The sequence below is a fragment of the Eptatretus burgeri genome, chromosome 2 (genome assembly GCF_056783735.1).
Source record: "Eptatretus burgeri isolate ZD-2024b chromosome 2, Ebu_testis_v1, whole genome shotgun sequence".
NCBI lineage: Eukaryota > Metazoa > Chordata > Myxini > Myxiniformes > Myxinidae > Eptatretus > Eptatretus burgeri.
The window spans coordinates 113,644,503-113,757,002 of record NC_140962.1 but is presented as its reverse complement, the minus strand read 5'-3'; the positions used below and the strand labels follow the sequence as shown (position 1 = coordinate 113,757,002).

General features: G+C 44.3%; 2 protein-coding genes across 4 annotated transcripts in view; one reads left to right on the top strand and one right to left on the bottom strand.

Annotated features, from left to right (window-relative positions):
• Positions 1-15,498: 15,498 nt before the first annotated feature.
• LOC147032861 (small glutamine-rich tetratricopeptide repeat-containing protein beta-like) lies at positions 15,499-77,682 on the bottom strand. 3 transcript variants are annotated; one of them, XM_085870801.1, is made up of 11 exons: positions 77,583-77,682; positions 69,814-69,953; positions 69,588-69,669; positions 65,919-66,018; positions 65,669-65,773; positions 55,424-55,562; positions 26,576-26,641; positions 26,412-26,449; positions 26,073-26,153; positions 25,628-25,747; positions 15,499-17,443 (listed from the first exon to the last, which is right to left on the bottom strand). In XM_085870801.1, the coding sequence occupies exons 2-11, from the start codon at positions 69,856-69,858 to the stop codon at positions 17,437-17,439; spliced, it is 783 nt and encodes a 260-aa protein (XP_085726927.1). In that variant the 5' UTR covers positions 69,859-69,953; positions 77,583-77,682; the 3' UTR covers positions 15,499-17,436. The 3 variants fall into 3 exon arrangements, with proteins under 3 accessions (XP_085726927.1, XP_085726926.1, XP_085726928.1); XM_085870800.1 differs by lacking the exon at positions 77,583-77,682 and adding an exon at positions 75,059-75,446; XM_085870802.1 differs by lacking the exons at positions 69,588-69,669; positions 69,814-69,953; positions 77,583-77,682 and adding an exon at positions 75,059-75,453.
• Positions 77,683-87,404: 9,722 nt separating this feature from the next.
• The window catches only part of LOC147032860 (thimet oligopeptidase-like), a 70,927-nt gene continuing 45,831 nt past the window's right edge, over positions 87,405-112,500 (top strand). Inside the window, exons 1-6 of the mRNA XM_085870799.1 lie at positions 87,405-87,824; positions 88,315-88,463; positions 91,831-91,938; positions 99,917-100,019; positions 103,259-103,422; positions 103,838-103,973. Of these exons, the coding sequence (XP_085726925.1) occupies positions 87,611-87,824; positions 88,315-88,463; positions 91,831-91,938; positions 99,917-100,019; positions 103,259-103,422; positions 103,838-103,973 (874 nt within the window). The 5' untranslated portion in view covers positions 87,405-87,610. The remainder of the gene's footprint in view (positions 87,825-88,314; positions 88,464-91,830; positions 91,939-99,916; positions 100,020-103,258; positions 103,423-103,837; positions 103,974-112,500) is intronic.

The window sequence follows — 112,500 nt, the reverse complement described above, 5'->3', positions numbered from 1 at the left end:
ACCAAAAATGTCGTGTACAAGGACGTTTTGTAGACCTCATTCGGTAAGGCCATGGAGTACATCGACCGGGATCCGGCTCTTACAAGAGTCACCACTGGTTGTCATATTGGGCTCATGGAACGGAATCCGTCTGTGACGGGGTTTCGGCTAGTCGTTACATCTTACAAAGATCATAGTTATTACACAGGTGCATGTATGCTACATAATGTGTGTTGCATGTATGTTACATATTATATAACGTGTGGTAGATGTATGTTGCATATTTTGTACCGTGTTACCTGGATGTTGCATATTTTGCAAAATGTGCTTCATGAATGTTGCATATTTTGCAATATGTGTTACATTTATGTTGTATATTTTGTAACGTGTTACATGTATGTTGCATATTTTGAAACTTGTGTTACATGTATGTTGTATATTTTGTAACGTGTTACTTGTATGTTGCATATTTTGTAACGTGTTACGTTGCATATTTTATAATGTGTTACATGTATGTTGCATATTTTGCAACGTGTTACTTGTATGTTACATATTTTGTAACGTGTGTTACATATTTTGTAATGTGTGGTAGATGTATGTTGCATGTTTTGTAATGTGTTGTATATTGCATATTTTGTAATGTGTGTTACATGTATGTTGCATATTTTGCAACATGTTACTTGTATGTTACATTTTTTTCAGCATGTTACATGTATGTTATATTGTAACGTGTTACATGTGTGTTACATATTTTGCAATGTGGTCGATGTATGTTGCATGTTTTGTAACGTGTGTTACATGTGTGTTACATATTTTGTCATGTGTTTTGCATGTATATTACATATTTCGTATTGTTTGTTGCATGTATGTTACATTTTTGTTATGCATGTTAGATATATTATAACATGTGTTGTATGCATGTTACATGTTTTATAACATGTGTTACATGTTTTGTAATGTGCAATATGTATGTTACTTGTGTTGCATATATTGTAATGTGTGTTATATGTATGTTACATATTTTGTAATGTGATATATATATATATATATATATATATATATATATATATATATATATATATATATATATATATATATATATATATATGTTACATGTTTTGTAATGTGTGTTACGTATATTGCTGGGGCCCTGTGGATTTCCTTTTCAAGGTTGATATTAATCGGACAAGTGGTTCCCAAGTTATGGCCATTTATTTACCAAACCAATCGCAGGACACAGTGCTATGACGTCACGATCAACGTCACAATTCTTCTTTTTAATTTTTTTTGCACGTACGGCTACGCACGTACGGGCCCACACTAGTATTTTGTAATATGCTATATGTATGTTACATGTTTTGTAATGTGTGTTACATTTTTTGTAACGTGTGTTATATGTATGTTACATATTTTGTAATGTGCTATATGTATGTTACATGTTTTGTAACGTGTTACATATTTTGTAACGTGTGTTATATGTATGTTACATATTTTGTAATGTGCTACATGTATGTTACATGTTTTGTAACGTGTGTTACATGTGTTACATATTTTGTAACGTGTGTTATATGTATGTTACATATTTTGTAATGTGCTATATGTATGTTACATGTTTTGTAACGTGTGTTACATGTGTTACATATTTTGTAACGTGTGTTATATGTATGTTACATATTTTGTAATGTGCTATATGTATGTTACATGTTTTGTAACGTGTGTTACATGTGTTACATATTTTGTAATGTGCTATATGTATGTTACATGTTTTGTAACGTGTGTTACATGTTTTACATATTTTGTAACGTGTGTTATATGTATGTTACATTTTTTGTAATGTGCTATATGTATGTTACATTTTTTGTAATGTGCTATATGTATGTTACATGTTTTGTAATGTGCTATATGTATGTTACATGTTTTGTAATGTGCTATATGTATGTTACATATTTTGTAACGTGTTACATGTGTTACATGTTTTGTAATGTATTACATGTATGTTACATATTTTGTAACGTGTGTTAAATGTATGTTACATATTTTGTGTAAGTGCTGCACGTTGTAATGTAAAATACAGAGATTCATTTTAACTTAACGAGTGTGGATGATTGTAATTTTTCATGCAATGTCTCATTGTTTCATAGAATTGGTTGAGCTTGTCACAAAGTGATTTGATTTTCTAAGTCGTACTTGGAAGTCAATACTGTTTTGAAACCTCTGGGGTGTATTTATTATCATCACAAGTCGAGAAACGTTTAGAGCTGAGACCCAAACCTGGAAGAGTCACCCTGCAATAATTAAGGTGGCAAACATTGGGAATTTAGGGTGCCAGCGACAGCTCACCCACTCATTGTGAAGGACACCGTGGAATCTTTAATGTCCACCAACTAATGCCAGTAGATGGGAAGCATTGTTTAACATCCATTCAAGAGACGACACACACATTGATGAATCACCCTCCCTGTGAAACACCGGGATGACAGTTTATAGCTAAGTTGGGATTCGAACCCAGGCTAGACAACCGAGAATCAACCGAGAATTGAGTGTACATACCTAAATGCTGTTCAATATCAGCTCGATAATGATATTAATGATATTACTGGCAGGATATGCTAGATGTATGCACACTCTTCTCTGAGCTGTTTCGCCTGGATTCCAATCTGGACCCACTACAAAGCATCAATCTGCGTGTTGTCCACAGATGATGAGCTGGAGAACCCGTCTTCCAGAATTGGTCATTGGAGAATGTTAAGCATTCCACGGTGTCTTTCCCGAAGGGTAGGTGAGTTATTGCCAGCACATTAAACAAATTACAAATCCATGCTCAAATCACCTCCAGTCGAACGTTACACCTGGCTAGCCTGTTCGTGAAAGAATTGGGCCAAAAACGTCCCTGGCTGACTCATACAAGAAGGTGGAAATAATTGGGGCCGGCAAATAAAAAAGAGAAATGGCAATATAATAATAAAAGCAGTAATAGTTGGAACGATAGTAACTAGAATGAAGTTGATGGCGCGCCATCGCAAATCCTCACGCTTCCCTCCTAAAGCAAAGTTGAAAGATGGTTCCACCAGGAATGACCTAATGTCAAATTTTGAGTTTAAAAAAAAAAAATTGTTTTGACCCCTGTTCTCCAAGTCCCCACCCCATAGGACATGAACCAGGGGTTAAACCCCAAAAATTGTTTCATATTTCATGTGTCACCCAATGCTGATTGCAGAAACAGTTTTATTTTAAAATGTTTACAAATGTGCCCATATTTGACCTTTGACCCTGCTCTATGTCCCCAGGGGGTGGAACCAAAAGTGTTGCTGTTCTTGCACTTTCGTGTTATATGATGATCACAACTACCGAGTTCGGTAAATTTCTGCACAAACGTTTAGGAGGAGATAGCGTAATGGACAGACAGAAAGACACAGACAGACAGACAGACAGACAGACGGAGCCGATGACAATTAATCCCCCATTTTTATTTTTAAAGAGTGGGAATAATAGGAAACTCTCAGGAAGGAAAAAGCAAAAATTTTGAAGGAGGGATTAGGGTGCGGGCTGGGCGAATGGGGGTAGAAAAGATCATGGTTTTGGATGGGGGATGATCTGAGATGGTGGTGAGGTTTCTGATCTGTAATGTCTATGAGGGAGACTAACTACCCTTCCCCCCACCATCCATCCCTTTTCACCATGGAATTTGAATACTCATCGCAAAGGGAACATGCGGAAAAAGACTGGAGGGGAATACAATTGAGGTTTGGCTAGAATTGACATAAAGGAATAGGAGATGGTATGTAGAGAGTGATATTGCACATATGGGGAGGAGAAGGGGTACAGGGGGTTAAATGTTGTCATTTTTAGGGTATGTAATAAATAAATACATATTGTACTGTGGGTCAACTACTTTAATTCAGCAGTCAATCATGGGTTCATTAAATATTTTGTTCCATTTTCCATCAGGGATTATGGTTCGAGATGTCCAATGATCCCGATGTTCACATATAGTACTGCATATTACCCCAACCTCACCAACTCACATTGATGTTTTGAAAGTTCCTCAATCCACGTTTGAAATATAACTTTTTGAGAAATATTACCGTTTGGAAGAGAGAGGGAGAGATAGAGATAGAGATAGAGATAGAGATAGAGATAGAGATAGAGATAGAGATAGAGATAGAGATAGAGATAGAGATAGAGATAGATAAGTAAGTTTGCGGGAAACTTTGACTGGGATAAAGGGGGGAGGGGTGAGGACAGAGAGGGTTTGGAAACGTGTAGATCAACATACCCAGGCCATCACAAGGAAACTGTCGCCATAGTCGATTGGAGTTTCCGTGTTGTCCACTGATATTCTATATCATGTGCTTCAGATATATCACTTAACCAAGTTGCCTTCCCACGTTCCTCTCTCGCTTGTGACGCACTGCAGTCCACCAACCACCATTATTTCATGTACGTTTATGATGTCACAGTCTGCTCGACGCAATCCCGACGTTGACGTTGCGTGAATAAATGTGAGCTTTTCCCAATGTGCCGATACTCGATTCGAAAAGTGTTTTCGCTGTCTGTTTAAAATTAAAATCAAAACAAAAGTATTGATCTTCGTTTTATTTTGTTTTCGCAATCATTGGCACTTTTTCATTCATCTATCGAATCGAGCCAATTCATCATCAACCTCCCCCCTCCCCCGAGCTTTCCCCAAGCTTTCACAGTGAGTTTATGCCAGTCCACAAAGTCAAGGAAGGCCGAGTTTAAAAGTTCCTTCCACACTGAGATATACAAACAGGAAGTGTTCATTGACTCTTCTTTCCCTCTGAAGACTGACACCGTCCCCTCGTGGCCAGAAAGCGGTCCGACAACACCTTTGCAGCCACGCCTGCCTCGTTTCCATGTGCCACCCAACTCTGGTCCAGCTGATCGAAATGAACACGTCATTTATAGATGCTGTGAAGCTCTTCGACTGCATCGGTGCGGCGAATGAAAGTATCTATATAAATACAGCATTTATCGAAATCTACCTCCCACCTTGAAATCCGTGTGGTCGTGCAGAGCTTCTCTCATGTGTGAATGCAGTCATGTAACGTGAGGGTTGTTATTTGCCCTTGAGGCCTACACAGTCCAACTTGGATGTTTGCCTGTATCCTGGACCGGCACTGTGCTAGTGGAGCATTGGTGGCAGAAAAAAACAAGCTCAAATGAGCCAAGATCCTCGTCCTCTTAATGATGACGTCATAAAAACGAATATGACGTCATTGTGATGTATCAGGTTTGCGATAAATTATCTGTGCTGATGCCCGGCTTGATTCCCGCAAACAAAATTCAAACAGCTTGCCTAGTTTCGGAGATAATGGTATTGACGATTTCCATTAGCGGCGATATTATGTAGTCAACTTTTTTTCTAGGAAGAATTTCCAAAATCTGAGATGGTTACTGCCTGCGCGTGGGCTTTCTGCATATACATGGCAAGTTTCACGAAGATCCGATGAAAACTCTGGGTTGTGAAACAAAAAATGTCAAAAAAATAGGAATAACGTCATAAATTGATATGACGTCATAGTGATGTATCATATGTGCGGTAATTAATCTCTGCTAATGCCCTGTTCGATTCCCGCAAACAGAATTCAAAAAGCTTGCCTAGTTTCGGAGATAATTTTTTAGGCGATTTCCATTTGCGGAGATATTTTGACGTCATAACCATTTTTCTAGGAGGAATTTTCAAAATCGGAGATGGTTACTGTCTGCGCAGGGTATTTTTACATATTGTTAAAGATTCGGGGATGGGGGGATTCGGACAAGTGATGTCAATCACCGTCCGTAACCAGTTTGGGTTTTCGCACCCTACTCGCGACAGTCAAATGTTACATATTCGGCCTCACTCATAACGCTTGCTGGTTCGGCACAATTCTCGGGTTACGCGCCTCAGATCACGATACCTAAATACACCTGTGTCTTGCCAGCTGGGGGAAGAGACCCCGGTTACAGACTGGTTTTGTCAGATACCGAGCGAATTCTGCCAGTCTGTAACCATTTTGGTTTTTATATCCAAATCGAGCGGGTCGTTCCTCGGAGCGGCACAAATTGATTCAAAGCGACAACTTCATACGAATCAGCCAGATTTATTGGGGACACATCGGGGAAACACAACACAAGCAAAGCATTCACGACAATGTTATAATTATTAATCTATTACCCGTTCTTAACTAGGGAACTACGGATTACGGGTTTCGAAGGGAACTCTAACGAGATAAACCTCAAACAACATGCAGACAAGACATGGACAGCATGCAGACAAGACACAGAGTACTTAGTGATGTTTCATGGACGAGAGGAAAGTGTCAAAACACGAATGTGGCTCGTGACAAGCCGATGTCCACGGATTCGAGCACCCAAGCTCGAACACGCCTCGTGGCAAATTGGCGCTCATCCATGTGTCGCAGCCCTCACGCACGCAGCCTCGACGCATGCAGACCCTGCGAGGTCGACTGCACCAGAGCGAAAGATCCACGGTGGTATGCTCCAGCTGGCTTTTCACAAGGTCCAGCATACAAGTCCAGGCCTGGCCTGTTCACCAGATCAGGCCACATCGAGGTGTTGGGCTCCGCAGGCTGGGTCCATGGCTGAGGAGGCACTGCCGGCCAAAACCACTCCTCCACAAAGTCGATCGCCCGATTTGACGTGCAGGCAGCCTCTCTTACTGCCAAAATGGCAGACTCGGCGTGCTCAGGTTCAGTTTCTCTCCCGGCAGATCCACCACTGCCTTTCTTTCGGCTCTCGCTCGCCTCGAAGCCCAATGGCTCCTCCCTTCAGTTTCACTTCCTTCTCGAGGCCACTCCCCCTCAGGGCGCTGGGCGGAGTCTCGCCCGGAGAGGGGAACGAAGAAAAAGAACCTCTCGGTCCACCACTACTGCACGAACAATAAACAGCCTCTTACATCTCCCGACACACATGAAGCGTCCATTTACCGAACAACCTGGCAAAACATGCATTTAATGGGGGATCTGGGCTAATCCTATATTTAATAACACACTAAGGGCCATTTCCGCAACAATATATATGCCAAGTTTCAGGAAGTTTCGATGAAAACTGTAGGCTGTGAAACAAAAAAGTCCACAAGAAGAAGATGAAGAACAACAACGTGAGTAAGACTTAGAGATCCTCCACGAGGATCTAAAAATCCACAGTCAGCTCACACCTTTAAAGTACAACAAGAAAGCCACACCGAGTAGGGCTTTCATCTCCATGATTCCCACCTCTACTCCTCACTGAAGGAAGCGGCTGTCTTGCTTTTGTGAACAACATTATTGGCACCTCGTTTGGTACTTTACTGGGAATTGAGCACTGCACTCGGATTGCAGCTTAGATTTACATCACCACGGTGTGTTGAAAGACATGAAAAATGGTTTTCTAAAGTATATGGTGGTAGGTATAGGCAGTGCTATACATCAAGTACCAGGTAATGTTAAACAAGCAAAATTTGAACAATGGCAGGAGGCCAGAAAATGGTGGAAAGCAGGTTGGAATTGTAAAAGTGTTGCCACAGTAAAATCTGATGTAGGACTACACAGTCTACTCCAACAATCATCATCATCATCATCATCATCATCATCATCCATGCCCAATGCAGAACATTGGAGCTGCCAAAGCCGTTACGACAATGGGCTGCAAAAGTATTTCACTCTGACTAATAATGCCACATTTAGATAAATTATAGTAACTAGTACGTGCCCGTACGTGCAAAAAAAAAAACAAATAAATAAATAAAAACTTTCAAACCACGTGCCAGAAATAACAACCACACAGGCTGTTCTTTCGCTCTCGCATGTTCGTACGTGCATGCCCGTACGTGGCCGTACGTGCAAAAAAAAAAAACTTTCAAACCGCAAGCCAGAAACAACCACACAGGCCGTTCCTTCGCTCTCGCGTGCCCATATGTGCGTGGCCCGGAAGTTCGCATATCGCAGTTACGATTATTCGCAATTTAGTTTTAATGGCCAATTATTCAATTAGCGCCAACGTATTTTGCCTTTTCGCAATGTCATCGCAAGGAAAAACACAAAGAAAAGAGAAGAGAAAAAAAAAGAGAGAGGAAAAAAAAACTTTCAAGCAAACTCACAGGCCGTTCCTTCGCTCTCGTAAACTACAACTGGATTGGGGCATTGTGTTTATCTATAAATGCGCATAAGAAATCGAGAAATTATTAGAATACACGAAGTCATCACTTTCCGGAAGTCCGTACGTTGTAACCCGTAATGGGAAACGCGGCTGAGGTTCTCTTCCCCATTGGCCATGCCCACGCAGGAACGTGTCTTGTCATTGGTTGGTAAATAGATGGCCATAACTTGGGAAGCACTTTTCCGATTAATATCAAACCTTGAAAAGGCACATCCACAGGTCCCCAGCAATATACCTGGCAAGTTTCAATTAGATCGGACCAGTGGTTGTCGATAAACAGTGGAGACACACACACACACACACACACACACACACACACACACACACACACACACACACACACACACACACACACACACACACACACACGCACACTGCTGGAATTATAGATAGATGATGTAGAAACTATTTTTCCAAATTTACTTTTTTATTCATAACTGAAGAGATCAAACTAAACACTGTTAAAACTGAAGGAGGTTACATGTCAGGGATACCTGTAAAACATGTACATATCAAAATTCACTGGTTGTAAAAGTATTCAGCCCCTCAGGTCAGTACTCGATGGAAACACCTTTTGCAGCAATGACTGCTATGAGTCATTTTGGGTAGGTCTCTACCAGCTTTACACAGTGAGATAATGAAATATTTGCCAATTCTTCATGTGAAAATTTCTCTCGTTCTGCCAAGTTTGATGGGGATCGTCGATGGACTGCAATCTTCAAGTCTCGCCATTAATGCTCAATTGGATTCAAGTCAGGACTTTGACTGGGTTACTCAAGAACATTTATTCTCCTTATTCAGTCACTCCAGTGTGGCCTTAGCTTTGTGTTTCAGATCATTGTTCTGCATAAATGTGAATCTCCTTCCCAGTTTCAGATTCATGGCTGACTCAATCAGGTTTTTTATCAAGGATTCTCCTGTACTTTGTACCATCCATTGTCACTTCTATCCTGACAAGCTTAGCAGCCCCTGCTGATGAAAAGCAACCCCATAACATAATGCTGCCACCTTTATGCATGATAGTAGGGATGGTGTTGAGTAGGTTCACTGCAGTGATTGTCTTGTGACAGACGTAATGTTTTGAATTTAGACCAAAAAGTTCAACCTTTGTCTCGTTTGACAATAAAATGTTTCTTCACATGTCTGCAGGTATCACTAACATGTATTTTCACAAACTCCATTCGAGTTTTCAGATGCATCTTTTTTGGTAATGGCTTCTTTCTTGCCACCTATCCATAGAGACAACCTTCGTGAAGAGAACATGATATTGTTGATTGATGAACACTGACCTCCATCTCAGATGTAGAGCCTTGTAGATCTTTCAAAGTCATTGTTGGATTTACAGTGATATGCCGAACCAGTCTCTTGCTTGCCCGGCTGCTGAGTTTGGATGGGCGACCTGATCTGGGTCGTGTGTGGGTGGTATGATAGGTCTTCCACTTCTTTGTGATTGATTCCATTGTACATCCTCAAAGGGATAATGAGTGACTTTAAAATCTTCTTATAATCCTTTCCAGAACGGTGCTTCTCCATCACTTTATGTCTGACTTCTTTGGAAAGCTCCTTGGTCTTCATGTTTGCCTTGTTGGTTGAACAATTGAGTTGCACTTTAAAACTCAGAGTAGTTGAGGAGCTAAATTTTTAAGTTAAACCACTGATTACATACAGGTGAAACCGCTTCCCAACTTTTGACCATAAGGCTGACTGACCATGGATAATTCCGCTACTCGACGGGTTGCGAGGCAACCGCAAGCACTATTGCTAGGCAACCAGAGTAATGCAGTTTACAAAAAGGAAAGAACTTTACCCCTAATCACACAAACCCCTAAAATAATCAGCCCTAAAATAAATACCAACAGACACCACATTTATTCTGTGAAGTTAGAAGTGAAAGGGGGTAAGGGGGAGAGAAGTTGGTGGGGTATAGAGTCGACCTCAGCCTCACCCACACGTGAACCAGGCGGCTCATGTGTATAGGTGTAAGGTGCATTGAGTGAGAGGTGCAGGAAAGGCAAGTTATGCTACCTTGGTTAGCGCTCGCTTGGCGTCTCAGTGCCTACTTGGCACTCTTTAGTGCTTGCGTTCCTCGGCTGTTTCTTTCCCTCTTGAACAAACTGTTGAACTCTCCTCAGCTTTAAGATCTCCGGAACTCTGCACCTCATTGCACGAACTCCCGAACTGCACATCTGCTCTCGGCATCCAACCACACCGACCCACTGCTGCACTTGCTTGGAGCTCCTCAGCACTCATTTTCATCCCCAGAGCACGGGAGGGATCTGGCCTATTTGATATCGCGATGAGTGGGATACCGGGATGGCAACGATTGCAGCGTTGGAATGGCTATTACTGGTCGAAGCATTTTTGGTGACGTTTTTAGAGAATGTGTTTGGGAATGAGGCTTGAGAATGGAGGATCGAGGTTGGGTGTTTGAGGTTGAGTGTGCAGAATGAGGTTTGAATATGGAGTTGGAAAATGAGGGTGCGCTGATGAGGAAGAGAACAATGGGGAAGGCTCTCACTGCAAACACAATAGCTGTCCCTGTTATGAAGGGATGGGTGACCGAACAACAGAATCACGATCCATACATCAGGACCATACTCTGTGCAGAGCGTTGGTGCTGCTTAAGCAGTCTCCTTGGCTATTGGGCACAATCCTGGATGGGTCACCACTCTGACACAGTATACCAGCATGCTGGCACTCATTTTGCCGACCTCGGAAGGATGACAGGTCGAGTTAACCCCACCTGGTATTAATTCAACAGCCAAGCACAGTTTGAACTCAGGACCCGAGTATCCTAAGCCTGCCACCCTAACCATTAAGTCAACACCAGGCAATTAATCATTATGGAAATATTTAAACTCCAGGGTTCTTTTATGTGTTGAATGTAACTCCCCGGGGTCTTTCCACAACAATATATGAGCACAGTACCCACCCCCTTGGTGGGGCGAGTTGCGCATCACTTGCTGAATCAAGTATAGTTTGTGTTTTGCTGGAAGACTATGGATGTTTGTGTGGTGTGCAATTAAAAGGTTCTAGAATCGAGATGGTCAAAAAGGTCTAAAGGGTACGTTCCAAAAACAGTTGGTGTCTTAAGGGTCGAAAGGTTGGAATCTCTCTCAAGCATGTAAAAAGGGTTTATAAAGGTCGAAGTGGTCTAAAGCTCTAAATGGTCAAGGGTTAAAGCTGTCTAATCAGTCTGAAGGTGTAAAGGGTCAAAACAGTGTTAAGGCATAAGAGGCCTAAAGGAACTTTAGGGGTGTAAAGGTCTATAGGTTCTTGGTGTCTCAAGGGTGAAGGGATCTGAAGGTGTCTAAAATGTCAGATGGGTCTTAAAGGGGAACCCAAACGCAATATTTTATTTTCCTGAAAAACATTGAAAATCATTAATTATGATCTAATTTGAAGGGAAAAAAATGTTGAATTTTTTTTTTTGCCAATCGCAAAGTGTCGAATAAAGCCCTGGAGTGTCGATTTTCACCAGTGACGTCACACTCAGAAACCACCTTGATCCAAAATAATGGCGGCTTACATAGAGAAACGGTGTAGGCCCTATTTCGATCTCGGATTCGGATACTGATTCCACCATTATTATCAACCCTGAAGGTTCTCAGAATGTTGAAACTGATCAGTGGGATTTTGAAGAAACGATTGCAGACAAAATTAGTGATGGGAATGCTTTCGGGGGAATTATGGAGCTGTATTGTTTTGAGCCTTATGAGAGTGATTCAGACAAAGATGGCGACAATGGAAGTGTAAGAGAAGATGAAAACGGTGGTCACATGTTCACTACAGATTGGTATGTTTTGTTTTTCCATTCAATTGATGCTTTATCAGGGATTTTGTATTGATTGATCATTCTTATACAATATTACGTGTGTGTGTGTGTGTGTGTGTGTGTGTGTGTGTGTGTGTGTGTGTGTGTGTGTGTGTGTGTGTGTGTGTGTGTGTGTGTGTGTGTGTGTGTGTGTGTGTGTGTGTTGGTTATTGGTCGTTGGTTGTTATCTCACAAGAGGGGTTCCAGAAAGTGGAATGGAGTCCTCCCAGGTCGGGTTCAAAGTATCCACCTTTATGTCAGTAAGGGGTCACGATTCATGGACCAAGCTGTGAAGTTTTCTGTTCTCAAAGTTTTGTGCCGAGGTCTCTCTCGAGATCGTTGCTGAACCCTGGATGGCTTTCAAATGTAGTTCATTTTTAATATCTCTGTGAGGTTCTTGATCATCATTCCCCAAGCTCCAACTATCACTGGTACAACTTTGGCATTCTTCAGCTTCCTGGATCTTTTCAGTTCATTTTTGAGGTCTTGGTATTTTGTCATTTTCTTGATTTCTGCATCATTTAGTCCAAAATCGCTGGTACTTACACCTCAATTTGCAATGCCTTCTCTCTTTTTTTGTACCAAAGTATGATATCTGGTCGCAGTGCTTTGTTTTTGACGTTCACGCTCGATGGGATCATGAGGTTGTACGTGAGCAGAACTTCCATGTTTTCAATCCATGCTTTTGGTTAATGTTCCCACAAATTTTCTGGAACTGGGATATCAAAGTTTTTGTAGATGTGCCTGTGGTTAACATTACAAACTCTGTTGTGTCGTTGTATGTACAGCTATTCTGACATGAGTTTGTTTTTAATTTGTGTTCGGTCATTAAGCATAGCATATCACTCTCTTTGATAATGCCACATCCACCTCCACCCCTCACCTATCTCTTTTTTTCCCCTCCTCCCCCCCTCCCCACTCTGTCCCCTTGTCGCTCCACCCTCCCCCTCCAAATAAGATGCAGCACTCTCCTCCCACATCTCTCTCTCTCTCTCTCTCTCTCTCTCTCTCTCTCTCTCTCTCTCTCTCTCTCTCTCTCTCTCTCTCTCTCTCTCTCTCTCTCTCTCTCTCTCTCTCTCTCTCTCTCTCTCTCTCTCTCTCTCTCTCTCTCTCTCTCTATAGCAACGTTTCATGAGGTGTTGCTCTCCCCACCTCCACTCCCTTCCTTGCTCTTCTCCCCTTCCTAACCCACCCCTCACTTTCCCTCCGTCCTCTCTGCCTCCCCTCTCTCCCTCCCCTTCACACCCCCATCAGCGAAGCCATGGGTTGTATCTGCTAGTAATAAATAAGATTCATTGGATGTCTGACTGTCTGTCTATTCGCATTTGTTTTCAAAGACCGCTGGGCCGACAACCACCAAATTTGGCACAGGTGAAGTCTGACCTGGGGGTTGTCCCACCTTGAAGACTCCTAAGACCCTTAAGACCCTTTAGAGCTGGAAAACCTCAAAGACCCTTAAAACCCCAATGACCTGTAAGAACCTTAAAGACCCTTAAGACCTCAGACACCAAGACCCTTGAAGACCCTTTTACCCACTGGTGTTCTGGTTCTCCTGCCACCTACAGTCCACCCCCACCCCCCCCAACCCTCACCCTGTTTATTCTCCTGCCCCCGATCCACCTGCCCCATTCTCAGCCCTGCCGGTTCTCCTGCTTCTCCCATTTCTCAGTACCACCTGGGCAATGCCGGGTAACCCTGCTGGTCTTGAATAAGATATACCACGAACCAAATGCAGTTTAAAGATGGTGGCACCTTAAGAAACGAAGGTTCATATTGTGTCGGTGCGAAACTTACCACTTGGTGCTAAATAAAAATAAGAGAAACTTCTCTAAAATAGATAGTTTTGTCGAAAAATGCTGGTTGGAGATCAAATCGATCTGACGTTTTCTTAAAAGGGGATTTCTTATTTGTGAGATTAAGTGTGTGTGAGTGTTCTTTATATTATGATTTTGCTTTTCATGGTAAAATGCAACTATTTCATTTATCACTCATTTTTGGGCACTCAAATGGTGTTATTTTAAAACTTGATGCGACAGTCGATTACATATGGCGATGATGCACGGCCGACACTTTACTTGCAGGGCACCTCAAAATTGGGCACAACACCACTGTTCTTTTCACCCGTCTGTCTGTCTCTCTGTCTGTCTGTGAACAAGATATCTCAAAAACTTGTACACAGATTCGGACGAAATTTGGTGGATAAGTTGGGTGTGACAAAGACAAATTGGTTCGATTTTGGTGAAGATCTGGATCCGAATCTGGTTCCGAGAATTTTAATGCGTTTCTTCACCATTGAGTGGCAGGGATAAAAATGATATTTCAAAAAGTTGTGGATGGATGATGACAAAACTAGGTGCATGAGTCGGTTTGATGACAAGAACAAACCAATTTGATTTTGGTTCAGGTCAGCAGGTCCGGCCTATCAGTGGGATACGAAATGTAAACTGTTCAGCCTGGTGGAGGTACGTGCTCCACTGACTGCAGTTCTAGTTCCCAAGTGCAAAACTGTGCCCTCAGGACGGAGCTCTAGTAAATCAATAGACAATGCGCTCATTTGGCAAACAATGCTCGATGGTCACAAATTATGAAGTAATGGCTGCAATGGAACCCAATTTAATTCATATCCCAACTGCAGTGTTGTCACAATGGACAATGTTAGCCTGTGCAAGATGCAACTGGTAGGTTCACACTGCAGAAGTATTTTGCCAAAGTAATGGATTTCAAGTATCAATTATTTTACTTTAAAAACAGTGGACCATTACTTGGGCTGTCAGGATGGCCTTGACGTTCACACACTCAACTCCAAGCAGCCAAGCCTGGGTTCCAATCTTCACCGAGCTATAAACTGTCATCCCGGTGTTTCACAGGCAGGGTGATTTATTAATGCGTGCCATGCCTTGGATAGACGTTAGACTGGCGTTTCATCTGCCGGCATTAGTTGGTGGAAGTTAAAGATCCCACGCTGTCCTTTGCGAAGAGTCGGTGAACTATTGCCGACACAATGACCAGATTTCAAATTCTTGCCCTAACTACTGCTGGAAAGGCAATGTCAAACCACTCACGATAACTGGTCAAGAAACTGTTTGGGCAGTATTGAATCTACCTTCGGGCAGAACACCAGAATGCGAATGCGAATACTTGCCAAAACCAAATATAATTTGCCTTCAATGCCACATTGTGGCCTTCCATGTCAATAGCTTTAAGCAAAGATTTGCTTTCAGAAATGGCTAAAACAAGAAGCGAATACGTCGATATCGCGCGGCTGGGGGCAGTAAAAGTCTAGGTTAAGAATGATGAAACAATTTTGCAGTTATAAAATTTAAATGTAGACAAGGTGAATTAGCATGCATGATGGGACATGTTGTGACGTTGGACAAATTTATATTTATAGCCCTCAGATCAAATTGACGTACGGCCATATGTGTGACAGAAGACGTGACAGAAGACACAGGACAGAATAGCCAATTATATTACAGCGCGATGTCGCCGCGCCGTAATAAGTGTTTCCTTCATGTAAAAGAAAAAAAAAAAACAAACAAAAAAAGTTCACATTTCAGGTCAATTGTTTTTATTTACATGTGACCCTTTGCTCAGGTTTGAGCAGTGCAGAATATGTTATAAAATTAACAAGACGATGCAGGAAAAGTGTTGAAAACATGCACAAACTGTGGATTTCACTGTAATTGAGATGTATAAACATCACAAAGGATTAAAACCTAAATATTAATAATAAAACACAGATTCTTGTTTGAGATGACGAACATGCACAAAACCTATTGACAAAAATGATGAAATACAGATTCACTTCCCTTTTTATATGTCCCTCCCCCTCCCCCCCTCCCAATCCCATGAGCTTAAACATGTACAGTTTCATCCTAAGATGTAAATATCAGTCCCAGCTGTATTAGGTGCATTCAAACATGTTCTCCCAATGCATGATTCCAAAATGTGTGAACTGATCTCAAAGACAATTGCACACGTTGTTAATGGAAGGTCATTTGCCACGTGGCAACAGCACATCATTGATGGGACTGTAGGCGCAGGATGTACATATGTACACTGGAAAATGGCCGCTTTCAGCTTGATTGAGAAATGAGTCTTCAAATACTTGCATCTGAATTGGCAAGCTCCTTGGACATTCATCGCCAGCTGGTTGTAGTGTGTGGAGAATCAACCATGGACGTGAAATATGTTTGGGGTCGGGTGCAGTAGTTTGAAGAGGGGTGACGAAGCAAATGAATTGAGCCTCACTCCAAACGACCATGCTCAAGCCGTTCACGCAACTTTCACTGTGTCGAAGGATTCGTGATGAGCAATCGTGGAATAAATGTTGAAGAAATCCGCCATGGCCAGAGGCATACAAAATGTTTCCAGCTGTGTGTACGATTTCACACACCGATTTCAAAATGTCAAAATAATCTACATGCTGGGTGATGAAAATGCCCACAGATAACCAAAAACCAACATGATTCTTCATGTCACCCAACATGGGGACCAGGAATGCAGTGAGTGGTGGAGTTTGTGAACACCATTATGATTATGAACACAAAACCTGGATGCGCTTCTTCTATCCAAAAACAAAAAGGGAGTTGGCACAGCCGAAGCATTCAGACTCTCCTCCACCAAATTAATTTTTTTGTGCAGGCATCCTCCGAGAAGCTGATGATGATCATCTTTTGGGATGCTCATGGAATTATAAAATGTTAAAAAGAAGAAGAAAAAAGTCATGAATTTGCACGTTCAGGGTTTCACTTCCACCAGATGGGGCTGCTTGGGTGCAAGAATTCTTCAAAAGAGCAGCTCATTCAACTGACCCCACATCCACCATATTCACTGTACCTTGCACCCGGTGACTTGGTTGTTTCCAAAAATTAAAGGCAGCCTTCGTGTTCACAACTTGTCCTCCAGATCAGTCGGCATCAGCGATTTATCAGTGGGCTTTACATACTGCTGAAGAAAGCTTTGCGATAGCCTTCACATCATGGACGGACAGGTGCTGAAAGTCAGACGGACAGGTATCAGAGATGATGTTGAGAAGTGAAGTTCATGTAATTTTTGTAACTCATGAATGCTTGTTGAAATAAACGAGGAGACCTTCATATTTGAATGCACCTCCCAGATGCTTTCTTTGTCATCTGAACAGATGAGGTTATCCAATGTGTCGTTGCGGCTTTAATGCTTGATGAAGCCTCGGAGTTTAAATAACATCATTGCACACACCGAGATGATTATGGAGCAGCGACACGAGGAAAAGTGCCCAAAGTTATCTTCCAATTCCCTTTCAACTGAGCTGCCCCTTACACTGCTATAGGGCTGCCAGTCATATAAACATGGAAGAAATAAGTTCTCTCAGCTTATGGACATGGGACAAGATTACATTCTGAGCAAGAATATGTTCGAAAGCAGAACACTTCGGGCCACACAAATCAGGGTAGTTATCAATGAAAGAGTTCACTCATCGACAAGTGGAATGGCCAATGTCTTCACAAGCTGCAAGGTAACAACAGAGAAAAATGATCAACAACAGTGATCTCAGAATCCAGTGCCTTCAGAAAGTATTCACAGCCCTTGACTTTTGTCACAATATGTTGTGTGACAGACTGAATTCAAAATGGATTAAATGAGAAAAAAAAAAAAGTGTCACTGATCTACACAAAATACCCCATAATGTCAAAGTGGAATTCTTATTTTTAGAATTTTTTTTACAAATGAATTAAAAATGAAAAGCTAGAATGTCTTGCTTGCATCAATAAGTATTCAACCCTTTTGCTGTGACACTCCAAATTGAGCTCAGGTGCATCCAATTTCCTTTGATCATCCTTGAGATGTCTCCACAACTTGATTGGAGTCCACCTGTGGCCAGTTCAATTGATCGGATATGATTTAGAAACACACCTTTCTGTATAAGGTCCCACAGTTGACAGTGCATGTCAGAGCAGAAAATCTACCATGCTGTCCAAGGAACTGTCTGTAGAACTCCCAGATAGAATTGTGAGGAGGCTTAGATCTAGAGAAGGTTATAAAACATTTTCGAGTGTTGAAAGTTCCCAAGAGCACAGTGAGCTCCAGCATTAGGAAATGGAAATAATATTGAACTACCCAGACTCTTCCTAGAGCTGGCCGTCCAACCAAACTGAGCAACCGGGCAAGAAGGACCTTATTCAAGGAGGTGACCAAGAACCGAATGACCACCTGACAGAACTACAGAGTTCCTTGGCTGAGATGGGAGAACCTGCCAGAAGGACAACAGTCTTTGCAGCCCTTCACAAACGTAGGCTTTATGGTAGAGTGGCCAGAAGGAAGCCACTCCTGAGAAAAAGGCAAATGACAGCACACCTGGAGTTTGCAAAAAGGTACGGGAAAGACTCTGAGAGCATGAGGCAAAAGATTCTGTGGTATGATGAGACAAAAATGTAACTCTTTGGCCGGAATGCAAAGCACAACATCTGGTAGAAACCAAGCACAGCTCATCACACATCTAACACCATCCCTACTGTGAAGCATGGTGGTGGCAGCATCATGCTATGGGGATGCTTTTCAGTTCCAAGGACTGGGGGACATGTAGGATAGAGGGAACAATGAATGGAGCCAAATACAGGCAAATCTTTGAGTAGAACCTGCTTCAGAGTGCAAAAGACGAGACTGCGGTGAAGACTTACATTCCAACAGGACAATGACCCCAAGCATACAGCCAAAGCAACACTGGAATGGCTTCAGAACAAGAACATGAAAGTCCTTGAATGGCCCCTTCCAAAGTGCAGACTTGAATCCCATTGAGAGTCTGTGGAAAGACTTGAAAAATGCTGTTCACAGACGATCCCCATCCAACGTGACTGAGTTTGAGAAAATATGCGAGGAAGAATGGGAGAAAATCCCTAAATCCAGATGTGCAAAGCTGATACAGACATACCCAAGAAGAGTGCAAGCTGTAATCATTGCCAAAGGTGCTTCGACAAAGTATTGATTCAGGAGGTTGAATACTTATGTAAATTAAAAAATTCTGCATTTCATTTTCAATAAATTTGAAAAAAATTCTCAAAACATGTTTTCATTTTATCATTATGGGGTATTTTGTGTCGACTGGTGACAAAAATTTTGAATTTAATCAATTTTAAATTCAGGCTGTAACACAACAAAATGTGAAGAAGTCAAGGGGTGTGAATACTTTCTGAAGGCACTGCATACAGTGGAATAAAATATCATATCACGTGAGCATGAGGAATAAAATATCATAGCACGTGAGCATGACAAGAAGTATGCAGAGAAATTCAGGCAAGGAGATTACACAATACAGAGATGCCAACTTTTGGAAATCAGAATTAGGGAGGATTTTCAACCGACACCAAATAATGTGCGCGAAGCGCACATCTCGAGCGCTGAGCGCTCGACCCTTGCGGCGGGGTCCAGGGACCGCCTTAGGGCCCTGGAAGCTCTGGGGTTCTAGACGCTCTCTAGTGCCCTCTGAGCCCTATTTTGGAGCATTTAACATGTTAAGAATTCCCACTTTTTGAACAAAAAAAGGGGAAAATTGTGCACTTTTTAATGTTACGTGTATGTTAATATTAGTAAGTTAGGGGACAATCAAAGATTAACAAAAAGCACAAAAGAAGCAATATTTTTCTTACCTTACTGGCTGGTACTACTGCTGCTTGCTTTTTCCATGGCAGCTTTGCTGAGTGACAGCTGTGTGGCTCTTTTAGCCCTTCTGATTATGTCTTTGCTGTATTCTCTCTGGTAGCAAGGGGTGCTATGAGCTAGTTTTTCAATTAAGAGAGCTTCCAGGGTTTTGACACTCAAATTGGGACGAAATTCAGTCTGATTCTTCCGTACAAGACTGAGTGCCCGCTCACATGATGCGTTCGAATGAGGAATGACCAAGATTCCCTTCATCACTTTGCTCAAATTAGGATACTTCTTGGCACCAGTGCAGGGATCTGTGAGCTGTGAAATCCGATGCCACTGCTCATCCACTCTCACTGTCTCAGTAGCAATTGTAGCTATGGAGGCGTCTGCCTGGTAGTGAGCGAATTCACTCTCAAGACTGTCTATGTCACTATCACCGCCACTGAACAGACAGGGGAATTTCTTGATGAAAAACTCCACACAGTCAAACCCCACTTCTTGGTGTAGCTTAACATCCAGCACCTGAGCATGCTTGGCTAATTCATCATCTAGCGGCCAGGTTTTGAAGATATAATTGCAGGCTTTCACATAATATGAGCGAACTGCACTGAAGAAACCTTGGATGTCTGACTCACTCAGAGTGAAGGTGGATTTCTTGAGACTCCTTTGTTCCCTTATATACAGTTTGGCATCGTTCCCAATCATGAGGTCCTCATCATTCTTCTGATGATTTCTGTCAGAGAAGGGTACATTTACCAGAGCAACCGATGACACCGATGGTTTCAAAAACCGTACGAAGATATCTTTCAGAAGACCATTCAATTCTCCGTGCAGGAGATGAATACAGGGTTCGTCTCTTTGGAGCAGAAGATTCCCCTTCTCAAAAAGCTTGTTAGCATATCGAAGGAAGAAACAATAGAGTTTTGTTTGTGGAGACAAGAACATCCTGTTGACACGTTTTTCTCTAGATTCCTGCACAGTGTTTGAGGAAGATGCGCTTTTAGTTGTAGAACTCGTAGTACACTTAGCCGCAGGGCGATCACACTTGCGTTTACTGCCAGCAGAAGAGGTCAGACTCGTAGTACCAGATCCAATTTTACGTTTGAGGAGAGAGCTTGAGGTAGGTGCAGCCAAGGAAGAAGACCTCTGATTCGAAGGTTTTGCTGAGCTTCTATCAAGTGATTTGGCAAAAGCAGAACTTAACTTGGGTCCTTCTTTGCCTGTAGATGGGACTATCACAGTCTTTCTCGACTCTGAAGGGATCTGCTTTGTAGATGAACGTGATGAAGGGCCGGTGATGCTACCTGCTCTCAGCATTGGTTTTGGTGCTGTCCCTGCTGTCTTCTTCGCAGCAGATACTGCAGTGGTAGTGGTGAATGCTGCTCCACGAGTGCTTGATCCTGCAGTGCCAGTACTGGCAGTAGATACAGTGCCGTCCTTCTTGCTCGTTGTTGGAGTCTTGGCTACAGTTGGTTGCATTTTTCTTCGTACTTCTTCTTTGAAGAAGAGGCGAAGTGGCTCCCACTGTTCAATCAGCCTGTCTAGGCACTGACCAAGGGACAGCCACCTTGTTGCGACATGCTTCAGAATCTTGTGTGTCGGGGCATCACAGAGTTCTTGCAGTGCTTTCACTCCTTTGACGCGTTTACTACTTTTGTCCAAGTAGTAGTAAATATCGATGAGAAAGTCATCTAATTCAATGGGTAAGGCCTGAGCCGCCTTCTTGGCCGTATTGTGCATCATATGGCAAGGGCATCCCATGATGTAGCACTCTGGATTTTGTTTGTGGATATAAGCAGCGACTCCTTTGTGCTTGCCCACCATGACAGAGGCATTATCAGCACAAAAGGAAACACAATTTCCCCACGGAATTTTCCTGTCACTGAACTCATGATCAAGCAGTTTGAAAATGTTTTCTCCAGTGGAATCTTGTTTGCACGCAGGCAAACTTAGCAAACCTTGCTTCACAATCCCAGCACTGTTGTCATAGTACGAAATCAGGACAGGATATAGCTGGGCCTCACCACTGTCATTGCTACCGTCTGTAGCTAGGCTAAATGGAGCTAGTCTAGCAATATCGGCAATAGATGAAGCAGTAACATTTGACAACTCACCAATTACACTGGTCAACAACAAATTTGTTGTCTGCATTTTTTAAGCTGATTTAGGACGAATCTGATGCGCTGAATCCAAAACTCACATTAGTTTTGTTCAATCAGGTCAAGTTTTTGAGATATGGCCACATGTCGTTTTTTACATTTTTGTTCACATGTACGCATGTGTGGAGCATTTTAGAAGAAGTTGGTGGGGGTAAAATGTCATGTCAAATAATTGTTTTAATTGGAAATAATTATTTTAATGACAAGAAGTATTCAGGTACGATAGTTCTAGGTGATTATGTCGAAAAGGGATCAGTTTGAAGTCATAAAACCTCAAAATCTTCCAAAAATTGGTGAGGCAAAGCATAAAGTTCATGGATCAAAACTAAAGTTAATGGGGCAGATTTTGTAATAATGTGATACAAAAAAGTTGTATTTCTTGAAATAACGAACTCTGAAGAATGTACAATACCTACATGCGCCAATTTATGACATGCGCTTCTGCTCAAGCTTGGAGTGCCACAGTACGAACCCAAAGATTGGAGACTGTTCATTGACAGCAGCAAGCGATCACTGAAATGTGTTCTGCTACACAACGGCAACCATTTTGCCTCTGTACCCATCGCTCACTCGACTACACTGAAGGAGAAGTATGAAGCGGTGAAGTACGTGCTGGAGAAAATTGGTTATGATCAGCAGAAGTGGTTTATTTGTGTTGACCTGAAGATGGTGAACTTTTTGTTGGGACAACAGTCTGGCTTCACCAAGTACCCATGTTTTCTGTGCATGTGGGATAGTAGGGACCGTGCTCAGCATTACACGAAGAAGGACTGGCCTGTGCGGGAGGAATTGGTGCCATGCAAAGAAAGGAACGTCATCAACGACCCTCTGGTGGACAGAGACAGAATACTCTTCCCACCGCTGCACATCAAGCTCGGCTTAATCAAGTAGTTCACCAAGGCTCTGGACAAAGATGGTGACTGCTTCACTTACTTGTGCCAGGCTTTTCCAGGATTGACCATGGAGAAGTTGAAAGTTGGCATCTTTGATGGTTCTCAGATCCGTCAGCTCATCAGAGATCCAGAGTTCAAAAACTCAATGAACGAAGTGGAACTGGAAGCGTGGAAGACATTTGTTTTGGTAGTGAAGAACTTTCTTGGCAACAATAAGGCCAGAAACTACGCAGAACTTGTCAACAACATGCTGACTGCTTTCAGAAACCTGGGCTGCAACATGAGCATCAAGATGCACTACCTATTTTCACATATGAACCGGTTTCCTGAGAACCTGGGTTCAATGAGTGACGAGCAGGGGGAGAGATTCCATCAGGACATGAAGGAGATGGAGACCAGGTATCAGGGTCGCTGGGACGCAGTCATGATGGCTGACTACTGTTGGAATCTGAAGAGAGACCTCCCTGCCGCTGAACATTCCAGGAGTTCGAAGAAACGGAAGTTCAAGCCCTGAAGTTTGAACAGTGGTGACGCAACATGCAATTTACTTGTACTTACCTTTATCAATGCCCACCATTCAGATGACAGTAATCGATGTTTCTATCATGTAATCAATAAATGTTGTTGGCAAAACATTTTTTTTTTCTTAAAAACATGTTTAGGATGATATGTGTTGACAAAAATCAGCTGATAATGCCACAAAAATGTAATTGATTTTGTCACAAGATCTGATTTTTTCAAATCAACTTAGCACAAAAACCTGACCTGATGGAGAGAAACGGATGCCATTTCCTGATTCAGCAGTGCCAGAATACCCTAATTCACTTGTAGAAATCTAGACAACATTCAGAAAGTAAAAAATTGTTGACCAGTGTTCTTTTTTTCTTCTTTGTTCTTGTTCTTTTTTTTTTTTCTTTTTTTTTTTTCTTTTTTTTTCTTGCTTTTTGTTCTTGTTTTTTTTTTTTTTTTTTTTTTTTTTTTTTTTTGTTCTTGCACATCTTGCACATCTTGCAAGTTTTTGTTCTTGCACATCCATACTTTGAAGCAACTTTTGAATCTGGAAACATCTTTTGAAATAGAGGTCCAGCATGATCTGAGACTGATATGGGCAAGTTATGTCCCACAATAAATCCACTAAAGAGAAGTTCCGCTCGGGTAACATCCTCTTCCTCGCTTGTCCCTTGTTTGGTGAAATAATTCAGAAGTGTACCGGTACTCGTGCTCGAAGATCTCTCCTTTGCAATGTCTGTGTGCCGTTTGCTTCCAACGTGCTTCCGAATATCATCGCGACCTCCGTGCTCAACTGAAATATCAACGCTGCATACTGTACAATACGCATGATGAATTCCTCTTTCAGACTTTCGAATACACGGGTATTGGAGACTGTATTCGGTCTTGTACTTCTGAGACCATTTCTTGGTCTTCGTAAGCTTCTTTTCTGCCATTTCGTAATCAACATCGAGGGCTTGAAGCATCGGTAACTTCGAAGTCGATGTTCCACAGCTGCAGCGCGACTCGTAGAACTCTAGCGGCTGTTAAACACCGCACGGTGGTCGCGACCGCCGGGCTGGTACGGGGCCCAGCTGCATACAGTGAGCGTATCGCATGCATATACACTGTGCATACATACCGCATGCACTGTATTGCACACATACCGCATGCACTGTATTGCACACATACCGCATGCACTAAATCTCAGTGCATGATCGCATAAGCGAGATCCAGACCCAATGTTTCGCTGCTCCTCATTTGAATTTGCAATTTTTTACGTACAATTTGGAAGCAGCGAACGTTATGGAGTTACCACATGCTATACGTAGCAGACGATGATTTTCATTCAATTCTCATACTAGTACATTCTGATTAGTGAACAGTGCAAAAATATCAAAATTTCGGGAGGATAAGGATAGTGATCGTAAGGGCGGGAGTTTGGGTGAATTTTCGGAAGCCTCCCGATGAAATCGGGAGGGTTGGCATTGCTGCACAATATTGTACCAATTGCAATAATTATGCAAAAAATAATCCTTAAATCCTTAATAATCCTTAAAACATTATTAACCAACAAAGTCCTTCCTTCATACACCTGAACTCCTATCCCCCTTCAAGGCTTTCATCCACAGTGGAGTACTGCTCTCCCATTGGGCTGGCTCCCCTGCCTCACCTCTTCCCACGATGAAGCAGAGTCTATGGGCCTATCACTTTGTCATTGCAGACAAGTTGGTGTCTCTCTGTCTTTTAGCACCTCCTTTCTGGTTTTTCACCCTCCGCCCTTTCCGTGCTTTGTCCCCCCCACACCCAGGTATGTGCCGGACACATGCGGTCCACCATGAACCCTCTTCTGGTAAAACGATGTCAATGTAGGATCACTGCTCACCTCCAATCATTGTTCCTCTTTTACCTGCTGGTGGAATGAACTTCTACATCCTCTTCAATCTCATTCTTCCTTCCACGTCTTCAAGACAGCTGTTCACCACCATTTGAGATTGTCCCAAATCAAAAACCATGATCTTTTCTAACCTCGTTAACTCCCACTCCCCCCCCACCCCCACAAATATTGCTTCTGTATCCACCTTGTCCACCCTTTGCATTCTCCTCTCCCCCAAATCGTTCACCACATCCCTTGTTTGCAAGTCTCTGTCTATTTTCTCCCTTAACCCTGCTGTTGGCATTTCCCCCTTCTCTTTCTGCTGTTCCTTTTGTTATGTTGTATTCTGATCCATTCTGTATTCTAGTTGTTCCATGAAACCTTGACTCTGAATGTCAAAAAAATATTAAAAATGCAGCAATTAACCATTGAGCTCGAAACAATTTTTCAGGGCAGAGAGAAGAGCCAATTTGTTTTTTTTAAAGGCCAAGTATATCAAATGTAGAAACGTTGAGAGTTTTAATGGAACGATAGCAAAATTGGTTTTGAAGACAAAGGGAGAGAGAATCATGGTGGCCAGGGAAACCAAACCAAGAAAAAAAAAAAAACACTTTTGGCATTTCCATGCACAGACCTTGGAGGCTGAGGCGGCTCTTCAAAGCTGGCACTGGGTGGGCGGCTGCGGATCTGATTCCTCAGCTGCTCAATCAGCTCTGGATTATGTTGCTGCATCTGTTGGGCAAGTTGCTGGCCACTGCAGTCAACAAGGATGATGGTGATTGTTATGAGACAGTATAGTGGTCACATTCCATCTCAAAGATTTCAAAATGCATGGCCAGGCAGGCTGACTGTATTCAGGATTCCAACAATAGTAAATCAATCAATTGGTGTTGAGAGAGGAGGAGTTGGGGAGCAGGGAATTGTGTGTGTGTGTGTGTGTGTGTGTGTGTGTGTGTGTGTGTGTGTGTGTGTGTGTGTGTGTGTGTGTGTGTGTGTGTGTGTGTGTGTGTGTGTGTGTGTGTGTGTGCGTGCGTGCGTGCGTGCGAGGATGCCTAAAGAATACGATCCAGTTTTCTTACGCTTCGATAAGGCCTCCCATGTCTGTGGTTCCCAGACCTGACACTCCACCTGAAAACCCTCCAGACATCATCCCTGCCATCCTGTAAACAAGCAAACAATCTTTGATTTTTCACACATATTGCAAACAACATGCCTGTGTGTGGCATTTTTTTGGAATTAATAATGATAGTGTGGTCAAATAAAGTGCCAGTTACAATCAGATTTCTATAGTGATAGGTAAGATAGTGAGGCATCCTGGGGATTATGATAGTGGTAGCACATATTGTTGAAGGGAGTGGAGATGGTTGCTGCATGAGTGATAACAATGACTGTGTGTCATGTTAGAGCGAGAGCCTTACAGCCGTTGGATTTCTGGATTTTGCATCAAACTTGTGGCCTGTCAGAGACACAGCCATCATAATCCTGCCTTGACAAATATGTTACATAGTGATTGTCAATGTCAATGGGTAATATTCCAACAAAGAGAAAAAACAAACAAACTTTAAAGCACAGAAAAACTTACCATGTTCATGAAGCTAGGGTTGTTGAGGATACCAGCCAAGTCAAATCCACCAGGCATGCTCCCAGACTGTAGGGAATGTGGAAGAGACAGTGAAATATATAGTGATATTGTGTGCATGTGTGTACATACATATATATATATATATATATATATATATATATATATATATATATATATATATATATATATATATATATGTGTGTTGTGTGAATGGCTCGCGTGCTAAGCAGGACTTAGTCGTTGATGGTACATCTGAGCCGTGAAGGTGTACGTTTCTGAGGAAGTAAGGAGAGCCTTGTGGCCTCCTCATGGGGCCTCAGAAATTTTCCCGTCGTGTGGGCCATCGTTGTGACTCGACCAGGTACAAGGAGGAACGGTCAGCATATTCGCTCATGAAAAGAAGCTGCACGGAGTCTCTGAGCCTTGGTGTTAATTACCGCTCACGAATTGCCTGACGTATGTTCTTCCCGCAATGAGAAGGCGGCTTGGCACCATTTTGTTGGGCGCGTCTATGAAGCGTCTCAACTCCACGTTCCATAAGGACCATCTGGACCAAATTAAGTGCCAGGACAAAGGAGGGATTTTTCTTTGGTTCATTTTCCCCTTGTCTGAATTTAAGTCTGTGTGGAGGCACTTTAATTAGATGTTACAGGATGGCCTAGACTCTAGACTCTAGAGGTACGCACACTCACCTTTAGGCTGTCTAGCATGGGTTTGAATCCCAACTCAGCAATAAACTGTCATCCTGTTGTTTCACAGGCTGGGTGTGTATCAATGTTCATCAATGTGTGTGCCGTCCCTCAGATGGACGTTAAAAGGGTGTCCCATCTGCTGGCATTAGATTGTTGACGTTCATGACCCCATGGTGTCCTTTGTAAAGAGTAAATGAGCAGTCGTTGGCACTCTGAACAAATTACAAATTCCTGCCCAAACTACTGCTGGGAGAGGGCTGAGAAACTGCCCAGTATGACTGCTTCAGCAGAAAACCAATGCTCTGCAACACAGAGTGTGGTGTAGTAGTAGTTGTTGCAGCAAATCAAACAACCTTTCCCAAATGCCAAATAGATCGATCACAAAATGTATTTGGAAGGTTGCATTTTATAAAAAAGTTTGTGTGGAACAATGAATTTTTTTTGAAAACGGCTACAGTCAAGCTGTCTTTAAAGGATCTGTTGGGTTATGGCAACCAAAGTCCTTTTTAGGCCTGAGAAGGAAGAGCACCCAACCCTCTCATCAGCTGACAAGTGAGAACTGAAAAAAATCAAAATGAGAAACAAATGTCAAATTTTTCTTTTGACCATAATTTACTGGACCCTAAGAACAGCAAAATAAAAATTTTAAGAGGTCACCATCATAGTTCATTTCCAGGAATGTGGTTTTGTAAGAAAAAATTTTTATTTTTATTTTTTTGCTGAAAGGCATCATTTGTTACCTTTAAGTGAGTCAGGCCTTTCATGTTTGACAAGGGCCAGAAAAATGAAAAAAGTTTTTTTTAGAAGAATGCTTCCTTTGCGATTTTCCCCCTGAGCAATTTGTTTTGCAAAATAGACAAGTAGAATACCTTGAATTTTTCTCACTCTGGGCTAACCAAATTATGATTTTTTGGACAGATGAAGCAATAAAGAAGAGACAAAGACGAAGAGGACAAACAAGGTAGGGACCAATATTAAATGGAAATGTAATATCTAATCAATGAAAACAGAACAGCCATTAAAATTTTAAAAATCATTTCTTCTTGATATCTTCAAGTATTTGTGTGTCTGTTGTGCATTTGTACATTTGTATGTTATTCTTTCATGGCTGAACTGTATCACCGAGAGACCCCAAATGGTGGGTGTAGGTACTTCAGAATCTGGGCAAGGTTTTAAACTACCACAAGTTGGCCTTGATATCCGTTTTGAGGCCACCATAAAGTGTATATTGGGATGTGAGGTCAGGCAGTGATGTCGCCGGCCTGCATGCAAAAGGTAATCACCAGGAAGCCAATAATTCCAGAGCTTTTCAATGTCCAACACATCCTGACACCAATGTGGGGTAAAGCTCGCCCCCAACCCCAACCCTCTGACCGGTAGTACCGCGTAGACACTGCTAGTTTCGTAAATATTTGCTTTAATGTGAAGAAGAGTGGCAGCTCACATTTTGTGTGGAGTACAAACATTATAGGAACTTTTTTTTTTGTATACCTTGGTCGAGGCTCGTATGAGAGCTAACACACAACTCACAGCAAGGAGGCATGAGACAAGAGGGGCGGGAGTGGAAGGGACAAAACAGTGGGGAACAGACACATTCGGTGAACTGTGGAAGGGAGAGGGATGGGGATGGGACGGGGAACATGGCGAGGAGAATATGGACATTACAGGGACTTTCAGGAAGGAAAGCAGGGGAATTGAAGGAAGTGGGCTTGGGTGGATTATCGGGGGTAGAAAAGATCGAGGATTTGGATGGGGGAAGATAAGAGGTGGTGGTGGTTGAACAGCTGTTTTGAAAGCCTGGAGGGAAGAATGGGAAAGAATAGAGTGAGGAAGTTTATTCCAAAGGCGGGAAAAAAGAGGAATGAAAGAGTGAAGATGAGCAGTGATTCGTGATTTTGGTAGTTTTACCAGAAAGGGGTTGTTGGCGGACCTTGAGCGCCCTGTGGAAATGTGGTGGGGACAAATCGCAGAGAGAGCAGGGGGGCAAGGCTGGAGAGGAGACGGTAGAAAACAGAAAGACCACCGACCAGCCTGCGGTGAGAGGGTGAGACGCCCAAAGACTCAGCCTCATCGCGGGAGATGCCAATGATCCGAAATGCGTTGGTTTACACAGCGTGAAGCCGAGAAAGGTGGGAGGCAGGAGCACCAGCCCAGAGGGGAGAGCAGTACTCCATCAGGCTATGGACGAAAGCTTTGTAGGTGGTCAGGAGCTCAGGTGGGCCGAGGAAGGACTGCACGATGGAGGATTCCCAGTTGGCGACTGGCTTTGGAGGCGAGGTTTGAAATGTGGCTTTTCCAGGAAAGATCATGGCAGATAGTGAGACCCAGAAGCTTGAAAGAAAAGACTTCTTCCAGAGGATTGTTGAGAAAGTGGATGGGGGGGTTTTGTAAACGGTCCTTTCGAAGAGACATAGTGAGAGTGTGAGATTTGTCTGGATTGAAAGACATGTTCCACGTGTTGGACCAGTTTGTGATTTTATCCAGATCTGCAGTGAGCGAAGCAGCTGCTGCTTGCCGGTTTGAGGGATGACAGATGGTATGGCAGAGGGTGGAGTCGTCGGCAAAGAGAAATAGAGGATTTTCCAGAGAGTCCGAGAGATCATTGATGAAAACCAGAAAAAGAACAGGGCCCAGAACGCTACCTTGAGGAACTCCAACCTGGACAGGAAGAGGGGATGAAAGAACTCCATTTAGGGCCACACGTTGACTGCGACAGGAGAGGAAGTCTGCGAGCCATGAGTGGAGATGGCCTTGAATACCATGGGAAGAGAGTTTGGTGAGTAGGGCAGGGTGCCAGACTGTGTCAAAAGCACGTGATATGTCCAGGCATACGGCTCGGATTTCCTGTCTGGCATTGAGGACCTCCATCCATTGATGGGAGAGCAGAAGCAGCATATCCAGGGTAGAGTGACCTGGTCTGAAACCAAATTGATGATTGGAAATCAAGCCATTGGAGAAGACGAAGGATTTCATGTCTGAAGCGATCATGGATTCCATAACCTTGCTGATGATTGGGAGAAGGCTGATTGGTCTGTAGTTACAGGGATCTGTTTTTGCACCTTTTTTATGCAGGGCAGTGATGTTAGCAGATTTCCAAGCAGATGGCAGATGACCTTGGGCAAATGAGAGGGTGAATAGAACAGAGAGAGGGTGAGCAAGAGCAGAAGAGCAGGCTTTGAGGACACGTGGGCTGATGCCATCTGGACCGGTTGCAGAATCTGACTCGAGGTTTGAAAGCAAGCTCTCCACCTTGTCAGGAGAAAAGGATACAGAGTCCAGGGACAGTTGGGTGCGACTGGGTAAAGTGGGTAGAGATACTGATGGGTTTAGGACACAAGATTTCGCTGCAAACACCGAGTTTAGACATTCAGCTTTATCACGTGCGGTATCAGCAGTGCGGCCATTTGAGGTAAGGGAGGGGATGGAGGGGGAACATACACCAGAAACAGATTTGATTAAACGCCACCAGGATTTTGAGGAGGGAGAGAGGTTTGAGAGTTCAGACTTGAGATGAGAAAGATGTTGTTTTCTGGCTCTCCTGAGGGTAGATACACACTTGTTCCGAGCTTTGTGGAAAGAACTGAGATTGCCCTCAGTTGGGTTTGCTTTCCATGAGGCAAAGGCAAGTTGTTTCAGGACAACTGCCTCGCCACATGCTTCAGTAAACCAAGGGCGGGAGGAAGGGTAAGACAACTGAACACGAGAGGGGATAAATCTGTGCATGAGGGAGAGCAAGTTTCTTTGAAAGAATTCCCAGGATGAGTTGATGTTTGAGAAAGTAGTGATAGGAGACCAGTCTATAAGTTTGATGGCTGCTCGGAGACCCTGCCAGTCGGCTTGAGTGAAATGCCAGACTCCAATCCAACTTCATTGGATTCAAACAAGTTCCTGGTGACACGTAATTAAGTCTGTCTCTAGGGTATGCTCCACCTCCATCCCTTCCCTCACTTCAAATGGCACCACAGCCAACTGTTCTCATGTGAATGCCGAATGTCTCAATCGTTTGCTTCCAAGTGTCACATAGCAAAACCCTAACTCTCTGTCCCTAACCTACCCACTCACACCCAACTACTCCAAGACACCAACTTTCTCACCTTAGAGAACTTTCTCACCAAGGTATTCTACTTGTCTATTTTGCAAAACAAATTGCTCAGGGGGAAAAATCACAAAAGCATTCTTCTAAAAAATATTTTTCATTTGTCTTGCCCTCGTCAGATATCAAGGGCCTGACTATAACTTAAAGGTAACAAATTATGCCTTTCAGCAAAAAAAAAAAAAGCTTTATTTTATTTTTCTTACAAAACCACATTCCTGGAAATGACCTATGATGGTGACCTCGTAAAGTTTTTTTTTTATTTTGCTGTTTTTAAGGTGCAGTAAATTATGGTCAAAAGACAAATTTAACATTTGTTTCTCATTTTGATTTTCCAGTTCTCACTCGTCAGCTGATGTCGTGGAGAGGCAGAAATTAACCAGAGTGGTGTCAAAGCCACCCAATGCTCGCCTGTTTATACATTTATCGTTTTTCGTTTTTAAAAGACGAGTCTAATAATGTTTTTTTATAAAGCATTGCAGTGGTCTGATCCAAATAATCTTCAAGCAATATATGTATTTGTATATTGTAATCAGTAAACAAGAGGTCCACACGAGGAATTCAAAACTCACAGAGGGGTGAACTTTCTCGCTGCAAAAAGTCAACAAAGGCTTTCTGAGGTCGGAAATGCCGATAGCCTGAACTGGAAGACGAACTTGAAGACTGGGTTAACACACAGACAGTGGATGGTTGGGGTGTTTCCACTGTTCAGATTAGACTCAAAGCAAGATCGATCACTTTTTGTGGCTAATTTTCGGACGTTTTTGTGCAATATTTGAGGCTTATAAACCAGTGCGGCTTGTGTGTGTTTAAATTTCAGATTTTTTTAAATATCGGGGATGCGGCTTATATAACGATGCGCTCAATGGTCCGAATTTTATGGTACTTGCCTTGCCATGAGAAATGCATCTAAAAGAAAAAGTAATATGTAGTGTTGGGAGTTAGAGTGCGGACAGGAACGGATGGAAAACAGCATCCTGGTTGCCGGAGCAACCACTTTAGATGACAAACGTATGTCATTGCACACCGTCTCCACAGTCTGTACCTATGTACTAAATATGAAACGTGAAAGTTGAAAACTTTGGGAGTTCGAGTGCGGACAGGAACAGATGGAAACAGCATCCTGGTTGCCATGGCAACCACTTTAGATGACGAACGTATGTCGCGACACACCGTCTGCACAGTCTGTACCTATGTACCAAATATGAAACGTGAAAGTTGAAAACTTTGGGAGTTAGAGTGCGGACAGGAACAGACGGATGGACAGACAGACAGACAGACGGACGACCGGTATCACATAATATGCTGGAATCACATAATACGTATAAAAAATAGTGTGGTCGATAAAAACATTAGAAAGGAAAAAATAACTTGCACCAAAAACTTTAACATTTTCACGCTCACGCTCATGCTCACGCTGACGCTGACGCTCACGCCGGGGGTATCGCTATAGCTTTCTGTTCTTCGAACAGGCGAGCTAAAAAGTGTCCTAGATAAGGATTTAAAAATCATCGAGAGGTAGAAAATGTCATCCACCATAGTTAGTTAGGAAATGGGTTGGGGAATATTACCAGGTAGGATGACATCAATTTTTGTCCCCAAAATGGCCCTTTTAACCCTTTTTCTGTCAAAATTTGATTTCCCAAAAATCAGAGAAAGAAGATTTGCTCATAAAATGCTCATTTTTGATGCTAGAATGTTTATTTACCACTTAAAATGAAGCATTTGATGTGCTCTACAGGACAAAATGTGAAAAAGTTACAAAATTTTAATGTAAGGGGTCAGCAGCAGTCCAAAAGGGCAAATGGCCCTTCCACCCCGAAAACTGGGCCCTTTTTCAGAACGGCCCCCCCTAATCACAACTTCTGGGAGAACTGTAGACAAACTTCACCATTCTTCAGCATGTGGACATATTCAGTTAGTTTTTGGGAAATTTTGAGCATAATAGGTCAATCAGGGAGTGATTACTAGGGGTTTGAACTTGTACCATTTTGGCCACGAAGCAAATTCCAGCATTTTTCAGGACACAGCACTAATGAACAAAATAATACGTGAATAATGTTCAATATTTGGACCTGAGTGACAGGTTGCCCTTTCTAAATGATGATATATGATGGGGTTGGGGTGGTTAGAATATTGTGATGCTTCTACCCCCCCCCCCCACCCTCACCTATCTTCAGCCATAAGGGGAGATCAGGATATTGTGACCCTTCTACCCCAACCCTTCATACCCCAGCCTGAGATTGGGTCTGGTTGGAAAAATAAAAGGCCAGAAACTGAGGTAATCTATAGTATTTTAAATCTTCCTCCATCGACTGAGGTATCCTATTGTTTTTCTTCACGTCCTTTCTAAACCTTTGAGATGGTCCCTCAGGTCCTGTCTTGAAAAAAGATGGCAGCACTGTAAATGAAGTTTGACATTTCATCAAAATCATTGATTTAATCCCTCCAAATTTCTTGATATTCATTGACAAGTCAAATGAAGTACACCTCATGAGACACAACAAACTATAGTGTTTCACGAGGGATAAAAAGGTAACCTGATAAGATTTACTAAAACAATAAGGCTGTAATAGGTTGTGTGTCAACACATGTGCATCGTCTTGAATCTGAAAAAGGGGCCATCTCTCAATGATTAATTTATCACCAAATGCAAAATGAAAGATGCATTCATCATTGTTAGCTTTACTGATCAGGCTCTTTGCCCATTAAAGGTGGGGTTATTCATGCTGGTAAAGTCATTTATAAGCATTGGCCTCAGAGATTCGAATCGATGTTCTTTGCTTTGCAGGTTATAGAGTCAACACTGAAAGTTCGCAAACGCAAACGACTATGTGGTTTCGTGCTCGAGAAGTGTGCTATTTGTCAGAAAGTGCAGCCTGCTAAAGACCTAAGAGAAGCAACCTCGAAAGGATTAGGCAGATTTAAAGAAACAGTGGAGACAAGAATCAAGTACAGATGTGAACAATACACTGATGTTCTGAACAGTGCAATTGACTTAGACAACGAATCCAAGAAACTGAAGTGGCATAAAGACTGTTTTTCATGTATTACGAATTCACTTCATTTAGAAAGGTTGAAAACTAAATTCCAAAAGGCTAACGCATCCTCATTCCTGACGGCAAATACAGGGGATCCCATCAATGAGACGACCAGAGTCTTATCAAGGAGTAATGTTCGACGAATGCAATGGGACAAATGCATATTTTGTCAAGAACCAGCAGGTACCCTCAATCAAATACAAACTCTAGAAACATCGGAGAAAATCATCAAGGGTTCAAAAAATCATCTCTTGCTGCAGTACCGCCTCTCAGGTATTTCAGACCTTGTGGCTTCTGAGGGTAAATACCACCTGGTGTTATTCTAAGTTTGTAAAACAGCAGTTGAATTTCGAAAAAAATCTAAGGTGTGCGTTGATTCGTCGCTGTGGACGCTGAACCAAGCATGCTTTAACTGTGTAATAGAAGAACTGGAGAGTGGAATAAAGAAAGGGAACATTTATTCGGTTAAAACTGTGTGTAATCGGTACTGTGAATTAGTGACTGCGATGCAGCCTGAAACCATATCAAAAAATTACCCCCGGTTGGGGGTGACGGTCATCTCTGAAGCTCTGTAGATGTGGATCTCTGATCGGCTTAGAATGGCTTTGATGTCGTCTTGTCTTTTGGTTTAACGTACAGACGAAAGCCCGTGGGAGTACCTCCTGTGCAGCTTCCCTTCGCAGGGCAGCTCACCGGATGATGGGATTGGGGCAAAGCCTTCGGGACCCCCAATCTTTGATAGGAGGGAAACCACGAGGTAACATCCCTGGGTCAGATTGCGGGAGAGTGTGTCGGAGTGGTGCTGAGGTGTCGTCCACCAGACGGCGGTCTCCTTGGGTTAACCTGAGGCGGTCCCTTCGGGTGGGTGCCTGGAATGTCCTATCCCTAAGAGAGGATGATCACCTGTCTCTGTTATCATCTGAGCTCAAGCGTTTGGACATCGGGATTGCAGCTCTCTCTGAGGTTCGGAGACCGGATTGCGGCGAGATAATGGTGGGTGGTTCCACCTACTATCGGTCTGGTCTCTCTGATGGTTACCATACCCAAGGAGTTGCTGTAGCTGTGTCCAATAAGCTGACCCCAATGATAATTGAGGTAACACCGGTCAACGAGCGTATTATGAGATTAAGGATTCGTCACTCCTTAGGTGTCATTTCCCTGGTCTCTGTCTATGCTCCGACTGAGGCGAGTGATCTCACCGTGAAGGACACATTCTATGCCACACTCGAGTCTGTGGTTGAACAGTGCCCCAGACGAGATACACTTCTAGTCTTGGGGGATTACAATGCATCGACTGGAACTGATAGGGATGGTTATGAGGTGTGTGTTGGTCCCCATGGGTCAGGAACTATGAACCAGAATAGCACTAAGTTCCTTGACTTTGCAAGAAGTCATGGACTTAGGGTGGCTGGTTTATGGTTTCAGTGCCCACAAGCTCATCGCTGGACTTGGTATTCCAATGCTGGCGGTGTGGCAAAGGAGATTGACCATGTCCTCATTGACGGTCGTTGGAGGATGATCCAGAACTGCAGGGTCTACCGGAGTGCTCAGTTCCTCAATACTGACCACAGGCTTGTTGTAGCAACTCTAAAGCTGCACCTTAAATCCTGGAGAATGGTACCATCCCAGCCGAGGCTGGATGTTGCCAAGCTCAGGGATGAGAGAGTAGCTGAGGAGTTTGCGAACAGGCTGAGTGGACACTTGGGGGGTCTGGGTGCTTTGGGGGGTCCTGAAGAGTTGTGGAGCGCCTTCAAGACCATCGTCCTTGATGTTGCCGGTGGATGCCTTGGAGTTCACCGCAGGGCAAAGAAGAATTTTGTCTCTCAAGGGACACTGGATACCATTGACCAGAGTCGCAGGGCCAGGCTGAATGGCAGAGCTGAGTTGTTCAGGGAGCTGAGGCGTAAAACTGTACGTGCACTGAGGGTGGACAAGGAGGCCTATGTGCGAGGAATCTGTGAGGGGGTAGAGCATCACCTGTGGACAGGTGATTCTCGTCCCGCTTACAGGGGAATTCGCGCATTACGTTCATCCAAGCCCATCCCTCGGAGCACTACAGTTCGAGCAGAGAGTGGTAGGCTCTTGACAGAGGAGTCTGAAGTGAAGGCCCGCTGGGCCGGTTACTTTGAGCGGTTGTACCAGGCTGATCCCCCAGCTGTCGAGTTGGACGTCAAGGGTGTTACAATCCCTGTTGCTGACCCTCGAATCAACTGTGGTCCACCTTCGCTTGTGGAAACACGGGCTGCAGTGAACCAGTTGAAACGGGGCAAAGCTCCAGGGATCTGTGGCATCCATGCCGAACTTCACAAGACTGGTGGAAATGCTGCACTCGTGTCGTTGCATGCAGTTTTGTGCTCTGCCTGGAACACAGGCATCATCCCAACTGACTGGAAGAGGGGCCTTGTTGTCCCTCTCTGGAAAGGGAAGGGTGATCGCCAAGACTGCAACAACTACCGAGGGGTGACGCTGCTCTCAGTGCCGGGCAAGGTCTTTGCTCGGATAATTCTCGATAGGGTTCGCCACCATTTGCTTGAGCACCAGCGTCCAGAGCAGTCAGGCTTTACACCAAAGAGGTCAACGATCGACCGTATCCTTGCACTTCGTGTCCTCACCGAACACAGACGAGAGTGTCGGCAGGAGCTGCTTGCAGCCTATGTTGATCTCTGTAAAGCGTTCGATTCAGTGAATCGGGATGTCCTCTGGAGGATTCTTGGTCTTCGTGGGGTGCCACCGAAACTGATCGATCTGATGTCTGAACTCTACTCTGGTACTGAGAGTGCTGTGAAGTGTGGTGGTACCATCTCTGACTTATTTCCAGTTGTTACTGGAGTTCGTCAGGGATGTGTACTTGCCCCCACACTTTTCAGCACTTGTATGGACTGGATTTTAGGGAGGATGTCCGAGAGATCAAGTTACGGTGCATCGTTTGGGAATGTCAAGATCTCGGACCTTGACTTTGCAGATGATGCAGTCATCTTTGCGGAGACTTTAGATATCCTCTTGGGGGCCCTCGAGGTGCTGAATGAGGAGTCGGAGCCGTTGGGATTATGGGTTTCTTGGGTCAAAACTAAGATCCAGGCTTTCGGTGACATCTTGGATGCTGCTGTCCTGTCTGTGTCTGTTTGTGGTGAGGATGTTGAGGTCATGGAGAGATTCACTTACCTTGGCAGTGATATTCATGTCTCTGCTGGCTGCGAGTCAGAGGTCAATAGACGTCTGGGTCGGGCCTGGGGAGTCATGGATTCACTGGATCATGGGGTGTGGCGCTGCCGGTACCTGTGCGGGAGGACGAAAGTCCGAGTCTTCAGGTCCTTGGTACTTCCAGTCTTGCTCTATGGGTGCGAGACTTGGACTCTGACCAAGGATCTGAGATGGAGACTTAATTCCTTTGGTACCAGGTCTCTTCGGAGAATCCTTGGCTATCGCTGGTCAGATTTTGTGTCCAACGAGCGGTTGCTGAGAGAGACTCGGATGAGATTTGTTACCTGCATAGTCCGTGAGCGTCAGTTGCGGCTGTATGGACATGTGGCTCGTTTTCCTGACTCTGATCCTGCTCACCAGATTCTCTCAGCGAGGGAGTCTCATGAGTGGAGGAGGCCAGTGGGTCGACCACGTGCCTCATGGTTGCAACAGGTTGACCATCATCTCAAGGAGATGGGGATGGGCCTGGCATCTGCCTGGGGGATGGCCAGACGGAGGCCCCTGGAGTACCGGCGGAAAGTGGACGCAGCGACGTGCTGTTCTGGCACATGCTTCCATACCTGACCTGAAAGCCCGTGAGTTAAAAGGATAGAAAACCTCAGAAATCAAACTACATTTCGGAGTTATCCGGAGATAGATTTTGAAAATGGTTGATTTGGAACATTTATGATCAATGTGTCTTCAAAAGGATAGAAACCGGACCTCAGAAATCAAACCGCATTTCTGAGTCATAAATGGCGGATATTTTGACAATGAATGATTTCACAAGTTTACAGCATCGGTGACCTTGACATTGACCTTCAATCAGGTCTAAAGTCATACCGTCGTGCATCACTCATCGACCCCGACCTACATACCAAGATTCAACAAGATCGGGCGAAATTTTTTTGACCGTATCACATCGACGATTTTTCCAACTTTGAAGACACGTGACTCGATAACCAGGACGAATTAAAAAAAAAACCGGCCTGACAAAATTTAGATATTGTTCCATATTATCAGAATCCGAAGAAATTTCGAAGATCGGGTCACAAACAGCGGAGGAGATAGATAGATTTTGAAAATGAACGATTTCGCAACTTTGGAGTGACCTTGACCTTCAATCGTGTCAAAAGTCGTACCGTCGTGCATCACTCATCGACATCCACCCACATACCAAATATCAAGAAAATTGGAAAAAAAAAAATGGGGACGTACGTACGGACGGACGGACATAGAGACTGGTTTTATTAAGTCATCTCGTAATGTAGAGAGCAATAATGCGCTGCGACAATTTAGATTGAAGATTCAGGAGCATTTCGGAGACAAGATAGAATTCATAGCACAGGAGCGTAAATGTGATTCTTTACTGATTTCACCTAGTACTCCAGCATAACCTATTATTAGGACATTAAGAGAAAATGTTTCAGAACTTGTAGGCAAAGAAGCTGAACACAAACTTTTGAAAACACTGACTGCGGCAGATCTTGACACAGAGTTTCTTAGAAGCATGCACCATGTAAGTTTGAAAATTAGGTCAGATTTAAAGTGTGTACAATCCCACAAGCATTATGACGATATAGACCAGAAGCACGTAGAAAATTTTGTTCCCCCAAATCTGTTTATGTTGTTGAGCATGATAATAGGTAGCAATCAGAAAGTGGAACAACGTGAAAAGATATTAAGTATTGCGCAAGATATTGTGGACGTATCCTCAGGAGGAAGAACCCTCACACCAAAGCATGGAGTAATAGCTTCCACAATCCACCATGCCACTAGAAACAAGTCTTTAGTTCAACTTCTCCATGCTGCAGGTCACTGTAGTAGTTATGAAACGGTTGAAAAAATTGACACTTCTATCGCAAATAGTGAGGTGGAAAGATGGAAGAAAAATGGAAAGTTGGTTGTTCCACCAAATCTAGTGTCTGGCAAATTCACTCAGTTCGCCAGAGACAACATTAATATCAAGGTAGAAACACTTGATGGCAAAGGCATGTTCAATGCCACTCAGTGCGCTGCCTTTCAGTATGGCTCTACAGAAAACCATGTAGATCACTCACAAGACGTAGACGAACATACCCCGAGCAAAGATATTGGAAAACAAAGGAGCTTTGGCCCATCCCTTCCAGAGGATTTCCATGAGATTTTCCCCTCAGGTTATCGAAGTAATCAACGCCCTGGACCAATATTCCCTTTGGTGGCCATGGAATGGTACAACCCAAGCAGAGATTCCCTGACAACCGCTAAGGCAAAGGACATTTCATGGATTCTGTGTCGTTTAAGTAACACCGATGAACAAAAGATTCCTGCGTGGACAGGTTTTAACCATGTAATTTCCCCATTTGAGTCTGAGGTTACAACAGTCGGGCATATGCCAATCATTCCAGCCCCAGCTGATGACATGGACACAGTGTATACAGTCATTGCTCGGTGCAAACTAATATCAGAAAAGTTAGGGGAAAAACACACAGTCATAACCTTTGATCAGGCCCTTTACTGCAGGGCAAAATAAATAATTTGGCTTCATGAGAATGAATTCTGTGATGTGATCATTCGGTTAGGAGGCTTTCACACAACAATGAACTTCATGAAAGCTATCGGCCAGCAAATGGAAGCCTCTGGACTCAAGGACATTTGGGTAGAAAGTGGGGTTTTTGGGGAAGATTCTACTGTGCTCTTGCTATCTGGCCACGCTTATAACAAAGCCTTGCGAGGACATAAACTCACATTCGAAGCCTTTTGGGGAATATTGTGGCCAGAATTCGAGAATTGGACAAGTCTGAATGGCAGAGTTCTGGAGGACAGTTTAGGGACACAAGTGGACTGTATCATAAACAAGTTCTTGGACCAGGATGCTGATGAAACAACCAAGTGTTTCGAAAAGCTTGCTGAGTCAACTTCCAGAATCTTAGGTCTGCTCGAGGAGCTTGATTCTTTGCATAGGAATTGTCCAACGTTTACCTACTGAAGACGATACATGGAAATGGTTGCCACTCTGATGGGATCAATTCGGGCTGAGCGAGAGGGCAACTGGGAACTGCACCTGGAGATGTTTTCAAGAATGTTACCCTACTTTGCTCTGTATGACCACACTAACTATGCTCGGTGGGGTCCACTTTATCTGGCTGATATGCAAAACCTTGTCACCACAGCACCAGAGGGACATGCAGAGTTCATGGCAGGACGGTTTTCAATAAAGAGAACAAGCAGCAAATTCTGCCAAATACCAAGTGATCAGGAACTAGAGCATATCAATCGGATTGCCAAGGTCAATGGAGGAATTGTGGGCATAACCCACCTTGAATCAACACGGGACAGATGGTGTTTAACATACAATGAACGCTCTCGGATTGCTGATGATACCCTTTCTTTCTACAACCTACAGCAGACAGACAGCAATGATGACTTTAGCCACAGGGACATCCAGCAGGCATACGACGTGATCAATCAGACATAGCTAAACTTATCATTGAATTCAAACGTCTTAGGGTTTTTTCCAGCACAACTGAAGACCTCATTTGTTTGTCCACAGGTGATGTGGCCCCTGATGATGTGAGGGACGGGCTACTGTCCGTTGAGAAGAAGGGTGTGACCCGAGTGCAAGACTTCGTCAAATCACGTCTCATCGAACAGTCCACAGACTTTTATTCAAGGTTGCCTCAGAACAAAGCTCAAACTCTTGCTACAATGTACAAAGTGAAAGTCACTGTCCAAAAGGACAAAGTGGTTGATGAAGTCAAAGCAGAAAGAGATATTTTCCGTCGGTTACTCATAGCCTCAGATCATGGGAGGAACGTTAACTAGGAGAACATTCTCAAACACGAACTCTCTCCAGTTCCGCTTGCACTCGTGAAAACCGATCACAAACTTCTGTCCACCAACAAATCTGATCACATAGACATCCTCAATGAGAAAACAACTGTCAAGACAATGGATCATCTACCATACAGTGATGCCCCCACTTGTCTCCTGATTGATGGACCAGCCATCATTCAGGCCATTAGCAAGCCAGAAAAGACCAATACATTCGGGGATCTGGCAGATGTATTCACCAACAGTGTGAAACGGAAATTCACATTGGGGTATTCCTGAGTCGATGTATTGTTTGACAGATATTTTGAGACGTCCATCAAAGATGGAACGCGTTCAAATCGTGCAGGTGTGATGAGACCAATAAGAAGGGTGATCGAATCTAGATGTGTGAAGTTGCCCCAGAACTGGAAGCAGTTCATCAGTCATTCAAGAAACAAAGCAGAGTTGGCTTCATTTCAAGGCAGTGAACTTATCAGAGATGCCAGTGACTTGTCACAAGGTCATGAGCTTGTTCTCGCTGGGGGGTTTGAGGATGCCAGTGGTGTTTGGTCCTCGAGCCGAGATAACATCTCACAGCTGAAATCGAACCATGAGGAAGCAGATACAAGGCTAATACTCCATGCGAAAGGGGCAACTGATGTTGGGTACAACCATATTGTTATCCAGTGTCGTGACACGAATGTCCTTGTTCTTGCTGTCGGCCACCGTAAACACCTTCCTTCTGAAGTATGGATGAGTTGTGGAACTTCACAGAAGCCAAAATACATCCCCGTTCATGCCATTGACTATCCACCTCTGACTATGGACAATGTCATTGCATACCATTCGGTATCGGGCTGTGACACAAGTCAGTTGTCTGGAAAACCAAAACGAAGAACATGGAAAGTCGATGAGAAAGAGCCAGGCTTACTGACACAGTTTGGGGAGTTCCCCGAGCTGACCGATGAAGCCAGGAATTATGCAGAACATTTCATATGCCATCTCTATGGGTATGAGAGCATCTTCTCAATAAACGAAGTTGGATTGACGATGTTTGTAAAGGGCAAGAGCTCTGTGGAATCATTACTGCCATCACAGGATGCGCTCCAGTTGCACTTAGACGGAGCAAATTACCAAACTTTCATTTTGAAGAACGCAATAGTGCCAAACCCAGTGTGTCGTCCTCCCACTAGTTGTGGATGGATCCTTGAAAAGGGGAAACTGAAACTAAAACTTATGACACTGGATCCCATTCCCAAAAAATGCGCTGACCTGGTCACTTGATCCTGCAAAGCCGGATGTATCGAGATAAGATGTGGCTGCTTGAAGACAATTGGGGCTTGCATCAGTGCCTGTCTTTGTGGTGGACTTTGTCAGAAGGATCTCATCGAATAGAAACATTCATGATGATACAGGGAGCACAATGGTGAATACTTTGTGGTTTCAGGTTATTGCACCTCTGATGCCGACTTGGAAAACTTCATCAGTTATATGATTGATGTGTTATGGCTGAAGATAGGAGGGGTGGGGGGAGAGGGTGGGGGGATAGAAGCATCACTATATTATAACCACCCCAATCCCATCATATATCATCATTTAGAATGGGCAACTTGTCACTCAGGTCCAAATATTGAACATTATTCACGTACTATTTTGTTCATTAGTGCTGGTGTCTTGAAAAATGCTGGAATTCGCCTCGTGGCAAAAAGGGTACAAGTTCAAACCCCTAGTAATCACTCCCTGATTGAGCTATCAGGCTCAAAACTTCCCAAAAACTACCTGAATATGTCCACATGCTGAAGAATGGTGAAGTTTGTCTACAGTTCTACCAGAAGTTGTGATTAGGGGGGCCGTTCTGAAAAAGGGCCCAGTTTTCTGGGTGGAAGGGCCATTTGCCATTTTGGACTGCTGCTGACCCCTTACAGTAAAATTTTGTAACTTTTTCATATTTTTTCCTGTAGAGCACATCAAATACTTCATTTTAAGTGGTAAATAAACATTCTAGCGTCAAAAATTAGCATTTTATGAGCAAATCTTATTTCTCTACCCCTAAAATTACTGATTTTTGACAGAAAAAGGGTTAAAAAGGGCCATTTTTTGGACAAAAATTGATGTCATCCTACCTGGTCATATGCCCCAACCCATTTCTGAACTAACTATGGTGGATGACATTTTCTACCTCTCGATGATTTTTAAATCCTTATCTCGGCCACTTTTTAATTTCTGCCTCTCCACTACATCAGCTGACAAGTGAGAACTGAAAAATCAAAATGAGAAACAAATGTCAAATTTTTCGTTTGACCATAATTTACTGCACCCTAAAAACAGCAAAATAAACAACTTTAAGAGGTCACCATCATAGTTCATTTCCAGGAATGTGGTTTTGCAAGAAAAATAAAATAATTTTTTTTTTTTGCTGAAAGGCATAATTTGTTACCTTTAAGTTATAGTCAGGGCCTTGATATCTGACAAGGGCAAGACAAATGAAAAATATTTTTTAGAAGAATGCTTCTTTTGCGATTTTCCCCCTGAGCAATTTGTTTTGCAAAATAGGCAAGTAGAATACCTCCAATTTTTCTCACTTTGGGCCAAACAAATAATTACATTTTTGGACAGGTGAAGCAATAAAGAAGAGACAAAGACGAAGAGGACAAACAAGGTAGGGACCAATGTTAAATGGAAATGTAATATCTAATCAATGAAAACAGAACAGCCATTAAAATTAAAAAAAAATCATTTCTTATTGATATCTTCAAGTATTTGTGTGTCTGGTGTGCATTTGTTCGTTATTCTTTCATGACTGAATTGTATCACCAAGAGGCCCCAAATGTTGGGTGAAGGTACTTCAGAATCTGGGCAAGGTTTTAAACTACCACAATTTGGTCTTAATGTCCGTTTTGAGGCCAATACAGAGTGTATATTGGGATGTGAGGTCAGGCAGTGCAGGTCTCCGGCCTGTGACAATACAGGTCTCCGGCCTGCAAGCAAAAGGTAACCACCAGGAAGCCAATAACTCCATAGCTTTTCAATGTCCAACACATCCCGACACCAATGGCGGGAAAAGTTCACCCAGTGGGGTAGCGCCCCCACCCCCACCCCTCTGACCGGCAGTGTCGCGTAGCCCTTGCTAGTTTCATAAATATTTGCTTTAATGTGAAGAAGAGTGGCATCTCACATTTGTGTGATGTACAAACATCCAACAGTCACAACACACTGCAACCAAAAACAAAATTGGATTCAATCAAGTTCCTGGTGGCAAATAATTAAGTCTGTCTCTGGGGAATGCTTCTCCTCCATACCTTCCCTCACTTCACATGGCACCACAGCCAAGTGTTCTCATGTGAATGCCGAATGTCTCAATTGTTTGCTTCCAAGTCTCACATAGCAAAACCCTAACTCTCTGTCCCTAACCTACCCACTCACACCCAACTACTCCAGGACACCAACTTTCTCACCTCAGAAGGTGAAGATTCTGGCAACTCGCAATAAGGATTATGTTAATGGACCTGGATGTCATCAGCATCCACATCCTGAACACCAGTTCTGCAACTCTTACATATCCTCTTTCTGCTCTGTTCACTGATTTCCAATTTGAAGCAAAGTCATAGAATCAATCATTGCAGTTGACATTAAATCATTCCTTTGCACCAAAATCCTGACCTCAGACCAAACATTTGGTTTCTAACTCAGTTACTGTTCGTATGATTATTTCAACAATGGGTGGAGGTCCTGAATCTCAGGAGAGATCAGGGACATATATTGAGCAATTCCCAGTCTGCCACTTTGCCTTGCTCTTGAAATTCTCAACCTATGGCACCCAAGGCCACCTCCTCTCATTCCTTACTGATTCCCTCCACTGTCAATGTCAGCACATAACTGTAAACTGGATCTTCTCATTCCCCTCCCTGTCGTGGCTGGAGTTCCACGGCACTGTCTGTTCCTAATCTTCATCAATGATATTTCCTATTTTCTGGAAAACAATCCTAACTTTAGGCTGATGTCTCGACTCTTTGCCATAGCATCCCTCATCCTGCACAAAGCAATCAATCGAGTATTCGAGAGACAAACATGAACTTGCAGATACCTTTCCATAATTTGTATTTTTAGATCCTCGTTGAGGATCTCTAAATCTTACTCACGTTGTTGTTCTTCATCTACTCCTTGTGGACTTTTTTGTTTCATAGCCTACAGTTTTCATCGAAACTTCCTGAAACTTGGCATATATATGTAAAAATACCCGGCGCAGACAGTAACCATCTCCGATTTTGAAAATTCCTCCTATAAAAAAAGTTATGACGTCAAAATATCTCCGCTAATGGATATCGCCTAAAAAATTATCTCAAACTAGGTAAGCTTTTTGAATTCTGTTTGCGGGAATCGAACAGGCAATTAGCAGAGATGAATTACCGCACATATGATACATCACTATGACGTCATATCAATTTTTATGACGTCATTCCTATTTTTTGACATTTTTTGTTTCACAACCCAGAGTTTTCATCGGATCTTCGTGAAACTTGCCATGTATATGCAGAAAGCCCACGCGCAGGCAGTAACCATCTCCGATTTTGGAAATTCTTCCTAGAAAAAAAGTTGATGTCATAATATCGCCGCTAATGGAAATCGCCTCCACCATTATCTCCGAAACTAGGCAAGCTGTTTGAATTTTGTTTGCGGGAATCGAGCCGGGCATTAGCACAGATGATAATTTATCGCAAACCTGATACATCACAATGACGTCATATTCGTTTTTATGACGTCATCGTTAAGAGGACGAGGATCTTAGCTCATTTGATCTTGTTAAGTGAACTTTTTAATAAACATTAGAGCATCAGATCTTTTTCTGTGTATTATTTCCACAACTCTGGTTTCACTATACTCCAGGCCAATGTTCATTTAACGCATGCTTGGGCCTTTCTCACAATCACCAAAAATATTGCATCCATTTTCTCATTAGTTATGGTGTTATCTATATGTTTTATTATATACATGATTTCAGATCTACATAGTTATGTTCAGAATGCTAACTATGATTGATTCTATTTTTAATTGATCAGCACACTTTGCTTTTAGGGCATGAAGGATTATTTCATAGTTTCGGTTTTTGACAGGTAGGTGTGGAATTGGACTCTGGTATTCAATTTAAATATCAAACCTCTTGATGATGTAATTAAATGGGACAAAAGTAAAATCCGAATTTGTCTCATTTTGTCGACTGACTTCCGTCAAATCATACACTCCCCCCACCTTATGGCTCAGCCAGTCATGGTGACATGGACAGAACAAGTCACTTCAGCATCAATGTCACTTGCATGCAAGTGCAGTGTTCACAAGGTATTCTGGTATTTTGCTCATCCAGTTCCTCGCTAGAACGGTAATTTCATGTTTTGTTGTCAATTGTAATAGTCAATGATGTTACCAATCGATTGTTTTAAAAAGGATACCAAAACAACTTGGTGGGCATATCTGTCACACACCAATGTGAAAAGGCAATATTGTTGCAGTTTTTGTGTGAAACGAGCAAACATCATGTGGAAAAGGCCTGATCTACTCCAGTCATTGCCTTAATGTTCTGTCGTATTTCAACACACGTTAACAATTTCTAAGGTCTTTTAAGAGATGAGTACATTGTGGACCACAGAGCTTGGGGCAGCCCTCACTGGCCTTGCACAAATACCATTTCATATATATTAACCTGTGCATACCATCCATCAAGACATCCCATGTTGCAGAAGAGGCTGCCTGTTCTCCTGACAGATTTTGAATACCATGATTGCAGAACGGGACTGCTTTGCTGAAATAAGTAAAATGATAAATAACCATAACAGCCAGGATTAAAAGTATTAAACCCACATTATCCAGAATGATTGTAGAGTATTTATGTAGAAGAAATCGAGTTAATGAAGGACACACACACACACACACACACACACACACACACACACACACACACACACACACACACACACACACACACACGATCAAGATCCAGGACATCTCGAAGATAAGAAGATTGATGTTTAGAGTTGTAGCAAAAATTTACCTGGAGTGCAACACACCAATGATGGACCAAATTGCCTCATTTCCCTGTTTGGGGTCATACAGGATCGTGTGATGACGATTTTTCGTCCCATGGAGACTTTGCACCCATTGCATATTAATTTCCTTTCTGCATACAGAATATAAATACTTAAATGCTATTGGTTTGATTCCTCACAAATAATTCATCTTCCAACAGAGGCAGAAGGGCTGAGTTAAAGCAAAGCTCCACCCTTCTCCCCTGCAGAGGGGACACCCCGATGTACGATACTCAATCACTGATATTTCTTGTTTTAAGGTCCATTTGATGAAGAATAGCAATTTCTTATTGAGATGATTGACTGTGTGTTAAAATAATGTGGAACAGCAAATTTCAGGGAAATTGGACCAGGGGTAAGGAATTGTATAACTAACAAAAAAATACAATGACATGCAACCCCCACACTATACACAGTTGTGTTGTGTTGTGTTGTGACTGAACTACTCCCTCAAACTTTTTGTGAAATCGTACCAAACTTACGGTCTGCACATACTCCTTCCATGTGTATATGTCGCCGGGGTATTTTTGGGGAAAAAAAAAAATCTTTTTTCAACATAAATTGCTGATAAAAATATAATCACCAACATGACAAATATAAATTTGTACAAAAGAAATGTTTGTGTTATGACTGGTGTAAATCACAACACAGCATCTCATGTACAGTCATTATACTCAGTTAAAATAAGCCTGTGCCTCTGTAGTGATGTGTGGTAAGGCGAGCGTAGTGAACTGATCCATGCTTATATATATTTTATAAATACATATATATATACATATATATAAATATAAATATATATATAAATATATATATATATATATATATATATATAAATATATATATATATATATATATATAAATATATATATATATATATATATATATATATATATATATATATATATATATATATATATATGAGCATGGTGTTGGCGTAGTGGTTAGGGTAGCGGCTTGGGATCCAAAAGGTCCTGAGTTCAAGCCCAGTTGGCTGCTTTAATTAATACACACCAGGAGGTTGACTCAGCCTGTCATCCTTCCGAGGTCGGCGAAGTGAGTACCAGTGTACTGGGCCCGGTGTATGCCCCGGTTAGAATAGGTGTACCATATCACTGTGTCGTAAGAGGTGACCAGAGTTGCGTCAGGAAGGGCATCCGGCGTAAAACCTGTGCCAAATCATTATGCGGATCATAACGGATGATCCGCTGAGGCGACCCCTAACGGGAGCAGCCGAAAGAAGAAGAAGAAGATATATATATTGCTACGGCTGTGGAAATTCGCAGAACACCATAAAGGTTCCTTAGATCAGTTATCCTGGTAAGTTTATGTGCAGATACAGTAGGTTTCCCCACCGTTGTTTAGAGGGATTTGTTTGTGTTCGCCGGGCTGTGACTCTTTGAGATAGCCGTTTTTCTTTATCTATCGTTGTTTTGAACCACGCAAACAACAACCGCCACCAAGTACGCCACAACGCCAAGCACGCAACAAACCTCCACACAAACAACCACCACCATCTTCGCCACTACGTCCGCTTCCGAACGCCATCTTCCATAGACCACGCTACGACGGTTTCCGCGTCGGAAACCGTCCGAGAACGGCAAACAAAGGCGCCAAGGAAGGAATTGCGATGACGCGTGGGTTTTCCCACCTATTTTCCCCGTGCTTGGTGTGAAGGGAAGGGGGCGGGGCAGCTCGCTTCCGATTGGTGGATGCATGACGTGAGGCAGTCGGAGTGAGGGCACGCCCCTTTTCGAGAAGCTTCTCGAAGGAAGGTGGAGTCAGAAGCGGGGCGGAGCGAAGGGCGGAGCCCCGTGCTATAAAGGGCGGACCGCACACGAAGCGGCCCGGGGTGGTTCATAACAAGAGCTCTTCTTGGTCCATGGTTTCTTCTTTTTCCTCTCGCTTGGTTCATGCTCTCGTTTGCACTGGTCCCCCTTCCTCGCTTGGTTCCTGTGCTCGGGGTCCTGTGAGCGGCCTGCTGGTGGGAGAAGCTGACGGAAGGCACAGCAGTGCCGGCTGTGTGGTGGACCTGCGCGTCCAGACGAGGAGCGCCGGAGAGAGCTTGCCGGCCACGTGGGAGGCCCGGAACCAGGCGCGATCACGCTGACGGTCGTGGGAGCGGGACGTCGCGACTCGCCGACCACCGAGGCACCTTGAGGGGGCAGGTAACCTGCCACGGTCTCGCGGGACCCGTTTGGTCCTCCAGGTCCTGCGTTATAAAGGTCCGCGGACCCTGTCTGCCACCCTCGTCTTTGGGGATGGCCATTTCTTGCTTTTGTATGACTGCTGTGGTGCCGTGTCCCTGTAAGTAGACCAGTATAAGTGACTGTGACTGTACATTGCTCGTATTCGGTCGTATTGCTTTCACTTGTTGCCTGTACATTGCATGACTGCCTTGGCTGTATATACGTGTGCTTTATAATAAATGTCCTTGTGTGAAATGTACCCCGTTCGTCGTGTCCTATTTCCCTTTTGAAAAGCCATCTTGCATCGTTGAATGAGTAGTGGGTTTTGAACGCCCGTTAAAGAGAATCGGATCCGTCGAGGTCGGCGATAACACCGCTCAGTTATCACTGTAGTACGGAACGGACCGCTTAAGCAATTCGTGTCCCAGGCCGACCTGCGGCGTGGTGCAGCCCCTCTGTAGGTTACCCGCGCGGGTACTTAGGTATATCGACATTCGGCGATTCACCCTATTTCGTGCGGGTAGAATGTGGACTGGGCTGTGGTGAGGTTAAACACCCACCCGTGACTGGTTCCTGGCAGTAGTTTCAGGAGGGTCATGACTGAATTGTCCGTTCGGTGGGCGACGCGGTTGCGATTGGAGTTACGCGGCCGATCGCATGCCGGCGGGCACGAATTCGTAAATATATATATATATATATATATATATATATATATATATATATATATATATATATATATACACATAATAAAGAAAAACCCACCCACATCTCTCACTTGTGAATGGAGGGAATAGCCAATCGGCTCTCACATAATCAACTAAACCCAGGTGACTAGGATTATCGAAACAATTGACCCCTCCCACACTCTTCGAGCCAAAGAAGCTGCCTAAAGCAACCCAAGAAGACCTACACAAGGTAAGCTCTATGCTGTTTCAAACCCTTGCCAGAGTTCCTCAACAACTTGTTGGAGTGTGGGAGGGGTCGATTATTTACACACACACACACACACACACACACACACACACACACACACACACACACACACACACACACACACACACACACACACACACACACACACACACATACTGGACAAGAAAAATGGAAACACCTGGGTAAATGAGGGACACCTTGGAAGTATATTAAAAGCAACGGCTTCCACACAGGTGTGGCCCACATGTTAATTAAGCAAATAACTTCTCAGCATGCTTCGGGTCATGTATAAAACTGCTGCACATGCCTGATTGCCTGTAATAATGGCTGCAAGAGGAGACATCAATGACTTTGAAAGAGGAGTGATTGTTGGGGTGCGTTTGTAAGGAGCTTAAGTGACAAACACAGCTCAAGTTGCTGATGTTTCACGAGCAACGGTGTCCAAAGTGATGTTGGCATGGAACTCTGAGGGAAAGATATTGTGAGCAAAGGGCAACAGTTGGCAGAAAAGCATACTCCAAGATCGTGAGATTTGTGCATTCATTTGAAGTGCAAGGCAAAGCAACTGGAGATCAATTGAATGTATATTTCATTCTGGGGTGTGAGCAGCCAGTTTCATAAAAAACAGTCAACCGAAAATGCGACAAAGTGGGATACCATACTTGGGTTGCAGCGCACAAACAGCTCATCACACCTACCAATGCACGTTTGTGAATCCAGTGATGCAAAGAGCACAGGCAATGGACTGTTGAGCAGTGGAGAAATGTCATTATGGTCAGATTAATAATCCTTCACTATGTTCTTGACAAACCGAGTGATTAATGCTACCGAGTGATCATCTTCACCCCATGTTGCAGCATTTCTTTCCTGCCTGGAGGGGTGTCTTCCAGGATTGCAATGCCTTCATCCACAGAGCTTGTGTGGTCACCCAGTGGTTTGATGAGCATGGCACTGGTGCTATCCATATGTCATGACCTTCTCAGTCACCAGATGTGAACCCAATTGAGCATTTATGGGATACTAGATGGCTAAGGAAACTGTTGGGTTCCCGTTGTGACAGTGGTTGATAAAAAAATGATTTCAATAAAAAAGATAGCTCCAGCGAACTATACCGTTGAGGTTGTTTGCATTGATCAAATAATCCCGAAGAGTACTTGACTGAATCGGGAATTGATTTTTGAATAATTTTTTCGTTGCCTGATTTTAACGAAACTTGATACTGCACACCGCAGGAGAATGGTGAGCAAGGTGGGCCGAAAATTTTTGCGCTATCGTGTACCGTTTTGGCTGTATTTCGGGAACATACATACATACAAGATGAGAGTTTTAGTAATATATATAGATTTTGGAATGACGCCTGAGAATGTGTTTTCCACCTCCATCAAACAGGTGTGAGTTGATTGACTTTCTCGTGGAAGTACTACATCTTCAAGATATTCTTAGTGCAAAGTCATTTAAAGAGAGTCTGGTTTAATACGTTTTATGTAACCTATCATCATGTTGAAATACCATACAAGTCCCACTGACGATAAACATAAACATGATACTTTTGACCATTACTCCAGCAGAAAAATAATTCGCAAAGCGATTGAAAATCACTCAAAAGCGACATTTTGTGATACCTGCCCTGTTATATGCACATTCGTTTCAAGATGAGCGGTCTGCAGAACCAATCTGTTCAGCTGAATGTCCATGCAATCTCATTAAATGCTTTGCTGACATTTTTTCGTACATAATTTGAATAAATTATTTTCAATTTAAACACATGATCACACTTTCACGACTTAATACATCAGAAGAATGCATGGGCCAACATTCCACTTGGCCCTCGACAGTCCAACGAATGATAAATTAATTCGTTAAAACATCTATTCTGTTCAAGTGTTATAACAACTCATCTCTCACAAAACAACACATGCATGCACGCACCCAAGCATGCAAATTCCCAAATGTTTTCCTTCCACTTCTTTGTGACCAACCTCACATCAATAGACTACAGCAAATTTAAATAGACTACAGCAAGTGCACATGGCTATCCACATTGCCAGGGAGAAAACTGGGATGCTACAAGGGGCTGTGAAACTTCAAAACTGAGCACAAGCTGCTTTTGTTTTCTAAGTAGAGATTTAGTTTTCTTTCACAAAAGTGAATTTGTGATGCTCTTCCAACTGCGCTCTGCCGTTAACAGATACATATGTGACCAGGTCAGAAATCCTGTTTCAGGGGAAACCACTCTTGTATCAAAGCAGTTGTAAGAGTTACCGACATGGATATTATGTCAGGAAGTTGTTGACCCGTGCGGCTGCAAGCGGCCAAGGAGAGTTCACAACTCGATGGTGAAGAAATCCATTGCCATACATCGTAACTAACCGACTGAAGTTCGTTAAGGTATTGTTTCTTTACTTCCTGTCATGCATGTTAACAGTTGGCATTATGTTAATGTACAATAGGAATTGGTTTGGCGTTTTTGGGCCTTGCTGTGTTTTGCAGCATTCTGTATTAAAACTATTGTAGCTACTTTTGTGATGTGATGATAGAATAGAAGAACTTCTGTAAGAAAACTGTATTAGTCTGACATTAATAACGAGTATGTACCAATGAGTATGGAGTGCATTACTGGGGTGGAATGGTGGAATTATTTTTGACTGCTCTGGGCTGACCGGTGGAGTCAAGACAGATATGCACTAAACGGGTTGACGTTGGTGTTTCAGTAATAAGATGATAAAAGTTATTAAAGAGTTGTATTCTCAAATGATGACATAATGGGGAGATCGTTTCCTGATTAGATATAAATTATTTAGTCAGTAACGGAACACCAGGTCGAGCAGATGTTGATGTATCCCAGAGATTGAGGTGGTACTGTCCAGGCCACATACCAGTGGTAAATTGCTGATACTTCGTAATAGTGCTTGTTCGTAGTAAAAGGAGGAAACCATTTCCCTGTAAATTGTTGTTGGGGACCGTCTTCTAGTTCCGGTTATTCTCGATCTTAGAAACCAATGTTATCATTGGTATACATCTCTGTCTAGTCATTACATACCCGTACAGGTGAGCGTAGGCCTGAACGCTACTTGCTGTCAGCTTCGTGGTTAGTACTGCTCGTCACGATATAGCTGAGACATTGCTGAAGTGATATTAACCGCTAGTTAATCGATGATTTATCCATGTTCGGTACCAAGTTTGAGATGGAATTATTTTTTATCGTTTACATTCATGCAGGAACTAATAGCGAGATGATTCTAGGAATAATATGGGATGGACATGTAATAATATGTCATATGAACTTCCAACTGTGTTGTCAGTTACATTCGAAAACCGTCGTTCTATTTTTGTCAGCTGCAGTGCCAGATTGGTTGCTGTTTTCCTTCGCTCTTCATAATACACGTTTACAGATAGGATTTGCACTTGCATAAATTACCTTTTTACCTCCGCCACCGAAAGTGGATGGAGGTTAAGTTTTCACCCATCTGTTTGTGTACAGGATATCTCAAAAAAGTTGTATACAGATTTGGACAAAATTGGGTGAAGAGGTTGTGTGTGTAACAAGGATGAAATGATTAGATTTTGGTAAAGATCCAGATCTGGATACTAGAATTTTTAAAGTGATTCTTCACCATTGAGAGATCAGGCCAAAAACTATACATAGCATGATATCTCAAAAGGTTATGGAAAGATTCGGCCGAAACTTGGTGGACCGGTTGGGTGTGACAAGGACGAATCAATTCGATTTTAGTGAATATCCGAATCCTGATCCGGATATGATAGTTTATTTTTAAAGCGATTCTTCACCAAAGGGAAATGGAGCCAAAAGCGATATATATATATATATATATATATATATATATATATATATATATATATATATATATATATATATATATATATATATATATCATGGTATTTCAAATAGTTGTGGACAAGTTATGACAAAACTTTGTGGAAGAATTAGTTAGGTAACAAGAACGAGCCGATTCAATTTTGGTTCAGGTCCGGATCCAGATCTCATGTCGGATCCACAGAACTATCGGTGGGATACAAAACTTAAACTGTTCAGCCTGGCGGAGGTATGTGCTCGACAGAGTACCCTTCTAGTTGGATTTGTCCCCCCCCCCCCCCCCGCACACTCAATAAAACGTGTCGAGCATATGATATCCTCAAATCAAACGAAGAGGTTCTACTTTATCAGGTATCCCATCTTTGTTTTGTATAATGGGAGGTGAAGAGGTCGAACATATTTATTTATTTTTACGTTAAAGGCTCCAGTCACGGACTCCATAGTCCTCATCGATGCTCGGCTTTAAATGAAACAAAAAAAAAGCACTGAAGAGATGGAGAAGTGAAGAAAAGGAAGAATATAATCAAATTAAAGGACAGAGAAGGAATAAAAAGACATGGAGTGAAAGTGAGGAGAATGAGAAGTTAAACCTAGTCCGGTGTCTTGGTTTGCATGACACAAAAAAGTAAGACCAGCAATCCGAACATCGAATATGAAAGATGGTTCCGGTCACTATTTTAACACTCCTTAGTAAGGATGGTAGTAACAGCGTGGGCGGTTGCTGTCAGCCCTGGCGGCTACTTGACATTAAGTACGAAATACATTGTGCTAAAACATGGGAAGGTCTGAAGGATATCTGCCTACTGAGTACAGCATAACCAGTCTGTCCATTCACACACAACCAGTGAGCGAATTTATATATGTTACAATCACACATGGGCATTTAGTACCGAAGAACATTTCTGTTGAGACGGATACAATATGGGAATGAAATGAGTTCACAGAATGAACAGCACAAAATGTTGAATTGCAATTGATATATGGCTTTAGGATGTTTAATGTTTAAAGGCACTCTTTACCGGGCTTGGCTTGCTACGGACTCTCTGCTCCATCAGCTCCAAGGTGATCCGGAAGCTTTCGTTGTCTGGATCAAGCTCCAACGCTTGTCGATAGCTATCGCTTGCCTCTCGTAGCTTCCCCAGGTTTGTCAGTGCAAGCCTGTCACCCATGCACCGACAACCAGCGTTAGTCTTAAGCCCCCTAAACACACCATCATCATTTTAATAACGTGCTCAGGCTTTCAGAACACAGATAGACACTCCTAATATAAGCAGGGCTCAAAAAGAGAACATCATAAAAGGCAATGTAATCTGAAGTAATAAATGTTTAAGCTCTTACGAACAATCAAACACAAATGCTTAACTAGAATGAAACTCCGTAGAGCGCACAACAACCACCACCACCACCAGGCTGAATAGTTTACATTTTTAATCCCGCTGATAGGTTGGACCTGCATCCCGACCTTAACCAAAATCAAATCAATTTTTCGTCACACACCCAACCTGTCAACCAAGTTTTGGCCGAATCCGTCCATAACTTTTCGTGATAAATATCGGTTTGGCCCTAAATCTCAATGGTGAAGAATCACTTGAAAAAAGAAAAAAAAAATTCTCTGATCCGGATCTACATCTTCACCAAAATCTGATCAATTTGTCCTTGTCACATTACCCAACCTGTCCACCAAGTTTTGGCCAAATCCATCCATAACTTTTTGAGATATCCTGCTCAGAGACAGACAAACAGAGGTGAAAACATAACCTCTGTCCACCTTTGGCGGTGGAGGTAACTAAATAACTGCTAAGTTATCACATTTTTCAGCTACTGCACTATCATCAGGCCTTTGACACTGAAGTTGTACATGCATTCCTTCCAAGTGCAATTTAGAATGCAATTTGAAGCCACAAAGTACACATTCTCTCATTTTTTAATTAACAAGGAAATGCACAAGAACCTTGAAAAAGTCTTTTCAATTCAAGCACTTCATTTGGCACAAAACATTTATGAAAATAAATTGCACATCATTTGAGGAATAAGATTACTCCACATTCCTCAACTCCACTCAGGCTTGAACTACACACACACACATATATATATATATATATATATATATATATATATATATATATATATATATATATATATATATATATATATATATATATATATTCTTCTTCTTCTTTCGGCTGCTCCCGTTAGGGGTCGCCACAGCGGATCATCCGTATGATCCGCATAGTGATTTGGCACAGGTTTTACGCCGGATGCCCTTCCTGACACAACCCTGGTCGCCTCTTACGACACAGGGATATGGTACACCTATTTTAACCAGGGTATACACCGGCCCAGTATACTGGTACTCATTTCGCCGACCTCGGAAGGATGACAGGCTGAGTCAACCCCTGGTGTATTAATTCAGTGGCCCAACGGGGCTTGAACTCAGGACCTTGTGGATCCCAAGCCGCTGCCCTAACCACTGCGCCAACACCAAGCTTTTATATATATATATATATATATATATATATATATATATATATATATATATATATATATATATATATATATATATATATATATATATATATATATATATGTTGTTGTGGACCGGGGGCCAGCGGCGAGAATGACCACTAGGTGGGGAAAGCTGCGTCATCTCCCACCAATCTCCCCGGAATTGTGGGCCGTCGCTCGGATAACTCCGCGAGCCGGCGGGTTGATTAACAACAGAGGCACATGCTTATTTTAACTGAAGATAATGACTGTACATGAGATGCTGTGTTGTGATTTACACCAGTCATAACACAAACATTTCTTTTGTACAAATTTATATTTGTCATGTTGGTGATTACATTTTTATCAGCAATTTATGTTGAAAAAAGTTTTGTTTTTTTTCCAAAAATACCCCGAGGACCTATACACATGGGAGGAGTATGTGCAGACCATAAGTTTGAGAGAGACAAGCTGGGGGTTAGAGTTTGGTAGGACCCTAGCTGTTGGAGGAAAAGGAGTACTCTGCAATGCAGCACCAGCCAAAGGTCGTAGGTTTGGTCCCAGTCGCACGTGTGGGACTCGTGGCTTGTGGCAGAGCTCGCGTGGCAAATAGTCGCGGTCAAAATCAGCCAAGAACTCATAACAGCCACCGTGAACAACTGGTTCTTCAGCCACTGTGAACAAAACTGGTTCTTCAGCCACCGTGAACAAAACTGGTTCTTCAGCCACCGTGAACAAAAATGGTTCTTCAGCCACCGTGAACAAAAATGGCCCCTCACAACCGCTGCTCGTAACCACTTCTCGTAACCACACAAGAACTCTCATCCACAGAACTCCTCCTTTCACTACTCCACACAGCCCTCACACCCCTCTTCCTTCCTCAGACGCGCACCTCTCCTAAATACCACGAGAGGGAAAAAAGAATGCCTTCGTATGGGGCGGAGCTCCGTGAAGCACGTGCCAGTGTCCACCTTGATTGGACAGGGTTCCACGGCATGCCTTTCTGGGGCGGGGCATTGGCCCCTGCCAGGAAACCCCAGCCAGTCTTCCACGCGGGTTCTTACTTGACGAGTAACAGTATCAATGTTGCACAGGCCGTCGTGCAAGAGTTACAACGTTTGTGGAAGGAACGTTGGTGGAAGCAGCAAGGAAAGGCTGCAAGACCCTGCCTTGGCAAGTCAGAGTGCTTGTAGACACCGGGTGGGTAGTGGATCGTGATGGGGAATGGAATGGTTGTTGGTTGTTCGTTGGAGGGTTCGTTGGATGTAAAGATTTAATAACCTAACTAAAAAGAAATCGCAACGCACGCCTTTGATTCTCCCACAAGACAAAAGGAAAGGGATCTGACTACACACATACTTAACGACATAACTGACTTTTGGGACATCTGTGTGTTGAATGCAAATGGTTTCCAGATCTGTAACAACATATATATATATATATATATATATATATATATATATATATATATATATATATATATATACATACATACAAACACACACACACACACACACACACACACACACACACACACACACACACACACACACACACACACACACACACACACACACACGTCAAAATTTGCTAATGCATTACATTACCTTCATGGAATTCGGTACGTTATAATTTTGCCTCTTTTTTGGATACCTTTGCCCAGTGTCGAATATTCTATTCCCACTACGTAGTTACATATCGTAGGACACGTCCATAATAAAGTGCGCAGCATCGAAATTCATCGTTTGTCCGATTTTACATATCTTGTTCCGAAAAACGTTGACTCCGATGCACTAGTTTTGTGACGTCCGCGTAGAACGCATTTGCATACCCCTAGTAGCCGTAGTCCCATATGTCTATTGGAATATTAATCGCCTTTCCCCCAGAGAATATGTTCAGAATCCTTTGTTCTGCAACACGTTTCGCCGGAAAGATCGACGAATTGCTCGTACGGAGCGATGTTTCCTCAGTTCACGTGCGTAATATGTGTCCGTTAAAGTTTCACGGGGAAGCATAAATGATAAGCTTTACTATTTAGCAGCATTGCAATAAAGATATCTATTATATGTATTACATCATAATTGTAGTATACCGATCTGCATGAATCGCCTCTATTGATGGCCGATCGTACAAAACAACGACCGACGAAACTGATGATGCAGGTCTGTCAATTTCTTACGCACGTTAAAGTGGTCTGCGGGTCACGTGAACGAGGTACAACAGAAGTGATGACGCTATAGACGTGTGCCTAGTGGCATTGCACAAACACCACGTCATTGTTTTCCGATGAAGAAGCCCGTAATGGCCGTGATATCTCTGCTCTTGTGTGAAAAACGGCATTTTATCCCCTCATATTTCGCTCAAACCTGACGCACGTTAACCCCACTTTTTTGGCAAACATTCTACATTTTCTTCGTTTTCCAGTGACTGGAAGTGTTTATGAGTGAAACCCAAAAAATGTGGTATCAAATGATTCCAGAAGTGACGAATTGAGCGGAATTATTTGAATATGATTTTTCTGACCGGCTGTCACGCTTTTGTAATGCATTCGCGAATTTTGACTCATATATATATATATATATATATATATATATATATATATATATATATATATATATATATATATACATACATACATACATACATACATATACGAGGTCCATCGAAAAAGTAACGGGAGTGACCACAGAAATTTTATTCCAAAAAATATATTGAAATCACAGCTTGTCCCCTTCAAAATAGTTTCCCTCCAGTCTCACACACTCGTCCATCCTCTTCTTCCACACTTCAATGCACCCCCTGAAGTCTTCTTCTGGAATCCTCCGGAGCTCCGTCGTCACGACCCTTTTGAGAGCCTCCACATCAGGAAATCGGGTCCACTTGATCACCCCCTTGAGCTTGGGGAATAGGAAAAAAAAATCACAAGTGGCCAAGTCTGGTGAATACAGGGGTTGCTCCAGAGTTGGCACGTTCCTCTCCGCCAGAAACTGTTGGATGCTCAGGGCACTGTGAGCAGGAGCATTGTCATGGTGGAGCACCCAGGCGTTATTCTCCCACAGATCCCTCCTCTTGTCCCTGACTGATCTCATGAGGCGCTGGAGGATCTCCTTGTACACATATTGATTCACTGTTTGACCCTGTGGTAGAAACTCGAAGTGGACGATGCCCTTGATGTCAAAAATCGCGATGAGCATCACCTTGACCTTTGACTTCGACATCCTTGCTTTCTTTGGTCTTGGCGATTCCGGACTTTTCCACTGACGACTCTGCCATTTGGACTCGTGATCGTAATCGAATATCCACGATTCATCGCCAGTCATGACTCTCCCGAGCAGGTCTGGATCGTTCTCGAGGCGCTCGATAATGTCTTGACAGACAGTGACTCATTGCTGTTTCTGGTCCTCGGACAACAGCTTGGAGACCATCTTTGCGCACACCTTGCGCATTTCGAGATTTTCAGTGATGATGCTCCAGACAGTGTCCTGGTTGATGGAAAGTTCCTCCTCAATCATCCGCACCATGAGTCGACGATCTGCACGCACCATCTGCTTCACACGCTCAATGTTGTCCACCATTTTGCTCGTTGAAGGTCTTCCAGTCCATGGATAGTCTTCAACCTCCTCCCGTCCCTCTTTGAACCTCTTGTGCCATTCAAATGCACGTGTACGTGACATCGTTTCTTCCACGTAGACTTGCTGCAGCATTGCGAAGGATTCGGAAGGTGTTTTGCCTTCAGATTGGCTCTCTGCTCACGACTCATAGCGCGACAACTCAGACGAGACAACCTGTAAAAACTCACACAATGAGCGCAGTCAACCATCACCAATCATATATATTTCTGGAATGTTGCAAAAGTCTGTGACACAACCCGTTCATTCAAGTTGAATCAGTGGAGCACACAGCAGGCTCAGTCCCGTTACTTTTTAGATAGACCTCGTATATATTGTGTATTGATTCACTGTTTGTTATATATATATATATATATATATATATATATATATATATATATATATATATATATATATATATATATATATATATATATATATATATGTATATATGAAGACCACAAGGGGAAAACCAGAGATGTCACTTTTTATAAATTTCAGGGTTATTGCACCTGCCAATAGTTGGCAACATAAGGTTTCCTCTCACAATATTACTTTAACAAATAACCAGGGGTGTCACATAATTTATATGGTATAAAGTTTAGCCGTGCAATGAAAAAACAAGTGTTGTCAAAGCTGAACAAGTAGAAACCCAGAGTTGTCAGTACTTTACTCCTGGTTATCTCCCTTTCATTCATGTTAACTGTTCCACCATAATATTCAGAGTTGAGAAACTAAAAAATTAAAGGTTGTAAAACTTTCACAGCATAAACTCTGAGCACTACAATGGCCTATTTGGTTATATCATGGGCTCCGTAGTTGGTGCATATCGTGGTTCAAGCCTGGTCAAACCTTTATTGTGACTTTTATGGGACCCACGCCGTGGCTTAATGGTTAGCGCGTCTGAGTACCCATCCTCATTCGATGTACCCACCACCCAATCAACCTGCTTAGGTATATGAGGGAGTCACATGAGGTGACTTCGGCTATCGCGGGGGTGGTTTATCCTTGGTTTCCTCCCGGTTTTCCATCATATTAAGTAGTACGGAGTAAGAAATGGAGAATCCGTCGTTATATAAGCGAAATACCCTTGAGTATGGCGTTGAACACCAATCAAACAAAAAAACAATGACCGTTTAATGTTGAAAAAAATAATCTGTGATCACCAAAGTCATGTAATGTATGCTAATAACCAACAAGCATCAATTTGCTACACATCCTGGGTTAAAATTTCATGGCAATTATTAAACAAGGGAATAACCAGTGATGTCAGTTTGCAACATTGATTCGTTCTTTGCTCTTAAATTAAATAACACAGAAGCTTGGCAAATGCTGCATGCTTAATTTGATCGGCCAATGATCACTCTTCCTTTAACTGGAAAAGAAATCTATATGACAGTTATTATATAGACAGAATTCTATATGACAGAAATCTATATGACAGATATAAACAGTCCACCAAAGTCTTGAAACTTTGTTTTTAAGTTTCTTCAAAATTGACTTATCCTGACATCTCTGGTTTTCCCCTTGTGGTCTTCATATGTATGTATATAAAAAAAAAATGTGTATATATGTACACCTTCGGGCCATTCCACATCAACTCAACCTGAAAAGGGGAATTTTGTTGATTAGGGACAAACTCAAAAGAGACAAACTGATAGAAAACACAAAAAAAACATGGCCATGGTACTCCTACTTGAATCAAAGGAAAAATCTCAGTTATGACAAGTATTTCCAGGGCATTTCAAAAAGATTGATAAAACTTTGACTTCCTGCCATTTCTTTGTTTTTTTACCTATACTGTTTTCCTTTTCAGGTTTTGGTGGTGTTATCATGGTATTTGTTCCCTGGGATTTTTAGCTCCATAGCTCAACTATGCCATTGACAGTGAAGCAGAAGACAAAAGGGGTGGCTCTGTGGTATGAGACTAAATAATATGTAGACACCTGCCAGAGGTTCTGCCAGGAATATGACCTCAGAACACGTGATGAACCCACAAATTGTGCCATTCAATGTATTGTGAAACATTTTGAGCAAAAGGGTAAAGTGCACAACCAGAGCAAGGGCAACAGTGGCAGGCCAGCATCAGCAACCAAGAGCCAAGCCAACATCGACACCGTGCGGAATTCTGCAGTGGACAGTCCCAAGAAGTCTCACCGCCGGTGCTCCCAGGAGCTAGGCATCAAACAAACATCAGTCTGATGTATTCTCACTAAGGAACTGAAGCTTTTCACATACATCATCTCTATTAGGCATAAACTGAGTCAAGATGACATGAGGAGGAGACTTGATATGTGCAATTGGCTCAGTGATAGGATGCAGCAGTACCCAAACTGGATCAACCTGATCTGGTTCAGTGATGAAGCCCATTTCCACTTGAACGGTGCCATCAACAACCACAACAACATTTTCTGGGGGCAGAACCACCTGAGATCACTGAGAGGTACCTGAAAGGGCCTAAGGTCACATGCTTCTGCACCTTCAATGCCAGATGGAGAACGCTAGGGACTTACTGGTTTGAGAATCACATCAGCAGGATGGTGACGATGAATGGTGAGCGCTACCGGGCCGTGCTCCAGAAGTTCCACAATGATCTAGCAGCCTAAAAGGTCACCCCAAACCAGCTCGGCATGACCTGGTTGATGCAGGATGGTGCACCCCTGCATACAGCTGGTGATACCATCACTTTCCTGTGCCATCTTTTCAGAAACCACCTCGTTGCCCTGGGTACCCTTCATGACTGGGCACCCCATAGCTCAGACTTGAACCCTCTGGCAAAATGGTTCTGGGGGACTGCCAAGGGCTTTGTCTATGCCAACCGCCCTGCCACACTGGATGATCTGAAGCAGGAGGTGTCAGACTACCTCCAGGCCGTGCCACATGAGACCTACAGGAAAGTTGGACAGAACTTTGGAGTCAGGATCAATGCCTGTCTGAACTGCACACATCGAGAACATCAATTACAAGGATTTTATGTAAATGCCAATTTCAGACCTTGGGCTCTCACTAACTCTAGCAGTGACTTACTGCAATAGCAATCAGTGATAGAAAAGAGCATGTCATAAGCTTTCAATAAATGTTTGGATCATGTTCCTGAGGTTTCTGTTTCTTTGTAAATGGACATTTAAAGTTGCATCACTCTTTTTGAAACACCCTGTAACTACACAAAAAAGAAATGATCCTAAACATTGTAAAAGTTGCATGCATAATGCAGTTGGTTCACAACTAATATAGAAACCGCACATCACTAAGTTCAGCAGTCATCAAATATTAAGTTATTGCGTCTGTGAACTGGAGCGGGGAGTGAGATGTTCACGGTGTTCTTCCATTCATTGAACAGTCTCTCTTTGGGGAAGGGCCACTTGGAGGTGTTCGGTTCAGCAGGATGTATAACCTTCAGTTGTGCTCCATCATCTGAGATGTTCTCAACTTGCCCAGCAAACATACCATTGTTATACGACACCTTCACCCAGTCACCAACTTATAGACGCAGCTGAGCTGGACCCTTCTGGACAACTACCTCTTTCAACACTGTCACCACATGAAATTCTGTACTTTGGTAGATGAGATCTTTATCTTGCCTGGGGTATCGGTTATAAAATGGTGTGCTTCCCTGGAATCAGTGATGATTTGGGCATCATCATACCTGGTGTTAAGGAGAGGGTGGTTTTATTGGTTCACGAGTCAGTAAGTGACCACTATATTCGTTATGGGTGTGTGTCTGTCTGTCTGTCCCGAGGATAGCTCAGTGGGTTTTGATCCGATCTTGATAAAATTAGTGTGTGAGGTTTGTATCATGATCTAGTTGTATTTTCCTGAGAATGGGCGTGCTGCACCCATTATGGGTGGAGCCACGCCCAAAAAACATGTTTTTAGGGGGTAGCCGATTTCAAGTTACATCTTCTCCGAGGGGGTTTGTCGAATCTGGCAGGGGTTTTCGGTATTTGGTTAGCCCAATGGCACCCGCATAGCCCCACGGAGCTCTATTTTTCATTTTTGTCCGAAGGTCAATGTCACAAGGTCACGAACTTATAAAATGTCAAAAAAAAAATCAATAAATTGGGCATCGAGCTCCTAGGGTTTTCAACTGTTTCGAATGAAAGTTGGTGTGCAAGTAGTGCTCTTCGAGTACTACAACTTTCATCATTTACGTTTTTCCTGATTCCCGCCAGTTTGCCCGTGGCATCCCCTCAAAGGTGAAAAAATAAAAAAGGCGAACCGTGTACATTGCTCATGAACCATCGCCGTCTCCAGACTTGTTCAACTTATTCTTGAGACAAAAATTTCCTGCACACTGGTTACATGTCTTTCTGCCCATTCATACAGCTGTTAAGAGGTTCATAACCGCACAACTCCACATGCAAGTTCATAATCCATCAGCTCTAAGCAAATGCCACTGGAAGTACACCCTGTCACTTTTTATTCTAGATCTAACCCCAGACAAAGCAGTACTTTAACCTCACCAAAGTGGCAATAAGCAATGCTGGAATGCATGACAAATGCAACTTCAAAAATCCTAAATCCACAGATACCAAAATATTTTGCTCGATTCTTGTGGCGATCCACAAGATCTCTCCAAAAAAATGTATTTGAGTGATTTTTTTTGGGAGCCTCCTCCACATGAGTTAGTTTTGCCGAAGCTTCGTAAAATAGCGAAAATTCAAATTTCAGAGCGGGGTTAATGACCAGTGGGGAGATTGAAACCCAAATGTTTCACAAAATTTGGAAGACTCGCCCCTAAGGTTCTGACAGCAAACATTTTAGGATCTGCATCCCCTACAGGGTAAAGGGTTGAGCTGAAGTTCAAATAAAACTCATCACAGCTTGGCAAAAGTGAGTTAGGGGCTCCTGTGTATTTTTTTTTCCTTGGCAGCCCTATTCATTACGAGTCAAATGAGGTGCTGCACACAATTGTACCATCCAAGTTGAGCCCAGGGTGATATTTCTAGTCAAGGCCACTTTTTCACTCATGACCTTTGCCAGGTCACCGGTCAAATAGGAGAGAAAAAGACAAAAAAAAAAAGAATGACCAGCAGTTTTGAACTCAGCAGACCTGAAAAACCCCAGGTAATGTTTTTTCCAGCAAAATTTGAGAGATTCGGGCAACAGCTCGCGTTGGGTTGTTACAGAACACAAGGTCAATGCAGAACACTCCTGAGGGTTTTCACTTACCCCTTACGCCCATAAGCTTTGCTGTATTCGGGGTCGATTGCGAGAGCCTTTTCACAGTCCAATACCGTAGCTTCATAATTGCCAAGCTTGCTGTTAGCTGCAGCCCTGCAGTAAAACAGAATGTAGTTTAACGACCTCACAATTGAAATGGGATAATTTTGTTTAAACAATGATCACCACATTCTTTTGAATATCAACGGTGATCAACAAACAAATTTCTTCAAACTGTCAAGTATCCGCTCACACCTACCGGTTGCAGAAGTAGACCGCATTCCGCCGATCCAGTTCGATTGCACGAGTGTAACAATCCAGCGCTTCCAAATAGGCTTCTTCCTTCATTAGATCATTCCCTGTTTGCCAAGCCACACAATACGGTGTTGTGGTAACGCAGGGTTTTGTGAATCAGGCCACATTGGCCACATTTAATCTTATCCCTTGCATTGCTATGCGATGTCAGCTCGGTGCTCCGACAGCGACACCACAAAGGATAAGAAGGATGAAATTGTAAGGACACAAATATCATCCCAGATGTTGCGTATTAAAATACCAATGAAGACAGTAGTATTGTTACGATTGTGGAGGTAGATGGAGGAATTTCATAGCAAAGCTAGGATTGTATAGAGTAGTATGGCCCAAGGATGAGCAGAAGACATCTCAATGTAACTTAAGTCGGGAAACTGTCAGCTTAAGTTGTTACGTGTCACCGCACAGGAGGCGGTGCTGTGTTAATTAGGAAGGGATTCAGGCCAATTTCTCCCAGTACGTGATTGCTCCCTGTGACCTTTTCCTATGTTTTTGCATTCCCAAGATCGGCGATAAACAGGAATCACGTCCTTAAACAACAACAGCAGAGCCACGTGTTCCGAGCGGGCGGAAGCCCTGCTTTCTCGGCTTTGTTCGACCACAAAGCTCATAAAAGATCACTTCTGGATTCGAAGCTAAGTGCCAGAATAAAGGAGGGATTTTTCTTTTGTTTTAACTTTTCCCCTTGTCAGTTTTTGTAACTGTGTGTGGGGGCACCTCAAATAGGAATTTAGGTTACCTTACATTTTATTGTTACACTTTGAATTGTTACCATGGTAAATGTTTGATTTATTTTCATTAAACCCCGGTATTTATTTAAATTGCTTGTGTTATCTATTTGTCGTGGGTTCGCGTATAAGCCCTTGTCCTCCGTCTGCTATACATTCTTGCTGCCCCGTCCGATGTGTGCTATAATCTCGAAGGAACTCGGCTGTTCACCTCGAAGGGAAATCATTCAGCTATCCGGCCAGGTCGGTGTTAACCGCCCGTCCACGACAATTGGGTCAGGGAAATTGACCTAACCGCCCGGGCCGCAACAGTGTTACGTATTTGGATTTCTTTGAAAACAAAAGTCATTCTCAGGAGAATTAATTGATTGCTACAAGAATCTATTAATAACTCCCACTAGCTCACTCATGACCTTTAGGAAAGAGGTAAACTTCCAACCCCACTTGGTTTGACATTAAGGGGGCACCAGTCCCTTGTGGTTGACATTTATATACTGGTCGTGGACAAATTTTTCTTGGAAAAACCAATATAAAAGTCATTCAGTAGAGCATTGGACAACCACGTATGCCTGGTGTTGGTTTAATGGTTAAGGTGGTGAGCTTGGGATCCTAGGATTCTGAGTTCAAATTCCACTCGGCTGTTGAATTAATACCAGGTGGGGTTCACTCTGCCTGTCATCCTTCCAAGGTTGGCAAAATGAGTACCAGCTTGCTGGTATCCTGTGGCGGAGTGGCGACCTGTCCAGGAATTGTGCCCAATAGTCAAGGAGACTGCTTAGGCAGAACCAACGCTCTGCACAGAGTTTGGTCCCAAGGGAATGGAATGGAATGGACAACCACGTGCGGCCAGTACGGCCTGTATGCGCCGTGGCATAGAGTCCACCAGTGTCTGGAATTCTGCAGGACAGATGCAGCACCATTAATTAATCACAAAGTCAATCAACTCACACCTGTTTGATGGAGGTTGAAAATGCTGTCTCAGGCATCGTTCCAGAATATCCCATAAATGCTCAATTGGGTTCAGATCTGGTGACGAGAAGGTCATGACAAACGGATACCACCAGTGTCATGTTCATCAAACCATTGGGCGACGACATATGCTCTGTGTATTGGAGCATTGTCATCCTGGAAGACACCAATCCAGGCAGGAAAGAAATGTTGCAACATGGGGTGAAGATGATCACTCAGGACCATTAAGTAGCAATTGGCATTGACCTTGCCCTCTAAGGGAATGACTGTACCCAAACCATGCCAGGAAAATGCACTCCTTATATTACAGAACCACCAAAAACCCTTCACTGTTGGAACCATGCAGTCAGGGTTGTAGAGTTCTTTAGGTTAGCGCCACATGTATACTTGAACGTTTGTTGAGAACATGGTGAAGGATGATTCATCTGACCATATCACATTTCTCCACTGCTCGGTAGTACATTGCCTGTGCTCTTTGCACCACTGGACTCACAAACGTGCATTGCCAGGTGTGAGGAGCGGTTTGTGCACTGTAACCTGACAATGGTATCACACTCTGTGGAGTCCTTGGAGGACTGCTTTTGATGAAACTGGCTGCTTGTACCCCAGGTTGAAATTTACAGTCAATTGATCTGTAGTTGCCCGTCTGCTTTGCCTTTCACTTCATATTAATGCACGGATATCATGATCCTGGAGTATGTGCTTCTGCCCACTGTTGCTCTTTGCTGATGATGTCTTTCCCTTGGAGTTCCATTCCCAGGGCCAGATTTAGAGAAGGAGCAACAGGACACTTGTCCAGGGCCCAAACTACAGGGGGCTCATGAAAAACATTCGACACATTTATTTGTAAAACTAGTACAGGTGACCCTCGTATAATGCGTGTTCTGATAAATCCACACTGTAGCGAAAATGCGTTAATACAACAACAACAACAACAACAACAACAACAACAACAACAACAACAACAGCAACCACTGCACTACGTCACTCTGAGCTCTCATTCACTCATAGCGGATGCTTTTGCCACGCTACGTCATCCTGAGCGAGTCAATCAATCACTCACAGTGACTGAAACTATGGCTGCAAAGTGTGTAACAAGTGGCATTGGAAATAATGATCACATGAAGAAGAAGAAATAAAGAAAGTCTCATTCATTGGAGGTGAAATTAAAAGTTTTAGATCGGTTTGATGGAGGTAATCGCAGCATTGATATTCAAAGAAAGATGGCACTTCATGATTCTACAGCGAGAACCATTCGTGACAATCTTGATGACATCTGAAAAGCGCTCAGACAACAACAAATCTCAGTGTTACCAGAACTGCAAGATCTCGGCCTGATGCTACTGAGAAAATGGAGAAGATGCTGACAATGTGGACAGAGCATCAGAACCAACAGAATATGCCCCTTGTCTGGAATGATCATTCAAGAGAAGAGGAGGACAATGTGGACAGAGCATCAGAACCAACAGAATATGCCCTTGTCTGGAATGGTCATTCAAGAGAAGAGGAGGAGTTTGTATGACGATCTAACCAAAGATTTCCGAAAGAGGAATTTCCTCCTCTCCATGGATGCTAACCTATGGTGATTGTCCATGTTCTTATCCTTTTAAATGCTGAACATCCAGCAAGGAAGCAGCACGTCTCATTTTTAAAGTCTTTGGTATGACTTGGTCGGGGTTTGAACCACCGACCTCCCAGACTCGGAGTGGACGCTCTCACCATTGCACCATTGAGTCAGGTGAATTGTCCCAGATAAAATAAAAGATACTCATTATATTGCACAAACAAAACTGTCTTATTGCAAGGTTATGTTGTATCTTGCACATGATACTATGGGACAAGGATAGGTCACTCTGCCTAAACGAGAGAGTTTGGGACCTTTAAAAAAAGACGTGATGTGACATGATCACTGATCCTACCTTGATTCTTTAGTTTCTCTGCCTTGAGCCTATCCTCAGGTGGGACAGGGTCACCTTCAACAATGCCACCATTCATCAATACCTGACATGAATGCCAGCATCGGGGGGGAGGGAGGGAGGGACAGAGGGGGGGGGAGTGGACCAAAGAATTATTTTACACGACAACCACAAGAGCAAATATTTTTGCAAATTCATCATTCACGCAAAAGGTCGATGTGTCATTTACCTCGGTTCTCACAATCCCGTGCGAACCGGCCTGTTCTTTCTGCATTGTATCTTGGAAGGCTTCCAACAGGGGTGTAGAAATGCTCAGATGCTTATCATGAGCACTGATTCCAAATACATTTTCCAAGCACTGTATGGCCACTGCACACACACAAAACCCCCAAGCACATCTGCCTGTACAATCCATCTCCGAATGAAAACGAAATACTTATCCTGTCATTTCTAATTCACTGAAATCCAACTTTAGCAAAGTTCTCACTCATGTTTGTGAAATATTTTATGGAAGAAAGATCATCATCTCCAATGTTACTTTTCAAATGTATCGATTTGAAAGTGTAAAATTTCCAATCCAACATGTGATGATAAATAATAATATTGGTTCACGAAAAAAAATAAGTGACCACTATATTCGTTATTGTTGTGTGTCTGTCTGTCTGTCTGTCTGTCTGTCTATCTGTCTGTCCCGAACAAAGCTCCATGGGTTTTGATCCGATCCTGATAAAATTTTGGTGGGAGGTTTATATCATAATCTTGTTGTGTTTTCCAGAAAATGGGCATGGTGCTCCAATTATGGGCGGAGCCACGCCCAAAAAACAAGTGACCACTATATTCGTTATTGTTGTGTGTCTGTCTGTCTGTCTGTCTATCTGTCTGTCCCGAACAAAGCTCCATGGGTTTTGATCCGATCCTGATAAAATTTTGGTGGGAGGTTTATATCATAATCTTGTTGTGTTTTCCTGAAAATGGGCGTGGTGCTCCGATTATGGGCGGAGCCACGCCCAAAAAACGTGTTTTTAGGGGGTAGCCGATTTCAATTTGCATCTTCTCCTAGGGGGTTTGTCGAATCGGACAGGGGTTTCGGTATTTGGTAAGCCCAATGGCACCTGCATAGCCCCACGGAGCTCGATTTTTCATTTTCGTCCCAAGGTCAAGGTCACAGGGTCACAAACTTAGAAAATTGCGATTTTGACATAAAAATCCATCTTCTCCGAGGGGTTTGTCGAATATGGCAGTGGTTTCGGTATTTGGTTAGCCCAATGGCACCTGCATAGCCCCACAGAGCTCGATTTTTCATTTTCGTCCCAAGGTCAAGGTCACAAGGTCACGAACTTAGAAAATTTCGAATTTTGACATAAAAATCAAACGACCGCCCAAACTTTGACAGCTAGGATGACAATATTTTTTATGCATAATCTTGAGGTCATTCCCCATCTCAAGTCTTGAAACCATTTTGCTCTATCTCGAACACCTTGCCTGTGGTGCCCCCTTCAAGTTTGTTTTTACGCTGATTTCATCAAAGTATGGATAATCCGAGGAGTGCGAAATACCATATAGCCTATATGACGTTATATTGTTCCTGGAATGTTCTGGAGGAAGTTTTGCACCAAAGGTCATAATCCTTGACGTTTGACCTTTAAAGGTCACAAAGGTCAAATTTTCAAAGTTGTGGGAGTCGAACCGGGTTTTTGACCTTCTTCGACGAACTAACTCCAATAAGCTATAGCACGTATCCTGTTTCCTTCTTTTAATGTCCAAAACATTGTTTTGTGACCTTTAAAGGTTATGCAAAGGTCAAATTTTTAAAGTTGTTGAACGAAACCGGGTTATCGACATTTTGCAGCTAATAACCTGTCACTCGTACCACATCATGTGGATCATTTTTATAACTTGGTGAAACATTATCACATTGTCTCATCCTTGACTTCTGAAACAATCTACATCGTCAAATACCGCTCGTGAACCATCGTCGTCTTCAGACTCGTTTCAGGTAAATTAATGAAGTTGTTTATTTAACTATAAAATAACATGTAGTTTAGGATTAGTGTTGCAGTACGAGTAATTTTATGGGCTAATTGAGCATATGTACAGTACGAGATTGGATTAAAAAAAAAATTAAAAAGTGATATTGAACACAGTGAGTCAGGAAAAGGTTCATGAAGAAGATGGATTATTAGATGGTTATAATCAAAACAAAGACCAATTACTGCACCGTCGTCCCAAGAAGGAAGCCAGACAAAACTATACACACACACATACACACGCACACACACATACACACACACACACACACACACACACACACACACTCACACACACACACACACACACACACACACACACACACACACACATACACACGCACACACACATACACACACATATTATGTCCTGGTAAGTACTTACAAAAGCTATTTAATTTGAAGTTATTACCTTTACTTGTGAACAATTTACTGATTTCCCAACTGCTCGGATTATCAGGTTGGCACCATTTTTCATCGAGGTTCCGATCCTTTTCAGCCCAGAACCTCTCCAAACGGCAGATCCACAACCCCGGTCACAGGTCCACATCAGTAGATTACTCAACATCAATGGACCCACAACCTCAAAGTTGTGTCCAGACAGTCAGTCAACACAGCAATGCAATATCCTTATTCAAACTTGTTTAATTATCAGTTTTATTTAAAGTATTACTTCATATGAATAACTTTAATCATCCACCACTTTTTATGATAATATATTAAGCGATAAACACTTTACCTTGTAGACGTGCAAACCAAAAACATGCATCAGTAAACCAAAATAATAAAGCTTAAAGGGAGTTTGAAAAAGTGGGGATGGTGTTATGAAGATGGTGGCCACATATCTATCACAAAATGATGAAAATGTTAACCTCTCCTCCCACATCAACACTAGTCTGATTCACCCCCAACCCTCCTCCCAACATTGTGTGAATTGTAAGTACGCTTTTGGAAACATTTTACTGCATTGCCATCAAGAACACCTGGGCTGCAGTTAAAGCTTTGACAAAGAAGAAAAACAGGGCTCAAAATTAACTTTCTTCAGTCAGATGGACTGGATGTATTCTGATCCCAAAATCAGGATGTACTTGCAAAAAAAAAAATGCACACCCCCACACATGGAAGCAGAAGAGGAAGAACTTTCATGTCTTCAGACAAATATGGTTGCCGAGGCAGTTTTTTCCTTGGTGAGGGGGCACAATTCTGGACGGGTCGCCACTATGAAGCAGGATACTTTAATGGCTCATTTTTCCCAGGTTGCTGGTACTCATTTTGCTGTTCTCAGGAAGGATGACAGGCTGAATCAACTCACCTGGTGTTATTTAATGGCATGGCAGGGGCTCCTTTGTCATTATCACAATCAGGGCCCGAAGATTGTAAGGCAGCCCCCTTAACATTTAAGCCAACACCAATCTTCCCACACATGCCCACAGTCTAATAATTACATATCAAACCTTACCTCGCGTCAGAATCATTCACAATAGAATCACAGTCTAATGGGAGGTTCCTGCATTGATTGTGCTCCATATGGTGCCGTACTCGGCCTCCTCCTACTTAGTTTCCTTCCCCATATGCCACAGTTGGATTGCCCTATCAGGGTTGAAGTCCTCAACTGATGCTGGAGACAAATCAACTCATAACAGTTCACAGACTGCATCTGGACTTGGGGGTAAATCGGATTTGATTATTTTAATTAAAATGAAAACTCGTTCTGCCTCCATCAAGTGGTCGGTGGGACTGGTGCTCATTTGATCAGGGACATGACATGAAAGAGCCCCTGCACGTGTTGGTTTTATAGTACGTCCCACCAGAAAGTGAGGTGAGGTTCACCAAGTTTTAGAAACTAACAGCTCCTGATACCTTCAGTGAGGCAGAGTTGTCTCTATGGCTGTATTCACAGAGCAAAGGTGATCTCGAGGTGACCTGAGATCACTCATTCTTGTTCTATAAACAGGGCCTAAGTCAAAGCCTTATATTACAGCATGGCCTGGAAATGTTGGGAAATGGTTTTGAGAGTCATCACCAGAGCTGTCGAGCTTTTTCCCCTCCATCATGGGCCAGTCACCAGGATCAAAGACTCAACAAGCATTCAAAAGGCTGTTTCTGACAAACTTGTCTTTGAATCTTTCCCAAGGTGCTCCAAGGTGGCCTGGATGACCTTGACTGGCTTCTGCCACCTCTATCTTGGTTCAACCCCCTCCTATTCTTTCTCTCCAACTCAGCTGCAACTATTCTTCTCACCAAATGATCTTTCCTTCATCTGTCTCAATTATTCCATCTGTCGTTTGCTTTCAAAGTGATTCTCCAAACAGCTCTGCAATTTGGTGAATACACAGTCTACTCCCTCCCACCCTCAGTGCCTCAACCTCCCACCCTGACCCACGCTCGCTTGGTGTCTAACCCTCCCTTCCAGACCCACGGTCGGTGTCTCAACCTCCCGCCCCGACCCACGCTCGCTCGCTGTCTCACCCTCGAGCCCCCACCCACGCTAGCTTGGTGTCTCACCCTCCTGCCCCGACCCATGCTCGCTCGGTGTCTCACCCTCCCACCCTGACCCACGCTCGCTCGGTGTCTCACCCTCCCACCCCAACCATTCCTCCCGGTGCACATCACCCTCCCACCCCGACCCACACTCGGTCTCACCCTCCCGCCCCGGCCCGACCCACGCTCGGTGTTTCACCCTCCCGCCCCGACCCACGCTCGGTGTCTCACCCTCCCGCCCTGACCCACGCTCGGTGTCTAACCCTCCCGCCCCGACCCACGCTCGGTGTCTCACCCTCCCGCCACGACCCACGCTCGGTGTCTCACCCTCCCGCCATGACCCACGCTCGGTGTCTCACCCTCCCGCCCTGACCCATGCTTGGTGTCTCACGCTCCCGCCCTGACCCACGCTCGCTCGGTGTCTCATCCTCCCACCCCAACCATTCCTCCTGATGCACATCACCCTCCCGCCCTGACCCACGCTTGGTGTCTCACCCTCCCGCCCCGACCCACGCTCGGTGTCTCATCCTCTGGCCCCGACCCACGCTCGGTGACTCACCCTCCCGCCACGACCCACGCTCGGTGACTCACCCTCCCGCCACGACCCACGCTCGGTGTCTCACCCTCCCGCCACGACCCACGCTCGGTGTCTCACGCTCCCGCCCTGACCCATGCTTGGTGTCTCACGCTCCCGCCCTGACCCATGCTTGGTGTCTCACGCTCCCGCCCTGACCCACGCTCGCTTGGTGTCTCATCCTCCCACCCCAACCATTCCTCCTGATGCACATCACCCTCCCGCCCCAACCATCCTCTCCCTAATTCATGTGAACTGAAAAAACACCCTCACCCTTTTCCATCCGATTCATCTTGAAGACTCCCCATTAATGTCCTTCTCATCCCTTTCGCCATTCATTCCCAACACCCGGCAATGCACATTTTAACAAAGACACAAACGGACGGACAAACCTTCCGCGCTCTCCTGCGCGTCCTCGGACAGGCCGCCGGTCCCACGGTGATCAGTGAGGAACGTGAGCACGGCGAAGGCGAGACGCTGCTCGTCCGACATCCCAGTGCAATGTCACAACGCGCGTGTCCGGTACACGCAGTAACGGTGCCGATGTGCTCGGCGGCTTTTAAACCAGAGATCTACAACATGTCGAGCATCGCACTACTACCGCTGCGCGTTCTCGTGATCATCGAGAATGGCGCTCGACGAGCCGCACGGGTCACTTTTACCTGCGCTCTGCAGGGAGCGCGAGAGAGCTGTGGAATCCTCGGTGCTGTGGAGCAAATGTCCGTGACACGGGTGTCCCACACACTCGTCCACACCACGGGTGTCCCACACACTCGTCTACACCACGGGTGTCCCACACACTCGTCCACACCACGGGTGTCCCACACACTCGTCCACACCACGGGTGTCCCACACACTCGTCTACACCACGGGTGTCCCACACACTCGTCCACACCACGGGTGTCCCACACACTCGTCCACACCACGGCTGTCCCACACACTCGTCCACGCCACGGGTGTCCCACACACTCGTCTACACCACGGGTGTCCCACACACTCGTCCACACCACGGGTGTCCCACACACTCGTCTACACCACGGGTGTCCCACACACTCGTCCACACCACGGGTGTCCCACACACTCGTCCACACCACGGCTGTCCCACACACTCGTCCACGCCACGGGTGTCCCACACACTCGTCCACACCACGGGTGTCCCACACACTCGTCTACACCACGGGTGTCCCACACACTCGTCCACACCACGGGTGTCCCACACACTCGTCCACACCACGGGTGTCCCACACACTCGTCTACACCACGGGTGTCCCACACACTCGTCCACACCACGGGTGTCCCACACACTCGTCCACACCACGGCTGTCCCACACACTCGTCCACGCCACGGGTGTCCCACACACTCGTCTACACCACGGGTGTCCCACACACTCGTCCACACCACGGGTGTCCCACACACTCGTCTACACCACGGGTGTCCCACACACTCGTCCACACCACGGGTGTCCCACACACTCGTCCACACCACGGCTGTCCCACACACTCGTCCACGCCACGGGTGTCCCACACACTCGTCCACGCCACGGGTGTCCCACACACTCGTCTACACCACGGGTGTCCCACACACTCGTCCACACCACGGGTGTCCCACACACTCGTCTACACCACGGGTGTCCCACACACTCGTCCACACCACGGGTGTCCCACACACTCGTCCACACCACGGCTGTCCCACACACTCGTCCACGCCACGGGTGTCCCACACACTCGTCTACACCACGGGTGTCCCACACACTCGTCCACACCACGGGTGTCCCACACACTCGTCCACACCACGGCTGTCCCACACACTCGTCCACGCCACGGGTGTCCCACACACTCGTCCACACCACGGGTGTCCCACACACTCGTCCACACCACGGGTGTCCCACACACTCGTCCACACCACGGCTGTCCCACACACTCGTCCACGCCACGGGTGTCCCACACACTCGTCCACGCCACGGGTGTCCCACACACTCGTCCACACCACGGCTGTCCCACACACTCGTCCACGCCACGGGTGTCCCACACACTCGTCTACACCATGGGTGTCCCACACACTCGTCCACACCACGGGTGTCCCACACACTCGTCCACGCCACGGGTGTCCCACACACTCGTCCACGCCACGGGTGTCCCACACACTCGTCCACGCCACGGGTGTCCCACACACTCGTCCACGCCACGGGTGTCCCACACACTCGTCCACGCCACGTGTCGCCTTGGTTGACTCCAACCACAGAACGCAGCTCATCGTGCCGGGTAAACGCAGGTGGTTCGTTCTTACATCGAATCCCCGATTAACGGCGCCGCCTGTTACATCGCTCCTCCGGTGCGAGACAACGCAGGGATAAGATACTGGACGTGGCCTCCTGTAAGTGAAGAAACTATGCAGACGACATAAAGAACAGTCATGATGGACGTCATCGTGATTGCTTCTTGATGTTTGAAACAATTGTTTCAGGCACGAACTTATTATGTGATCACCTGCGAGCGCGGGTTAAACCCTGAACCTCCAGACATTTGGGCCGAATTTCACGAATCATGTGCGAATCTTGTATTTGTGAAACGTTTGTGGAAGTCATGTGCGTTACACAGACAAAGTTGTTGCACACTGGTACTCAAGGTGCTGACGAGCAAGCGATGCTCGAAAAAGCTCAAATAGAGGTTGAACGTGTTGAGTGCGATGCCTATCAATGAGTGGTGTGTGATAATGTGCGGCGACTTATAATTACTATGTACAATTATAATAACTAGTACGTGCCCGTACGTACGTGGCCGTACGTGCAAAAAAAAAGAAAGAAAAAACTTTCAAACCGCGAGCCAGAAACGACAACCACACAGGCCGTTCCTTCTCTCTCGAGTTCTCGCAACAACCACACTTCCACACACAGAGTTAATTAAAATCAAGTTTACCTCCCTGTCTTTGCTTGCCATGACAATTCGCTGCCAGGTAACCGGCATGGCCCGTGACATCATCGTCGGCCGGCCGCGCAACGGCCTACGCAGCCACGCCTACGCAGCAACGTGTCATGTCATTGGTTGATAAATAAATGGCCACAGCAACGTGTCATGTCATTGGTTGGTAAATAAATAGCCATAACTTGGGAAGCACTTGTGCGATTAATAGCGAATGTAGTGAGCTTCACATTCAACGCATGCACATGAGAGAATAGGAAACAACAACAACAACAACAACAACACAATACCCTGGCAATTTGGAATCCGTGTCGTCGGCTATGACCCTTTTGCTTCCGGTTTTTGCCATGAGGAATGATGCGTCCCAGGAGATAAGGGCATCGTCGGAGACATAAAACACCCAAATATCAGACATGGTGTATATTTCCTCCACTGATTTATATAAAGATATCTCCCGCATCATCAAAAAATAATTTTTAATCGTGATTTACATTATTTGATCGCTGATCCCGAATCCAGTACAGGCCGAAGTAAGCGGGAATTGCAGCATCGAATGTAAGAAGAATTCTACGCTCGCTTCTAGGCTTTGCCTATTCCATGTTATCAAACCTTGAAAAGGCACATCCTCAGGTACCCAGCAATATACCTGGCAAGTTTCAATTAGATCGGACCAGTGGTTGTCGAGAAACAGCGGGGACACGCACGCACGCACGCACGCACGCACGCACGCACGCACGCACACACACACACACACACACACACCTGGAATTATTAAAATCCAAATTAAAATCAAGTTTACCTCTGTCTTTGCTTGCCATGACATTCGCTGCCATGTAACTGGCATGGCCCATGACGTCATCGTCGGCCGGCCGCGCACCGGTCAATGCAGCCACGCCTACGCAGCAAGGTGTCATGTCATTGTTTGGTAAATAAATGGCCGCAGCAACGTGTCATATCATTGGTTGGTAAATAAATGGCCATAACTTGGGAAGCACTTGTCCGATTAATATCACACCTTGAAAAGGCACATCCTCAGGTCCCCAGCAAAATACTGTTACAAAATCTGGCCCGCCTGGCGTGCGATCGGCCGCTTCCCACCAATAGCTACCGCGTCGCCCACCGGACGGACAATTCAGTCGTGACCCTCCTGGAACTACCGCCAGGAGCCAGTCACAGGTGGGGGTTTAACCTCACCACAACCCAGTCCGCATTCAACCCGCACAAAATAGGGTGAATTGCCGAATGTCGATATACCTAAGTCCCCGCGCGGGTAGCGTACCGAGGAGTTGTACCACGCCGCAGGTCGGCTCCGGACACGAACCGCTTAAGCGGTCGTTCCGTGCTAAGGGGATAACCGAGCGGAGGTATCGCCGACCTCGACGGTTCAGATTACTTACTGGGTGTCTAAACCCACTACCAATTTATTCCGCGATTCAAAATGGCACTTTCAATGGGGAAAGAGACGACGAACGGGATAAATTTCACACAAGGACATTTATTTTACAACACGTAAGCAGGAAAATAGGAACAACAGGCAAGCACATATACAGGCAAATAGAAACAAAAGCAGGCAAACAAAAGCAAGGGCAAGCACTCCGACCAAATATAATTAATAAATGTACAGTCACTTAAGCAGTTTTACTTGACAGGACAGCGCCACGACAACATTCATTCAAAAACCCCAAACAAACACAAGAAAAGACCCCCTCACAAACAAGGGGGTCAGGCTGGACCACTTGGGTCTTTATGACACGGGACCTGGGAAACCGAACGTGTCCCATGAGCCCGTAGCAGGTTACCTGCACCCTCGAGGTGCGACGGTCGGCGAGCCCTCTCCTCTCGTGCACGCCTCGACCCTGGACCACCGCTCGCAACCCTCACGACTTGGCGCTCAGAGGGAGAAGACGACCTCGACGATTCAGAGAGAGCGGATGACGTTGACGAAGAAGAAGAGAGCGAGCCACACGTGCGGTCCGCCTTATATAGCGCGGGGCTCCGCCCCTTCGCTCCACCTCCTTTTCAGCTCCGCCTCCCTTCGAGCTCTTTCGAGAAGCTCCTTGAAAAGGGGTGTTCCCCCTCCCGACCGCCTCACGCTCCGTGTCCACCAATCGCGAGCGAGCTCTTCACCGCTTCTCGTGCCAGCGTTGGCGGCACAAAACGGCGGGAAAACTCGAGCGTTGCTGCAGGTCTTCCACGGGGGCTTCGTTCGACGTTTTCGGACGGTCCAAAATAACGATAGCAAAAGAAAAACGGCTAACTCAAAGGATCACAGCCCTGTGAACACGGAAATTACCTCTAAACAACCGTGGGGAAATCTAACTACACAATTACTTATCGTCATAACTGATCTGAGGACCCTTTATGGTGTATTACGAATTTCCACAGCCGTAACACTACCCCTCCCCTTTTTACAGACTCGTCCCGAGTCGCCGAATTTTCGTGTGCCATCAAGTGTAAGTTCTCCCCTCGTACGATTTACCTTTACTTCGGATCCCTGAGTGCGACATTCATGGTATTCGTGTCCCCAAAATAAATAACCTACGGGCTGAGTAACTAACTTAACAAACCCACTCATACGGACGACTTAAATAAATTGCTGGCGCTAAGTACAAATGGGGGCGCACTCATATACAATACACAACTTAACAACTTAACCTTACAAATCTTACACTAAACCATAGCCCATGATCGATGGACTCTGCAAAGTGAAAAGTTAGCAGGGAGCCAGGCTGCTCGCACGCAGTCTCTGGCTCATGCAATAATGCAGGTGACAGGTAATGTGGCCGGCTACTCACATGCAGTCCATGGCCTCCCCTTGGAAATGAATGCAGTGAACAACAACGACGGTGCACGTTGCAGTCTCCTTGTGCGGCTACCAACAGGGCAGTCCCTGCGGCACAGTGAACAGTGCGGACTCAAGCCGACAAAAACAAGGAACGGTGGATGGATGGATGCAAACAAACAACGGTGCACGGGCTGCTGGTACAGTCCCGTGTTGCAGCTGCCATCAGGGCAGTCCCTGCAAATTTGCGCGAGGATCCTGGCGCACATGGCAATGAACAGTGGGGGGGGGGGGGAGGGAATGCAAAACAGAACGGGGCTGGTGGACATGGGCAGTAGGCATGGGCAGAGGCAAAGGCAGGCAGGCAAGGCATGGCAAGGCCGCTGTAGCAAACACAGCCGGCAGACGAAGTGGCCGGCTCAGGCCTTGTAGCAAACAGCCAGCAGGCGATCCGACCGGCACAGGCTTTGCAGCAAACAGCCAGCCGATGAAGTGGCCAGCACAGGCCTTGCAGCAACCGCAGCCGACAGACGATCCGGCTGGCACAGGCCTTGCAGCAACAGCCAGCCGATGAAGTGGGCCGGCACCTTGCCTTGAGATGGAGGTTGGTGGAGGGAGTGCGGTGGTGCTGGCCACTCAGAAGGCAGGCTCGGACCAACCTCCCGTCTCCCTCCCAACCTATCGCCTTTCCCTGTCTCTGTCCATACCCACACCCTTAAGTTGTCAAAACCAATTTAGCCCCAATTATTTTTTTTGTTTTATTTTCTTGATTTCCCCCACTATAAATCATCCCCTCACCCCCTTTATCGTCTTTGTTTGGCTAACCTATAGTCTTCCTAGCCTACTCCCAACCCCTACTTTCCCTTCCTGGAGGGGAATAAGGGAGAGCTAGTGTCCTGCGTCGAGGGCCAATAAAGCCTCAGGATGGCCTCCACAGACTTCAGTGATGTTAACCCAAAGTGGGTCCAGCGGCCCACAACGAGAGCGAAGGATGGATGTTGCGGAGGGGCACACTTCCTATCTACCCTAACCATTATCACTTTTAAACTACCCAGGGGCTTTCAACAACTGCCTCTCGCTTAAACTATCGGTTCTAACAACCCAGATTCCCGTCGCCTGTGTTGGTGTCCTCACAATTTTGGGCCTTGCCCCCAAATTTTCCGCCCGTGCACTCACACGGTTTCGTGGCTGGGATGCGTGGCTCCCTTGGCAGGCACTACCCTCTACCGATTCTCCAGCTATGGCACCCCCGGGCACTACACTTGCTCCGAGCCTACCAGCTCCCTAAACACCGGGGAGTGCCCTTCCTGGCGACTCCCCTGAAACGCTCACGTGGCAGGCTGGCACCCCGGGCCCCTTTCCGAGGGTCACCCGTGCCCACGACATTGCCCACGTGGCCAATGGCGCCCCAGGCCCCCGCATCATGCGGGCGCACCCATGCCCAGTATGCTATCCCGGCCCCCCATGGGCCCTTGGCCTACCGCGGCCGACTAGCCCGGTGCCCGGGGTACCCACTCAGCGATACTCACCGTTCGCAGCCACGCTCCCAGCCCGTCAACAGGGCTCCTGCACCCCTCCAAATGGGTATCGAGCCTACTTCTCCACCAACAACAAAACGACCTCCATTTTGTCAATTTAACTAACCCAGCTAACTCACTTTACTCTGACCCTGGGGTCCCTTGGGCGGGAATCACTCCTGCCCCCAATCACTCATCGCACCATGCATACCACATTCGCTCCACACACACAGACCCGCTGGCCTCACCCACTCATCATGTTTCCTTTCGCAACTCGCACATCGCTGATTTCTGCCATCCTGCTCACTACATCCTGAACTACCTTGTGCTCCCACGTCGTCCCTTACACTACAGCACATTCCTTTTAACACTACGTAGCTAAGCTACGTCCCCTCTACACACTCACAGTCTGTCACTGTCCTCAAAATCCCAAAAATAATTTCCCCTCATAAATCTGAACTACAATCCCTCTAACTAATCCATTCCACGGGCTCCATGAGGACTTACCCCTACCCCATGAAGCCGGTCTAACTAACATTAACCCTTCCCCCTAACTAGTGTTCATCCTGTGCCCAGGCCAAGGGGATCTTCCACCCCTTGCCCAGGGAATCCTGTTCACACGAAGCGAGGCTTGCTTGTTTTTTTTTTAAATGCGCTGCACCAGCGCGGCAACTCCCAACCTGCGTTTTTTTTTTACGTGACGTCATGGCAGCTGTTCGCGCACCTTGTACCTCGTCCCTCCTGGACGGCACCCTCCGGCAGGGATTCACCTTCCTGCCGGATTCCAACCATACGTGCAGCCATGACGTCACCCTGCACTTAAAAAAAACAAGCTCGCGTTTCGAGGGGTTCCCCACGCGAACACATGTGCTCTGCCCGTTGGAGCTTAACACAAGCTCGCGTGGAGAACCCGTCCGGTCCAAATCCGTAATCCAGCCTACCTTTTGTCCGTCCGCGGGATCGGCAACATCCACCGCGGGCATTTCCGGACCGGGTTTCACTCCTGCAAGCGCGCACGTGGCGGCCTCGTGTGTACCACAGCACGGACCCCACGCTCGTCGCTGGGTAAACCCGGCGCGGTCCCCAAAATAGCTACGGCCGCTACTCGGCTTTTGTCCCTCTGTCGCCGTCGTCGTCGCCATTCGACCCACGCACTCCTGCGTGTCACGAGACACACACCACGACATTACACTCACACCGGGAGACGTGGCTGCATGTTCACTCATGCCCACCGTCATCTCCCTTGCATACCGCTCTCACGCATACCATTTCCCTTGCACACGTGGTTCCACTCACACACGGTCTTCCACTCGCACAGGGGGTTTCACTCAGACACGGGGCCTCTGTCACACACACCCCTTCACTCACGCACGGCGTGCTGAGAAGCACGCGCTCCGGCACACTTGCCACCACACCACTCACACACGGGGCTTCACTCCCACTCGGGGTTTCATCCACCCACGGGGTCTGTTTTATACCCGGGGTCTCATCCACCCACGGGGTCGGTCTCACACAACGCCTTTCACCCCCGCTATACGTGCGTTGCAGCATGCTTTTTGCCACACTCGTGAACACACACACAGGAACATTCACACTGGGGATTAGTGCCACTACAAGGGGTTCCGGTGCCTCAATACCCCCCAAGCTCCTCGTGCACCCGTCCGCAGCACTCGCCCCCTCTACCTCGCAAAGCTTGACCGGACCCACCTGGTCGTGATCAGCTTCAAGGGAGCATCGCGTCTCCCTCCGTTCCTGAAGAAGGCCATCCGACTGCTTGCACCGGGCCACGACACATTCCCCGAGCTCCCCCTCATCGTCATCCACTACCTCCACGTGTGCATGCTCGTCTTTCACCCCGTCTTTATCGTGTAGTCTCTCCTCTACCGTTTCCATCTCCCACGTCTCTGTTATTTCTGTCATCTCAGTCTCTTCCCTTGTTATCCGTGTCTCTGTCACCATTAATTTTTCCATCGTAGTCACCTCCACGTGTTTCGTCCTACACGTCTCACAAATTATTGTGACCTCCCCGCCTCCATTCCGGGGCCGACAGCCGTTGTACTCCCTCCCAACTCGTTCGCTCCAACACGTGGCGCCGCCATTATGCCCGCCTGCAGGCATTGGCCTATTTGCTGCATCTCACCATGCAGTGTTTGCACCATGCCATTTATTTCGCTGTTTTTCCCATTTCCCATCTGTTGTGCCATTCCATCCATTTTGTTGTTTAATCCTGCCAGCATGGCACATAGATGGGCCATGTCAGGTGCACTCGGCTGAGCCGATTCGGCCAGGATTGGGGGGTTTTGGCGGAGAGGGGAGGGGAGGTGTCATGCATCCGGCCACTGCCGCACCCATTTCGGGCTCTGGGTTTGGTTGGGGGAGTTCGTCCTGCACCACAAGCATTTCCTGCGCGGGGATTTCATCCTGAGCCATGGATTCTACACATTCTAAATCCATATCTACCCTGGCTCCCGCTCGCCTTGAAACTCGATCTTATTTCGTGGAAGAAATAAATTTGAATCGCTCGTGTTTTGTGGGAATCCGGGGTCGCTCCACTCACCCCTGAACCGATTCCCGTGAATTTAATTGGAGACCGACGTGGATTCGAATCTCACTCCCGGACACCAGTGTTACGAAATCAGGCCCGCCTGGCGTGCGATCGGCCGCTTCCCACTAATAGCAACCGAGTCGCCCACCGGACGGACAATTCAGTCGTGACCCTCCTATAACTACCGCTAGGAGCCAGTCACGGGTGGGGGTTTAACCTCACCACAACCCAGTCCGCATTCTACCCGCGCGAAATAGGGTGAATCGCCGAATGTCGATATACCTAAGTACCCGCGCAGGTAGCGTACCGAGGAGTTGTACCACGCCGCAGGTCGCCTCCGGACACGAACCGCTTAAGCGGTCGTTCCGTGCTAAGGGGATAACCGAGCGGAGTTATCGCCGACCTCGACTGTTCAGATTACTTACTGGGTGTCTAAACCCACTACCAATTTATTCCGCGATTCAAAATGGCACTTTCAATGGGGAAAGAGACGACGAACGGGATAAATTTCACACAAGGACATTTATTTTACAACACGTAAGCAGGAAAATAGGAACAAAAACCCCAAAGAAACCCAAGAAAAGACCCCGTCACAGACAAGGGGGTCAGGCTGGACCACTTGGGTCTTTATGACACAGGACCTGGGAGACCGAATGGGTCCCGCGAGACCGTAGCAGGTTACCTGCACTCTCGAGGTGTGATGGATGGTGAGCCCTCTCCAGCACTCTCCTCTCGTGCGCGCCTCGACCCTGGACCACCGCTCGCAACCCTCATGACTTGGCGCCCAGAGGGAGAAGACGACTTCGACGATTCAGAGAGAGCGGATGACGTTGACGAAGAAGAAGAGAGCGAGCCACACGTGCGGTCCGCCTTATATTGCACGAGGCTCCGCCCCTTCACTCCACCTCCTTTTCAGCTCCGCCTCCCTTCGAGCTCTTTCGAGAAGCTCCTTGAAAATGGGTGTTCCCCCTCCCGACCGCCTCACGCTCCGTGTCCACCAACCGCGAGCGAGCTCTTCGCCGCTTCTCGTGCCAGCGTTGGCGGCGCAAAACGGCGGGAAAACTCGCGTGTTGCTGCAGGTCTTCCACGGGGGCTTCGTTCGACGTTTTCGGACAGTCCAAAATAACGATAGCGAAAGAAAAACGGCTAACTCAAAGGATCACAGCCCTGTGAACACGGAAATTCCCTCTAAACAACGGTGGGGAAATCTAACTACACAATTACTTATCGTCATAACTGATCTAAGGACCCTTTTCTTTATATGGTGTATTGCGAATTTCCACAGCCGTAACAATATGTTATATCCCTGGCAAGTTTCAATTAGATCCGACCAGTGGTTGTCGAGAAACAGTGGTCACACACACATACACACACACACACACACACACACACACACACACACACACACACACACACACACACACACACACACACACACACACACAATTCTAAAATTGTAAATTTTCATGATTGACTTAAAATTTGCAGAGTGTTTACAGATTTACCTTTTGCCACCGAAGGTGAAGGTCGTTGTGTTTTCACCCCTTTCTGTGTGTTTGTCTGTCTGTGTGCAGGATATCTCAAAAAGTCGCGGACGGATTCAGATGAAATTTTGTGGACATCTTCGGTGTGTGACAAGAACGAACTGATTAGATTTTGGTGAAGATCCGAATCAGACTACTATGATTTTTAAGTGATTCTTCACCATAGAGAGATCGGACTAAAAACGATATGTAGCAGGATATCTCAAAAAGTTGTGGACGGATTCAGATGAAACTTGGTGGACATGTTGGGTGTGTGACAAGGACGAATTTATTCGATTTTGATGAAGATCCGAATCCGGATCTGGATTCGAGAATTATTTAATTTTTTAAGTGATTTTTCACCATTGACAGATCGGGCAAAAAACGATATAGTCCTGTATAGAATGACATTTCAAAAATGTATTGATTGGGCCCGATGTGTTCGCGTGGATCAGGCATTACGTGGTGGAGGTATGTGCTCTACCGAGTGCCCTTCCAGTTTGTACAATGCATCATCGCACTGGGCTGGCTGGATGTCCTAGAGGTATGTACACGTGTCTCCAAAACTGTCTAACCTGGGTTCCTAAAACTGTCTAACCTGGGTTCCTAAAACTGTCTAACCTGGGTTCCTAAAACTGTCCAACCTGGGTTCCTAAAACTGTCTAACCTGGGTTCCTAAAACTGTCCAACCTGGGTTCCTAAAACTGTCCAACCTGGGTTCCTAAAACTGTCCAACCTGGGTTCCTAAAACTGTCTAACCTGGGTTCCTAAAACTGTCTAACCTGGGTTACTAAAACTGTCTAACCTGGGTTCCAGAACTGGCTAACCTGGGTTCTTATCCCGACTAACCTGGGTTCGAATCCCGACCCAACTATAAACGATCCTCCTGGTGTATGTGTGCCGTCCCTCGGATGGACGTTTAAACTGTATGTCCCGTCTGCCAGCGTTAATTGATCGTCGTTAAACATCCCTTGATGTCCTTCACGAAGAGTCGGCGAGCTATCGCTGGCAACTTGAATAAATTTCAAATCCTGCCTTAATAGCCTTGATTAAACGCAGGCCCGGTCAACCAGTCCATGAAAGATTTGGGCCAAGCTCCCCCGACCGACCCCCCAGGAACGTGGGAATGAATCGTTGTGCTTGTAAAGAAGAAGAAGATCTAACTTCACGTGCTTCCTGTAGTTTTTTGCTGTCTTGCACAGTCATGACTTTTTGAGTGTATGAATTAAAAACGTGTTGGTGAATGTTTGTGAAGTTGATGAAATCAGTAAATATGGCGCAAATCACAAGCATATGTGAAGGTATATTTAAGGAGGAGAAAAACAAAGAGGAGAAGTGCGCCTCGAGGGTGGAAACTCTGTCCGAGGAACACGTGAACGCCCTCGACGATGTGACGACGCTCGATGAGTTGCGAAAGTGGGAGTATCCATTCCTGGAAGAAGAAGAAGAAGAAGAAGAAGAAGAAGAAGAAGAAGAAGAAGAATAAAGAAGAGGAGGAGGAGCATTTGAAGTGCATATAACTGTGCTCCTCGTTTGGATGGTCCACTGGGCCGGCTGAGGTATTTTTTTTTATCTCGTAGTGAAGAGTTTCCTTGTGCGCGAAGCGAAGGCTCCTCGACCGGACACAAAGATTTTAAAGGAATCGTTCGTGCACAGCCATGGCACCCTCCAATGCGAACCGCAAGCAGGCCGAGTTCTGCCCGACGAACCTCCTGACTTGGGACTTGAATGTGGCCGAGATCAACACCCGTGCCGCGGCCCTTTCGGCCCAATTCCGGGCCGCACACGACGCCGTGGCCGCAATTCCTTTGGAAGACGTTTCCTATGAGAACACGCTGCTTCCCTTGGCGCACGTGGAAGCGATGTTCGTAGGTACGTGACCGGATCACCACAAGGGACTCGAAACAAAGCCGGGTCCGGATCGCGTCCGCGTCACAAATTATTTTATTTATTTTTGATTTTTTTAATATTATTATTTATTTATATTAAGTAATTAATGAATATAAATAAAATTATTTATTTATTTTATATATATATTTGATTTTTATTTAATTTTTTTTAATTATTAATTTAATAATACCTACTTTTTATATATATATATATATATATATATATATATATATATATATATATATATATATATATATATATATATATATATATATATATTTTTTTTTTTTTTCCTGCTTGTTCCAAATATCGAACTCCTATCAAAAGTTTGTTCACGAACTTTCCTCTTGGTTTGGAATGTCTGCAATCGGCGGTCGTACTTGAATCGGGCACAGTGCTCCTGTGATTCTTTATTCCACTCTTGCCATTCACAACTTTCTTCCTGCCCTCCACCCTCCACCCCAAACACCAGTCCAGAAGAATCAGCTGGATTTCCCACAGCATGTGTTTACAAGCCAAGACATCCGCTCAGCCAGCACTAAGGCCGACAAGATGCTGTCAGAGTTGAAGATCGAGATGAGCATGCAAAATGACGTTTATCAAAGGTTAATCGCTCTCCAGGTAATGTTTGTTTCTTCCCTTGCACGTGTCTATGTCTAAAATTTATGACTCTTTGGGAAGGTGTTTATATTTGTCAGCAGGCCCGTCGCTAGTGGGGGGGGGCATTTGGGTGCAATTCCCCCCCATGGCGCATCTGGTGCCCCCCCCACTTGTACACCACCCATTTATGCCCTGTTGCACCCTGTGAACAACTTTGTGTTTAAGAGTTCACCTGTGTGAACTAAAACCCTTATTCCAGATGTTCAACGTGGTGAATAATAAGGCCTTTTTGGATAAACTGTTCTTTAATAATATCTTTCTTTGAATAACAGTCAAGAGATAAGTGTGCGCTTGCCAGCGCATCTCCAAAAGCAATTGGCAAGACAATACAGTCCAAGCCCACAAGATAAAAGATAATAAAGCAAGCACCAATGCCAGCAGCCAAGACGACAGACAGCCGCAAGACCTCGTGTCGAATGCCGATGCTGTTGGTGGTTATATATATCGTGGATCATTCAGTTTTAAGGAATAGCCAATCAGCGTCTTCGATATGGAGGCCCTATTAAGCAGGTCACCTGATTGGCTGTAAGTTAGGTATAAATGTAATATTTTGGTGGTTGAATTTGATGACCAAATATGCATCTCCTCTTCAAATTTCAAGTCAATCAGATTAAAATTGATAATTTTAGAAATTCGGCCCATGTTGACCTCAAAACGAATTGGCAAGTTTAATTCAGTGACCTGAAATATAAATCCTCTTCAAATTTCAATTATACCAGATGAAAATTGAGGATTTTTAGAAATTACACCCAAGTTGTTGACCTTGTGACCTTTTGACCTCAAACAATTGGCTTCTTGCTCATGTCAAACTTTCTACCATGTTGTGAAGTTTCGTGAACGTCAGTTTTAAATTGTGACCTGTAGGCAATTGACATAAACAGACAGACAGAATAACAAAATTGACTGACCAATATACTTGAAAAATCTTAGATTTTGCAAGTCATGAAAAATCATTCATGGAGTGACACTTGGCAAAACGGAATGGCACTCATAGAGCGCATTCCTCCACCAGGCTGAACAGTGTACATTTTGCATCCCACTGATAGATCGGATATAAATCCGGACCTGAACCAAGATCGAATCGGCTTGTTCTTGTCACCTCACCAACTCATCCACCTAGTTTTGTCATAACTTGTCCACAACGTTTTGAGATATCATGCTATACATAGTTTTTGCCCCCATCTCTCAAAGGTGAAGAAAATTCTCTTAATAAATTCTCGTATCCTGATCTGGATTCAAATTTTCACAAAAACGGAATCAACTCATCCTTGTCACACACCCAACCTGTCCACCAAGTTTTATTTTTATTTTTGAGTCGCAATGTAACTGCTGCTCGAATGGTATCAATAATGCAATTTGTATAACATGGAAGTATAATTGTAAAGCAATGTAATTACTCGATTTTGAAGCTGTTTAGCAGATAATAAGCAATATAAAGTATTGTTACGTTTGAGGGGGGGGGTATGCATTCAAAGGGTAATTAGGATGTTTAATTAGGTATGCCATGCTGTTCGAGTGTACCAGGATCTCGATGTAATAAGTAGCAATTCAGTGGTGATAAGTTGTCTTGTAAATGTCCATTTCTTCAAGGGGGAAATGATAATTGTCACGTAATTAGATAGGGACATGGGATAGGGTAAGTGTGTCTGCGTAAACCCCTTTTAGTAGTCCCTGGAGGCTTGCCGTGACGTCACAGGACAGTGCTGCGGATGGCTCCGCCCCGTGATCACGATTGGCGGAAGGCGACGGCGCAGGGCCAATAAAACGGCTCGATTGGAAGAGACGAGGACGGGAGGATAAAAAGGTTCTGTTCGGGGTCGAAAAGGAAGAGGAAGAAGATCGGGACAGAAAAACCGTTTTGGTGGAGGTTGTTGTGCTGGGAGCGTGCGGTGTTGCGCTGATTCGATCCTGGTTTTCATCGTGTCTCGAGGCCCTGCTGTGCTTCGTGCCTCAGCTCGGTTGGCTCTGGGGTTCTGCTGGCTCGGAGTACGGGGTCGAACGGCGGGCAGATCTGCCTCCATCTCCTGCTCGCAACTTGGCGCCAGAACTGGTTCCCTAGCGGCTGTGAGCGGACTTTGGCCAGGACCAGGAGGTCGACAGCACCACGGTGTCTCCTGCCCCTGACGAGCGCAACGCCAGCTCGTCCGACGCCAATCCAGGGACTGTTGCGTCCACACCACGGGCCAGCCTTACCACCAGGACCAGCTACGGTGTGTGTGTGTGTGTGTGTGTGTGTGTGTGTGTGTGTGTGTGTGTGTGTGTGTGTGTGTGTGTGTGTGTGTGTGTGTGTGTGTGTGTGTGTGTGTGTGTGTGTGTGTGTGTGTGTGTGTGTACCTGGCGCCTTAGAGGGTTTGAGATTTGTATATTCATTGGAATTGTCTGTGTTTTCCCCACGCCCAAACCCACACCACCATCCCGTCGAATCGCCCCGGATCCCTCCTCTTGCCGAGTCTTGTTATTTCTGGTTAGAGAAATAAACGTGATCAACTCAGTGAAAAGCGACTCGTGCCACCTTCCTCGTCCCGTTTGCAGTAGAGCGATTAAAACCGCCATCTTTGGGTTATAAATAAATAAACTGCCTCCATCGTTTCGGCTCATTCTACGTTGGCGGGACTGTTCAAGTCCCGTGGACGTCACAGTATATTAAATAAATAAAATTACATTACATCAGCAAATGAACTTTTAAAAGCTGAACAAATCGCATTCTGTCAAATACAAAACACCCTTGAAAAATAATCATTTGCACATCACACTTGATCATCAGCTCGCAAGATGCCAAATTTACAAGCATGGTTTGTAAGCCGGTCTTACAGGGAGATTGCAATTGGCCCTACAGATTTTGTTCTTTTTATTTTTGTTGGTTGGTTTGTTTTTATAATACGATTTTTTAAATGGTCTCTTGGCCACATTAAAGAGTTTTTTCTGTTGGTGGGGGAAAAAGTCGCCAAGTACCATCACCATAATAGACCGATTTGCCTGGTGCTGGCTTCTGTTGGCATGAACATCGAGTTCAATAATGCAGTAATACACTAAAAAAAGGAAGTTGAACAGGGCCTTTAGATATGGATAACTTGCACAATAGTTTACAATTTGAGAAATAGGTCATAGTGCAAGAAAATTTTCACTACTTGTCCTAAATTGATTGTTCAGTTCATAATAACACCAATTTTCTCCTGATTTCTGGTCTTTTCGACCCATTGCTAGATTCCTTGCATGAGGCTTGTATGATTTATATACGCAACCCATTATTTGTGTTTTGACATCCTGCTTTGCTTTGTGGCTGAGTAATGTATTATACTCATTGTTGCTCCACCTTTCCTCCTTGCAGGAGAAGTGCCAACCAAATGAGCTTAAGCCCGAGGCGCAGCGCCTGCTTGAGCGACTTTTAAAACTGGGTCGTCGGAATGGCCTTCATCTGCCCGCTGACATTCAGGATGTGAGCCACATTTTCATCTTTCCTTTACGATATTGTGGTTTTTTTTTCCTCTCCTCTTTGTTGTCTTTATTGCTATCTCGCCACTTGCTGTTGATCAGTCTCCAGCCTTCGTTTTAGTACCCTACCGGTTTCACCAGACAGGACGAAGGTTTGCTTTCTGTATATTTGTCCGTCCCACCTGTGGTTTGTCCGACTTTTCTTTCCCCATACCCCTTAACGTATCCAACTGAAACTTGGTACATGGCTTTGTTATGATAACTTGCAGAGCAAGTTCGAGTTTCGGGGCGTTTCGTCAATTTTTCAGTTATGACCTTTTTAGATTTAGAAAATATCACATAAATTATACATGGGTCTGTTCAGCTGCCCTGACTCCACTCCACTGCTTTGCACCCATTGGCTGGACAGTTGGCCTGACTCCACCCCAATAAAATCATGCGCTGCTATTGCATGAAGCAGCACAGATCGACAGGCCTTAGGCCTGGGTGTTAGTCCATGGCCCGGTGCAATTGGAATAATCGCAGGTATATAACCACGATGCATTACATATGCACATAAGCTGTACGCATGTTTGTGCTTCATGTATTTACATCGGGTTATGAAGCAGCACAGATCGACAGGCCTCAGGCCTAGGTGTTCGTCCATGACCCAGTGCAATTTGAATGATCCCAGGTATATAACCACGATGTATTATCTGTGTACAAAAGCCATATGCATGTTTTTGCTTCATGTATGTACATCGGGTTTAATATGAAATGGAAAAAGCCGAGAAACAAACGAAATACGGTGAGTTGGAAAGATTCTTATTCTTCATTTTGGGTTCGGTAATGGCTCGAGCACACGTAAAAGCAAACTAATTTTATATCTCCAGTTTGTTATCCAAGTTATCTTTATTGGTTTCTAGTCCACAGAATATATCAGTAAATGAAGATTGCTTTTCCTTTTATTTTGCCGAATAGACCCAGACACAGTGGGTTAGAGAGTTTCTTCTTCTTAATTTTGGTTCTGGTATCTGCTCCAGCATGCATTAAACGCAAACTTATTTTTTACCTTGTGGGGTGGAATACCCCACGGGGTCTTACCCTGTGTCACTTCAGACTTTTCTTGTGTACAGTTCATTTGAACGTCTATTTCTCCATTTTTCGTGAACATAATTCGATGAAAATTGACAGGCATATGCTAAACAGGCATTAACTGAGCCCAAACTGCGATTGCGGCCCTTCGGGCCAAGGAACGGCCCTTTCGGCCCATTTTCTTAAAATTGTTATTTCTCGGTTATCAGTGGATGGAACCAAACAAACTTGACAGGTGTGTATATATGTATATGTATATGTATATGTATGTATATATATATATATATATATATATATATATATATATATATATATATATATATATATATATATATATATTCTTGAGACCATTCCCTAGGCATTAACTGAGCCCAAAGTGCGATTCCGGCACTTTGGGCCGAGAAACAGCCCTTTCGGCCCATTTTTAGGTCATCTTTACCGAGATGACCTAATAAAGCCGGACCAAATGTCCGTCCGTCCGTCAATTTTTCTTTCCGATCTTGATGAAACTTAGTATGTGGGTAGAGGTCGATGAGTGTTGCACAACGATATAACTTTTGTCAGGGTCGAGGTCACGTAAGTTATAAAAATCGCCATTTTCAAAACCTATCTGGTCTGTCATTTTAGGAGATATCTGGCAACGGTTCATCGATTATGATAGTAAAAAAACATTATAGAGATGACCGTCACCCCCACACGGGGATTATTTTCTTCAAATTGTTATTTTAAAAAAATGTATATTAAATGCGCTGGGCGATGCCCAACGCAAAATTAAGTCGGAAGTGATGATATGAAACTCACCTCACTCTTGTGAGGTGTTCTGGTTTCTTTTTATGATGCGATGAAAATCTTATCAAACTCTAAAACTATCTGTCGTCCGTGCTATCGCTCGCCTGAGAGTTGTACGAATTAACTCCCATGGGGTATGTTCGTAATTCGAACTCTTCTTTCTTTTTTTTTAATCTGAACATTCATTGGGACTGGGAGGGAAGATTTATTACAAAGCAATTCTCACTTTTGTTTATTTTTTATTTCTTAGCTATGATATTAACTATTTGAAGGCTTCATCAACAGATGTGCTGTAAATGAGACATGTCCATCAGAGCATATGGAAAGTATTTACATGCTATTTCTATGAGTTGCAGACCGATATATTGGCTGATATCTGGCATTTTCAGGATATTGGCATCGGCCAATGATTGCACTGATATGGCAGATATTTAAAAAAGAAAAAAAAAAAAAACTTTCCTTCTTGTGACGCGAGACAGCTGGAGCTCATCCTTGCATCAATTTGGAATCTGCAGCCACCCTTCAGATCAGGTGGCTTCTGCAGAACGTTGGTGAGAGCGTGCTGGCAGTGTTGGATATGCCAAAGAGGAAAAAGTAATAATTTTATTCTGAGCTTTCAGATCTCAATTTATTGAATTCAGCATGGCAAACCAAGCCATGCTCGCCATGCACATTGTTTGTGATAGAAACCTCCACAGATGTCACACATTTACATCATTACTTTGTTGCCTTGCAACCTTTCACATGCCCACTCACACAGTGAGACTTTCTCAAACCACTTGCACACACGGGCCGTCTTGTGACCTTTCACGCTCACACCATGGGCCTATTGCACACTTACACACCACCTTGCGACAATTCACACACGCGACGTCTCTTGGAGGCCCCGCAAATGAATCTGCCATTTGTGCCGGGTTCATGCCTCACACACCATGTAGCACGCTGTGCCCTGCACCCTGGTTCCCACAGGAACATTTTAATCTGTATTTGTATATCCATTGTCACTTCAGACCCAAATGCAGATGGATATGTAACTGGGCTTATTTGAGTTAATACAGACTCCATGTCCTTTGATGTAAGCATCTGAAACCCGTCCTGACATCACTCCGCACTGACCGAACCAGTCAGAGATGGGCTGTGGGATGCTGGGGAGTGTGTGCGCACATCCAAAGTTGTAACCTCCACTAAACTTGGCCCGTAATATCTTGTGCACCCTTTGACACCATGACTGGTAAGGGATCAACGAGTGCTTCTTAGCCTAAGAAACAAAGGAAAGCAATTTAAAAGAAGGTGAAAGGAGTAGTGAACATTTATGGAGCGGTTCGACTGACGGAATCCACCTCACAAATGACTCGTGCAAATGCTGATAAAATCAAAGCAAGCGCTCAGTGTTTCGGCATTACAAAGAAAGTGAGTCTCATTAACTGTAACATCATGAACTGCAAGTCAGATGTTGATGACCCTGCACCTTCCTCCTCTTGATAACTCCACACCATCACCCCCCCTCCCCACTTCCATCACATCAAACAACACCATTTCACATCGGTTGGTGAAGTGGTTTCATTTTATTTTATTTGTCTGTCTTTGTCTCTGTCTTTGTCGTATTTATCTATAGATATATCAATCCATCTACGTATCGCTCTCGCTATCTCTCTGTTTTTTTTCCCATCCAGTGTCCACCTGCGACCTGACAACCTCCACCGATTACATTTTTTTTCTTATGGGAAAATTTCTTTCTTTTTACACGTTTTCAGCTAACTTGGTAAATTCACGGAACGCAACTACCACGTTAAACGAGGAATTACTAAATGTGACGCTCAATCGGAGTCATGAAACAAATGGCGGGAAACCCACCCTGCCGCCCATGGCACCAGCGCAACATGACTGCTCGGATGAGTATAACGATGTGGAAGGCAGCCAGATCGGTTCTGTGACTTGCTACAGGTATCATGTAAACCTGTACTAACCTGTTCCATGGTCGGGTTGTTTGTGACTTAACCGTCTCCCCACCAGGTTTTCTGGTGAGGAGGGTGTATGATATGGACACCCATCAGGATGAAGAACAAAACCTGTCAAAGGGTGTTGGAGCTCCTTGTGAGCCAACAGCCATCCATATCGAGTGCCCAACTGTGTCTGCAGATGTCCTCCTGCTGTTGGGTTACTTCTTATTAGGAGGTTGGTGGCAGGATTTGCACTCCGGGCAGCATAAAACCCTTCATTCCGCAAAACATTCCAGAAGCATAAAGAAATCTGAAAACCCACTCCGTGGGAGTACCTCCTGTGCAGCTTCCCTTTGCAGGGCAGCTCACCGGATGACGGGATTGGGGCAAAGCCTTTGGGGCCCCAATCTTTGATGATAGGAGGGAAACCACGGGGTAACATTCCCGGGTCAGATTGTGGGAGAGTGTGTGGGGGAGCTGCTGAGGTGTCGTCCACCAGACGGCGGTCTCCTTGGGTTAACCTGAGGTGGTCCCTTCGGGTGGGTGCCTGGAATGTCATCTCTAAGAGAGGATTATCACCTGTCTGTTATCATCTGAGCTCAAGCGTTTGGACATTCGTATTGCAGCACTCTCTGAGGTTCGGAGACCAGATAGTGGCGAGATCATGGTGGGTGGTTACACCTACTATTGGTCTGGTTGCTGTGATGGTTGCCATGCCCAAGGATTTGCTGTCGCTGTGTCCAACAAGCTGACTCCAATGATAATTGAGGTAACACCAGCCAACGAGCGTATTATGGGACTAAGGATTCGTCACTCTTTCGGTGTCATTTCCCTGGTCTCTGTATGTGCTCCGACTGAAGCGAGTGATCTCATTGTGAAAGACGCATTGTATGCCATGCTCGAGTCTGTGGTTGATCAGTGCCCCAGGCGAGATACATTTCTAGTCTTGGGGGATTTCAATGCATCGACTGGAACTGATAGGGATGGTTATGAGGCATGTGTTTGAACTCGTGGGTTATGGAATTGTGAACCAGAATAGCACTAAGTTCCTTGACTTTTCAAGGTCATGGACTTAGTGGCTGGTTCATGGTTTCAGCGCCTACAAGCTCATTGCTGGACTTGGTATTCCAACGCTGGCGGTGTGGCAAAGGAGATTGACCGTGTGCTCATTGATGGTGGCTGGAGGATGATCCAGAACTACAGGGTCCACCGGAGTGCTCAGTTCCTCAATACTGACCACCGGCTTGTTGTAGCAACTCTAAAGTTGCAGCTTAAATCCAGGAGAATGGTACCATCCCAGCCTCGGCTGGATGTTGGCAAGCTCGATGATGAGAGAGTCGCTGAGGAGTTTGCGAACAGGCTCAGTGGAGATTTAGGGGGTCTGGGTGTTTTGGGGGATCCTGAAGAATTGTGGAGTGCCTTCAAGACCACCATCCTTGATGTTGCCAGTAGATGTCTTGGAACTTACCGAAGCGCGAAGAAGAATTTTGTTTCTCAAGGGACACTGGATACCATTGTCCAGAGTCTCAGGGCCAGGATGAATGGCAGAGCTGAGCTGTTCAAGGAGCTGAGGTGTAAAACTGTACGTGCACTAAGGGTTGACAAGGAGGCCTATGTGTGAGGAAACTGTGAGGGGTAGAGCATCACCTGTGGTCAAGTGATTCTCTTCCTGCTTGCAGGGGAATTTGCGCATTGCATTCATCCAAGCCCATCCCTCAGTGTACTGCAGTTGGAGCAGAGGGTGGTGGGCTCTTGAGAGAGGAGTCTGAAGTGAAGGCCCGCTGGACCGGTTACTTTAAGCGGTTGTACCAGGCTAATCCATCAGCTGTCGAGTTGGAAGTCAAGGGTGTTACAATCCCTGTTGCTGACCCTCCAATCAACTGTGGTCCACCTTCGTTTGTGGAAACACAGGCTGCGGTGAACCCTTTGAAATGGGTTAAAGCTCCAGGGATCTGTGGCATCCATGTTGAACTTCTCAAGGCCGGTGGAAATGTTGCACTCGTGTCATTGCATGCAGGTCTGTGCTCTGCCTGGAGCACAGGCATCATCCCAACTGACTGGAAAAGGGTCCTTGTTGTCCCTCTCTGGAAAGGGAAGGGTGATCACCAAGACTGCAACAACTACCGAGGGGTGACTCTGCTCTCAGTGCCGTGCAAGGTCTTTGCTCGGATAATTGTTGATGGGGTTCGCCATCATCTGCTTGAGCACCAGTGTCCAGAGCAGTCAGGCTTTACACCAAAGAGGTCAATGATTGAACATATCCTTGCTCTTTAGGTCCTCACTGAATGCAGATGAGAGTTTTGGCAGGGGCTGCTTGCAGCCCATGTTGATCTCTGTCAACTGTTTGATTCATTGAATCGGGATGCCCTCTGGAAGATTCTTGGTCTTCGTGGGTTGCCACCAAAACTGATCGATCTGATGTCTGAACTATACTCTGGTACTGAGAGTGCTGTGAGATGTGGTGATACCATTTCTGACTTCTTTCCAGTTGTTACTGGAGTTTGTCAAGGGTGTGTACTGGCACCCACACTTTTCAGCACTTCTATGGACTGGATTCTGGGTAGGATGTCTGAGAGATCAAGTTGCGGTGCATCGTTTGGGAATGTGAAGATCTTGATTTCGCAGATGATGCAGTTGTCTTTGCGGAGACTCCAGATGTCCTTTTGGGGGCCCTTGAGGTGCTGAATGAGGAGTCTGAGCAGCTGGGATTATGGATATCCTCGGTCAAAACGAAAATTCAGGCTTTCAATGACGTCTTGGATGCTGCTATCTTGTCTGTAACTGTTTGTTGAGGTCGTGGAGAGATTCACTTACCTTGGCAGTGATATTCATGTCTCTGCTGGCTGTAATCCAGAGGTCAACACAGCTGCGTCAGGCCTGGGCAGTCGTGGATTCACCCGATCACGGGGTTTGGCACTATTGGTACCTGTGCAAGAGAATGAAAGTCAGAGCCTTCAGGTCCTTGTATTGGTGCTTCCAGTCTTGTTCTCCAGATGTGAGACTTGGACTCTGACCAGGGATCTGAGACGGAGACTTAATTCCTTTGGTACCAGGTCTCTTCGGAGAATCCTTGTCTATCGCTGTTCGGACTTTGTGTCCAACGAGCAGTTGCTGAGACTCAAATGAGGTTTTTTTTTGCCTGCATAGTCCGTGAGCGATATAGCTGCGGCTGTATGGGCATGTGGCTCGTTTTCCTCACGTTGATCCTGCTCAGCGAGGAAGCCTTGTGAGTGGAGGAGGCTCATTGGCCGACCACGTTCCTCGTGGTTGCAGCAGGTTGATTGGCATCTCAAGCAGATGGGGATGGGCCAGGCATTTGCCTGGGGGATGGCCAGACTGAGGCCCTTGGAGTTACCGGTGGAAAGTGGTCGCAGCGACGCACTGCTCTGGCACATGCTCCCAAACCTGACCTGACCTGATGGAAGGCGAGAAGTGAAATTTTATTTATTTATTTCTAACATTGTTTTTTTCATCTAAATCTAAAATTATAGTTTCAGCTTGGAAAATTGGCAGTTTTCATGTAAAACCGGATTTTAGGATCCTGGATTTGTGGCTGGTTGCCTGTATAAGCTTTGTTTGACATTATCATCCTGTTGATAATTAAAATAATGTTGGCAGTTTGCCTCCATTGTACTTTGATGTCGTGTATGAGCAAGCAAGCTAATATTGTGTAAAATAAATTTGTTAATTTAAGTTCAACAATTTTATATAATTTTCACTTTAAAAAAATTTATTATTATTAAATTGTTTAATCTGAATCGTATATCAGTCATCACCCCTCCCCCCCCCCAAACCCCGGCATCAGCCCTTGAAAAACCATGCTTGGTTGACCTCTAATTTTTACTCCGAACAAACAAAATTAGCTTATTCATTTGGGGTCATCTAAATCTGTCATTTCAAAAATGGTGTACTTTTAACCCTGACTTCCCTCCACGTGGCCGAAACATAAATTGCTTTTCTTTCATCTCCTCTCCATTTTCCTTCCTTTGCTCAAGGAAACGTTCCATGGTTGACCCACCTCACTCATGTTTTCCTTTTGCATACATTATATTTGGATGTCTTCCCAAAGTATATGATTATTGTTTTTCAGTTACATTATCCTTTCTACTGCACCACTTCCCATTCTCCTGGCTCTTCCATCAGTATTGCCATCTTTCTGTGCACAATATTTCTTCACAGGAAATCAAAGCCATCAAGAAGCAAATTTCTGAACTCTCCATTGACTTCACCAAGAACCTCAATGAAGACACCACCTATTTTCTGTTTACTTGTGCAGAGCTGGGTAAGATACTACTATGTTATTGGATTCGCTATATATGCTAGATATCCCTTATTGTCGGGTTTTGTGTGTGTGTGTGTCTGCAACGCGAGGCTCCACAGCACGAACCAGCGAACCGATTTCGATGAAACTTTGCCAACAGGTGCCATATGGTCTGGGAAGGTGCGCGTTTGAATTTCGTTGCCCAGCAACCACCCGTTGCTGTGCAGCGGCCGAAAAACCGCGCACAGTATTTTCAATACTTGTCCTTCAGCTTTGAATGTAGAGAAACGAGACTTCGGAATTAAACACTTCGAGATATTTAGAATATTTTACTCGAGCCGATTTTTGATTGAGGTTTTATTTTTCAAATGGTAGTCCTTCAAAAATCGGCTGTCTATTTGCCGTCATTTAAGGTGTGTATACAGTGTTTGTAAGGAACTACACCGTCGTTCCACCTTCGATCTCTCCTCGATCCAAACGTTATTGATCAAAGTGAAAAGGATCCAAAATAAATGGAATCGCCGGCATTTCTGTCTTTGTGGATTTCTAATAATATATGTTTATTTATTTACCGAAAACGATTCCACGACCCACACACCACCTTCAATTATTTATTTACCGAAAACAATTCAATGGCCCACACTCCGCCTCCAATTATTTATTTATTTACCGAAAACGATTCCACAACCCACACACCACCTTGAATTAATTTATTTACTGAAAACGATTCCACGATCCACCCACCAACTTCAATTATTTATTTATTTACTGAAAACGATTCCATGACCCACACACCACCTTCACTTATTTATTTATTGACAAACTATTCCACGACCCACACACCACCTCCAATTATTTATTTATTTATTTACCGAAAACGATTCCACGGCACACACTCCGCCTCCAATTATTTATTTATTTTCCGTAAACTATTCCACGACCCATGCACCACCTTCAATTATTTATTTACCGAAAACGATTCCATGACCCACACACCACCTCCAATTATTTATTATTTAAAGTGGGCGTGGCTAATGAAAAATATTGTGTGGCTCAGGAGGTGTGGTCAAACAAGAGCATGGAGAAGTTTATCGTGTGTGTGTGTGTGTGTGTGTGTGTGTGTGTGTGTGTGTGTGTGTGTGTGTGTGTGTGTGTGTGTGTGTGTGTGTGTGTGTGTGTGTGTGTGTCTGCAACGTGAGGCTCCACAGCACAAACTACAGGGGGAGCACTCTGTAGAGTGCAAAACCTCTGCCGCCAATACTGCTGGGTCACTTAAGTGAACCTGATATCCTATTCATTGTAGGTCAAAACGGATCAGACTCTACTGAACCACGATTGAATAAACTAAACTAGATCGATGCGCATGTAGAAATGCCCAAAAAAGAAAATCGAAATTTTTTTGAAAAAAAGGTGGTTTTTTTTTTTTTTCTCTAACAATTTTTTTTTTTGGGGGGGGGGGTTGGAAATCACTTAAAACATGTAGAAATGCAAAAACAAAAATTCCAATATTTTTTCAAAATGGCTGCCATAGTGGCCATATTGGACTTTGGACCAAGTCCAAAATCTAATGGCATGATCTTTGGACCATACCTAATCCCCCCCACCAAGTTTTGTCGAAATCCGTCCAGGAGTTTTTCCGTAATACTGTTCACAAACAAACAAACAGAAAGGGGTGAAAACAGTAACCTCCATCCATCTTCGATGGCGGAGGTTAACCAGGAAACCGATTATTTTACAAATGGTGGTCCTTCAAAAATAGGGTGTCTATTTACCGTCATTTTTTTTTATGAGGAGTGCCAGTTGGCAAAATACGCAATAGGAAAAATCTTGCCAGGCAGAGGAACAATTGTAAGTGAACCAATACGTCTTGGCAATGAATCTTCGTCGGTGGATCGGTCAGAATGAAAAGCATCGTATCCAGCGCTTCGATCCTCGCGAATCCCTCGTCGCCTACCAGCTTGTATATATTTTTGTCTACAAAGTCCAACACAGAATGGATCAGGAGGCAACAGAACAAAAGAAATGGCAGAAAGAGAGGGGTAAAATACCAACAGCAAGGTCGAGGGACAAAATGGATTGAGACAGACAAACAAGGGATGCGGGTAAGAATGAGGCATAGAGGAAGACCCATAGGGTGGAAAAGATGAATACAGAAGCAAACTCTCAGGAAGGGAAAAGTATTAATTTGGGGGGAGGAGCGGTGGTGATTTAACAGGGGTTAAAAACAATAATTAGGATCTTGGTTTTGTATGGAGGATGATCTGAGATTGTGGTGAACAGCTGTCTTGAACACCTGGAGGAAGAATGAGATTGAAGAGAATGTGGAAGTTTGTTCCACGAGTTGGAAGAAAGAGGAATGAATGAGGAGAAGTGATTCTGGATTTTGTGACTTACCAGAATGGGGGTTTCAGTTTACATGCGTCCTGCAGATACCTGTTGGGGACAAAGCACGAAGAAGGCAGAGGGTGTAAGACCAGAAAGGAGGCAGTAGAAGACAGAGACCATCGACTTGCGATGACAAAGTGATCATCCCATAGACTCAGCTTCATTGTGGGAAATTCCAATGATCTTGGTTTCCATGATGTCATGCTGTGCAAGGTGTGAGGTAAGTGAGCCAGTCCATAGGAGAGCACGATTATATCAAGTTGTGTAGGAAGGCCTTGTGGGTGGATAAGAGTTCAGTTTTGCCAAGGAAGGACTTTGCATGACTGAGGATGCGTTGTCGGCAGCTGGCTTCGGAAGCCAACTGTGAAATGTGGTTTGCCCAGGAAAGCTCAAGCTGATGGTGAGACCCAAGAGTTTGAGTGACTGAACTTCTTCAAGAGGGTTGCTAAGAAAGTAGATGGGAGGGTTTGCTCAATGGTCCTGAGAGAAGAGAGAGGGGGGGAGATGGGGGAGAGATGTCTGCTGTGTTTTGCGTCATGTCAAACTCCAGCAACCCCCCCCCCCCCCCGGTGCGTAAATTGGTGATTGTGCGCGTGGAGGATTTGACCTTGAGTTCATCTGGCGGTCCACGTTAACTAATATGTATTTCATCTGAGAGGTGCAATGTAAATGGAGTCACAGCATCATGTTGAGAGACAACGAGCAGCTGGCTGGGTTTGATACATTTTTATCAACCAGGTTTTTCTCATTGTGAATGTTCTACTGTCCCACTATATGAAAATTCCCCTTTTGGAATGTTGTATTGTCAATCTTTAAATTTATTTGAAAAATTTTTGTGGCATTTAGTTTTCTCTTTCAATATGCATTCCCTACAGAGGGTCTTCCCAAAGACTTCATTGACTCACTAGAGAGAGTAGAAGATGGTGATAGGTACAAGGTGACTTTGAAGTACCCACACTACTTTCCATTGATGAAGAAATGCTCCATAGAGGAAACGAGGCGCAAGATGGAGTTCGCCTTCAACTCTCGTTGCAAAGAGGTAGCTTTCTGCTTTATCCTGGATAATAATGGTGATATTAGAGTACTAGTGATAAGGGAGCAATCTCTGCAAAAACAGCAACCTGTAAGCAGAATGGAGACTTCACATCTGCAGCATCATTTTTGGACACATTGTTCTTCCTTCAGGTGTTATCAAGAAAAAAACCAGCTTAAAAGGGTAATGTGTAATGTTTATGACTTGTAATATAGATACCAGGAAGTATAGTGAAACAGAATGCCTCGTATGCTTAAAATAGAAATCATGAATGACGGCATTATTTTTTTCCCATCAAATTGATTCAATATGTAATCACACTTTGATGCAAGATCAAACATGGTAGGACATTTACTTTGGCTTTGCATTGGTTGAAATATATTTGATTTGCCACTCAAAATCTGTATTGTTCACATCAAAGGAGAACTCTCGATTGCTGGAGAAGCTCATCTCACTGCGCGCTCGACAAGCTGCTATCTTGGGCTTCGACTCGCATGCCGACTTTATTTTGGACATGTCTATGGCCAAAAAAGCCAGCACAGTGGCAAATTTCCTTGGTGAGTTATCCTCAAGAGGTTACAAATTTTTTTTCACACCTCTTGCAAAATTCATGGTTGTATATTGGAGGCAAGTGATAATCGAGTTCACGTAATGTTAATAAACAAGCTGTACTATTCGAAAAAATCCATTTAATAAAAAGTTTATTCGTGTTCAAACAATGAAGCGCAACATTACATTTTATGATGTTATTATTTAAATTAGTTTTTAATGAGGACAAAACTGGGTACACCTGAGTTTTTGATATTTTGTGTGATCTCTCTTTGCTGTAGGTGATACTAATGCATAGTTAGTGTATTGCCTCTACTGCTAAAACAGCCCCAAACCATTATAATTTCACAGTGGGCCTTGCATTATTTTCTTGAAACAGTCATTCTTCTCATGCAGCATGTGTTTTGGTACTTGTTGGCTGAAAAGTTTTTTATTTTTGTTTCATGAGACGACATACTTATTCTTCCAGAATTATGGCAGCCAGGCTCGTACTTCGAGTTCATTTCATTGCATCACTCCAAACCTCACCATACTTTACTGACTCGTACACCAATGTATAACTTCATAAACATAGCTGATAGCTTTTAAAGTCAAAATAGAATTCGGGTCTTGCCTACATTTCTGACGTCTGACGTAGGTGATGAGCAAGTCATCCCATAATATAACTGAAAAAGACAATTATTATTTTTATTTTATTTTATTTTTCAAAAATACCTTGCTCTGATTGACACCATGGAAATCAAGGCCTTCAAGATCATTGGAATCTCCCGTGTTGAAGCTGAGCCTATGGGCCTATCACTGTGGTATCGCTATTTTCCACTGCTTCCTTTCTGGTCTTGGACACTCTGCCTTCTACACGCTTTGTCTTCCCCTCCCACTCCCCCACCCCCCTGGTTTTCTGCAGGGCGTACGTGGTCTGCTATCAACCACTTGTGGTGAAATTCCTAAAATCCAGTACCACTGCTCACCGCTACTCATTTGTTCCTCTTTTTTTTCCCACCTATGGAATGAACTTCCACATCCTCTTTGATCTCATTCTCCCCTCCAGGTCTTCAAGACAGATGTTCACCACCATTTAAGATTGTCCCCAATCCATAACCAAAACAAAAAAAAGTGTTCTAGCTTTTCCACAAGGTTTTTGTGTGTGTGTGTGTGTGTGTGTGTGTGTGTGTGTGTGTGTGTGTGTGTGTGTGTGTGTGTGTGTGTGTGTGTGTGTGTGTGTGTGTGTGTGTGTGTGTGTGTGTGTGTGTGTGTGTGTGTGTGTGTGTGTGTGTGTGTGTGTGTGTGTGTGTGTGTGTGTATATATGTGTATATATGTATATATGTATATATATATGTGTATATATGTATATATGTATGTATGTATATATATATATGTATATATATATATATGTATATATATATATGTATATATATATATGTATATATATATATGTATATATATATATATATATATATATATATATATATATATATAGTAGTGTCAACGGCTCAACGAACTGTTACGGCAGGAGGTCGAAGTCCCGCAATGTCCCGAGTGGCTCGACTACTCCAAATATGTTCCGAATTAATGGTGGGCAATGCGCACACGGGTTGTGAGAAGAGACACGAGAAACCTTACAGCTTTTAAACACAAAGGGTTTATTTCCTGAACCACAATAATAAAAAGAACCAGGGATGATTGAATGCGATGGAGGAGATGACGGTGGGTTGTGGTGGGAAGAAAACAGGACACCAAATCGAAAAGAAATAATTATGTGCGAATAGGTAAAAGAAATGTGAAGAAACTAAGGTGCCTCGTGCCGGACTTGATCACAGACGGGAAAGGAACAAAAACTGGGATTCAGTTCTGGGGCAGCGGGGACAAGCAGATGATGATGAGGAGGATGACGGCGACAAGGCGAGCAGATGATGAGATGGGCAGGGGATAACCAGGGCGAGGAGGAGATGAAGCACATGGGCAGGTCGACGAAACGGGGCACAGGGAGAAGAGAGAGGGAGAGAAGCAGGCAGGCAGGATGACTACCTCAGAGAAAGCTCAGAGTCCATTCTCCGCTGTCGTATTCCCCATTCTCCTCAGACCAGCTCCTTTTTGAACGTTCTCTCTCCACCAACTTCCTTTTTAGTTCCTCCCTTTTTTTTCTCTTCGGCAATGTTCTGCCCCTTTTGGACGTGTATATAACTCTGCCCCCCCCCTTCGGGGCGGCACTCCATTACTTTGCCCCTCGGGAGGTGTTCATAGCTCTGCCCCCCCCCTCTTTCGTACCAAGTCTCCTGGCGCCTCCAGTAGAGATTTACATCGAGGTTTTATGCACGGTTTCCTTAATCATAATTCCAAACTAATTATTACTACCACCATCACCTGCATGGCGTACAGGCAAACAAGATGATGTATGAGCTGACATTTCCCTACTTCTGCATCGAGATGGCTATCTACTCACACACGGACCATGCCACACAATACATTCCTATCTGTTCCATGGTAATATCTAAATGTGTACACAATGAAACACACACAACCTCCTGTTGAGTGAAGTGCAAAACATTTAAAAGCTGTACCTTTTCTTCTCGAGTGTTTTCTGAACTACCAAGACTTAAAAAGATGCCAAAATACATCACTAAAGTACCACATTGGGAGATCGCTGAAATGCCAATTTGTACTTCTTCAGTTTGAAGTTCTTCCCCACTAACAACAATGCAAAACTGGCCTGACCTACCTCAGTAACTGCCAAAGCTGTTATGGTGATTGTAACGCGAGGAAGTTACTTTGTATCTGTATCTGTATCTGGGCTCGTGCACGCAACCCAAAACTTACCAGCCGAGGATTGTGGGAAGGGGAAATGGACACTGGACAGAACCATTCCAAAAGCGATAATATCCAAACCACCACCGAAATCAACTGATGCGAGTATTAAAACAATTTCATAACATAGATGGGTTTAATCCAGACCGGGTGTCGTGGCATGCGCCTGTAATCCGGCTACTCGGAGGCTTGGGTTGGAGGATCGCTTGAGGACGGGAGCTCTGCACTGGGCCGTGCTATGAGAGGGTGTCGAACAGCCCGGAATCATGGCGAAACCCAATCCTTATCCCTGTGTCGTACGAGGCGACCAGGGTTGCGTCAGGAAGGGCATCCGGTGTAAAACCTGTGCCAAATCGGTATGCGGATCATAACGGATGATCCGCTGTGGCAACCCCTAACATGAGCAGCCGAAAGACTCACAACAACAGATGGGTTTAATCCAAACCAAAGTAACGATATATATATACACACACACACACACACACACACACACACACACACACACACACACACACACACACACACACACACACACACACACACACACACACACACACACACACACACACACACACACACACACACACACACACACACACACACACACACACACACACACACACACACACACACACACACCATTGAGCATTATATATATTATTAAGGAATTGCGGCGAGTTGCACCAACGACCTGCCATCTTGGAATGCCCCAGGAAGGCTGATCAGCTGCACTGGTTGCAGTGAAACAGCTGGTGTTCTGTTGTGCTTTCATCTACAATCAGGCATTCCTTCCAGTTAAAAGTGACTAAAAGCATCACTTGTCACAAGTAAGGGAACTTCATTTTATATTAATGAAGATTTTGAAATGTTTTACAATGGTATTATTATTATTGTTTGGCTTTCGGCAGTGAAGTTTTAACTCCATAGTATTTGCCTGATCAGTCGGTGATTCCATTTATGTTTATACTGATGTTTAATTTGTCATTTAACATATGTTGCTATAATCACCAGTAAAGGTGTGCGTGTGTGTGTTGTTTCAAGGCGGCTTTGTCTGTAAGGAACATAGTTGTGGACTCTGTCTGCAAGGAACAGTGTTATTTAAACAAGATTATTCGTTGTAATTGAAATAATAATAGAAATGTAATTATTCGTTGGTATATCGTATCTATAAGTAATCAAAGCGCTCTATGCACATTATTAGTTTATTGTGCATTTGTCCAACCCGTTATGAATAGACCTAAATCGTAAAAAACAAGCTATAGCTCATTGTTGAAAAAGCCCCATAAAAAATTAGCCGCGAAGAACTTCGAACAATGGTGAAAAGATGTCTCCTACCCGTGGACACGCGGACGCAAGGACGATCCATCATAACCCACACCCTTCCCCTCACACTCACCTACTACTGCCAACATGAACAAACTACTAATAATACTGATACTGATACTGTTACTGCTGACATGGACATCGACTCAAAAAGGACTCGAACACTGTTGGGTTTCCCTTTTATGAGCAGCATTTTTGTATACCAATTCCCAAAACCGCTGGGAACACGTCTTTATATGGCAGTTGTAAGCTAGAAACGAGTTAATTTTTTTTTTTTTGTCGACCGGAAGACGTCATTGGAATATGTTTACATACGTCGATGTGTGTTGGGACTACGTAAAGAATTGGTTCAAAGCACGTCAAACATAAGTTAGAAATAAGTTTCGCGTAAAAAAGACATTACCGCGATGTGTTTCGACTTATAAGTAGCCTTTGTGGACGTGTGTAAGCGTCCACATATCGTGTGTAAAACTTATCCCCATCGCATGCGGAACGTGTGTCATACGCCGAGTACGTCGTAAAGTTTTGAACATGTTTAAAATTTCTTGACGTACTCTACTTACTACGACGTATGATAGCGTACTTTAGCGTTCTACTCACGTATACCAAACTTGCTCATACCGTATTTGACGTGCCCCAACGTTTTAGACACATTTTTCTTAGGTCGGCATACGCTGGCAAGATCGCCAAGGTGTGACCGCGATGTTGACACTTCCATTTCTACGGCAGTTATGATTCGAATCGTTGTGCGTCAGCCTTTTAATAGGCTACGTCACGACATCGTCGGCGATGCGTGCAACGCGCTATGCCTAAGTTAGACTATCGTTGGGCATCGGTTGTGAAGGCCGACAACAGGTTCAGCATTCGTTGGTATAAGTTATCTCTAACACAACGAAACGTTCTGTGTCCGTTACCAATGTGTTATACATAAGACCAAGTCGCTATGAATACATCCGAATCTTTTAAAAAAAAACATCAAAAGTTCAACGTAAGCCAGCGTTTTTACATACATTTTAATACGTTGCCATCGCTGGCTAAAACGTCAAGGTGTGACCGGGCCTTTAGAGTTCTGTGCGCAATCTATCTAGCTCCCTTCATGCCAATTTGCAGCCCGAACAAAAAATATTTGTAGGAGGAGATAGGTTTTGGGCGAGTACATGTCGAACATTTCAGAAACGGTTAATTGCGAATATCTCAAAGAGAAAGAGTCTGATTTTGATGAAACTTGGGTGAAATGTGTACAATGTGGCTAGCACGTACACAAAAATGAATGGTTGCTATGCACACCTCCGTTGCTTAGCAACAGCTAAAATACTTTATCGTACATCGTACACTTATTGTGGACTGTACAAAAAAAATCAATACCTCTGAGGGACCTGTTTTTTTTGTTCCCAAGGAGAATGTCTTACAGCATCATATAAAAAAAAACTTTTGCGAATAGATAAATGGAATTACCAGGGCTGCCATTTGTTAGAGTCTCTTTGGAAACATGGCTGAAATTTCACAAGGCGGGTTTCTGGGCGCAAACTAAGAGGGCTGTGATAATCATATTTATTGTGCTAAATTGATTGATAGCATGTACATGAATATCGGCTAGTCGCGTCGGCCAGCTTTCCATCTAGAGCGAGCAGCCATGTCGCCTACCGGCTTGTCCATTTATTAATTTGCTAATGCCTTATTTATTTTCTTTCTCAACTGGGCAATATCTCGGGCACCTGTTGAGCTAGGAAACTGATATTTGGACATGACAGTGAACAAGTTATTTGCTTATAAACGGAATTTTCGATTAATTGGTTCATCAAGTAATCGATTGCTTTTTCATTTCTTGATGACTTTTCACAATGTTACAGGTTTGGATGAAATAGTGGTGGTTTTGGTATGCTATTAGTCAATTCTTGTTGTCTTTCCTTGTATTAGTATTAGTCAATTCTTGTATTGGTTAATTTTTGCTGTCTTGAAATTAATTATTTTACAATTTTTTTTTTTTAATTATGCAACTAATTGATCAATTATGTACACCGCTTCCTCCCAATTCCGTGTCCATGTACTGTATGGCTCGTATCATTTGTACACATTCCCCTCAGAAGTACATTTGGACACACAAACTAAGTATCATTTGTACATATTCACTTCAGAAGTGAACCTCTCCCTCCCAATTCCATCTCCATGTGCTGCACGGAGGCATCGCCGAGCACCTTCGGTGCCCGGCAGTGTCGCACGCTGGAGGATTTGTTATTTATTTATTTGCCTTGGGGGCGGTGTACTTTGTCCCTCGACTTGTTTGTTTGACTCTAATGCACTCTTAAATTGCTGATGGAACAAGTTGAAAAATGGTGGCTGTACTCAGGGAGTGGGGGAAAGGAATGCCGGGGAAGTGGGGGGGGGTAAAATATGCTCAATCCTGGGGTTCATGGTCGGGGGGGGGGGGGACCCCAATTCTCTCTATGTAAATGTGTATTGCATAACGCTGCTCCCAGTGGGTGTGGGTATTAGATGTCATCCCATTCATAATCCTGGGGAATTGATACGTTCTTCTCCAGTGAATTTTTTTAATTTTTTTATCGTGCAAGTTCCTGTATTTCTATTGTTTACTTATTGTGAGAATCATTCATAATGTATCTTTGAAATGAATTAGATAATGGTGTGCAAACTTTTATCCTCTTTAAAAGCACTTGTTTTTCAAAATGTATTTATTGTGAATAAAGGAATATTTATAATGATTTGCCATTTAATTACTTATTGGTTTATGACATCTTCTTAATTAGAATATTCTATGTGAACTCGATTATCATTTTCCTTTGATATGCCTGTTCCCCATTCTTTGCAAGGGCTGTGCAAAGTTTTCTCCACCACTGTACATTGAAGACCTCCCGTTTAATGCAGCTTACTTTGCATACCTAAACTTATGGCTCTCACCTATGATCATTGAGCTATGTAAATATTTCACCTTTGCAGCATACCATCATGAAGACCTGCAGAGAAGGACTTTTAAATCTAGCAAGAATGTAAAATGAGTTGCAATCCCATCACTCATGCAGTTACATCTTCCTATCCATGTTACATTACGAAAGTTTGTCGGCCATTTTCAGTGCTTACTTTTTCGACGTTGTAGCCAATGGTTGTAAATATTTTTGTTTTTTCTTAAACTTTTATGGAGAGAGTACCTTGCTTTTAAACTTAATTTGTTTATTGGATGTTTCATTTTAACTTGAACATGGAAATTAATTTATTTTCAGCTATTATCTCAACATACACTTGATCTGTTAAAACATATGGTTTTCGTTCTGAAATAAGTGTTTATTTTTTTTTGTCATCCTTTCTTCACCAAACCTTGATACTGTTGTGGGTGCTTTTAATTTGTTTCAAATTATACATTGACTAATTGACTCAGGCATGCTAAGACAGAGCTCCTTTTCTGTTGTTGCGTCGAAGTATCCGTTAACACAGAATTCCTTTGTGCTGGGACCTAACTTCCTGACAGATGGTTCAAGCGGTCTTTTAAGGCACTGCGTTCAATATTACTTTACTTTTACCTTTCCCCAAGGTCGCCCAAATGAGCTAAAATGGCGGCAAACGCACAAGGAAAGCAGATGGCTGAAACTCGCTTTTTTACCTTTTAAAGGATTTATTTTTATTAAGCAAAGCGCAGGGAAGAGGGTCGATAAGACGCTATAATAACGGAACAAACCAAGCACGTCAAGAGACACAAAAAGGGGAATGGGATATGCACTTATATACTACGTAGAAATTAAAGCTCAATTCTTAACCCACTGGGGGCCAACAGATCACACTTTCACAACAAACAATAATGCAGGTGGGACTTCCTTTTTCTTTCTGATGCACTCGTGTGGGCGCAGTTCAACAACGGTGTCCGCTTTGAAGACCAGGTGCATGACGAGAGCCAGTTGCAATGGTCCCCAGACAAAGTCAAAATTGGCCATGAGCAGAGCCAGCAATGGGTAGGCCAGGCCTTCAACAAGGCCATTTGATCCCCTTTTGTCCTTTCCACATGAGCCCCTCTTGGTCCAGTCCTGGTGGACTCTCCAGTCTCGACTCTTGTGTACACCCTCAGTCTCTTTGGACTCTTTCTCCTGTGCTCACAATCCTCAGTTCTTCCTCGTCGACTCTTCTTAGTCTCCTGTTTGAAGCTCGTGCACACTGTTGGTCAGGAGGTCTCCTCTCTCTCTCTCTCTCTCTCTCTCTCTCTCTCTCTCTCTCTCTCTCTCTCTCTCTCTCTCTCTCTCTCTCTCTCTCTCTCTCTCTCTCTCTCTCTCTCTCTCTCTCTCTCTCTCTCTCTCTCTCTCTCTCTCTCTCTCTCTCTCTCTCTCTCTCTCTCTCTCTCTCTCTCTCTCTCTCTCTCTCTCTCTCTCTCTCTCTCTCTCTCTCTCTCTCTCTCTCTCTCTCTCTCT

Coding starts and splice junctions, on each gene's coding strand:
- LOC147032861 (XM_085870800.1), bottom strand. CDS start 75,158: ATGTCGGACGAGCAGCGTCTCGCCTTCGCCGTGCTCACGTTCCTCACT. Junction 66,019..69,587: donor AGAGAAACTAAAGAATCAAG/GTAGGATCAGTG, acceptor CTTGGCAAACAG/GGAATGATCTAATGAAGGAA. Junction 25,748..26,072: donor ATGGGAGGCCTTATCGAAGC/GTAAGAAAACTG, acceptor TGTTGACTGCAG/TGGCCAGCAACTTGCCCAAC.